Source organism: Salvia splendens, chromosome 4, assembly GCF_004379255.2.
Source record: "Salvia splendens isolate huo1 chromosome 4, SspV2, whole genome shotgun sequence".
Taxonomy (NCBI): domain Eukaryota; kingdom Viridiplantae; phylum Streptophyta; class Magnoliopsida; order Lamiales; family Lamiaceae; genus Salvia; species Salvia splendens.
This window is the reverse complement of record NC_056035.1, coordinates 978705-1104435: the sequence shown is the minus strand read 5'-3', so window position 1 is coordinate 1104435 and position 125731 is coordinate 978705. Positions and strand designations below refer to the sequence as shown.

The 125731-nt window shown below is 36.7% G+C and overlaps 12 protein-coding genes and 1 pseudogene across 18 annotated transcripts; 7 read left to right on the top strand and 6 right to left on the bottom strand.

The window, feature by feature from the left end:
- Nucleotides 1-5937: 5937 nt before the first annotated feature.
- Nucleotides 5938-8033, bottom strand: LOC121799729 (ankyrin repeat-containing protein At5g02620-like). Its single transcript, XM_042199182.1, has 2 exons — nt 7370-8033; nt 5938-6764 (listed from the first exon to the last, which is right to left on the bottom strand). Exons 1-2 carry the CDS (start codon nt 7841-7843, stop codon nt 6078-6080), a joined length of 1161 nt encoding a protein of 386 aa, XP_042055116.1. The 5' UTR covers nt 7844-8033; the 3' UTR covers nt 5938-6077.
- Nucleotides 8034-13232: 5199 nt separating this feature from the next.
- LOC121798541 lies at nt 13233-15855 on the top strand. Its single transcript, XM_042197603.1, has 2 exons — nt 13233-13894; nt 14160-15855. The coding sequence occupies exons 1-2, from the start codon at nt 13374-13376 to the stop codon at nt 15661-15663; spliced, it is 2025 nt and encodes a 674-aa protein (XP_042053537.1). The 5' UTR covers nt 13233-13373; the 3' UTR covers nt 15664-15855.
- A 1199-nt stretch (nt 15856-17054) lies between these two features.
- LOC121797757 (putative late blight resistance protein homolog R1B-12) lies at nt 17055-24198 on the bottom strand. The gene is made up of 3 exons (XM_042196463.1): nt 23680-24198; nt 19862-19975; nt 17055-19568 (listed from the first exon to the last, which is right to left on the bottom strand). Exons 1-3 carry the CDS (start codon nt 24091-24093, stop codon nt 17334-17336), a joined length of 2763 nt encoding a protein of 920 aa, XP_042052397.1. The 5' UTR covers nt 24094-24198; the 3' UTR covers nt 17055-17333.
- A 9263-nt stretch (nt 24199-33461) lies between these two features.
- Nucleotides 33462-35756, top strand: LOC121797756 (disease resistance protein RPM1-like). The gene is made up of 2 exons (XM_042196462.1): nt 33462-35500; nt 35572-35756. Exons 1-2 carry the CDS (start codon nt 33581-33583, stop codon nt 35575-35577), a joined length of 1926 nt encoding a protein of 641 aa, XP_042052396.1. The 5' UTR covers nt 33462-33580; the 3' UTR covers nt 35578-35756.
- Nucleotides 35757-46632: 10876 nt separating this feature from the next.
- Nucleotides 46633-48183, top strand: LOC121800471 (annotated as a pseudogene).
- Nucleotides 48184-49448: 1265 nt separating this feature from the next.
- Nucleotides 49449-51273, top strand: LOC121799656 (non-functional NADPH-dependent codeinone reductase 2-like). Its single transcript, XM_042199087.1, has 4 exons — nt 49449-49568; nt 49682-49857; nt 50490-50733; nt 50863-51273. Exons 1-4 carry the CDS (start codon nt 49449-49451, stop codon nt 51271-51273), a joined length of 951 nt encoding a protein of 316 aa, XP_042055021.1.
- A 2615-nt stretch (nt 51274-53888) lies between these two features.
- Nucleotides 53889-57320, top strand: LOC121799194 (protein C2-DOMAIN ABA-RELATED 4-like). Its single transcript, XM_042198536.1, has 3 exons — nt 53889-54255; nt 55506-55601; nt 56905-57320. The coding sequence occupies exons 1-3, from the start codon at nt 53959-53961 to the stop codon at nt 57202-57204; spliced, it is 693 nt and encodes a 230-aa protein (XP_042054470.1). The 5' UTR covers nt 53889-53958; the 3' UTR covers nt 57205-57320.
- A 6524-nt stretch (nt 57321-63844) lies between these two features.
- On the bottom strand, nt 63845-65728 carry LOC121801196 (threonine synthase, chloroplastic-like). The gene has a single exon (XM_042200649.1). It carries the CDS (start codon nt 65698-65700, stop codon nt 64138-64140), a length of 1563 nt encoding a protein of 520 aa, XP_042056583.1. The 5' UTR covers nt 65701-65728; the 3' UTR covers nt 63845-64137.
- Nucleotides 65729-65969: 241 nt separating this feature from the next.
- Nucleotides 65970-96787, top strand: LOC121797753 (midasin-like). 2 transcript variants are annotated; one of them, XM_042196458.1, is made up of 77 exons: nt 65970-66088; nt 66198-66320; nt 66420-66763; nt 67570-67654; nt 67736-68010; nt 68256-68414; nt 68629-68789; nt 68895-69004; nt 69081-69200; nt 69301-69379; nt 69641-69763; nt 69848-69932; nt 70016-70112; nt 70203-70331; nt 70426-70482; nt 70570-70746; nt 70842-70967; nt 71048-72778; nt 73320-73384; nt 73470-73665; nt 73805-73909; nt 73988-74293; nt 74832-75025; nt 75110-75164; nt 75567-75717; nt 75815-75888; nt 76348-76495; nt 77034-77132; nt 77317-77417; nt 77568-77657; nt 77791-77856; nt 78126-78290; nt 78689-78896; nt 78970-79835; nt 79918-81447; nt 81524-81704; nt 81862-81936; nt 82269-82351; nt 82429-82674; nt 82770-82905; nt 82986-83071; nt 83164-83249; nt 83556-83697; nt 83788-83877; nt 84045-84168; nt 84286-84437; nt 84780-84893; nt 86350-86499; nt 86614-86787; nt 86874-87077; nt 87218-87322; nt 87430-87645; nt 87793-87912; nt 88189-88270; nt 88351-88478; nt 88567-88743; nt 88891-88966; nt 89076-89188; nt 89557-89636; nt 89733-89846; nt 90036-90104; nt 90188-90344; nt 90492-90652; nt 90744-90790; nt 90880-91106; nt 91472-91693; nt 91805-92020; nt 92104-92262; nt 92343-92552; nt 92654-92953; nt 93049-93192; nt 93283-93486; nt 93568-95505; nt 95623-95802; nt 95944-96042; nt 96155-96280; nt 96395-96787. In XM_042196458.1, exons 2-77 carry the CDS (start codon nt 66216-66218, stop codon nt 96425-96427), a joined length of 16128 nt encoding a protein of 5375 aa, XP_042052392.1. In that variant the 5' UTR covers nt 65970-66088; nt 66198-66215; the 3' UTR covers nt 96428-96787. The 2 variants fall into 2 exon arrangements, with proteins under 2 accessions (XP_042052392.1, XP_042052391.1); XM_042196457.1 differs by having other exon boundaries at nt 81832-81936.
- A 773-nt stretch (nt 96788-97560) lies between these two features.
- Nucleotides 97561-99346, top strand: LOC121797674 (solute carrier family 25 member 44-like). Its single transcript, XM_042196319.1, has one exon. The coding sequence runs from the start codon at nt 98115-98117 to the stop codon at nt 99144-99146; it is 1032 nt and encodes a 343-aa protein (XP_042052253.1). The 5' UTR covers nt 97561-98114; the 3' UTR covers nt 99147-99346.
- Nucleotides 99347-99617: 271 nt separating this feature from the next.
- LOC121797752 (PHD finger protein ALFIN-LIKE 4-like) lies at nt 99618-102373 on the bottom strand. Its single transcript, XM_042196456.1, has 5 exons — nt 102161-102373; nt 101977-102009; nt 100810-101038; nt 100286-100421; nt 99618-100156 (listed from the first exon to the last, which is right to left on the bottom strand). The coding sequence occupies exons 1-5, from the start codon at nt 102252-102254 to the stop codon at nt 99881-99883; spliced, it is 768 nt and encodes a 255-aa protein (XP_042052390.1). The 5' UTR covers nt 102255-102373; the 3' UTR covers nt 99618-99880.
- A 1333-nt stretch (nt 102374-103706) lies between these two features.
- Nucleotides 103707-110178, bottom strand: LOC121797750 (polyadenylate-binding protein-interacting protein 4-like). 5 transcript variants are annotated; one of them, XM_042196452.1, is made up of 14 exons: nt 109852-110178; nt 108860-108956; nt 108623-108757; nt 108372-108502; nt 107972-108162; nt 107502-107679; nt 107194-107427; nt 106104-106220; nt 105982-106015; nt 105313-105620; nt 105062-105184; nt 104486-104578; nt 104344-104406; nt 103707-104009 (listed from the first exon to the last, which is right to left on the bottom strand). In XM_042196452.1, the coding sequence occupies exons 2-14, from the start codon at nt 108954-108956 to the stop codon at nt 104007-104009; spliced, it is 1707 nt and encodes a 568-aa protein (XP_042052386.1). In that variant the 5' UTR covers nt 109852-110178; the 3' UTR covers nt 103707-104006. The 5 variants fall into 5 exon arrangements, with proteins under 5 accessions (XP_042052386.1, XP_042052385.1, XP_042052387.1 ...); XM_042196451.1 differs by having other exon boundaries at nt 108860-109004; nt 109852-110177; XM_042196453.1 differs by having other exon boundaries at nt 108623-108760; nt 108884-109004; nt 109852-110176.
- Nucleotides 110179-112184: 2006 nt separating this feature from the next.
- LOC121797749 (phospholipid:diacylglycerol acyltransferase 1-like) lies at nt 112185-116918 on the bottom strand. Of its 2 annotated transcripts, XR_006049957.1 has the most exons (8): nt 116758-116918; nt 116250-116668; nt 115051-115273; nt 114670-114950; nt 114218-114545; nt 113394-113653; nt 112613-113294; nt 112185-112404 (listed from the first exon to the last, which is right to left on the bottom strand). XR_006049957.1 is itself a non-coding variant. In XM_042196450.1 (7 exons), exons 2-7 carry the CDS (start codon nt 116657-116659, stop codon nt 112811-112813), a joined length of 1986 nt encoding a protein of 661 aa, XP_042052384.1. In that variant the 5' UTR covers nt 116660-116668; nt 116758-116918; the 3' UTR covers nt 112455-112810. The 2 variants fall into 2 exon arrangements, 1 of the variants encoding a protein (XP_042052384.1); XM_042196450.1 differs by lacking the exon at nt 112185-112404 and having other exon boundaries at nt 112455-113294.
- Between the last annotated feature and the right edge of the window lie 8813 nt (nt 116919-125731).

Genomic DNA, 125731 nt, shown 5'->3' with positions numbered 1-125731 from the left:
TCTTATTGCTACATATAATATAATAAATAACAAAACTAATTTTTAATTAAATTCAGTTAAATTTAAAAAATTTAGAATATTATGTACATGTACAATTAATGTACATTTATCTTTTCTCTTCATGTCCCTGTGTATCTTTTATTTTATTTCGATACCTTGATAATATGATACATAGTATATTACAGACAGAGATTTTCCAGCATCACTTACGTACTAGGAATTACTCCTAATAATTACAAAATGTTGAGGGAAAATATTGGCGATTAACTAGATAATAGATATGATACTCATTTTTTACATCACAGAAGTCCAAAACTTTAAGTATCAAATTCCGGTCCCTAGCTTAAAAACTAGTTGGAGAAAATATATGAAATTTAGCATTATTTTCAGTTATTTCGTGATGCAAATTGCATACATGTTTTAAATTAATAAAATAACTGAATAGGTGTTAATTGTATTATTAGATCGATAAATATTTTTAATATAGATATTCATATGAAAAATAAACTCATATACTACTATTTCAACTCATGTCACAGTTTTACTTAAATCAAAGCCTATAGGAAAATTGTGCACAATTATATCATGATTTTTTGATCCCTTTTAAAGTTGAGGTATAGAACAAAATTTAACAAAAATAATATGCTTATGGCAATCTGGCCTATAAATATCTCTAATTTAGGATTAGAAGAAAAGCAGCAATATAAAAATATGTGATTAGCAATTAGAAAATTCCTGGGATTGATGAAGACTCAATCAGTCTGACATATTTGTCATCATACGTCGATTGTCTTCTTCTTACAAAACATAATTGAAAAAAAAATATTGGGTTATACTTATATTTGCATAAAAGGTATTAAGTTAATGCAATAATAAAAAAATAATATTTTTTATATGGAATCAAACTATAATATGTTTAATAATTAAAATTTAACAAAAAAAGAAAATGAAACCGATGCATTTACGAACTACGAAGTATAATAAATTAAAAATATAAAAAAAATATTCAACTATATGGGTTATACTTATATTTGCATAAAAGATATTAGGAGTTGTATATTTCAAGTAAAGGGCACAATAGTCTCAACATGTTTACTCTTTTTGAGGTGTATTGATTTTGTTGAATTAGCATTAATCACACAAATATTTATTAATATTTTAAGTTTATGGCTGGCCATATTATGGCCATTTAGCATCACCCATAAAAAAAGCATTCAATGAATGCAATGTAAATATTCTCTCAGTCAGAAACTAATGACTACTTAATTAATGCAAATAATCTATACTATTTTTCTTTAAATTATTGTTATTCTATCTAACTATAGGGCTGTTTGATAAATAGATAGCTATTTTTGGGCTAATAAGCCCATGAATAAACAATGGGCCTTTCATAGTCCAAGTCGGCAATTCCACATAGAACGAAACGAGAAAAATAACGCCGTTTAATTAAGCTTTTCACCTTAATGAAACCAGATAAATCTCATATTGTGTAGTTTGAGTTGACATAGTTCGTGAAATGTTTGGTGAAATGTCTGACTGAATTATTTGAATTGAGAAAATGTGATAGATCGAAATGAAACAGTTTACAACCACAGTACATTATTACGAGTCAACCATGTCAAATAGGAAATAATTGATTTTTTCAAATTTCTTGCAACTTATTTTAGTTATATTTGCACAAATTATTCACTCTGAAAATAATAAAAAAATATATAGTTAAATGTATTAATGGAACATAATGGGTAGATCTTATACATTTTGTAAGTGGGTATATTTTGTTTTTTTTTCAATATGGCATATGTCAAATTAATGGAACCAGTAGCCTCGCCGGTTCACTCACCGGTCCGGTTTTTAAAACATTGATTTTACCCTTCGACGAACATATAACTTGGACCGTTATTGGGCCAAGAGATTGAAGAATAATGGGCCCTTAGGTATTTTCTGATTATTTCATCTATGAGTTTCTAATTATTTCATGTATGAGTCTAATATTTCTTGCAATCTCTTGGGTTTAATATTTATATTAAACTTTGAATCTAATTAAAATTATAAGTCACGTAAATTTTGAAGGAGAAAAAAACTACTTTTCCAACGCAACCAAAAAGTTTTTCATACCAAAATTTCTGAAGCCTGATAATTATCAAGCCAAAATTCTTTTGGGCCCTTATTGGCTATTAATGAACAATGTGGGCTCATCACATACCAATTCTCAACTATTAAAATTGGATAGTTTTTTTAGGGGTTGTTCGGTTTAGAAGATTGAATTGTATAGATTTAATGAAACGACAACCGCCACCGCTGCCAACAACCACCTCTTCCATGTGCATTCGGTTCGAACCTCTGTATTGTGTCCGTCCGCACCAGGGACCCCCTACTAATATATTGATAAAATCTAATCCAAATTAAACTTGGAATATATCCATTGTCTCCATTGTCAAGAGTAAGATTGATTGTTGATTATTCGGAACATGTTTGCACTATACATACAAGGCAAAGTCAGTGGGTTTGGTAATAGTGATGCCTTACTAAAATATGGAGTGACATGAACAAATCAATTTTGCAAATATAGAATATGCAACTAATTGTCAAAATGGAGTTGATGACATAGAATATGCAACTTGTCAAAATAGAATATGAAAAATGTCAATATAGAATATGCAATTTGATGTCTAAAGCTAACAACCATGATTTGTTCGTAACAAACACAATTTAAAACTTTCTTTAACTATAATTTGCATATGTAATATTGATTAGTTTCAATGAGTTAGTTGTCAAGTTGATGATAGAGTTCGTTTAGGATCGAAAAAATATACAACAAGCCCAACCAAACAGCATGTTATTAATATTTATATGCGGTGGCATATAAAAATTTATTATTGTCTTACATATAAAATAATTCTCATTTGTATGTGTAATAATTTATTATATATAGATACAAAAATTTTAAAAAAAAATAGCAAAAACAAAGTATAAAAAAATTTGAGTTTGATTGGCCCGACATGTTAGCCAGAATCTTGTAAGTTTAGGGTTAGGGATTGACAATTTATATCCCGAAAAATGATAAGACAAATGACGCATAATCGATCGTACCTAATAGAATTGGCTCAAATCTGAGCAGATTGGCCCGATTATTTAACATCCATATATGTGTATTTGTCCAATGGAGTATGGTGTCTGTGTAGTGTGTAGATGGTGTGTGTAGTGTGTGCGTTCACATTGTGTGATACGATCCTCTATATCTTAGGAAATCACAATTATTTAGTATCTTTTATTCCCCAAATCTTTTCCATATCTTTGTTTTCTTATTCAATAAGTTAGGTTAGTAGTATTCTAGTATTATAAATAGGAGAGCTTGTTATCATTTTATGAAATCAATGAATGAAAATATTTCTTTTGCCCACAAACCAACGTGAATTACTCTAACCCTAGTTTCATCGCTGCCCGACGGAGGAGTTCCGCGCACAGCCAGAAACTAGAATCTCCGCCGATCCTATCTCAGGACGCCGGAAGTTTGTATTGATCGCCGAGCAACCCGCCGCCGATCACCGTTAAGGAATTGAGTCCTTAACAACTAGTGCTTTCATTGTGATCTCACCCTTCCACCATCTCGAATCAAAGCTCCACTGCTGCCCGACGGAAAACATTCCGCGCACAGCACCTGCTTTGGTTGCCGAGTCCAGCCTGTCCGCCGAGCTCTAGCCGCCGGACAATCCTACTTCTGCAAAGCCCGACGGGAAGGATTCCTGCGTGCCGCGTTGAAGTCAGACCATTATCCATAACCCATACCTTACCACCCAAAAGAAAAGAGTGACCCTCTTCATCCAATTCATCCAAAAAAAAAGGAAGAAAACCACCAAACAGAAGCTTCCCCCTTCCTTCGTAGAAAACATCCTATCTTCAGTCCGTCAACAAGTCATACGACTATGCCGGCTATCACCGTTATCAACGCTTGTCCTATGATCAGCCACCACCCAGGTACAGGCGTGAACCATACGGTCCGCCGCAACCTCACCGAATGGGGTCTGTCCAGACGCGCCGCCCCACTTGTTGGGATCCGCCCCGACAACGAACCGATAAATGTTATCCACCACCGTATCGTGATCCAGATATGGTCCCGGATTCATACGTCAAGCCGCGAAACTCCTACGCCCGATATCGCCCGTGGCAGCCTCAATATCACCCTCGTCCAGCCACCAAAGCGGAGGACCCGATTAACGCAAAGTTAGACTGCTTATTGGAAGCATTTGACAAGATAGAAACTTGGTTCGATGCCACAAATCGCCGGTTTAGCAAATTCCGATCTTTACCGCAGCCCGAGCCCGATCTTGATCAGCCCAATGTTTCTGCACCACTCCGAAAGATGGCATATCCTCCATCAAGAAATAATGAGGCTTCTTTTGGGCCTTCACGTGTAGTCCCCAATGAATCAACAGCTCCACCACGCCACCGCACCAAATCCGATCCAACCCCAGTGCGTCAGCCTTCGTGTTGGGAACCACCTCTAATGGCCACCCCTGCTGTAGACCAGATCCACCAACCCTACCAGCCGCCACTGCCGCTGCCGCTATCAAATCACCCGCCGCAGCCGAGTCCAGCACAGCCCTTGGAGCTGCCGCCCTACTCCACTCCAGGCCCTTTCCAGCCCTTGCAACCGCTACCGGAGACAGCTCCATTGTTGGCCTCTAATCGTCTTCCGCAAGCTGCTGTCCCGAGCTCGAGGCCAAAGGAGTGGCAAATGAATATGCAAAAGGCTGGTGAGTATGGTTTGATAAATAAAGTTGTGCCTTGTTCTCATGATGTTGTGGGAGAAAAGAACATTGTTGAAGATAAATGGAAAGAGAATGGGATGGGACCTAAGGGTTTAGTTGAGAGTACAGACGATGAAGATAGTGACATACTTAAGATGATCGAAATGATCACCGTGCGTGCATTCGATCCTGGTATAGGTGTCAGTCTCAGCAATCAAAAAGGAGAATTTCTTGCTCTGCAGATAGCAAAACCGGATCTACGTGATAGCAAGAAGGAGCTTCCGCATGAAGAAGTAATCAAGTGCTTGTTTGCCACGGGGACCTTTCGCATAGAGCTACCCATGCCTGCAAACCATGTTGTCTTCAATACTGCTCCGGAATTTAATGGGGATTTGAATGTCACTGATATTACAAGCATGAATCCTCGATTACCATCGCTCGACGCCGATGCAAGGTTGATTCCTCCACGAAATAACAAACCATGTTTGATCATTCAGGGACGTGTGGCAGAGCTTTCCACTTTAGCATTGAATTTGGATGACCACATCAGTCTGCCTTCGTTGATTTTTTATGGAGGTGATGAAGGGACACGCTCAACTGCTCGGTGTGTGTTTGATCCAGGAGGGGACGCCTCGCCAAGGCTTTTGCAGTCAACTCTCGTCGTTGCTTCGTGGTTTCCACCTTGAGGACAAGGCGAATTTTAACCATGGGGGAGTTGATACGATCCTCTATATATTAGGAAATCACAATTATTTAGTATCTTTTATTCCCCAAATCTTTTCCATATCTTTGTTTTCTTATTCAATAAGTTAGGTTAGTAGTATTCTAGTATTATAAATAGGAGAGCTTGTTATCATTTTATGAAATCAATGAATGAAAATATTACTTTTGCCCACAAACCAACGTGAATTACTCTAACCCTAGTTTCATCGCTGCCCGACGGAGGAGTTCCGCGCACAGCCAGAAACTAGAATCTCCGCCGATCCTATCTCAGGACGCCGGAAGTTTGTATTGATTGCCGAGCAACCCGCCGCCAATCACCGTTAAGGAATTGAGTCCTTAACATTGTGCGTGTATATATTGTGTACTATGCGTATCAAATGTGTTTGTATATTATGTGTGTTGGGTGTGCAGTGTGTACAAATGTGTGTAAAGTGTGTATGTATGTATGTGCAATGTGCGTGCAAAATGCCCAATTTTATGTAATTTTATCAGAATACATAAAATAAGAAGGAATAAGGAACAATAACAATAGAAGGAAATGAATATTTCCTTGGTAGAATGAATTGTCCTTCCCTTCTCCATTCCATCATATCAAGAATGATCGCATTAGCAAAAAGTGGGCTTTACCCACGACGGAAGTTCACGTCCGGAGTCCCTCAATTTCCGGTAAAGATGCCGGATAGTGTTGACGACGAGCAGGAGCGACATCAGCCCGACCCACGCAATGATGGCTATCTGGATCACGCTGCTGAGCGAATCCTTATGAATCACAGGAGTCGCCACCATAATCGAAGCTCCATAGGTGACTCCGACGGCGGTGACGGAGACCCACATGATCAGCACGAGGGCCCACATGAAGAATCTGTACTTGAATGGCAAGCCCATAATCAGAAGCAGTATGACGCTGAGTGACGTCACAAACGCCACCGTGTTGGAGCGCATGAAGTTGCGGTAAATGCGCGGGTCTTTGTAGGCCATCACGGCCTCCCCGGCCTTGTGGTCGGTCGTGTCGTCCTGCCACACGCCGCCGGTGGGGCTGACGGCTGCCTGGAATGCCATGGTGGCGATCAGGACCGCCACCACCATGATGGAGTCGCGCTTCTTGCTCAGCCAGTCCGCCGGTGGGATTTGGGAGGAGTGGGATGGAGACCGGAGCAACTGTTTGATTTCGACGGTTTCACGGTCGGATCCGGAATAGGAGATGTGTTGCTTCAGGATTTGTAAGGGCGTTTCGCCTTTGGAGTTCTTTGATTTCTTGTCGATCTTGGTGGATTTCGTCAAGTATCGAATCATCTAAGAATTTGGGAACAACAAAAAGATGATTGAAGTATTATTAGTAATTAAACAAAAGGAAGCCAACTAATATTAGGGGACGCCAAAAATGACAGCAATAAATTATTTTTAGGGGGATAAAGGAAGTATATTATGCTTTAGTTAATTTTAAACAACCGAGATAAAAAGAAAAAGTACATTTTATGACGAGCAACTTCAAAAATTAATATTAAAAACAATGAAACTTAATAATTTTATCAATTGTCCCATAACAAAACATCCAGATTGTATTTGTGATATGCTGTCAATTTGACAGACATGCATCTCAAATTGATGACATAGTTGAAATATTTGTTAAATGTAAGAAAAGCGATCAAATTCATAGGTGGTGTGGTCCTCTTAATTTCATCAAAATTAAACCAGGAGGAAAATTGAAAAAAATCATTAAGATGCACAATTTTTAAGACCAAAATTAATGATTTTTTCAGTCTGTCTACCCTATAATCAAAATCTATATGAATACAAGCTTTTAGTATGATATAATGAAAATAAATATGATGATATAATATCTCAATTCTTAACTAATCAAAATATGGATTTTCCATAGAAAAAGAGAGTGGTCTCACCTCAAGTTGTTTGTATCTAACAGCCAAATGCAACACAGTCTCCCCAGCATCATCCTCTGCACACACAAACCCACCCAACATACTCACCAAAACCCTCAAAGCTGCGACCTGACGATGTTTCACGCACAGGTGCAACACGGTCTCTCCGCGGTCCAACCGCTCCATCGCAGCAAACTCATCCTTCTTCACAAGCACTTTCAGGACTTCCTCGCGCCCGTTCACGGCCGCCACATGAATAGGGTTCATGCCGTTTCCGTCACGTGACCAGCACATGTCTGGGGCCTTTCCGACCAGTATAGACGCAATGTCCACGTACCCACCGGCTGCTGCCACGTGTAAGAGGGTTTCCTTAGTGTTAGCAAATGAGGCTTTTTTGAGAAGAAATGGATCATTTTGAAGAAGGTTTCGGACTGTTGCTGTGTTCCCTTCTGCTGCAGCATCATACAGCTTCTTCTCAGCTGAATCTATCACCATTTTGAAGGGGTAAACTAATTATTTGGGGTTTAATTATATTGGATCTATTTATAGTGATTTTATTGGAATGAATTCATTTAGAGAGTTGTTACATGATTTGATTTATTAACAATGTGAAACCACTTTAATTGGTTCTTTCTTGACTATGTAATTAAATTGATCAAGTAGTGTAATATAACAATGTGAAACCACTTTAATTGGTTCTTCTTGACTATGTAATTAAATTGATCAAGTAGTGTAATATATGAGCATGTATATGCTAATTAAAATATTAGGCTATTCATTTATTTAATATATATTGACTTCCAACATCCATCCACTAACAAACTAGAGTCTATTTCAGAAACTTTTAATTCTTTACGCAACTAATTATATATAAAAGCCGCCACACACTAGCTTTTAAATATAGCATTTAATAAATAATTTTGAACCTGCTACTATAGTTTTCTTTGCATGGGTAGCTAAGTTAAAAACACCATGATTATTGCTATTTTTAACTTTTGGAACTAGGAAATAAGGTTGAATCTTCTTTCTGGTCAACCTTAGGACATGTGGTCTTTTTTTAAGTGTTGCACTCCTAACCACCAAAGCCTCCTTTTTGTTGTAATACCTTTCTGGTCAACCTTAGAACATGTGGTCTTTTTTAAGTGTTGCACTCCTAACCACCAAAGCCTCCTTTTTGTTGTAATAATCTCTGATGCAATTCGAACGTAGAAACTGGGCAAAAATCTTCGGTGTCAGAATGACTTGAAATTAACACAGTGCATGTGAATCACAATTTGGAATCGAACTCGTTTGCAATTTACTGTTTTTTCTAGTTTAGTTTTAATTTTGTATTTTCTATTTTATTTCCTTTTGAATTTCCAGGGTTTTCTAGATGCTTATAAATAGCCTTATTTTTGTTTTGGACGGTAGTTATTTTTTATAACATTATTCTCGTATTTCACAGAAATAGGATTTCTTTGATTACTTCTCCGTTCAATCTGTTTTCTCTATAAATTTTGCATCAATCCCTCCATCCCATGTATATAGAGAGAGAATTCAGTTAATTCTATATAGAAAAACCAAAGTAACACCGGCAATATCACAAACTCCAGCCTTTTATTTTGCTGAAAAGCCTGCCAAAATTATGTGACTCAAAATATGCATTTTGTAAGTGGGTTTATTATAGGGCCTTAACCTGTGAGCTTGTGCATTTTACATAAAACTTATGTGCTTTTCGATTATCTTCTTCTATGTAATCTGATTTTCAATAAATCCCACCCAAACAGATTACATGCTGCAAATTTATGTACTATAGTTAGCAACATATATGTACATAGTTTGTGTTTCTCTCTTCAGTTAAGGCAAGGAAATTCAGATATAATATATTCAACGAGAGAAATATTTAAGTTAATTTTATATTGGACACCAAATAAAACCAGAGAGATCTTAATGGCCCAGCTTTTTATTTGTCGAAGATGAACTGTTTGATGATATCATATGCCTATTGAAATCAGTAGTATTTGACTAAGAAAATGAGATCACAAAGCTTCTTATGCATTTTGTTAATGGGTATAATTTATTTCTAAAATTTGCAAAAGGGAATATAGCTACTTATTTTATTTTGTGGATCTTTATGTACTCTAGGCCCATTAACGTTACTTATCTTTGGATTCTTATTGGGCCGTATTCCTCTTCGCCCATTAGCTTGTGTTTTGTATCATACTCATTCCATCCCATAAAAATAGAGATTTTTGGGACGACATAATTAGTAAAGTAAAAGAGAATTAGAAAGAAAAAAGTATTGGAATTTTTTTAGTGAAAAATGGGGCATGCCTTAAAAGAGAAAGAAGATACTAAAAATAAAATTGGACTATTTTTATACTTAAGACAGACCAAATTAGAAAAAGTTTCTATTTTTATCGGACTGACCAAATGTATCAATTTCCTTTTTAGTTTGTCGTCAAACAACTGAAGGCGAGCTAAATAACTAATCGAGAACCAATAGACTTATCAAGTGGATCGGTTGGCTCAACCCATTTTGATTAAGGTTCGTTGGCCCAATATTCAAACAAAGCGGGCTTAAACTTGACTCATCGATTGAAAAAGACTTCAATTAGACGATTTCCTAATTAACTCAACCCAGACCCAATAAAAACCTCAGCTAGCCCAGGCCCAATGCCAAGAGTATACAAACAAGATCCACTGACTACAATCAACCTATATCTGAATTAATTTTAATTATGTTTATATATCCTAAATATTTCTATCTAATTATATATTTCCAAATTCCTTATTCTTCCAATTCATTTTTCTCAAACAAAATTATAATAAAAAAAATTAAAAACTTCATAATTGTATAGCATTTGATGTAATTCTAAAATCATAAACAATTATACCACTATATATTAACCATAAATGAAAATAGAAGATCATTTAAATATTTTGCATAAAATTATTAATATACATGATTTTTTTTAATAAATACATAAAAATAAATTTCCAACTCGTTTCATCTAGATTTATTAAATATCGAGCCTAGCCCAGCCCAGCCCGCTTCAGTCATGATCCTAAGTCAAGTCTAGCCTCAAGTTGGCCGGGACTGAGTGGGCTTGGGCCGGGCTGTGACAATCTCACCCGTTTGACAACTCTAGTTCCCGCAAACGGAAATTTATGTCCGGCATTCCTCAAAGTTGGCGGATAATGTTGGCGACAAGCAAAACTGTCATGAGACCGACCCAGGCAGCGATGGCAAGCTGGATTACACGGCTGAGGGATCCCTTCTGGGCATGAGGAGCTGCTACCATAATTGAAATTCCATAGGTGACGGAGATCCAGACGATGAGCACGAGGGCCCACATGAAGAATTTGTACTTGAAGGGTAAGCCAATGATGAGCAGCAGTATGACGTCACAAATGCCACCGTGTTGGAGCGTATGAAGTTGCGGTAACTGCGAGGGTCTTTGTAGGCTATCACCGCCTCCCCGGCCTTGTGGGAAGGAGTGTCCTCCTGCCACACTCCGCCGGTGGGGCTGACAACGGCCTGGAACGCCTGATCGCCACCACCATGATGGAGTCGCGCTTCCGTGTCAGCCATACCGTTTGATTTCGTCCGTTTCGTGGTCGGATCCCGAATAGGAGATGCGCTGCTTCAGGATTTTTATTGGAGTTTCCCATTTCGAATTCTTTGATTTCTTGTCGATCTTGGTGTCTTCAGCCAAGTATCGAATAATCTGCCAACAAATAAGCAAAATTGGTTTTGAACATTAATTATACATAGGGATATTTGATAAAAAAAATATATTGAATTTTTGTAATTTAATATTTTAATTTTAATGATAGTAGGACATACTAGGATTTGCTCAAACTTCATGATTAAATGACTTAATTATGAAATTTGTTTGAACTTTATGGTTTAAATATTCCAATTCTAGTAATAAATATATAAATCACACTATCATAATGTTGAAGGATTCTGAAGTTTGAACATTTTAATATGGTCCAATATAGTAATTATCTTTAATTAATTAAAGACACTTTTTAGACGATTTTCATTATGTTATACGTGGAATTAAAGCAATACTACTAAAGTTTGAGTCATTCTCTAAATACATTTGATAAAATCTCATTTCTATCAGTGTTTTACAAAACGAGATACAAAGATTTGAGTTTTGAGATTATTTTAGTTAGAGGAAGTTAGCTATGACCAATTATTCGTCTAAGATTGAGTTTTGAGATTGAATCTCATGAACCAAATACACTACATATTTAATCCTGAAATACAATCTTGCAAACCGAACATTCCTATAGAAAATTCAGTTAATTCTGTATAGAAAACCAAAGTAACACCGGCAATATCACAAACTCCGGCCTTTTATTTTACACAGATGGACTGTTTGATGAAAAGCCTGCCAAAAATTATGCGACTCAAAATATGCATTTTGTAAGTGGCTTAATTTTATTTAAAAAAGAAAAATCAAAAGGGCATATATCAACTTGGGCCCTTATTGGGCTGTGTTTCTCTTAGCCCATTGACATGTGTTGTGTATAACATAGCATTGGGATTCTTATTGGGCCAAGAGATTAAATATTGAAGGGCTTAACCGGTGAGCTTGTGCATTTTTCTAAACTTGTATGCTTTTAGATTGTCTTCTTTGTTGTAATCTGCTCTTCAATAATTCCCACCCAAACATTATTCCATGCTGTAATGTTTGCTTGCTCGGTAACATGTTCAGATTGTCACAAGTTAGAGGTAATATAAGGCCGACAAAAAGCATAATATGAGTTTATATATTGTGATTAACAAATTAACATAAAAAAAATGTAGATAAGAGTAAAATTCAGTTAATTCTATATGGCGAACCAAGGTAACACCGGCGATGAACTGTTTGATGAAATGCCTGCAGAAATTATGTGATTCAAAAAATAAAATTTCTAAATGGGTATATTGTGTTCTTAAAATTTCCCAAAAGGGCATAAATCTATTTATTTTGTGGATTTTTATGTTACTCTGGGTTCTAATTGGCCAGTAATATTTAGTCCAATGCTAATACCTGTTATACTTACTTTTTACTAATTTTGGTATAGACCTTGCATTCCACTAACTTATTCACACTCACGTAGTATTACTCCCTCCATCCAAAAAAATATGCACTTTGGATTCGACGCGAGTTTTAATACTACCTCCGTCCCGCATTAACTGTCACATTTAATTTTCTGCACTCGTTTTGTACAAATGATAATAAATAGTTAAAGTCGAGCCGAACCCAAAGTGCATATTCTTTAGGGATGGAGGGAAGTATTTTATTTAATAGTTTCAAGAACCATTAGCTGTCACTGTTTACTCTTTTTCAGTCTCCGGTAACCCAGATTTTGTGGATATTGTTCATAGTATTCTTGTTCTTCGTGCTCCGCTTCCGCAATGAGATTGATGAAATTCATTTGAGAGGGTTTGAGTGAGAGATGAAGATATAGATAAGTTGTATGAAAAAATATGAATGAGAGATGAATGTGAGATGATTTGATGTGAAAAATAGATGATGAATGTGTGTATTTATAAATGATTTTGGGAATAAAAAAAATTAAAAAAATTCCAGAAAAACGGTAAAAAAGCCATATTTTTGGGAATATGAAAATATATATTTTTAAAATTTTTGGTATTATTTTTTATTTTTTTTAAAAATGAATTTCCAATGGAAATGTTGTTGGTCAACCAGGAGCCGCTACGTCAGCTGCTCGCTGTCACGGGCGTGCTCTTGGCTAAGAGCAGCGCCGCGCCAGTGGCAAGAGCGCAGCGGCGAGCAGACGGTGCTGCGCCGCTGGCATGGACGGACGGACGGACGAGCCGCTGCTCACCGCTGCGGATGCTCTAAAATGTGTGTTTCACAAAAAGAAACTAAAATTAAAATAGAGAAGACTTCTATTGACTAGGAAATCCGAAATCTATTGCAAACTCCAGCAGAGTATCTGAATGACTGAATCTCTACCTCTTCACAGATAACCCTCCATCTTCTAACTCAAACATTTCATCAAACATCTCTCCGGCATCATGGACATCACGCCGATTCTCTCCAACAGAATGCAGAAAATCTGGAACGCGGTGGAGCTCCGCCTGCTTGTCCTCCTCAGCCTCTTCTTCCAATTCGTCCTCATCTTCACCGGAAACAGAAGAAAATACACCCGAAACAAGTGGGTCGCCCCGATCCTCTGGTTCTGCTACCTCGCCGCCGACTCCGTCGCCACCCTCGCCCTCGGCGTCCTCTCCCAAGCCGAAGGCGATTCCGATAAGAATTCCGTCGAGGCAAAGCACACCATCACCGTATTCTGGGCGCCTTTCCTCCTGATGCACCTCGGCGGGCCCGACACCATCACCGCCTACGCCCTGGCCGACAACGAGCTCTGGTCCCGCCACCTCCTCAGCCTCATCAGCCAAGTCGTCGTCTCCATCTACGTCTACGTCCGCTCTTTCACGCGCGTGCCTCTGAATTTCCTATGGCTCGCGATCTTCGCCGCCGGAGTTGTCAAGTACGGGGAGAGGAGTCTGGTTCTCTACAACGCGAGTAAGAACCGGTAATCATACGGATATTTGTTCCATCTCATCTAAATTTCTCCATTTTAATTGTATTTTTCGGGAGATTTAATTCGAATTGAGATCTAGCATACTAGAATTTGGGTTTTTTGTTTTTTTTTTTAATTTTTTTTTAAATTTTTTTTTTCTTATTAGTTCCCCCTCAATATTTATGAATTGACTAAATATTCTGAAAATCAATTAAGGAGTTATATTTATATGAATGACCAAATTCACAGAGACCAATATTCTGATCAAATGTACCAGGTACCGTGACTCGCTGATTTCTCGGCCGGATCCGGGGCCAAACTACGCCAAATTCGTGGACGAGGCGACTTCTAGAGAGGAAGAGGGATACAGAGTCGAACTTGGGAATTTAGTCCCCGGCGTCCCATCATCGACTCACGAGGCTCGCGAAGACGTCGATTGCGACGTCTTGGCGATGGCCAATGAATTTTTCGGAACATTCAAGAAGCTTTTCGCGGACTTGATTCTGAGCTTCCAAGACCGCGAAGAGAGCGTTTCGTACTTCACGAATTTGAGTAGTAAACAAGCCTTCGACATAGTTGAGATTGAACTGGGGTTGGTATACGACTTGTTCTACACTAAGTCGTTTATGCTCTTCTCTAAGAAAGGATTCTTATGCCGTGTCGTCAGCTGCTCAGCCACCGTTGTTACATTCGTGCTCTTCCTCTTCCTCAAAAACAATTACCCAGAAACGGAGGTGATCATCACTTTTGTCCTGCTGGTGGGTGCTATTTTTCTGGAGATGTATGCAATTCTGGTGCTTTTTTTGTCAGACAAAATGATGATCTGGTCGGGATCAGACTTGACAACAAGGCCTAAAGAAAAATTACCCAGATTCATATCACTACTCTACCGCTTTCGTTTGGTTCCGGCAAGACACAGATGGTCGAATTTGGTGGGACAATACAACATTATTGACCATTGCATCAGATATACGCCAAAGCGCGCGACTAAAGTCAACCGGTATCCTGAGAAGATCGACCGTTGTATTGCTTACATCAAGTACCAGAATTTGTACATCCGTCAATCTCTGGATGTGATCTTTCGTTTTGAGAGCAAGTCCGTCGAACCGGGCTTAAAAGAACAGATCTTTAAAACGATCAAAGAAAGAGCTGTGAGAGGTGGACGCATAAAGGTGGACAGTTTTTGGTCCAACGATACTTTGAAAGCTGCGAAATGTTTCGACCTGAACGATGAGATAGAGTTTGATCAACGTATTCTCATATGGCACATGGCTACAGATATCTGTAGTCAAACTGCAGAAGGAGTCAGTAAAGACTGCATCTTGTTATCTAATTACATGCTGCATTTGCTGATCGCCTTCCCTTTCATGCTCCCCAGTGGGATAGGACAGATCCGTTTCCAAGACACGTGTGCTGAAACCATTGAATTCTTCGATAATCAGAGGAGATTAAGGGAGGTTGCTTGTAAGATGTTATCTGCAAAGAAGGTTAAGTTCAGACCGTCTGATGTGAAAGGAGACAGAAGCAAATCTCTCCTTTTCGATGCTTGTCGACTTGCTGACTATCTGAAAAGGCAAAACACATGGGAAATAGTAACTCAAGCTTGGCTTGATATGTTACTGTTTGCAGCGGCGCAATGTAGTTGGAGTGATCATGCTGATAAGTTGAGTCAAGGAGGAGAGCTCCTCACTCATGTATGGCTTTTGATGGCACATTTTGGAATGACAGATCATTTCCAGATTTCAAAGGGCTACATCAGAGCCAAACTAGAGTTGAAGTAGATGGATCAACGTGATGTCTCAGTTGTTCAATTTGTCTTGTTTGAATGTTATAGTTGATTGCAAATAAATGGTGGTGTTGTATCTTCAAAGCATAAGGTTTTATTGTACTTCCTAGACGAGGTAGGTGACAATTTTGAATTTTCTATATTGTTTATGTAGGGATCAGACAAGTCCAGATTCACTATTTACCGAGACCTTTTTGTTCTTCTACAAGAGAGCTCAGCCAAACTCTCACTCACGCGGCTGATTTACAAAGAAACTAGCTATTACAATATCTAGCTATACACAAGTAATCCTAGCACTCCTTGACAGGATGCTACTGGATCACTAGGAAACCTGCACACTCAATAAACGTGTGAGCAAACCAACAAAGGATCCTCTCGGATCTAACGAGTAATGCACACAAGTAAACAAGAAACACAAGAAACACAAGAAACCGAATAGATCTTGGCAATGGCTCAGCCACCAGCCAATAGTACAAATCTATTCCTCAGAAATCAGATCCAAGGGAGCAACGTTGAATCCACCGGTGATTCACCTCCACCACAGATATCAACACCAACCGACTCCACCATACCAGATCTGAAACCTCTCGAACACAGACTCACACAGAACCTCACACACAAAACCCTAGTTCTACACAAAACCCTAGTTCTCACCAACACCATAGCAACCGAAGCAGTTTCTTTCTCCAATATTCACACAAGATCAATCACTCAAATAACCGTGAAAGATCACAGAGAAACAACCGCAGACTCATCGGTGAAGAAGAGAGAGCAGAGATGATTTCAACAGTTAAGAGAGTAGAGAGAGAGGGAGAGTTTCGAATGTCAAGAGGCAGAGGGAGAGACATGAGGGTATATCAACCGAGCATTGGGCTAGGGCAACTACCAGCCCAAATCCATCAAGGCCTTCATTTAAACACAACCCAAATAATAGTACACCGCCCAAATATCCAACAGTTTAGGATGCATTTGATGTGAATTATGAAAAAAAAATTATGTTTGAAGCAACTTGTATTTTAATTTCATTTTCTTGTGAAGCAGAGTATTAGCGGTAAGGATCTTCTAATCCACTTTTTCTCCTATATTCCTGTTCCACCTCTCACAATAGAATAAAATAATACCATCATTTATTAAAATTGATCATAATTATAATATTATTTTATTCTATTGTGAGAGGTGAAACAAGAGTTAAGGAGCAAAAGTGGACGAGGAGATCCTTACCGGAGTATTAGTCCTTCCAAAACCAGAGGAGTTTCATGACCCCTCTTCTTTTACAAGGAAACTCAGAGAAAACGATTTAGCAAAGCATTAATGTGCTGACAATTCGGTCACACTGCAAAATTGGAAGAACATGCAGTAACTTAAAACATTCAGCACTATGCTAAATTTGATAAATAAAGACTATTTATATTAATTCCTAGGCTGGTTCGAACCTCTTAAGTTGACTCGGGAAAGAGAACCGACAAAGAAAACCCAAGAGAGAACTTATAAACTTCAATCGATACATTACTTAATAAAATGAAGACTCGATAAAAGATACGTAAAACAAATCATGAATATAAACATGATCATGACTCTGTCATAATCGTGGAACTTGGCGGGCCGAGCTCCAAATACGTCTCGGCCTTGATGTCACTATGGGCTCATGTCGTGGCTTGGGTCATGCTAGATTGGACTTGGTGGCCGTGGTGCTGTTGTTGGGCTTAGGGCCACACTAGGTATGTTCCCTACATCAGATATGGCGAGGCATTTCTCTAGAGATGATGGAACTTTCTGGAGTTTGTCACAGTTTTTAAGCACAAGATGCTCAAGACTAGGAAGACAATCAGGTAAGGCTTCCCAGGAGACTAAATCCGTGGTGTCGATCAGCAAGAAGCTTAGACGACCAAAACCATCAGCACGTGTACTAGTCAAGGACTCTCCAGTGATTGCATTGTTTTTCAACTTAAGGGTCTTGAGGCAATCAATCATTCCCAATTCAGACATGCACTCCCATTTCAAGTGTGTACCTGAAAGTGTGAGACTCCAGAGAGTTCGTGGGATGCAGTTAAGATTCAACTGACAATCAACTGCAGATTCATTTATCAGCTTCAACTTTTCAAGATGGTTCAGTTCCTTTATGGATCCGGGTTCTGCAAGAGTGGCTAAGTGCCCTCGAATCCCCAATGTCTTTAGGTTAGGGGCGACTCGGAACACTTCCTTGGTGCAACATGAAGGTGTCAATCTAGTCAGTGTCCGAAAATATTTGGACACTACACTTTCTGATACGGCTAAAACAATGGCTGCTTTTGTCACCAAATGCTGAAGCTTAAACATCCTCCATGTATTAGCTTTGAATAGAAGAGAAGACGCCCGAGTGTCCACCACCAAAGTTTCTAGGTAGCATAGCGTAGCTATGCTTTCGGGGATTTCGGAAATCTCACCACAAGATAGTGAGATGTACCTCAAATGGATAAGCCTATTCAACTTGTTGGGAAATCTGGTGAAATTGACGTTCCTGCACTCCAGAACCCTGAGCAACTTGAACCATTTATGGATCCGGGAGATTTCTTTACGACTCAGAACAACACTCTCATCCTTGTAGAAACATAGAATAGAACGTACACTTGGCTCCTTTGGTTTACTGGAAAGGAATTTGGAGAGATCAGAGTAGATACAGAGACGACTGTTTGGAGTGAGAGAAACTGGACGATCTTCGATCATTTTGATCTCTTGGTAGAGATCTTTCTCAGTAGCTTTATATTTGCAGAATGCATGTATTAGCTTATGTAGACTGCATGTCTTAATCTGGCCGTCAAGATATCTTTTAACAACCATGACTAAGTTCATGTGAACAAGCTCACGCAAATATTTATCTGCAGTTTCCTCCAAACTCTGCAACTCCTCAATTTCACCCATATTTATCTCATCAAGTTTATGCACAGCATATTCTCCCAAGATGTGTCCCCGGTCGTATAGAAGTCCTTCTGCCATCCACAAGCGAACCAATGTCCGAACAGGGATCTCATGACCTTCGGGAAACACTCCCAAGTAAAGGAAGCATTCTTGCAAACGCAGAGGCAATCTAGAGTAACTCGACCCTACACGTTTAAGAACACGTTGCTGAGCACCGTAGTCTGCAATATACATCGTGACATTCTCAGACACAGCCTCCCACAACTTCTTCATGATATTCTTGGCTGCTTCTGTTGAGGACGAGACCACTAGACTCTTTCCAGCTGCTTCTACTGCAAGCGGCGATCCATCACACTTTCGAGCTATACGCTTCCCAGTAGACTTGACCGTATCAGGGCACTTGCCAAGCTCACCAAAAACCTCCAACTGGAGTAGTTCCCAACTCTCCTCCTCGGTCAGGAAACGCAGCACGTGAGGCTTTGTGGAGACATAATTGTAGCAACTGGTTATCAAGACTTTGCCAATCGCCGGAAACATGAGCATGACACTTTTCCACCTTTCGGTATTCCATACACCATCCACAATTAGCAAATATTTGCTCTTCATGAGAGAGTCTCTAACTCTGGCCATCAACATATCGTCGGGTAGATAATAGAGATCACTGGGAATCCCAATTGAGGAATCCATGCAGTTGCTGCAGGACGCTTGAGAAGTATCAGCTTTCCAAGAACCACTATTCTCGAGTTGCATTAGAATGTAGAGAAACAGATCCCTATCAGGGAGGTAGGGAACAGCTCCCTCATTAACCCAAAGGAGGGTGGGGAACTCCTCACGGATTCTGTTGTCATGGTAAATCTTGGAGGCCAGCGTTGTCTTGCCTATGCCATGCATGCCTGTGATAGCGATAACATCGAGTGTCTCCGTTTCTTTCATAAGAGTGCTGATTAAGGTCTCTGCCTCATCTTTTAAACCAACAAACTTCTTTGGTTGGGGCGGCGGCTCAACCTTTTTGTTTCAAAATTAAAATGAGTATATATCATTAGAGATATGCTATGTGATCATTATTCTCGTGTGACATACATTAAGCGTTGTTTATTTTAATTTATACATACTACCTCCATCCCACATTTAATGTGGACACGAATTTTAAGAAATATAAAAAAAAGTGTGTTGAATAAGTTAGTGATTATGAGTTCCACTTATATATATATATATATATATATAAGTGGGACGGACCGAAATGTCAAAGTGTGACATTTATTGTGGGACAGAGGTAGTATATTTTATTTGATTCTAACCAGTGACAGAACCACATGGGGACTAGCCCCTTCGCCAGCGGGGGCTTGACCAGCACCAGACCCCGACCCTCCCTTGTAAGACCCAACTTCGATCTCTCTCCGCCCCAGTGAGCCCTGCACTCCAACTGTCAGCCGCTGATCTCTGAAATTGAAAATGAAAATAGGGAGGAGAAGACAAAGACTACGGCTTATTAATTTTGGGCCAGTTATTTTATTATTGGGTTGCTTTTTATTTCTGGCCTTTTGGACTATAATAAACTAAATTAACTAATAATGCCCATGAGTTAAGTAGCCCAATTCCCTTATGAACAATAATGCCTGGAGTTCCAATAACGACTACGCTAAATTAACTACTTAGCTGTGTTTGTTGAGCAACTAAATGGATATATTAATCAAAATATTGTAAAATTATAAAAATAATTTATCCAAATAAAATTATCATATCTGCAGCAGTAGTGAAGTACTGTCTCATGTTTTTAATAAATTTTGTTTGATTCAATGCTTGTTAATTTAATTGATACTTATATTTGGACCACTTGATGATTTGGTAAAATTAGAATTAGTATAAAATTATTTGTATTGTGCAAGTCGTAGTTAGTAAATTCTAGTACACCCTCAGTTCCATAATCGATGACATACTTGAGAGATGACATAAGATTTTAGGAGATATTATTAGAGAAAATAAAATTTATAATTAATGTAAGAGTGAACTTTTTCTAAATAAGGAAATACGACATTTTTTGTAGAATAAACTAAAAAGGAAAGTGTGACATATAATAAATTTTGTTGTTATTTTAAGATATGCAATTTTTCGAAAACAACTACTCCATCATCTCAGCGTGTGCAAGAGATTACATATAATAAAATCAAATATTTTAATATTATTTTTTTAAGGATTTCAGCCCCGGCTTATCTAATTTTCTAGTTTCGTCACTGATTCTAACATTAAAAATGTTATTAAAAATTTTATTATAAAAAAGAAATATGACTTAAATTAAAATGAGATAATTAAATAAATAGCATCTGCAATGGAATGGACAGCCATATCTGAATACTCCGTACTGTGCAGGACTAGTAATAAATTGAGGTAGATTTGTGATGATGCAGGTTTATGATTTAGTGTAGTGGATCAGATAGAGTTGAGCGGTGGAAGATCTTCGAAACTACTACACACCTACTCCACAAATATTTCTTTTAAATGGTTAAAGATACAGCATCTTAATTTCAATAAAGTCTTTTATTTTGACATAAATATATTTTAATGTCTTTAATAAACTGACAAATTTTTTACAAACACACTTCAAAAAGTATGATAATTAAGACCAATTTTTAAGATTAATTAAATGCCATTTGTCATTCATTAAAATTGTAGGGCCAACCGACCATATTAGCAATTAATATTGTCAGGTACTTCCTCAAATGTCATTTGTCATTCAATAAAAATTGTATTGTCAGGTACTCCCTCAAATGTCATTTGTCATTCATTAAAATTGTAGGGCCAACCGACCCAAATTAGCAATTAATATTGTCAGGCACTCTCTCAAATGACATTTGTCATTCTAATAAATTGCAGGGCCAACCGACCCCATATTAGCAATTAATATTGTCAGGTATTCAGTTATGGCTGGCCATTCATTGTAGATACTATGTTATTAAAAATTTTAATTTCACAAAATTCGTAAAATTCAAAGCTTAAGATAATAAGCAAATCGAGTTTTGATTTTTATAAATTTTTTGAAATTAAAATTTTTAATAACATTTTTTATATATTAGAATCAAACAAAAAAATATATATAAATCAAAACGAACAATATTAAATATGCATCAAACAAGAGCGGTGTTCACATAAGATATGTAATATTTCATTCCTTTATATCATTAATCATATCTTAAACGCTTTTAATATTTTACCATCCCTCCATAAAAAAAATATGGCCACCCACTATTGTTTGGATGAGCAATAAAAAGTATTCCTTCCGTCCTTCACTAGATGTCTTACATTTTTTACTGGCTTGAGTTTTAAAGAATTGTTTGACTTTATAAAATAAAGTGGTTAATAAGTTAGTGGAACGTAAATCTCATTTTAATATATTTATTTTATAATAAAATGTGAGTGGACTGAGTTAAGTGGAATGTGACTCCTTTTGACAATTATAAAAGTGAAATAAGACAATTATTAATGGATAAAAACGAAAAAGAAAAATGAGACCTTAATAATGAACTGATGGAGTACTAATAAAATGAGTTCCTCTACAATTCACAGAATACAATACCTAATTTTTATTAAAAAAAATTGGCAGCACATATCTTTGGTGATTAAATTTTTTGCAGCACTTATCTTAGGCTACTCTATTTAAAATTGTGGTGGAGTGGAGTCTAAATTTTGCCTAATTAGGCCATTGGTTTCTCTTAACCAGAGCAAACCACTGAGCTACTGAAAGAATTAGGCAGGGATGTCAGTGTAGCCCGTAACCCGTGGGCTGGCCCGAATAGCCCGCCAAATTTATAGGGTTAGGGCCGGAAATTTCTAGCCCGATAAAATCAAAACCCGATTAGCCCGCACCCGATTAACCCGCAACCCGTTAGGGCCAGACCCGAAAACCCGATGGGCTAGCCCGAAAACCCGATAAAATTTCTATTATTTAATATTTTTACTTATAATTCGACACTTCATTGATTAATTTTATAATATATATAACTAAAAAAATAACTTTCAATTTTATATTAAATATAAAAATTATATATTAAAATTTTTATTAATATAAAAATTGATAAATAAATTTAAAACTTCAAATTCACTAAAAAATATATTTAAATTTCTAAAACATACATTAAAATTTCACAAAATATCTCAAATATTAGTATTTGATCATGTTTATGATTGCGTTTAATCATATATTTCAAATATCTCATAATTAAATATTTTACATTTAATAAATATAACTTATTTTCATCATTATTTATTGGATTGATCGCATGTTAATTTTATTGGTAGCAACCCGATTAACCCGCTGGGCTAGCCCGAAACCCGAGATTTTAGGGTTAGGATTGAACTTTTATAACCCGAAAGAAATCACAGCCCGATTAGCCCGCACCCGATTGACCCGCAACCCGAGCGGGTTGGCCGGAAACCCGATGGGCCGGCCCGATTGACATCCCTAGAATTAGGGATGGGTTTTATGTAGGAATATTGTTGACAGTATTAGTACTTTTATAGGCTACGTAAGCAGATAATTTGGGCTGTCTTTGGTTTAAAATGGATTGTCTTAACTTGGGCTTCCATAATTAAATGGGTTGGATTTCCATTAAAGTTATTTATTTTACAGACTTATTGAGTTAATTAGCCTAATTTAGGCTTGGTCACCAAATCAACTTTCAAGTTTGTATCAATTTTTTTAACTAAGCATTATACTCCACTCTTGTTTATAAATTATTGCTGGATTAATGTGTAGTTTAGATTTAAAAAAATATATTAAGAATGAAAATGTATAAAAAGTGACAAGTGAATTGCAAATTTAGTACCTATTGAATGTATGATGTATAGGTACGGTACTTCAGGAAAATAAAATACACTAATAATATCTCTGAACTAAAGTTTTAGTTCAGTTTAGATGATATTATAAATAAATAGAGACTAATTTTGATTGACAGATCAAAATAAAATAACAATTGTATTTTGTCAGATATGTAATCACCCTTTCAGATATAACCGTTAAGCATAGAGTTGTAATTGTCCAAAAACCAATGACAAAATAATTAAAATCAGATAAGAAAGGAAATTAATAAAGTAAGCAAAGTGATATTAAATTTGATCTTACCTGAATCGTTTCTGTAGATTGTGTTTGTTGGGTTCCCAGAATCATGTATGATTTGATTCTGTTAGTGATGGGATCTAACTTTCGAGATTTAATGGAGTCGAGCGACCTCTCTACCACCACATCAAGCTGTTTAATCAGTGCTAGGCGGAAGCATGTAATCTTGGTCATGGCGGCTGCTCTTCGAGACGATGAAGCTTCAATGGCGTCTACAACGTCATAAACCACCTCTTTCAGCTGCCTCTCCAAATCCATTTCTCTGAATTGCTCCGTCTGCAGATTTCTGGCGGCGTCGGCAAGATATGCCTTTATCATTTTGATTTCCTTTATCAGGTGCTTGAGCTTGTCTGACACCCCAATCCCATAGCTGAAAAGTTCATGTGGGTTTTGCGCAATAATTTCTATGGCGTCGTCCATCTTGGGTTAGATTAGATAAGCTAGGGGTGTGCGGATATATATATGATGGTGATCAAAACAAGTATGACTTTAAACAAAGAAATACAGGCCAACTTTCATCCTTAGATCTGGCGAGATCATCTTGATATTAAAAGATCTAATGACTCAATTAATTCCTTAAATCTTATTATTTTATTCACTAAAAATTTAATAAGGTTAATTAAGTCATTAGCTATATCTCGTTGGTTATGGCATCTCCTATAATATTGTCATTTCTCTTTCCACTAACAAATCATATGCGTCAATTATAATTTGAATTGACTCAACTTCTTCTCCTTCGTATATTCATCTTCTTCAGCCACTGTACCATCAAACTTCTATTACAATTGTTCAGGATTAATCTTTTCCATTCTCAATTCTATATCATCGTCATTGGAAGATCCCAACTCCAATCGTGTTCCAGATTAATCTGTTCCATTTTCAATTCTATATCATCCACGTTGGCAGATCGCAACTCCAAAAATGGAATCCGACACACATTCTACTTCGCCCGTAAATAATCAATCACACTCTGATGACGTTGTTGGGAATACAGGTTATGGTTATGTTTTTTATTTTCATTTGTTTGTTATGCTCCGATTCACATATTTGTATCTGTGTATGTCATCGTCTTCGGTTGTATGAATCTTTTCAACTATATTATTTGATCGATTTGTCCCTTATGCTTTGATTTGTGTATAGCATGACCCATTTCCGTATAAGATAGTTGTATGAGTTGTATGCCACGATTTCTTCATATTATGACCTATCATCATTCTACATCCGGTAGATGGAAACTTGTCTTTTCTTAATCGTTAGTTTTTTGGTGTTTTCTGATTATGAATTATTACAGATTTAAATACACCAGAATACCCTATAGAAGAAACTAATTGAGGAATTTTATGGGGCTGAGGCACCCCAGGAAGTAGATGTTCAACCACCCGAAGTCGTCAGCACGAAGGGATGTGGTAGTAGACTCCCCTCAAGAGTGAAGAAGGCTTTGAAGCTTAAGAGGAAGCCTTTGCGTCAATGCAAGAAATGTCAGGAGTGGGGTCACCACGATTCAAGGAATTGCGACAAATTCAAAGAAAAAGAAAAGCGGCTGTCTAGAAGAAATTCTGAAGTTTGATACAATGTATTCTATTTTTTGAAGTAACGTCAGTTTAAGTTTTTTTAGGAGACCATTTTATTTGCAATGACGTTGTTAGAAATTACTGAGTTCATTCATATTTGTATTAGGCATTCTGTTTCTCAGTTGTTTTATGTCATGACTGGAACATTAGATTATTATGACTCAGTTTACCATTAAGTTATCATGACCCATATGTTCATCTAGTATGACCCAAAAGAATAGATTAAGTTTTTGGCATATAAAACAGTAGTTTTACGTCATGACTCTAATATTGCATTATTATGACCCAATATACCCACATACTTTTATGACACATAAAATCGTTTAGTATGACCAAAAAGCATAACTGTTGTTTTTAATAATTGTTTTTGCATGCTTCAATCGTACTAGCTTTATTAATATGTTTAAAACATGAGTAGAATCGCGTATTTGGTTTTTTAATATGTTCTAAACACGAGAATATTCTTCGTTCGTACTATTAATCAGTTTGTGTCATGCAAACATATCTATCAAATTGTATGAGGCATTCTGGTATTCAGTAGTTTTACGCCATGCCTCGACTGTTGATATAGTATGACACAAATTAACCTAACAATTCTATGACACACATATTCATTTATTATGACCCAGTGTATCGAGTAATGTTCATCGCATGGGCTATCGTCTACAAGAAACAAGAGGAAAACATTCAAAGGTCATTGTAATGAAATTTTTTCCCATCTTATAGATGAAACAATATATAGTACCAATGACATCCAGCCGCCGTATAAACATGATTCAAAAACAAGAGAAATACTATCTTTAAAGAAATGAACAAAATGTTTCACAAATTTAAGTTACGACAAGACCATTTGGCGAGATCCATAGTTAGCTATCATATTTTCTACGTTGATCTTTTTTTTCTTGTTCTCATTTGCATAATGTTTAGATGGCGCATCTTTATTCAGTAACGCGCTATGATTATTTCATGCCACCATCAACACACGGTTGTATTTAGCTCTTAAATACTAAAGCACACCTTTGTTTTTAGTCGATAGTCCACAATTCCATTGACCCTCTCTTTCACTCATGTACACATCAAGGTGTCTAAGCAAATAAACCCCGTTGTCATCAACATTGTTTGTCATTCTCCAACTCATCTTCATCTCAATAGGTACGTTGATCACTGATTTGCATTAATTGTGACAACCAATCATTGCTAAATACTTACAAAAGAACGTCCTCTATAAAACATGCAATGTGTTAGATCTGTTTACGTATGTCATATATCTGCAATAATAATTTCTACATATCGTACGATAATACCATTATAGACTATTTATAGCATTAATCAATAAACGTAAAGAATTATTACACAAGAGTTACCTTGTTTACTCCAGCCTCTGGTGTAAAAACACAATTTTGTAATTCATTTATATTAGTTCTGTTTCCTTGTTTCACACCGATTCTTCTTGCGAGACCACCCTGCAATTCACTATGTTTGTCGAACCGAATACTTTGGATAATGGTATCAATCATCAAACTAAAAGAGCAATTATATGAAATATATCAGATAAGCTGGTCATGAGTTCCAAATATTAGTACGACCGAAGAATACACTAACAATAACCACAAACATAAATTATGCTTTTGGGTCATACTAATCGAATATTTGAGTCATGGAAACATATGGTTAAATCGGGTCATAACAAGCTGGAACTGGGTCATACGACCAAAGCATACACTAACAATAACGAAAAATATCAACAACGTTTTTGGGTCATACTAAACGAATATTCGAGTCATGAAACATATGGTTAACTTGGGCCATAATAAGCAGGCCCTAGGTCATACGACCGGAGAATACACTAACAATAACCAAAAACCATCAGCTATGCTTTTGGGTCATACTAAACGAATATTTGGGTCATGGAAATATATGGTTACACATCGTGCAAAATAACCTGGTTCTGGGTTCCACATTATCACTGCACCATTAAAAATTACATAATTCTCGTATACAACAGTGTTCAAATATATAACTTTAACCTTGATTTATGTCAGGGCTAGCAGGAATCACTTCAGTTGAGGGTTTTGTGGAAGTTTGACCTTTTGCTTATGAAACAAAAAAATACAATTAAATACCAAATTTCCAAAATCGAAACAAAACTACATGGATCCAAATCCCAAAATGTGAAATCGACTTACCTTTGTTTTTGGGATCCGCGGTATCTTCTTATTCGTGTTCGTTCTCTGATACACTACGTATCGAACAACGAACTGAAGTTAAAGTTTGGCCTGATTTTGTCAAATTTAAGTCAAGGGTAACAAAAACTTACTAACCTTTTCCGTCATGACTAGAAGATCCAGTTGCTCGAGTGTTGACCATTGTTGAATTAGGTATTTGGTTCCCCTTCTTCGTCGATTTTCTGGAGTAGGAATGGGGTTTTTGTAGAGGAAACGATTTTCTGGAAGAGGAGACGTTTTTGTGGAGGAGACGACGAATTTGAGGACGAGACGTCGATTTTGAGCCGCGACGATTTTTTTGTTGGAGGATTTTTTGTTGAGTTGGCGGTAGAAGAAGAAGATTTGAGAAAAATTGGAGAGTTTTTGTTTAATGAGAGTGAAATTGAATGGCGTGGGATCCAAGCACCAACTTTGCGTGTGCAGTAATTACTCTCAAATCCCAATTAATCAGCGCCTAAAAACGGAACAACGGTTCCTAATATTTTTGATTCCTAAATTACCCCGCACATGACATAGATCGGTCTTATTATGACCCATAAAAAACGAGGAGTCACTCCAAATCTTAGCCATTAATCTCCAGATCCGACGGTATAGATATAGTCTGTATTTCTATACTTAAGGACTTATTTTGGTAGATGAAGACCCTATATATATATATATATATATATATATATATATATATATATATATATAGGATTGTATTCAAATCCTTTTTCCATATTTTCTCCTATTTCCTTCTTGATCTCAGCTCTACGATTTTGTCATCCGACGGTTAGATTGATGCCACGTGTCATTTAATAATGCAGATTTTCAGTTGAATAATGCACTCCGACTAATAATGCACCGTTATAGTGTAATAATGCAGATGTTCAGTTGAATAATGCACACCGACTAATAACGCATCATTATAGTGTAATAATGCAGATCATCTGGACCGTTGATGAATGAGATCTAACGGTCCAGATTAAGAAGGAACTTAAATCTAAGGAGAGAAAAAGAGTATATATATACATTATTACACTATAATGGTTATTAGTCGGTGTGCATTATTCAACTGAACATCTGCATTATTACGTGATATTTGGCGAAATTCAGACTATCATTTTATCATTCAGAGTATCATTTTATCAACTCAGAGTATCATTCTATCCGACAAAACTATCATTCTATGCAATAAACCTATCATTTTATCATTTTACGTGATATTTGGCGAAATTCAGACTATCATTTTATCATTCAAAGTATCATTTTATCAACTCAGAGTATCATTCTATCCGACAAAACTATCATTCTATGCAATAAACCTATCATTTTATCATTTTACGTGATATTTGGCGAAATTTAGAGTATCATTTTATAATTCACAGTATCATTTTATCAACTCAGAGTATCATTCTATCCGGTAAACTATCATTCTATGCAATAAACCTATCATTTTATCATTTTACGTGATATTTGGCGAAATTCAAAGTATCATTTTATCAACTCAGAGTATCATTCTATCCGGCAAAACTATCATTCTATGCAATAAACCTATCATTTTATCATTTTACGTGATATTTGGCGAAATTCAGAGTATCATTTTATCATTCAGAGTATCATTTTATCAACTCAGAGTATCATTCTATCCGGCAAAACTATCATTCTATGCAATAAACCTATCATTTTATCTTTTTACGTGATATTTGGCGAAATTCAGAGTATCATTTTATCATTCAGAGTATCATTTTATCAACACAGAGTATCATTCTATCCGGCAAAACTATCATTCTATGAAATAAACCTAACATGTATCATTTTATCATTTTACGTGACATTTGGCGAAATTCAGAAATTAAATGAGTGAAATGACATATTTACCCCTCCGCCTTTTTTATGAAGTAGAGTATCATTCTATCCGGCAAAACTATCATTCTATGCAATAAACCTAACATTTATCATTTTACGTGATATTTGGCGAAATTCAGAAATTAAATGAGCGAAATGACATATTTACCCCTTCGCCTTTTTTTTATGAAGTAAATCTAAGTTTGAATCTCAACCGCATGTTAGAAATATGTGTTGTCCAGATTTAGTTATAATGTTATTACGATATTTAGGGGTTATCATATGATCACGACTATATATATATATATATATAGGGTCATGATCTATGGCAAACACCTCTTAACCATATAACTAGAGAACAAATAATAGCCACAAGATCAAAAAAATCCAGGGCTAGTATTAATAAATGTAATTTTTTAATTTAAGGAGAAATTAGTTCCCTCAATCATAAATTTACTCCATAATAATAAGGCGGGGGTATAATTGTCCGCCACCATCGTCAAACAGCTCAAACCTTCCCCACCTCCACAAACAAGCTCACTGCCTCCACCACCAAATCCGCCCCCGCGAAATGCACCGTCACCGGCGGCGAATCAATCCCCTGCCCGCTCGAAACTCGGTAGCATAAACCAAAAGTCCCCTGCGGATCGGTAGTCTTCTCCCCGTCGATCGCCTTCGCCAGCACCGAAACCACCCCCTCGTAGATCTCCTGCGGCACGAACGAAAAGAAATTGCAATTGCAATTTTGAGCTGGTGTTTAATAACTGCTCAAACTCAGAATGATGGATTGAGCAAATAGTGATGCTAAACTATGTTGATAGAATCATCTTCAAAAATCAATTGCTTATGTTTTGCATTTCGGTTTATCAATGAATCCACATCTCGATTGAAATGTCTCAACTAGTATTTCAGAATATAGTCACATATTATCAATTTTGCTATATTTGATAAGGAGCTCACTAATTATCTTATAACGGTGAATTTCTTCTTATGGTCGTGATGAAATAAGCTTATTTTTTAAATTCCCGTATGTGGTTGTTACCACAGTCGATTTTTGCCACAATCGATATTCACGTTGTCGGAGCCATTTGCCTTGGGATCGAAGAGATTTTCATAACCACAACAGATCCATTCAGAATAAGAGTGATGTGTTTTGTAAATAAGAGTGAAGTAAAATCAGAATAAGAGTGATGTGTTTTGTAAAGAAGAGTGAAACAAAATCAGAATAAGAGTGATGTGTTTTGTAAACAAGTGAAGTAAAATCAGAATAAGAGTGATGTGTTTTGTAAACAAGAGTGAAGTAAAATCACAATAAGAGTGATGCGTTTTGTAAACAAGAGTGAAGTAAAATCAGAATAAGAGTGATGTGTTTTGTAAACAAGAGTGAAGTAAAATCACAATAAGGGTGATGTGTTTTGTAAACAAGAGTGAAGTAAAATCAGAATAAGAGTGATGTGTTTTGTTAACAAGAGTGAAGTAAAATCAGAATAAGAGTGATGTGTTTAGTAAACAAGAGTGAAGTAAAATCAGAATAAGAGTGATGTGTTTTCTAAACAAGGGTGAAGTAAAATCATAATAAGAGTGATGCGTTTTGTAAACAAGAGTGAAGTAAAATCAGAATAAGAGTGATGCGTTTTGTAAACAAGAGTGAAGTAAAATCAGAATAAGAGTGATGCGTTTTGTAAACAAGAGTGAAGTAAAATCAGAATAAGAGTGATGTGTTTTGTTAACAAGAGTGAAGTAAAATCAGAATAAGAGTGATGCGTTTTGTAAACAAGAGTGAAGTAAAATCACAATAAGGGTGATGTGTTTTGTAAACAAGAATGAAGTAAAATCACAATAAGAGTGATGCGTTTTGTAAACAAGAGTGAAGTAAAATCAGAATAAGAGTGATGCGTTTTGTAAACAAGAGTGAAGTAAAATCAGAATAAGAGTGATGTGTTTTGTGAACAAGAGTGAAGCAAAATCATAATAAGAGTGATGTGTTTTGTGAACAAGAGTAAAGTAAAATCATTATAAGAGTGAGTGTTTTGTGAACAAGAGTAAAGTAAAATCATAATAAGAGTGAGTGTTTTGTGAACAAGAGTGAAGTAAAATCATAATAAGAGTGATTTGTTTTGTAAATAAGAGTGAAGTAAAATCATAATAAGAGTGATGTGGTTTGTGAACAAGAGTGAAGTAAAATCATAATAAGAGTGATGTGTTTTGTGAATAACAGTGAAGTAAAATCATAATAAGAGTGATGTGTTTTGTAAATAAGAGTGAAGTAAAGTCATAATATGAATCTATTCTTCATTATCTTATTGTGACAATTCATCAAACACATACTGTGCTCATATTAATGTACATCTATTCTTCTTTATCTTATAATGAATCTAACCAAAAGATTTATAGAAAACAAAAAAACCAATAACAAAAATTACAGATAATCAAAAACTATTTCACAAAAAACATTTTTAAAATCCATTGAAATTTTCCAACAGCTGCAACGATCACTTGAAACTTCTCCTCCATCACCGGCGGCTCCGCCTTAGAAGCTCCGTCTCCTCCTTCGTCGGCCTCGAGGTTCTTCTCGGCGTCTTCGGAGAGCTTCAAGTAGGAGCATGATCGTGATGGACATTACACAATGGGTTCGCAATTCTGGCAGCTTTGGGATGATCGACCATATTCAATTGAAGGCGTGAAATCTGTTAATCATAGACTCTGATCAATTTAAAAATCGGAGGCTGATCGTAATTTGAGGTAGAGTCGATCTCAATTTGAGGTTGAATCTATATCAGAATTGATCCAAGTTGAACAAATTTGAATTGATCGCGATTCATATGAAAATTTGACGTAGAAAGGATCGCAATTTGAGTGAAATCTAATGCAGAATTGATTATTAGTTGAAAAAATCAGAATCAATCACAGTATGAGGAAGAATTCATCATGAAATCTGGGATGAAGTTGATCGTGAAAGTTGGAATGATATCAGAAATAAATCTGGAATATCATATGGAAATCACGATCCATATGAAAATATGGGACAAATTATTATTTCCAAAAATGCCCTTGTTCACTTATTTCTTTATTAAATTTGAACGTTTAATTCAACATATAAATTAATATGGATGACTATGATGTGTGGTTGAGATTTGTTCTCTAGTTATACACTTAAAATTAGTTATATCTTGATCACTCCCCTATATATATATATATATATATATATATATATATATATATATATATATATATATATATATATATATATATATATGGTAGTGTTAAACTCCTTTTCTCCCCTTAGATTTAAGTTCCTTCTTAATCTGGACCGTTAGATCTCATTCATCAATGGTCCAGATGATCTGCATTATTACACTATAATGGTGCATTATTAGTCGGTGTGCATTATGCAACTGAAAATCTGCATTATTACACTATAACGGTGCATTATTAGTCGGTGTGCATTATTTAACAGAAAATCTGTATTATTAAATGACATGTGGCATCAATCTAACCGTCGGATGACAAAATCGTGGGGCTGAAATCAAGAAGGAAATAGGAGAAAATATAGAAAAAGATTTGAATACAATCCTCTATATATATATATATATATATATATATATATATATATATATATATATATATATATATATATATATATATATATATATATATACTGTATGTGGTGAGTATTGAGAGAGGATGAAGATGGTCTAAACCTTTTAATGGGAAAAAACGTTTTATTAATTGAATTGCATTTCATCTTATATTTGTCTGTTTATATTGTATTTTTATTCAACATTAAATTATAATATTTGATTAAATTCTAGTTAATCTATTGATATTTAAAATTGAAATTATATTATGAACTTTCTTATCTTTTTTTTGTGTCCGCCCTATATACAAATGAGACTTTTATTCCACTAACTTTTTTATACCTACTAATCTTAACATTTCTTAAAACTTGTGCCGTCTAGACATGAGATTCCTAATGAAGGACGGAGGAAGTAATGATTAGTGAACAAGTAGCACATAAAGCAACTTTTGACATTATATTGATGTCAATGTGTTGAAAGTAGGATCCCGGTATCACTAACTTTTTCAACTCATTTTCTATTATATTTTTGTTAAAATTCATGACGGATCAAATGATGTCAAATTATTAAGGCCGGAGGGGAGGGAGTAGTATGTAAGTTGGTATTCTTTAATAAAAAGGTCTCTCAGTAAGACAAATGTGAAACAAACTCCCCTCATATTGCAGGTCAAGATTGAGAGAGAATCAAAAAAGTTAATTATTCAGCAATGGCGGAAGCAGCTGTGACGTTCCTTCTTGAAAACTTGAGGAGTATTGTTCAAGACTCTGTAGACAAACTGACCAAAGGAGATGAAGTAGTGAAGTGGATCGAGTACGAATTGGAGACGCTTATACCTCAGTTGGACAGGTTTGCAGCAGCTACAGACATAAACGATAAGTTGCCTGGAACAATTAGAGATATAATCCGCAAAGCGGAAGATCTGGCTGGGACACACACAAAATTGAAGATACGGAGGGGTGCCGCCACCTTCAAAAAGGCAATCTATCAGATCAACCTCTTCACAACCACCTTCAAGCTGCATGATGCCAGAGTAGAGATCTCTAATTGCAGAAGTCAGTTGTTAGAAAAGTCTAAAACATCACAATCGGAAAAGCTAACCTTCCCTTCTTACTTGAGGCTTTTGGCGAGCTATTTTCTTATTTTTCCTCTCAACGAGCGAGTTCCTGCAAGGAGATTGATTGTCTTGTGGGTTGCAGAAGGCCTTGTTCATCCCAAGAAACACGATGACAAATCCGCTGAACAAATCGCCCGAGGTTATCTGAACGAGCTAATCCGTCTAGGCGTGCTCTATAAATACGACCGCGGAAAACTGTCAATCAATTCTTACATACGGTATGGCCTACTGGAGGAAGCTCGCAATGATGAGCTTCTCGAGGCCAGGAGAAGAAACGGTGGCATACGTCGCCTGGTAGATCACATTGGCTCCTCCTATGTTGATGCTGGTGACTCCTTCATTAATTTACAGCGGAAATCCACTTCTTCTATGTCGGACTACCGAAATGTCATCTCCTTCCTGTCGTTCAATACTCAAGAAGGAAGCAAACCAGGGGAGGACATAGGCGACTTCCTCCAGAAATGCATCTCCGCTGGCTGCTTTCTCTCGCTGCGCGTGCTCGATCTCGAGTGCGTATTCCGGCCAAAGCTGCCGGACACGCTTGGCAGACTCATCGCCATGAAGTATCTTGGGCTGAGGTGGACTTACCTCGAACAACTCCCAAATTCCGTCGAAAAATTGTTCAACCTCCAAGTGTTGGATGTCAAGCACACCTACATAAGTGTTCTACCAAGATCCATATGGCGTATGCAGTTTCTGACGCATTTGTATCTCAGCGAGGCTTACCGCACCAGGTTCCCGCATCCTCCCTCGCAGGTCACTCTCACCGCCCTTCAGACGCTTTGGGGGGCCTTCGTGGATGAAGACACCCCGATCCGAGGAGGACTAGATACCCTGTTCAACCTCCGCAAACTGGGATTGTCTTGCAGGTCTACGGCGTCCAAATCTGAGGAAGCTGCCGTGACGATGGTGGGAAAGCTAAAGGCCATCGACAAATGGATCTCGAAACTTGAGTTTCTCGAGTCTTTAAGGCTCAAGGCGCGGGATGAGGATAACAAAGCTGTTGATCTGCATTTAACATCCTTGAAGGAAAATCGCAGACTTTCCAAGGTTTATCTGCTAGGGAAATTGGAAAGCATCGTCCTCTGCAGACTCCCTGCTAGTCTCACAAATGTCACGTTGTCGGGATCCAACCTACAATTGGACCCACTAGAATTTCTAGGGAGGCTTCCAAATCTCACCATTCTCCGACTCTTAGGTCACTCCGTGGGGTCGAGTCAGATGTATTGCTCCAAGAGAGCATTCCCTCACCTTAAACTTCTTTGGATTTGGAAGCTCGAGAAACTAAAGGATTTTCAAGTAGAGGAAGGATCACTACGTTGTTTGGAAGAACTGGAGATCAGAGACTGTCAAAACTTGGAAGCTCTTCCTCGTCCACTACTACACATGCCAACACTCAAGATCAAACTTACAGATATGCCCCAAAAGATCGAGAAGGAAGCAAGGAGCGTAAATCCTAATGTTAAAATAATCGAGCAGAAACTCGCAGTGTTTGACGAAGATAATTCCCAGGTATGCATTCCATTCCATTTCTGAGTTTTTACATGATTATTTCATATTGAAGTTATTAGCCCATCATGCAGGGTTAATGGGAAGGACACAGCGGCTAAGATTCTTCATTGTGGCATTCAAATCAATCAAACTTGTTCGAATGATTTCAGTTGTTTCTGTTTTTTTCTCTGCATAATTCAGTTGTTTAATTTGTTTGCGAGGTTGTGAATTATTGAATAATCATGTTTTAATAATTTAAAAACATATATATGGGTTATTGCTTGCTTGATCCTTTTCACTACAAGTGACAAAATAGATCAAAATAGCAAACTAAGTTTTTTTATCGAATATGTGTGGTTCTACAGTAAATAAATGACCAACACTGATAGTCCATTTTTCCAAACTTTTCTTTAACACTAACTGAAATCAAATCGAACAGAAATTTTTAACTCGATTAACTAATAACTAACTTTATTCAATTCAATTCAATTATCAGTTAATCGATAACCAACTAACTAATGCTCATCTTAAGATGGAATAAAAATGATCGTCGCAAGGCCGATGTAGAGAGTTATTGGGCTTAAGCTCCTATCAAATTTATTCTTTTATTCTCATTATAAATTCTTTAAATTTATCCAAATTAAATATGAATGTCTTAAATATAGTATTTCCTTTGTCCCTATGTAGTAGAGGCGTTTCCTTTCGACACGGAATTTAAGAAAAGTTATATTAAATAAGTTAAGTAAATGAATAATAAAGCATGTTGTCTTTAACACTACTCCGGAATTTAATAAGGATTTGAATGTCACTGATATTACAAGCATGAATCCTCGATTACCATCGCTCGACGCCGATGCAAGGTTGATTCCTCCACGAAATAACAAGCCCTGTTTGATCATTCAGGGACGTGTGGCAGAGCTTTCCATTTTAGCGTTGAATTTGGATGACTACATCAGTCTGCCTTTGTTGATTTTTTATGGAGGTGATGAAGGGACACGTTCAGCTGCTCGGTGTGTGTTTGATCCGGGAGGCGACGCCTCGCCAAGGCTTTTGCTGTCAACTCTCTTCGTTGCTTCGTGGTTTCTACCTTGAGGACAAGGCGGATTTTAACCATGTGGGAGTTGATACGATCCTCTATATCTTAGGAAATCACAATTATTTAGTTATCTTTTATTCCCCAAAACTTTTCCATATCTTTTTTTTTTTCAATAAGTTAGGGTAGTAGTATTCTAGTATTATAAATAGGAGAGGATGTTATCATTTTAATCATGGAATGAATGAAATTATTATTTGCCCAACATCTTATTGAAAACTCTGAAACCCTAGGAACGAAGCTGCCCGACGGAAAGAATCCCGCGCACCGCTCGTTCTCTATCACCGCCGACCCTACGACAGGGCGCCGGAAAGTCTATTTTGCCGCCGAGTAGAGAGATCGAGGCTGTTGAGGGAGGAAGCCCTTAACACCCGGCCACACGCCGATTCAGAAGTGCACTTCCGCAATCAAGCAGTTGGCATACGGAGGTGCGACCAACATGTTTGACGAGTACCTCCACATCGGCGAGACGACTGTCCGCTCGCCTGAAGTATTTTTGTCATGGAGTTAGGGAGATATTCGGGGATAGGTATCTTCGGAAGCCTACCCCCCCCCCCGAAGATTGTCAGGCTCTGCTGGATATGCACGGGAATCAACACGGGTTTCTGGGGATGTTAGGCAGCACAGATTGTACGCAATGGGAATGGAAGAACTGCCCCGCAGTCTGGAAAGAGATGTACACTACTGGTTTCAAGGCCAAAAATCCCACAATGATCTTTGAAGCAGCAGTTGAGTACCGGCTGTGGATTTGGCATGCCTATTTTGGAGTAGCTGGGTCTAATAACGACATCAACGTCCTCCAGTCGTCGCCCTTATTCAACGACCAGTGCATGGGCGTCGGTCCGACCTTCAATTTCGTCGCCAACGGCAACCAGCACAGTATTGGCTATTATTTGACGGACGAGATATACCCGATGTGGCCCATCTTTGTGAAGACGATCAGATGCCCAACGGATGAAAAGAAGATATACTTTGCGCAACGTCAAGAGGCAGCGCACAAGGATGTGGAGCGGACATTTGGTGTGATCTAGTCTCGATGGGCAGCAGTGAAGGGTCCATCACGGCTGTGGTATGTTGACAGCATTGGCGACCTCATGTACCCATGTATTATCATGCACAACATGATTGTCGAAGATGAAGGCCCAACGCTGACCGATTTGGCCAACGATGATGCTACGGCTGCGGGTCCAAGCCACGGCGTGGCCACTGGCAATGTACGCATGGGGATACCCCATGACGATGTCGATCGAGTCCGTGTATTCGTCGACATGCGCCAAAAACAAGCACATGTTCGACTCCATAACGATATAATTGAAAAAGTATGGCAGCGGAGGGGTCGTCGTTGATGGAGTTTTTAATTGTTGAAATGTATTTTTTTTATTTTGTTGAATTGTACTTTCTTTTTTTTAGTTAATGAAATTTGTATTCTGTATTCGTTTTGAATTTTTACTTCTATAAATTATTTTATGTAAATTGTTAAAATTGGTGAATTTATAAATTTTTTTAATGTGGAAGTCTGTCAGGATGTCCTTGGGGATGTCTGCCACTGTGCAGTGGGATGTTCGTATAACATGGCATCCGCAGTGCGAAGTTCGTATGACGTGCCAGGACTCAAGAGGTATTTTTAATTCGCCTGCCAAGACATCCGCATTACTGGGAATGCCCTTAAAAAATCATTATCGACGTTATCTATACAGGCTGGCATTGGATCCAACAAGGTCATGTCAATATTCCCACTAAATTATTATCGACGTTATTTATACAGGCTGGCATTGGATCCAACAAGGTCTCGTCAATTCAATTAAAATACCCCACTAAATTATTATATGCATGCTGGCATTGGATCCAACAAGATCACGTCAATTCAATGAAAATACCCCACTAAATTATTATCGACGTTATGCTGGCATTGGATCCAATAAGGTCACGTCAATTAAATGAAAATACCCCACTAAATTATTATATACAGGCTGGCATTGGATCCAACAACGTCACCTCAATGAAAATACTCCACTAATAATGAAACAGCTAATTGGCTCTGCACCACATGAATTAATGAAAATAGTACTCCACTAATAATGAAATAGCTAGTTGGCTAGTTGGCTCTGCACCATATGAATTAAAGTTGTTTGCTTTCACATGGACCCTAAAAATATCCACTAGTGCAATTTTCATAATTCATGTTTACATTTTTTTAACATTTGATTTTACAAAATGCCATAATCCGACTGGAAACGTGATCAGAAAGGCACGTAATGATATTTTAAACATGGCCCAAAAGTCACTCTATAATTTAAATTATTCAAACACTACATTTTTTTATAAGAAAACTGGAGTATTTAAGAAAACATGCTCCACATATTTTGTGCTGCGAGCAATCGTGCTCAAGTTATCAACCCACCCCGGCGTATTCTTAAGCTTTACTCCGATTTCACTCAGGAGAGACCTAAGATGTGCAATTTCACGTGAGAACTGCATCAAGCTTTGGTATTCAGCCTCTGTACTCGACCTCGATACCACACTTTGTTTCCTAGAACACCACGGCACAAGAGTCTTGCCAAAGAACACTTACGATCCTCATATATTAGGTTTACCCATATATTTAGTTATTTTTTATTCCATATATCCTTCCATATATTATTTTCTGGTTTGGTAAGTTAGGGTTTAGTATTATAAATAGGGAAGAATGTAATTATTTTATCGTTCAATCAATTTATGAAATTATTTACTTTGGCTCAATTAATTGTGCATCAAGAAACCATCATTACTCAGCAACCCCATTTTATCGTTCAATCAATTTATGAAATTATTTACTTTGGCTCAATTAATTGTGCATCAAGAAACCATCATTACTCAGCAACCCCCTGCCAGAAGTCTTCGCTGACCCAAATCTCTTGGGCGCTCGACGGCTACGGTCTCCGTTTCTTGATTGTGTGGGAATTCTAACGTTAAGGAAGGCTATCCTTAACAAACACACAATAACCTGTTACAAAGCGTCGATCATCGGGATCCGCTGCCCAATCAGAGTCTGAGAAGCCAACCAGAGAAGGTGGAGCATGATCAACATGTAAGCCATGCAACTATGGCTGCAAGTAGTGGCGTATCCAGTATAGGAAAAAGGGGGTACAACTGTACCCCCAAAATTTGAGATCTTTTCTATATATTGTCGAGCTTTTGTAAGGTAAGCTCTATTGGTCTTGTGGTAAAATATCTCTTATTCTTCTTACTCACACAAGTTCAAATTCAGCTGCCACTTTCAAGTTTTTGTTGTTGTATTTTTATTTTATTTCCTTTGTATTCTATAGTTATATTTTATACTATGAAATTAATATTTCTATTTGTTTTGTACTCCCTCCGCTATTTCCTTGAAAAATTTATATTCATTATTATATTTTTGCAAATATTTTATCAATTATTTGGTTATTATAAGTCTTCTCAATATTATTCTCTCTCTTACTTTATACCATTTCTTCACTTTAACTATTTATTGTCATTTTTACAAAACGAGTGCGCAAAAGTTTCAAGTTTTTGTTGCTGTATTTTTGTTTTTTTTCATTTGTATTCTATAGTTATTTTCTATATGAAATTAATATTTCCATTTGTTTTGTACTCCCCCGTCCCACTTTAAATAGTAGATATTTCCTTAATAATTTATATCCATTATTATATTTTTGCTAATAAGATTTGCAAATATTTTATCAATTATTTGGTTATTATAAGTCTTCTCAATAATGCTCTCTCTTACTTTATACCATTTATCCATTTTAACTATTTATTATCATTTTTATAAAATGAGTGCGCAAAAGTAACCGGGACTCCTAATGGCAGTCGGAGGGAGTATTCCTTTTTCATGTAGTAATTGCAACTCTGTTCCAATAATTTATGCTCAAAAGATTTACTTTCAGAATATTTTATTACTAATATATAATTATTATATTTATATTAATATAAAATATTTATAATTAACAAAAATATCTAAATAAGATTTTCTCCACTAATAAAACAAAAGAAAAATAATCGATTGAATTTTAAAGCTTCAAATCAATATAAATATCGCACCCACGAATCAAAAATCCTGAATACGCCACTGCCCGCAAGATACCTTAGTATGCGCTTAACCGCTTTCCAATGTATGTCAGACGGGCATGACATGAATTGAGAGACCTTATTGGCTGCAAAGCTAATTTCGGGCCTTGTTATCGTAGCATATTGTATGTAGCATTTTAATCCCATCATCTTTATAAAATGTACTCCATAATACTGTATGAATTGCTCAATTCAAAAAAATTATTATCGAAACATAAAATCAGAAACAAATAAACAACAGACAATAGGACATTATCCGATAATTACTGAAATGTAAAGTTAGAAGCAAACAAACAACATATATACTACTCTAACATAACATTATCCATGAATCATCATCACCAATGACTATGAGCATTGATTTTATTACAGCTTGACATAAAAATAAATGAATTTGATTCTTTTGTCTTAAGTTAGTTAAATGTCATGTCAATATATAAATATATTTTGTTTTTAACCCAGTCAGCACATGCTAGTGTGTGTAACATTTTTAAACACATGCCTTGTTCATATTAATGATAGACTAAGTCATGGCAATTAACACATAAATACACTTTAAATTGTTTGATAAAAAAATTGAAATACATGGCACACCAATTATGCAGATCCTTTTGTGGATTTATTAGCAATGCCATGAACTATAGCAAGACATCTATTTTTGTAGATTTCACAATACTAATTTTAATAAAAACAAATCTAGTAGTATTAAAAACTTAAATCTTTTTTTTATCGTATTATATAAGACTAACTAATTTTTCTTTCATTTTTTAATTTGTAGTAAGCCCGTCACTAATAATTTGGTCGATTTTGAACTTTACCAAAATAGACTATAACACATGTTAGCTATGAAATGGCATACTAATGTCTTATTAATAATTTCAATATAAAATAAAGAGAAATGATATATTTGAAAATTTAGAATGAATTAGGAAAAACGGATCCATATTATTGTGACACAGTAAAGGAATGTGTATGTAAAAATTCAGTTAATTATTGTTGTTATATCTAACGATAGGGCTGTTAGAGAAATAAATGACTATTTTTGGGCTAATTAGCCCATATATAAACAATGGGCCTTTCATGGTTCAATTCTTATTTCATAGGCCCAATTTCATGATACCAGACACATTATTGTGGTTTCAACATTTCCAAATTTCAATGGCATAAATAAAAAGGGCGAATTTATTAATTATTTTATGTCATTACATTTCATGTATTAATTTCTCCCACTTTATAAATTACTCCATATTTATATTAACTAGTATCTCGTAAAAATTATAATGATATTATATGTTAAATAAATACTTTAATATTTTTAAAGAGATTTAAACACGACTAATTTCAATTTCTAATTTTGTCACTTCTAACACATTAGAAAATATGTATTTAGTAACACATCAACTATTTTCCATAGACCATAATAGAATTGAATCATGATCGATATAATATGTGAATTCCACAACCCTTCCTCAACCTCTCATAAAATTGTTAGAGGTTACATAGAGATGAAAGGCCCAAAGTCTCTACTTTATGAACAATATTTCAATGTGATTTGGTTGTCGTTACTCATCCTTCATGAACAATAAAACAAAAATAATAATTATATTTTATTATGGGGGTCGGTTCTTGTATATATATTTTCTCTCACTTTGTATTAGTGGTGAATCTAGGATTTTAGATTCAATTATCGTCTTTGAGCCTTGTGTGATGAGTTTTACAGGGCGAAAGATATCGGTATTTTGCATCGAACATAAAATTATATTTTTTGGTAGCATATGATATATTCTTTTACTCCCTATGTCCCTAATAATTCGTCAACATTTGATCCGGCACGGATTTTAAGAATTGTAATTAAAAATGAGTTGAAAAAGTTAGTGACATGTAGGTCATATTTTTATACATTAGTTTTATAATAAAATGTGAGTGAGAATGAGTTAGTGGAATATGCGGTTCACTACTAAAAATGGTAAAAGTGAAGGTGGCAAATTTTTAGGGACGGACAAAAATAGACATAAGTAACAAATTTTCAGGAACAAAAGTAGTAATTTTTTGTGTTGTATTGTTTGTTTTTTGCTAGTGCTTGGTTTTTTTATCAGACATTTTCATGTATTCTTGGTCGTTCGAAAAAAAGCATATTTATATTAACATTGCATATATGAGTTGGCGCAATTACATATACACAAAAGTCTAAAAATATAATAATACTCCCTCCGTCCCTGAAATTTTGTCACATTTTTCCATTCTATTCGTCCCACAAAATTTGTCATATTTCACTTTTTACCATTTTTGGTAATGGACCTCACATTTCACTAACTTATTCTCACTCAAATTTTATTATAAAACTAATACTTTAAAAGTTTGACCTACATCCTACTAACTTTTTCAACATACTTTCCATTACATTTCTTAAAATTCGTATTTGATTAAACTATGACAAAATTTGGAGGACGGAGGGAGTAGTATTTAATTTGTTAAAAATAAAGAGAAGCCCAGCAAATAAATAATGGCCCAAAAACTTGTGAAGTCGAACACCATATATAATTCCAGAAATAACTAAGCGCTCAACCCGGGTTAAGCAAGATCAAGACTTTCGCAAACATTTTATTTATTTATTTTTATATAAATGTGCGAAAAGAGTGCAATTAATTGATGAAAATGTATATTTTTCATCCTTTACAATGAGATAATTCAGCCTTAAATTTATTTTAACTGGTCATTGTATTATTATATTTTTTTAATTAGTCATTATATTATGAGTGAGTGTTATTAGTAAATTCCAATAGTAGAGAAAGTGAGCTGATCAATATTGCTTAAACTAATTAAGCCCGATTAAAGGCCTATCTCATTGAAAGCTTATATTAAAGCTAGCAAAATTGAATACTAATTGGACCCGATTAAAGGCCCATCAATTATTTTCTAGAATATAATTTTAGATTGTGGGGACTCATAATTCTGAAGTTTTTAGGGCTGGTAACTTTATGTTATAAATATTACGGAGTATATATTTTAAATATTATTATTGCATTAGCTAAACTTGAGATTAGGAATATGTTTCGTGTCAGAACTTATAGTTTACTCATTTCTCTCTTTGTTTTAAGAGTAATATCAGGAAAGGTAAAATAGAAATAGGACTTCTTTGAGAATTGTAAAATTTATATAAATTGAGTTTTATAGTACTCCATATATTTTGATTTCAAAAGAAATCTAAAGAAGGAATTTGTGATTTTTTTTTAAACTCATCGTTAAATAAACAACTACTTTGTACATGTCTCTGTACGTCTCTGTACACCTGATCTACATGTAGTTGTGGGGTACACATCCCAAACAATTTTTAAAAAATTTAAGGGTATTTTACTTAATTATTATATGTTATAAATGTATATAAATAACCTGAGCTACATGTAATTGTGGGTTACATGCACCAAATAGTTTAGATAATTTTAAGGGTATTTTATATATTAGTATATGTTATGTACTACATATGTTAAAATTGATTTGATTTTAAGGAAATCCTTATGAAGGAAATAGTGAAATACTCCCTCCGTCTATGAATAGGAGTCCCTTTTTCCATTTTAGTCCGTTCGTGAATAGGAGTCACGGTTCACTTTTACCATAAATGGTAATAGGGTTCCACATTCCACTAACTCATCTCACTCACATTTCATTTAAAACTATTATATACCGTTGGCAATTGAAACTAAAAATATAGCGTATAACTGTCTCACATCGGTGTCAAGAGATAACTGAAACTAGTATATAAGTCTCATGGGTCCCTCCTCCTATCACCAATTGGTTTTAGGATGGAACCCATGGATTTCTATCATATACAAGTGGGACATATATTCCACCAACTTTTCTTAATATTTCTTAAATTCCGTGCCGCTAAGAAATGAGACTTCTAATGGCGGACGGAGGGAGTATCTTTTTAGACCTCCAGAAATAAAATTTCTACCTCGGCCATTGCCCAACACGACTAAATCAACTGATAATAGGTTCGAGAGTACTTCTATATGAGTTCGAGTGTGGGTTTTAGATTGGTCGTGTAATAAAATTCAAAGTCAAGTCTTAAGTATATTCAATGCTACAATTTAAGTCTTCATTGCAACTATATATGGATCTAAATCAATGACACTTAAGAGTCAGCACTAAACTAACATCAACCAACATCACTCAACCACTACTTAGCCAAACAACTAATTACTTGGTGAGTCACATCTCCCTCTCTCATCAATTATTATTAGTGTTGGCATAGATCTTATATAATCACTGTTGAAGGTCTAATTAGACATAAATAGTGATTAGCCCTCTAAGAAGCCAAAGGCTAAGAAATGTTTTTAATATGTTATGGTTGACTACTTAGTGTCCAAAATACATTGTATGAAAATTATGGGATGATGTTTGAACATGGCAACTACTTGTAAGTTATAACTTAATTCTTACCAAATCATGGAATTTATAATAATTTCTTAAGGGAAAATATATAATCACTAAAACCACCAACTTATGCCTCTTTTCAGTTTTTCCAGTATACTTAAAAGTTAAAACATAATTGCTAAAATCATAAATCATTATAAACTCTGTCAATTTACCATTCACATCCGTTGATTCAGAACGACCATATACTTAAATGTATGTTAGTGATATTTGCGAACACACAAAACACTATAACAGCAATGAGAGGCTTAAATCCCAACCAAGTTATACAAAGTTTTTTTTTTTGTATAATGTCGTCGAATTTTCAATATTATAGTATATATTATTGTACAAAAATCTCTATCATTACAACAAAAAATAAAAAACAATATCTTGTCACATTCTAAACTTAAAATTTTGAAATATATAGCTCCAGCAAAATAAATTTCTGCGTCACCACAAATATTATTTTATACTCCGTATATAAAAGACGTTTAAGGGTATGAAAAACCTCTCGTGACACAACCAAAAGATTCGACTTTTTTAATCTATTAGTAATATTTGTATGTTTTTACTTTTAATAAAATACGTTATTCTATAACCACGTTATTATCCAATCACAATATTATTGATAAGGTTCAAAGTTATAAGGAGGCGCCACGTGGGAGGACGTCAAAGCCTTTTGTAATAAATCTTATAATTAAGCACACAGAGATCTTCAAATCTTATTAAGATATTTAAAAATGTCAAATTCATTTTTTTTCAGTCTCAACTCTTTGACATTCACAAAGGATCCATTCATCTGTTCCGAAAAATAGAAAAAAACCTGAATTAAGTCAAAACCTTAAATAAAAAATGTTATACATACTGAATGATGCCATTTTCAAACTTGTAAATTATCTAGTCTTGTCAACGCATGGACCAATAATTAAACATAAGGTAGTATTTTCTAAAAATAAATCAATTTATTTTCGCCAAGTACATTGTGTGTGTTCCCTTAACCAATTTAATTTAGAATTTTAAGTCACTCTGACTCTCCAGTGTTTTTTTAAGCTACAACTTTCACCAAATTTACAAATATTTTTGGATAAATATTTGATGAATTGTAAAGTTTGAAAATCATGTAATCAACAGAAAGTCAATCATAGTTTATGATTAAAAAAGACAATTTTCCTTTTTTTTGAGGCAATTAATTTATTTCTCAATTAATTAGTTTAAATGAGGCAACAATATCTCGAGAGGAATTAAGACACGCATGCACGATATTCCCAAACTCCAATATTAATCTTCACATCTTAGCTCTGACTTTTGCAAAGATCACAATCATATGGGCCGGTGTTCGTTGCTTCGATTAGTACTAATGTCGCAAATTACAGTTGTTTTTTTAAGGTTGACTTTCCCAAATTTCTCCCCTTCCATTTTCTCATGATTCTCTCTAAAATTTGACTTTCCATAATTTCTCCACTTCCATTTTCTATAAATTGACCACTACTCAAAAATCAAACCTCACCATTCATTCTACTACACTTGAACACAAATTTTAAATTTAAGAGAGAGGATCATGAGAAACAATCAAGTAAGATTGAACAATGGCTCCACCATACCTTTACTTGGTATGGGAACTTACTCTTTTGAAAATGATAGGAAATCCACTGAGCATGCTATTCAAGCTGCCCTAAAGGTACTCTTCTTCTCTCTCTCATGTCTTGGGGGAACCTCATCCCCCCTAAATGTATTATTCCATTTTTTCTTATATTTTTATCTTACCACCAAAAAAATCTGAAATTTCGCTTCACCTAAATTATTTTTCTGTGCCCGCCCCTGCAGATGGGATATAGGCACTTTGACACAGCGCAAATTTACGGCTCGGAGGCTGCATTAGGAAATGCATTGAATGACGCGATATCGAAAGGAGTCGTTCGGAGAGAGGAGATTTTTGTTACGTCTAAACTGTGGGGAAGCCATCACCACGATCCTGTTTCAGCACTGCAAAAAACTCTAAAGTATGTATGGATAAATGCATGTGGTTTCTTAAATTTTCATTTTTATTTTTTGTTTATTTCTTATGTTTATACGGTGAATTTTGATAGAGCGTTAGTTTTTGCACACATATTTTTTAGTGTTATTTTGTTGTTGTTTTCGTTATGAACATTCCATAATTTGTTAAGCATCTTTTGTAAGAATACAAAATTAATATTGAGTCCATTCAGGTGCATGGGGTTGGAATACATCGACATGTATCTCGTGCACTGGCCTGTACGATTGAATCCTTGGGTTTGCGATCCGATACCCGAAGAGGACGAATTCGAACCATTGTGTCTTGATGTGACATGGTCCGGCATGGAGAAATGCTTGGAGATGGGCTTATGTAAGGGTATTGGAGTTAGCAATTTCTCTTGCAAAAAACTCCAAAATCTATTGGATTTCGCATCCATACCTCCGGCTATCAATCAGGTAATAGATTAAAATAATGTGGTACAAATAGTAAATATATTGATATATTGAGAATAATATGTTGTGAGTTAATGTCTACAAATAGAAATACACTAACATCTATGGACATACTAAAATGACGAAAAAACACAAAATCAAATTTTAGCTATATCAATTAATTAATAGGTAGTCAATTTTTTCCAGCTCGAAGTCGTTGATATCACTCAGTAATTAATTTAATAAATGTTGTACCATGGTACATAAATAGGTGGAAATGCACCCAATGTGGAGGCAAAGAAAGCTATGAGATCTCTGCATGGATCACAATATCCACGTCAGCGCATATTCTCCAATAGGAGCCCCAGGAAATTTTTGGGGATCAACGGCCGTGATTGAGAATCCACTGATCAAATCAATGGCTCTCAAGCACGGAGCAACTCCAGCTCAGGTCGCCCTAAGCTGGGGTTTGTCGAAGGGGGCGAGCGTGATCGCGAAGAGTTTCAATCAAGAGAGGTTGAAGGAGAACAAGGGTGCCCTTGAACTCAAGTTGGAAGATGATGAAATACTCGAAATCGACTTGAAATTGAAGGAGATGAAGATCATGAGATGGGATGTGTATGTCAATGATGCAACAGGCCATTACAAAACAATTCAAGAACTGTGGGATGATGAGATTTGATTATTGGTTTGCATTTGCAAAAATGGAATTGTCTCTTGTGATGGTGCTATCGGTGCATGAATTTATATTATGTGTATAGATTTAAAGTTTAGTTATACTATAAACAGCGATGAAATTCAGTTTGATGGATTAGATAAGATTGAGTGTATAATATTGCTCGGTTGCATAAACAAGGCATAATACTTGGTCTTGTTAAATAGTACTACTTGTCACATAGGATTAATTTGGACTTGTAAGTCTTGATCTTCGCTCGTGACAAAATTAATCTCGGACCAATTTGGATAAACTCGAGGTAAGCGAAATAGAATGTATATGTTGTGATTAGGCGAACATGGTGTGATCTTTCATGTCACGTGATTGGATTTTGTTCACTCTTCTTCGAATTAATTTTTCATCCTAAACTACTCCCAACAAACACGTTTTTAGGGTATCTGAGAGAATTTAAAAATTTTGCAAGTTGTGCCTATGGTTTATAAGATATTAGATTCTGATTGTAAAATAAATTGTTGAGATTTTACCTCAGTATAATAATTCAGTTATTTAACTCTACTTGGTGTACTAACTCAGTTATTTAAATAATCTTAGCCTTGAAATTTATCTATTTCATTATCTGGAAATTATATTAATTCTATTAAACTTATTAATATTATCACCTTCCAATTTTTATTAATTTTCTCAGTCTTTATAATTATTTCAGGAAATGTAATATTAATATTCTCGTATTATGGAGTATTTTTCTGAGTAATTATCTTAAAAAGACGAGAAAATTAACACAAACTTAGTAATTATTCTAAATATTAATATTCTCGTATTCTAAATATTACATAAAATTGATATATTTCAAAATTTGAGATAATTGTCTCTCTCATGAATTATGAACCGGCGGCTTAAGTATAATACTAACCCACTAAAATCTTGTATAATCACATATCTTAAGAGCTAATTGAGTGTGATTAGCTCTCTAAGAAGCCAAAGGTTAAGTGATGCGCTGTTATTGTATACGAGATTATCTGATGATGATTAGTTGTTAACCAAAACGTGGACAAATAAAATCACTATTAATAATTTTTGGGGACATCACAATCTGGCTAATCATATGGGCTGGTGCTAATCAGTAATCATATCAAAAATTTTCACTAATTTAATCATGTTTCTTGAAGGTTGACTTTTGGTCTATATATGCCTCCCTTCCAATCTCTCTCTATATATACACACACATACACAACTTTCAACATACAGTTGGCAAACATAAATTGAGAGAAATAATGAGAGGTGATCAAGTTAGATTGAACAATGGCATGATCATGCCTGTGATTGGAATGGGAACTTACTCTTTTGAAAATGATAGGAAATCCACTGAGCAAGCTGTTCAACTTGCTCTTAAGGTCTCTCTCTCTCTCACACACACACACATGAACAATTTTGTTGAATGTCATTTATTGATGTGATGTGATGTGATGTGTGTTGATTTGATTTCTATGTATTTGTGATGATGCAGATGGGATATAGGCACTTCGACACGGCGCGCATATACGGCTCGGAGGCGGCATTAGGGGGTGCGTTGAACGAAGCGATCGCGAATGGCATTGTTGAGAGAGAAGAAGTTTTCGTTACTTCGAAACTGTGGGGAAGCCATCACCACGATCCTGTTTCTGCACTCCAAAAAACTCTCATGTAAGTGCATATCATCTATATAAAGGATAGACAGAGTCGGACGTAGAAAAATAATTTTAAAAATTTGAAGTTAAAATTTTCTACAATTTTAAAATTAAAATATAATTAAAAAGTAAAATTAAAATATAATTGAAAAAAAGTAGGTCGGATGATAAAACCACCATTGTATTTCTTCTTCTCTTTTTAATTTGTATACATTTATTTTCAGTTGAGAAAATGATGAGTAGTCTTATAGTAGAAATAGTAAATAAACTAGTAGTATAGTAATATATGAATATGAGAAGGTTTCTATAAATAAAAATGAACTTCTAAATTTTACTAAGTTACCAAAATGATAAAGTATGGGGAGTAGTAGTATTTTTTTTCTCCTTTTTTTGGGAAGAAGAGAGTACTCCTTCCGTCTCATAGTAGATGTCACACTTTCCTTTTTAGTTTGTCCCATAAAAGATGTCACATTTCCTCTTTTAGAAAAAGTTCTCTCTCATCAATTATAAAATTATATTTTCTCTCACCACTTAACACACGAAATAACATCTCCTAAAATCACGTGTCATCAAGTGTGACATCTACTATGGGATGGAGGGAGTACTATATTATGAGGAAGTGCTAAATTTTCTGATTTATGGATTCAGGATCATGAGAATGGAATATATTGACATGTACCTAGTGCACTGGCCCGTGAGGTTGAAGTCATGGGTTTGCGACCCTATACCTAAAGAAGACGAATTCGAACCATTATGTCTTGATGTCACATGGTCCGGCATGGAAAAATGCTTGGAGATGGGCTTGTGTAAGGGCATTGGTGTAAGCAATTTCTCGTGCAAAAAGCTCCAAAATCTGTTGGATTTCGCATTTGTACCTCCTGCTATTAATCAGGTAGTCCAAAAACATAAATTTTAATTTCGTCATGAAATCATATTGAATAATAATAATAATAATAATAATAATAATAATAATAATAATAATAATAATAATAATAATAATAATAAATTTTGATGTGTGTAGGTGGAAATGCACCCTATGTGGAGGCAGAAGAAGCTAAGAGATTTTTGTCGGGATCATAATATCCATGTCAGTGCATATTCTCCTCTTGGGGGGCCAGGGAATCTATGGGGATCGACAGTTGTGATTGAAGATCCAGTGATAAAGTCACTGGCTCTCAAACATAGAGCAACTCCGGCCCAAGTTGCTTTGAGTTGGGGTTTGTCGAAGGGGGCAAGTGTGATCGTGAAGAGTTTTAATCAAGAGAGGATGAAGGAGAATAAGGGAGCACTTGATCTCAAGCTGGAAGACGAAGAAATACTCGAAATTGACTCAATGTTTAAAGAGATGAAGATCCTAAGAGGGGAAGTATTTGTCAACCAAGCAACCGGACCTTACAAAACCCTCCAAGATTTGTGGGATGATGAAACTTGATGTAATTGTAGTAAGGAGGGCTGCAACACCTCCAACCATTTTAACCTTTTATCCTTACATGTAATGTTTTATTTGATTTGAATTAATTTTATAATGATAGCTTGTATGAGTTGGATCATAATGGGATTCTATGTGAGTTGTAATCAGAAATTAAAATCATCATCTAATCATACGTAACGTACGAAAAGTACTAACAATTATAAGATCTAAATTTTTAATTGAGGTTGTGTGTCAAGCATTTAATTACAAAACAAAAGAAGTACTTGTTGTGTAATCCGTTTCCTCAGTTTGATCTAATCTTGTAGATTAGTTCACTATTTTTTATATTTAATGTTTATTTACATGTCAATTCAATGCATGAACAATTTATATTATAACCTTCAATAGAGAGAGCTAGGAAATTTATGAAGAAGTGTGTGATGCTTTATGATTTGATAAATTGATATGAAAAGTATGTATAGTATAGATTCTGATTGTGAAATAATTGTTGGAGATTTTTTATGATAAATTGATATGAAGAGTATTATATTTCCTGCATTTTTTGTAATTTGGTTTGCTATGATGTAACTTCACAGTATTTCATTAAATTGAAATGGGCCTCGAGAAAAACCCATAAGAAGGCCCAAATTATAATATTTTTGGTCCGGCCCAAATTCAAGTATATATATTAAGCCCAGAAACTATTGACCCGAATAAAGTATCGCCCAAACTATTGATCCGAACAAAGTATAACTATTATTATTGCATTTAATAAGATTACAAATTTACAATAATTGTGTAAAGGGAAATACCAAAATAAATCAAGAACTATTTGGACCCATTTTGTCATTCCAAAACCACGTCCAAAAAGATAGCTAAATATAAACCTAATTACTATGGGCTTTCACATATATACTAAATTCAATGGTCAATATTTAATCGATTCATTAATTAATGAACACAGCTTCAGCAGGCGTAAACAGTAACAGGTGTCTCGAGCAATTAATTAAAAATCTTATCCAAATATTAGAAAACTAAATTATAATAAAAGTTATTATATTAGAGTAGGAGAACGAATTATTATAACTACCATTACTTATAATTCCAAACAAATTTTGATAGCGTTACAGATTGGAAAGTGTTGCCCCAACCAATCATAATTCACATTAATTCACATATACTAAAAGGCTTGGTAGTAATGATTAATTATGTTCATGCAAGCACGTATTCATATCACTTTTAATCATAACAAGTGTCACTTTTTATAATGAATTTGCTATTATTTTTATTGGTACAATCTATTTATTTTTATTTATAATAATGTTCATTATTATTCATAATAGTCTCTCACTATCGCTTTTAAGTTTTTAATATGTCATGTGACATTGCTCAAATTAACACTTTTTTATGGAAATCTTTTTGTGTAGTGATTGTGAATTATTGACTCGAAGTTCATTCTATTAATTAGTCGTGTGCTTATATTCCTATCTTCCACACCCATTCATTCATTTGTGTTGACCATTCCTTGCTATGGTAAAGAACTGTCTAAATCGTTTGAAATATGCAAAACATTAATAGATTAATTATTAGGTAAACATTCATTGAATATTTGAAACAAGTGAATCATAGTGGGACCCAAAATATTCTACTTGCAATATGACTTTCATGTTTTTTTTTATATTTATCGTTCCTATTAAAGAACTATTTCTTGGAGAAAGTATAAGTTTATATATTTGGATTAGTTATTACATACTCCCTCGACTACTTGCACTTATTTCCTTTCTGGGCGTCCCAAGTTATTTGCACTCTTTCCATTTTTAGTAAAAATTATCACCTACAGCTGCAATTGTTGACTTTGCTATACACTCATTCCTTAATCTCCGTGCCGAAAAGGAAATGTGCGAGTAGTCCGGGATAGAGGGAGTACTATTATTAAAGGATCCTATTCCTATCTATTTCAATAAAATATTATTTTGCAATAACAATATATAGATCGTCTTTGTTAGGAATTTGTGCCTTTTGTAGTCATGTTTGGCTTGTACAAAAGTTAGGAATTTGTGCCTTTTGTGGTCATGTTTGGCACTTTGGCTTGTACAAAAGCAACTACCTAACTAAGGGATATATATTCTTTAATTAGTTTGGTATTTGTCTTGGATTATACCCCTAAACAAATTAGGCTTATTTCCACAGGACATGCTTTCGTAATCTAAAACTAATTAAATCATTTATTCAAACACAAATATTAGGCACAAATATATTTAAATTATAATCATATACATATTTTTTGGAGTTATAATTAATAGATTTTAATTATTTAATAATAATAATAATAATTAATTGTTAATTGCAGCCGTCTGAGTTGTCGCTCGTGGAGGTTAATTACCATGCTTTGTTTAGGTCTCATATTGTGACAACACAAGTTGATATGAAAGTAAATATGATTAAACATTAACTAAATAAGGGTGATGCTGATTAATAGTGGTTGAAATATCACATTTTTCATTCATCATCAAATTAGTACTAATATACACAAACACAAGTTGACCAAATAGTGATTTTTTATTTAAACCTCGTGAAATGTACAAACCAAAACGATACTTTTATATTCAAAAATCAAAACTTTGTTTATCGGTCCAAAAATGAATATCTATCAATGAAATGATAAAAAATGGAGAAGCCCAATAAATTTGGTAGGTGAATCCATGAATGAGTATTCAATTTTCAATCAGAGAAAAAAAATACAAAAATACAAAAATAAAATGGCGAGTTGCATTTAACAAAAGTCGCCACTTTCACACTACAAATTCCATAAATCATTTTCGTAACATCATAAACCATTACTTGTCTGTCCAAAGTCATAACGAATCAGTCAGCTTAGTCTCAGCAATTCAAATGGATAATCTCTTGGGTCTGCTGAGGATTAAAGTGAAGAGAGGCATTAATCTTGCTGTTCGCGATGTTAGCAGCAGTGATCCCTACATTATCGTCAAGATGGCTAAACAGGTTTTGATTTTCTTTGCCGAGAATGTTTTTGTGAAATTGGTTGCGTTTTATGATCATGGCTGGTCGCAAAATTTCATCTTTTTTTCATTTTTGTGATGCTCTGTTTTTGCTAATTAGGAAGGTTTTTGACATTTTTGGGTGTTTTTTCAAGGGTTTATGGGGCAAGGAATGAATGTGTTGACTTTTTTTGTTGGTGGAAATCCCTTTCTGTTTCTGTGATTTTCTTCTATTTTTTGTTTTCAGCATTTCCTTGAATTGATGTTTTGATTGTTGATTCCAACTGGTTGAAAGTGAAAGCTTTGTTTGTTGTTTGGGAAGAACATTTGAAACGCTTGTGTGATCAGTTAGTTACCTTGACTTTTTCAAGGCTATAGGTTTGAAGAGAATTGGCATCTTTTGGAAGATCCTAAGTTAGTTTGTACTGTGATATTTGTGTTTCGCTTCACTAATACTCGTTGCGTTGTGCATACATTATGCGTTGGTGAAAGTGGAATCACGAGATGTAACACGAAGATTTCGTTTGTAGCAATAGGGATTTCGATATGATATACCTACAAATGCTGATCTTGTAATAGGCACAACGATGTCCACTGATTATATTCTTGTTTTACTTTTATCGATGGTGTTGCTTTTGCCTTTTGCTATGGTGTCGAATCTTGTTCTAATAATGTTTTGAAGGCTATATAGGTTTGCAGAGAATCACTATATAATTGCAATTTTTTAAAATTTCTAAGCTAGTTTGTGTTCATATCTCGTGTTTCACTTCACTAATACTCGTTGTGTTGTGCATATATTATGCATTGGTAATAGTGGGATACGAGACGTAGCACGAAGAATTGGTTTGTAGCAATAGGAATATCTACAAATGCTGATCTTTAAAGTCTACTGATTATATTCATGTTTTACATATAAAGATGCTGTTGCTTTCACCTTATGTTACGGTGTCGAATCTTGTTTCTATAGATGTTTTGGATGCTATATAAGTTTGCAGAGGATTTCCTAAGTTAGTTTGTATGTACATTTCGTGTTTTGCATCACTAATACTCGTTGAACTGTGCACACATTATGCGTTGGTGATAGTGGAACACGAAGATTTCGTTTGTAGCAACAGGAATATCTGCAAATGCTGATATCTAGATAGATACAAACATGTCCAGTTATTTCTATTCATGTTTTACTCACATGGATGTTGTTGCTCTTCACCTTATGCAATGGTGTCGAATCCTGTTCTAATAGACGTTTTGCTGCAGAAGTTGAAGACGCGTGTCGTGAAAAAGGACATCAACCCCGAATGGAATGAGGATCTGACACTTTCCATCTCAGATCCTAATATTCCAATCCATATGGTGAGCTCACTTTGATTGCTTTTGTTCATTTTCATTTGTGTTTCTGAAATTTGTTCGCCTTGATCGTTTGATAGAAGGCAAATAGAACTAGCTGTCGTCTATGCGGCACGGATACGGATACGCGTATCAGTATCCGAAGGATACGGATACGCGGATACGGCTCTTTCCCAAACAACCCGATACGCGGATACGTTTTAACTATTTTTTTAATAAATAATAATAGTGCATTATACAAATAAAAATAATAAAATTACAAAATATTAAAAGCTAAAGTCAATTTCTTTTATGGTCGATTACACCACATCGATTTTTTGGTTATACTTATCCATATTACCAATAATATTGATCAAAATATTTATTTATAGTTACAAAATTAGACAAAGTTAATGGAGTAATAAATTGGCCAAAAAAATGAGCCCCAAATATACTCCTTTTCCATCGTGACTACTTCTTGCCCAATTCATTCTCCCATTTCTAATTTTCTTCAATCCCTAGTTGAGGCAATAGCGGCGCCTCCCCTTTCTTCTTCTTCTTCTTCATATCCGATTAACTGTCGATTTTGTTCCCAAATCGGATTGAAGTTCGTAAATTGAAAGTTGCGAAGTTCTTCGACAGAGATGGACGTTGATTTCGAAGAGGAGAACCTCAGATCTTTGCAGATAGAGGAGGATGAAGGCCCAATACGGCCCAGCTCGCGGATACGCCGAAGGATACGTATCGAATCTGAGGTTTCCCGGCCCAATACGGCCCAGCTCGCGGATACGCCCAGGATACGTATCGACGGTGTATCCGTCGCGTATCGGTATCGGATACGTATCCGATACGCGATACGGCAACAGGGTGGCGTATCGGTGTTATATAGGCTGTCGTTTATCTCCCTTGTTCCGTGAAATGGATGTTGAACTACTTTCTGCATATTGTTAGATGCTCAGTTGAAATGCTTGAATTTTAGTATTCTCTTATTTAGTATACATCTGTCTACTGTTTAGGCAGAATACGATCACCCATTTTTACTAAGAAACTGAAAGAAGCCTAAAAACGGACTAAAGAGATGTAGAAATAGAAACAACTTCCGAAATGAATCGGATCTGTCTAACTAAGCTAGTTATTCCATCCGTCCCTACCCAAGAAATTGGACTCTGAGACTAGCCGATAAGTGAGGGTTCGTTTCTCCAAAACCTTGCAGCTCAACCAGGTACAAGCCAGAAGAAACGAAACAGATTGTTACCTTTCGTTTCGTTGATAGCCTCCTTTATTCTTCATATGTTTATATGATATTTTCTGCTGGTGTGTGATTCTACAGACTGTGTACGACTACGACATGTTCAGCCTGGACGACAAGATGGGGGACGCGGACTTTGACATAAAACCATTCGTGGAAGCCGTGAAGATGAAGCTGGATGGCCTCCCAGACGGCACCATAGTCACGAAGGTGCCTGCCTCAAGGACAAACTGCCTGTCGGAGGAGAGCTGCGTGATGTGGAAAGACGGGAAGGTGGTGCAGGATATGTGCCTCCGGCTGAGAAACGTCGAGTGCGGTGAAGTCGAGATCCAGCTGCAGTGGATCAATCTCCCTGGCTCGAAAGGCTTGATGGATCATTAAACATGGTTGGGATTTGAGTTGTTTATGTGTAAAATGTTGTTAACATTGGGAGGATTGTAACATTAAGTGGGAAAATTATTGGGGAATTAATAATGAATTTTTTCTCCATAACTAAATTATGAATAATCTTATAAGATAAAGTAATAGACACCCCTCACAATATTGTCGGGCCGGGACGTGAGGACCCTTGGGGTTGGGGTTTCAACTTTTTTGCAAGAGGATAATCAATATATTGATTTGAGATTGTTGCTAGCTCATTAATTAATTAATATATTTTCAATTAATATACATACACACAGTCTGCCATAGGTATATTGTTGATGTTTATGGTAAGGTTTAAGATGTTTAAATGACACTTATAGTAGACATCTACTAAAATTATGTATGGGTTTGGGAATTGGGATTGCCTAACACTATAATCCTCAAATTTTAAGGACCAAGTCCACTCTTACCAAATTTTTGAACCTAGAGGCTAAAAAAGTGCTTAAGGGCTTAGTAGTAAAATGCGAGACAGGAGGGACCAGCGCGACTGCATCGCAGGGGAGAGTCGGGATAAGATCCGTGTTTGACATGTTGTTCCAGCTTAATCCGCGGTTTCAATGTCGAAAAAATCGGTTTTTTTTTGTTTTTCTTTCCTTCGTTTTCTTCCCTATTCTTGATGGTTTTAATTATGCAGTGTTTCTATTTTAATTATGTAATTTTCGATATTTTAATTGTATAATCTTTGAAAGTTTAATCATTTATTTTAATTTTAAAAAATAATCTAATTCAAATAAATATATAAAATTAGAGATTAATTGAAAATGATAAATTAAAAATGTAACTGACGAACCAAAGAATAGTAGTAGATGTCTGATTTAATTTTTTGTTGATTGATCTTGTTGATATTTTGTAGTAGCATTATGTTGAAATGATCTATTAAAATTACCTGCGTTCGGTATGGCCTAACACTATAATCCTCAAATTATAATGATTAATCAACTCTTAGACATGATTTTATTAATTTCACCCAAACTATTACTCAAATTGGAATTCGACTTCACTAGACTCTGACCTAAAATTGTTGTATATGCATTCGAATTAAAGAAAATGATCCAAATCCTCGAAATCTCAACAAACATATATTCTTGAATCATAGTATAACCCAAATTTTCACCACTTCGAATACCAAATAATACATCAAATCACAAAAACACAAGTTGTAAATTTGTATTGCAACTTCTCAACTCCAAATGGCCAAGAATTTGAAATTGAGACCTTTATTTTATTAATAAAAAATAAAAAATCTAGCACTTGCGTAAGATTAGGGATGTTGCACTTTCTAGAGAGCTCCATGACGAGTTCAGGGTCTATCCAAATAGAAGACAACATTTTAGAGTTACTGTGGGAGCTGTTAAAATTCTTAATATCTTGTCCTACATCGACTTAGTAACGATCCTAGCTCACCTATAAAAGTATGGATAGCCCTCCCCCTTATAACCCCTTTTAAGGGGTGAGTGGCTCATTTCTAACATAGTATCAGAGCCGCAAATCCGCTGTTACCTCTATCTCCTCTAACTTTTGTTTTGATTTTTCGTTTTTTTCATAGCTAGGGTTTGTGACTTTGATTCGTGAGAGTTTTCTGCCAAGTCTCTCACTTTGTTTTGATTTTTCATTTTTTTCATAGCTAGGGTTTGTGACTTTGATTCGTGAGAGTTTTCTGCCAAGTCTCTCACCGGATTCAGTCTTCTCACCAGTGCTCCAGGGTTTTCAATTCTTTTGTTTTGATTTTTCATTTTTTCATAGCTAGGGTTTGTGACTTTGATTCGTGAGAGTTTTCTGTGTTTTGATTTTTCGTTTTTTTCATAGCTAGGGTTTGTGACTTTGATTCGTGAGAGTTTTCTGCCAAGTCTCTCACTTTGTTTTGATTTTTCGTTTTTTTCATAGCTAGGGTTTGTGACTTTGATTCGTGAGAGTTTTCTGCCAAGTCTCTCACCGGATTCAGTCTTCTCACCAGTGCTCCAGGGTTTTCAATTCTTTTGTTTTGATTTTTCATTTTTTCATAGCTAGGGTTTGTGACTTTGATTCGTGAGAGTTTTCTGCCAAGTCTCTCACCGGATTCAGTCTTCTCACCAGTGCTCCAGGTTTTTCAATTCTCTCTCTTCGGCTTTGAAATTTTCGCCGATCTAAATTCTCAAATATGTTCCTCAATCTCAATCTCATTCTCTGTTTTCTTTCTCGTTTTTTTACTTTGCTCATTGGATTTGTAATCCAAGTTTGTATCCTTTGTTTCTGGATTTATATGATCCAAGTTTCTCTCGTTTTAGTCACCCGATTAAAATCGGTTGATGTTTCTGTTTGAGATATGTTTCTCAAATTTGTTGTTGATTTTCTGAATATGTTTTCAGATCTATCTCTTTTTTCCGAATAATTCGGATGTTTGTTTGATATCTCTCTCTGTTTAAAATCGGATGATTCTCTGTTCCTTTCTCATCAATGGTGTTTTTCATCTTTAGCTCTACTGTTCATCTCCCTTTACATCTTTGATATGTTTTTAGTCTCTGTATTGTTCTTCCTTTGGTTGTGAGGTTATCATTAGTAGGAATCTTAGATCTCAGCTTGTCAAAGTCCATGAAATTCAAGGATGGTTGCATAATTTCTTCTGGATGGCAGTTGTGGACCATCTGTTCCATTTTTTCTTCAACTTGATTGGTTCCATCAACAACATTGCTGCATCAGATGATAATCAAGTTTTTTGTGAAGGGGGAGTTAGGATGTCATGGAATAATTCTAGGCGTTCTCGGTTGTGGTATTTGGTGATGGTTTGTGATATAGATCTGATTAAAGTACTGGTGTGTTACCTTTAAAATTCTGATGTGTCATTCCGGCCCACACGTGAGCAGCGTGTTAAAATTCTTAATATCTTGTCCCACACCGACTTGGTAACGATCATAGCTCATCTATAAAAGTATTGATAACCTTCCCCTTATAAGGCCTTTTAAGAGGTGAGTTGTTCATTTCTAATGAGGCACTTCAAGTCGGCTTGCGATAGGGCGAAGCAGCAGTCAGGCGACAGATATGGCGGATTCGGGGGCGTGGCCTCCGGCTTGCACTCGAAAAGCCCCATCATGTTCATGTTGCATATGGTCTGGGCAGTGGCCCCCCAAGAATCACTAGAACCACACTCAAAATTGCTAGTATTTTTTTGTATAATGACTCCATGGTTCTCCTTGTGTTTGGAATATAAATTAATATTGGGGTGGTATTTATAGATATAATTTGTGGGGGGTAGGGTGGGGTGGATTTTAGAGTTAATTGCGGATAAATAAATTCATGAACTTTATCACGATACATGAATTTGAAAACTTATACAGTATGACAATGCATTATATCTTTCATTACTTTCTTTTTTCTCAATGAGTTTTAATCCCTATGAAATAAAAACAAATCTAGAGGATGCAAATGCCAACATGGACAAAATGTCTGTCGAATTAAACGATTTGGTTCTTTATTAGATGAAACTTTGTTGTTTGATTTAAACTACTCTTTTTTCATTCAATTTCTTTTGATTAAGGATGTTATCTTCTTGAATTTCTTCATTTTGGTCCGTTCTCTCAAATAGCTATTTTTTCTTCTCCAAACATATTGGTAATTGGCAGCTCAAATAATAAAAATATTTATAATAAATAGCTAGGTTGATTATATAAAAATGATTTTCTTAATTAATTTTGGGGTACCACGTACAAATATTACACTACTCATCTTAGGTGAACATAATTCCTGAGCATGGCCTATATTTGAATATTTCACCACTTTCATACCAAATGATACATCAAATCACAAAGACATAAGTTGTAATGAAACTTTTCAATTCCAAATTGAAAAGAACTTGAAATTGACACCTTTATTTATATATAAAAAAATCTCTAACACTTATGTGGATTAGGGATTTTGCACTTTTGAGGGAGCTGCACGGCTAGTTCAGGGTCGATCCCAAGAGAAGGCAGAGTTTTGGAGTCCTTGTAGGAGCAGAGGCACTTGAAGTCGGCTTGCGCTAGGGCAGAGCAGCACTCGGCTGTTGGAGGCGGTGGTTTCGCGGGTGTGACCGCCGGCTTGCACTCTAAGAGTCCAATCACGGTCATGTTGCATAAGGTCTGGGCTTTGGCCCCCCCAAGAATCACTAGAACCACACTCACTATTGCTATCTTTTTGTATAATGACTCCATGTTTCTCATTGTGTTGGAATGAATAGTGGGGATATATGCATATATAGAGAACAAAATGTGTAACGAATTAAAAGACTTTGTTCTTTATTAGATGAAACGTTGTCGTTTAATTTCAATATACTCTTCTTTCATAAAGATTTGTGTTTGGTTACTCATATTTAGAAAAGAGAAAGACATAAAACATTACTTGAGTTTGGTTGCTTAGGCTTGATTAGTTAATGTCTTCCACAATTGAGAGAAGGGATCGTGTGAAATTGGATAAATGACTAATATTGTAGCACTTGCTTATCTAAGCAAATGTTTTAAGTGTTTCTTGATACAAATATTTCGTTACAACGTTATATTCTATAATCAGCTCATCTATGTCAAAGCTGAGTATTTGATGTCACTTTGTTTGGTTATATTTTCGAATTTGTGTAACTTCTTTCTCTTTTTCTTTCATGTGGGATATGTCATGATGTACCCTTGAAACTACATTGTATTTGTGGTTTGTTAGAAATGTCTTCAATTGTTGGCATGGAGGAGAACACTCAAGTGTACCAACTATCGGCTTTCTCTATTCGTTTCTTCACTTTGTTCAGTTCTTTCAATTAGTCGTCTCCAAATATTCACATGGATAAATTTAATACTCCACTAACAAATACAGTAGGTCACTATTAAAACATGAGTTATTTTTAATGAATTAGGGCACCAAGTTATATACACTCCCTCCGTCCCAACTAAGTAGATACAAAACTTTTGGGCACGGGGGTTAAGAAATTGTGTTAAAAAGTACGAGAGATGAATAAAGTATGAAAGATAAAGAGAGAGAAAATTATGTAATGGAATAAAGTAAGAGCAATTGGATGTTTTGTTTTTTATCAAAAAAGGAAATGACTTAGTGACCAAGATTCTCGTTTAATCCATGCTAACATTATTTGTTTTGTTTTATACATATTTGATCGTACCACCACATAATTTTAGCAGAAGTAGTTTTCTAGACAATCGATCATACGTTCACATCAAGCGACGGTGAGACCTCATTTTATGTTTTTTCAAATATTTTGGAGTAACTGATGATAAAAAAAATGGCAACGTTTACTTGAATTTGGAATTTTCAGAGTTTTAAGCCGAATACGATGAAATTCGAATTAAAAAAAACAGGTGATGTTGGGAACAAAATGTTTTTAGAAAATAGTACTCCAAATTCAGGTGATAGTCTTATTCCTTCATTACAAAATCGGACTCTTGAATGTATCTCATCCTGTCAGAAACTTGGAATCATCTATATTGTGAAATAAGTAGGTTTCATCTGCTCTATTACAGAAATCATAAATCCCGGTCCACCAGAATTTTTCTCCCGTTGCTCGATACACCCGGGCATCGACGCTTATTTCCATATCACAGCTGCAATTTTACACATAATCACGCAGATTATGCAATGAGAGCCTCCTCCAATTTTAATCCAATTAAAACGTTTCTTTCATACTCACATCCTACTTTTTGGCTGACACGAGTTTTAAAAAATGCGAATATACATTGATTATGATAAATAGAGGAATTGTGGATAAAAAACTATACGTATCCTTGGATAAAGAAACATATCACTCAAGTGCATGTCTTGTTTTGCACATCAGAGTTGTGAAAATACAAGAGAAGCGATTGTGCGTATTGTATATACCTATTGTCATTTAGCTAATAATCCCGTGATCATTGATGTTCAAAAACCAATACTTTATGATGTTGTTTGTGATGCAGTTGTTCGAATTCCTTATGGTAAACAGTACTATAAAAAACTCACAAACTCAGAAAAGAGCAATGAAGAAATGAGTCAAGACATAATCAAAGCATTTTCTGGACCAAATGTTGCAACCTTTGTCTTCTGCCATAACCTTAAACCAACTGATGGATTCCCAAATGCAGTTTATTTAAATGCAGTTTATTTAGATGCAAACAAAATAATAGTAGTAGCATTTTCGGGAGTAAATATGAAACCTTTCCCTTCTGCCATGACCTTAAACCAACTGATGGATTCGTTTTATTTAGATACACATTCAAATCTAATCGAAAATAATGCGATGCTGCACACCTCCATAAAACAAAATCCATCTCCGGACACAGTTACTTTTCAAAATCCATCTCCGGACACAGTTACTTTTCAAAATCCAGCAAAACTCAACGAACGAACAAGTGATAAGGAAATCATCAAGAAATGAACAATGAAGAGATTAACCAAACAAAATCAAAGCATTTTCTGAACCAAATATGCAATCTTTCCCTGCTGCGTACAAATCCCATCGAAAATCATGCGATGCTACACACCTCGTCTAAACAAAAATCCATCTCTGGATGCAGTTAACTTTTCAAAATCCAGCAAAACTCAATGAACAAAAAAGTGTTAAGGAAACCATCAAGAAATGAACCCAAAAAAAATCAAACCATTTTTGGACCAAATATGCAAGCATATCCTTAAACCAACTGATGGATTCTCAAATGTAATTTATTCAGATACACATACAACTCTCATCGAATAATTATGCGATGTTTCACACCTCCATAAAACAAAATTCCATATCCGGACACAGTTAGCTTCTCAAAATCCGACAAAACTCATCAAAACATACTAATCGTACATAATCAAGAACTGTCGAAAAAACCAGAGCAATAACAGATAAACTCAAGCAGGCAGCAACAACTGCTACAGCTAACCTGCTTAGTTTTATGAGCAAAAAAACTCAACCACCACTTCTCAATGCAGCTTCGAATTCTTGCTCAACAGATACTTCTTCAACACATCCATCACCGACCCAAAGTCTGCCTTCACCTGTGTAGGCGGATTAGCAAAACGGCAAGCCATATCACTGATCTCGTTGGAGTGATAATCCACCTTCGACTGTGTGAACTTCAGTCCGTGAGCAGTGCTCACCACCACAGTCCTGTCGTTCGGCCCAATGATCCCATTGTTCCTCAGCTTGAACAGAGCAGTCAGTGCAACGCCAGTGTGGGGGCAGATAAACATCCCAGTCGAATCCGCCTGCGCCATTGCATCCATCAGCTCCTCCTCCGTCGCCTCCTCCACAATGCCATTTGACTTCTTCAATGCATACACCGCCCTATCGATGGAGACGGGATCCCCAATCTGAATCGCGGAGGCAAAGGTCGTCCCAGCCTTCACCGCCTTGAAATCCTTCCACCCTGATTTGTAATGCAAGTAAAGGGGATTAGCATTTGCAGCCTGTGCACAAACAAGGCGAGGGATTTTGTCAACAAGCCCTAATTCCTTGCACATTTGGAAACCCTTGTAAAAGGCGTAAATGTTTCCGAGGTTTCCACCGGGAACAATCACCCAATCGGGAACTTGCCAATCGAATTGCTGCAAAATCTCAATCGCAGCAGTTTTCTGCCCTTCTAATCTCAAACTATTCAATGAATTAGCCAAATATATGGGCAATTCAGCTGTGACTTCACGAATTAGCTGCATACATCCATCGAAATCGGTATCGATGCTCAATACAAAAGCCCCATTCGCAATTGGCTGGACTAATTGAGCCATAGAGATCCGATTTGCAGGTAGAAACACAATCGATGGGATTCCGGCCGAGGCGCAGTAGGCGGAGAGGGCGGCGGAGGTGTCGCCAGTTGAGGCACAGCCGACTCCGACGACGGGGCGGTTCATTTTCCGGAGGCGATTGACCTGACTGACTAAAACAGTCATGCCTAGGTCTTTGAAACTGCCGGTGTGGCTAATCCCACAGTGCTTGACCCACAAATCTTTCATGCCTAGAAACTGTTTGCCGAAACGCTCAGCCCAGAAAAGGTTGGAATTGCCCTCAAAGGCGCTGACGATGTCGTCGCCGTCGATCTCGGGGAGGACCCACTCCTTCTTCGACCAGACGCCGGAGCCGTAGGGCCAGGTGGTCTTGCCTACGCGGGAGTCGAAGAGGGAGCGCCAGTACTCGCCGTCGAATTTCTTGAGCGCGTCCATGTCGTGCTGGACGTCGAGGAGGCCGCCGGAGCGGCTGCGGTAGACGATCTCGTCGAGGGAGTAGGACTCGGTGGAGGAGGGATCGTTGAAGGGGACGTACTTGGCGGAGAAGTTGTGGGAGGAGGTGTGGCGGCGGGCCTCGTCGCGGATGTTCTCGTTGGAGGGGCGGCGGTGTTTGGCGGCGGCGGCGGGAGGGTCGGGGGAGGTGGCGGTGGCGCGGATGGAGAGGGGGGAGTAGGAAGTGAGGCGGGGGGCGGTGGAGGGGGTGGGGGAGAGGGGTTGGGAGGATAGGAAGGAGGATCTGAAGATGGGAGCAGCAGCCGCCATTGTAGAGAGAGAGTGGAGACAGTGAGAGTTGCAGAGTCGAGAGGAGGAGATGAGTGATTTGGGAATCGCTATTTGTAAGCTTCACGTTCTAATTTTTTTTACAAAGGAATTAGGTTTAGATTTGGGAGTATACTAATTTTAGACGCCTTTTTCAGTAATTAATTTTAAATTTGGCCGCCAACCCGACCCATTTACAATTGGGCCCAACCACGAAAAACCCCGCTTATTTAATCTACTGAAGCTAAAACCCTAAACCGCTCTTAAACCCATTCTCTTCCAAGGAAGAAGCTTTGGAGCCTATTTAACAATTTCAGCAGAGGATTCAAGCGAAATTCCTCCCGATAATCGACATCTTTTAAGAAATTAAGAGGAAACCTCAAGCTGTAAGGTGAGTTTCTTTTAATCTTTTTCAAGCTTTTGAGTGAATTCAAGTAACGTTACAGTAACTAAAGCAAATATCAAGGGACTTTATGTGAAAACCTTTTGATTTGCTGTAGCTGAATTCAAAGTTCTGAATGGCGGTTGACGGGAGCTTTTCTCTTGAATCGGAGCTGAGGAGGTTTCTTGATCGGTGTCCGAAGCTCAAGTCTAATCCCAGCTTCGGTAATCTGTTAGTGAAGGTAATGAAATTTGGTTTGAAGTAGTAATAGTTAAAGAATCAATTTTGCAGCTAATGATGGAAAGTTGAATCATAACCCTCGTGTATTTGGGCGAAATAGGGTGATAAAATCACAGAAGATGAGGTGGTGCTTGCTGTGGGGGAACTGGTTCTGCACCCGGATTACACAATTCCGTTGCTGGGATGCTTCAGGCCTATTGCACAGAGGATTGTTGAGAGGAGTGTGCATTTGCTTCATATGGTGCCGAATTTGAGGACTGATGAAGATAGTAGTGTAGGAGATTTTGATGAAGAAGAGTTTCTCAGAGAAGATGGAGGTGTAGGCAGTCCAGAGGTAGCTCGTATTATTGACGTTTACGTGAGAAGAAGGAAGGGCTTGCGTCTTCATGAACTTGCATGTCTCGCCTTCTGCCGTGCCCTTGACTTGATACCTTTTCTGTTGGGGTAAAAAAGATTAGTTAGTTTGGCTGATTTGTTTATTTTCTGGAATTTCATTATATCCTACTTTGCAATTCATTAATTGATATTTATGTCGTGACACTGATGTTGGATTAAATTGAGCAGACTTGGCTGTTTTTCCATGATTGGAACTAGAATACTGATAAAAGCATGATTTTGAAAATGATATGATATGGTTAAGCAGACCTGGCTGTTTTTCCATATTGGGACTAGAAGACTGGTTAAAGCATGAATATGAAAGTTTTATGATTTTGCACATAACATCTGCAGATGGCTAATTCCACTTTTCGTTATGCTGTGTGGAATTTACTTTATTTTCTTAGTATCTATCCCTTTTTTATTGTTAAAACTAATAAATCTTGTCCCACATCACTTGGTGATGATCTTAGTTCATCTATATAAGTGTGGATAACCCTCCCCCTTATAAGGCCTTTTAAGGGGTGAGTGACCCATTTCTAATATGGTATTAGAGCGGACCAAGTCGATGATGGATTTTATCTGTTTATCTCTTCTCTTGCCTACGGATTTTATCTGTTTATCTCTTCTCTTGCCTACCCACGTGATGGAAGTCCGATGTTCATTCCGCCCACACGTGAGGGGGCGTGTTAAAACTAATAAATCATGTCCCACATTGACTTGGTGATGATATTAGCTCATCTATATAAGTGTGGATAACCCTCCCTCTTGTAAGGCCTTTTGAGTGGCCCATTTCTAATATTTATCAATCGTAGTCCTTTATGTGTTCCTTCTAGTCCCGATTTTATTTCATGTTATCTCGTTCCTTGATGCAGGTCCATATTAAATTATTTTAAAGTTGCTCCTGCTCCATTTGAAAGAATCGTGCAATGTACAACAGTTTCTAAGGCGCTAGCTGGGGTAATCTGTAACTTTAGTATTACTTTACACCAGCACAATGTTGTTGGCTCACCATTTTTTAACACTTCCTCTGGTTTTCAGGGACCCAGTCATTTGCTAAATGTTGTTCGAGCATCATATCGTTTCCTTACATTGGAGCCGGCTGTCTTCACTACATTATGGGATTGGTCCTGTTTTTTGGACATTGTACAGCAGTCCACAGACCTCACCCTGATTAATGATGCAACATTAAGGAATATTTTGTTTGACATAAGATGGTGCAGTGCTGGAATTTTGTCGAGAGCTTTGAGATTAAGTTTTAAGGCATCTGCAAACCTTAATACTGAATCTGAAGAAGCTTTTACGAGTTCTATGCGGTTAGCTCATTTTGTACTTCTTATATTGCTGTTTGATCTATGCCTCCTCCCTAATAAGCACCCCAGACCAAACAACATATCTTCTGTAAATTATGATCTGACTTAATTATAATCTAAGAAATATTGTAACTAGGGTCTGACTTAATCTATTTGTGTAATGTTATAATCGTAATAACTTGGATGTTTACTTGTAAAAACTTTATTGCAAGTTAGTTACTTAGGCTTCATGGTTGTACTGTATGCAGTTGGCAAGAATTTTGTATGGATGTATCTCTAGAGAAAGGGGGTTGGCATCTTGAAAACTCCGCGGATGACACTACGGCAGTTGGAAGAAAAGAAAACTCATGCTCTTTAATGACTGATAAGATTGTGCCCTCAAATCATTTTAGCATGCATAGTACAAGGTAAGATTTATATTAGTGAAGTGGTAGCTTCATTTTTGGTTTTTTATTTCGCCTTGTGTTTTGGTGATTTTCCTATAAAAATGTACTAATAGTTTTGGTATATTTTCCAATGTTCCTGCATGATTGAGTGTTGATCTTTCATTCCTAAATTTTTGTGTTTGCCCTTGCATGTACTATCCATAACTACTGAGTGCTGAATCTTTATTTTATACAGAAGTCCTACGATACCCTTTGTCTTGACATCTGCTTTGAGAAAAGGTTTTGAGATGGTCTCTTTAGCTGTTAGTCAGAGGTGGCCTGTGCTTCTTTATGGTCCTGCTGGTGGTGGGAAAACTGCACTTATTCTCAAGTTAGCCAATGATTATGGTAGTAGAGGTGGGTAGCTTAATTCTTTCGGTCTTTATATTCAATGAATTCTACATTATTTGGTCTATGTAGAATGTTTTTCTGATTGTTTATATTTCTGTTCAAACTGCATAGTTTTGTCCATTCATATGGACGAGCAGGTTGATGGGAAAACACTCCTTGGGACATATGTCTGCACAGAGAAACCTGGTGAATTCAGATGGCAACCTGGTTCTCTCACTCAGGTTTAAAGCTAATCTTTAAGTTTAACTTACTGACAGCCTGAGTGGTCTTGTTTATATTACATACTCATTGTGACAGGCGGTCCTGAATGGATTTTGGGTTATCTTCGAAGATATTGATAAAGCACCTTCTGACATTATATCGATCTTGTTGCCTTTGTTGGAAGGTGCAATTACATTCTCAACTGGCCATGGAGAGGTATTGCTATATGTTACTTTATGTTTGTCACTGTGATTGAGGCAGTGTAGAAGTGCATTACATTAGTATGATAGTTACTGAATTATTATGCACTATCCAGGCAGTAAGGGTAAACCAAAGTTTCCGGTTATTTTCCACCGTGACAAGTTCAAATCCAGATGCATCTCGTTATAATGAAGGTCAGTGTTGATTTACATTTAATGTTTTTATCTTGTTCTTCTAATTGATTTGCGACAATGGTGGAAGCTCTTGCTTGATTTCATTTTATTGCATCTGTGGTGATATTGGTTTCTCAAGTCAGATCCTAGTCACAGTATTTCTCAGAAATTGAACAAGATTATTTCCTCTTATGCAAAAAGCAAAATGATAATGTAATTGTTATCTCCTTCTTGGATTAATGTGGTGCCCTATGTCTTTTCTGTTTTTTTTTATGGTAATAGGTCGGAATTTACTTGGCGCTGTCTGGAGGAAAATAATGATTGCGCCACCCAGTAAGCAGGATCTGATACATATTATCTTACAGTGGTACCCAGAACTGGAGTATCTTGCCCTAAAACTCATAGGTCTGCTGAATGTTTCGTATTCAAGAATAACTCGTGCTCCTTATCACAGTGCTATTTACTATTATTTTCTGATGCTTTTTGCAGAAACCTTTGAAAGGGTAAACGAGCTTACAAATTTCCAAATAGGATTAATGTCATCTTCAAGTTCTAATGGGAGGTTCACTCTGAGGTAGCAGAAGATTGTATACATGCATGTACACCTTGTATGGTTTTTCAGCTAATGAATTAACTAAGTCTTTCTTTACAATGAAGGGATCTTCTCAAATTATGCAAAAGAGTTGCAAGTTTGGTCTCCTGCTCTGGACATGAAACGCTCACCTCTTATGCATGCAAAAACATCTATGAAGAGGTTAACCACATCATGATAATTTTATAATTTCTCTGCATGGGCAGGGTTTCGGTAAACACTGGACTGTAATCTAGGTCTTTTACTTTTCAGGCAATAGATGTTTTTGCATCATTTTCTACATCGGCCTCAAATCGGTTGGCCATCATGAGAGAGATTGCTTGTTTGTGGGGTGTTGTAGGGCCTGAGACTTTGTATCCTGTTAACAAGCCTGTAATTCAGGTACTGCTAATTGATGCGATTTTATTTGACCATTAATGAGTGGTGTCCATGTATTGGTGTACGCAGTTTTACCATTGTTTTGTACTATGTTCAGGAATCGAAATCTGTGTTCCAGATTGGGCGATGTAACCTTCAACATGCTGAAATTGCCGTGAGTGACCACAGTGTTTTTTGGTTTATGTTATTCTGAAGTAGCTTCAGACAATTTATTAACATGGCTACCATTCTGTTCATGCAGCCAAATATGAATAAGAAGCCGTTTGTTGAGCTCCGTAGCTCAGTACATGCACTTGAGAGAATTGCTTGCTCTGTTAAGTTTAATGAGCCTGTACTATTGGTTGGTGAAACAGGCACTGGGAAAACTACCCTTGTTCAGACACTTGCCACAAGGCTTGGTCAGAAACTTACAGTTTTGGTATGTTGAGTTTAGAACCATTCAGTGCTGATTTATTAGTATTATTTGAACCATATCAGTGACATTGGCCATTGTAATTGTTGTCTCCTATCCAGAATTTAAGTCAGCAGAGTGATGTTGCTGACCTGCTAGGAGGGTTCAAACCCGTGGATGCAGGGCTTGTTTGTATTCCTCTATATCAGGAGTTTGTGACTCTGTTCACTAACACCTTTTCTTCAAAGGTATCATTCACCAGAAAGTATTGTACTTCTTTCTCCACTCTCCTTGAAGATGACTCTAACTTACTTCTGTTTCCTTTTAGGATAATGATGAATATCTTGGACAAATGAGGAAGTCTGTAGACAATAAGAACTGGAAAACGTTGCTCAGTGGTTTCCAGAAATGCATAACTGTAATTACGAAACCCAGTTTGGGTAAGAAGCGTAAGAGACCTTTAAATGAAGAAGCTTGGGAAATATTTTCAGCAAACCTTGAAAAAGCTCATGCACAGGTTAGTGCATCAGATGGAATGGTTTTTTCGTTTGTGGAAGGAGCTTTCATTAAAGCCATGACAAATGGTGAATGGGTATTGTTAGATGAAGTAAATTTGGCTCCTCCAGAGATCTTGCAGCGAGTTACTGGGGTCCTCGAAAACGAGAGAGGATCTGTATGCTTGTCTGAAAGAGGAGATATAGAATATATTGACCGGCATCCCAACTTCCGAATGTTCGCGTGCATGAACCCTGCTACTGATGCTGGTAAAAGGGACTTGGCAGTTTCTCTGAGGAGCAGATTTACGGAATATTTTGTTGACGATGTATTGGATGATGAAGACTTGGTTTTGTTTGTTAATCAGTTTATTGACGATGACCCGTCATATAGAAAACTAGTAAGTCAATTCATGGAATTTTACAAAGCAGCAAAGAAATCCGAAGAAAAGCTACAGGATGGGGCTAATCAGAAGCCTCACTACAGCTTACGCTCTTTATACCGGGCACTGGAATATTTTAAAAAGGCTAAAAGAAAATTTGGATTGGAAAAATCTATTTATGATGGATTCTCTATGTTCTTTATGAATTCATTGGATGACTCAAGTTCAATGTTGATGTACACTTTAATCTGCAAATATCTATTAGGAGGTCGATCACTTCAGCCACTCCCTTATCATGAATACTTGGCGGTCAAAACTCCCTCAAATGATAATGATGTATTGAAGCACTATGTTCTGACAGAAAGTGTTTTGGAGCACCTTAAGAATCTTGCACGAGCTATTTTTATTGGAAGATATCCTGTTTTATTGCAGGGACCCACATCTAGTGGGAAGACTAGCCTGGTTTGCTATCTGGCTGCAATTACTGGTCATGAATTTGTGAGAATCAATAATCATGAACACACTGATCTTCAAGAATATCTTGGTTCATATATAACTGATGCAAGTGGAAAGCTCGTCTTCCATGAAGGAGTCCTGGTGAAAGCTGTCCGTAAAGGCCAGTGGATTGTTCTTGATGAGCTTAACTTGGCTCCCTCAGATGTCCTTGAGGCTCTGAATCGGCTGCTAGATGATAATAGGGAACTTTTCGTACCTGAGCTCCAAGAAACGATTCGTGCTCATCCCGATTTTATGTTGTTTGCTACTCAAAATCCACCAGGTGTCTATGCGGGTCGCAAAATGCTTTCTAGAGCATTTCGCAATCGTTTTGTGGAGATTCATGTTGATGAAATACCACAAGATGAGTTGATCAGAATTCTGAAAGATAGGTGCAAAATTCCTCCAAGCTATGCAAAAAAAATGGTTGATGTGATGAAGGAGTTGCATATCCACAGGCAGAGTAGCAACGTTTTTGCTGGAAAACATGGATTTATCACTCCACGTGACATGTTCAGATGGGCTGATCGATATGATGCATATATAAGATCTTATGAGGATCTAGCTTATGATGGTTACTACTTAATGGCTGAAAGGCTACGCGATGGTGCCGAAAAAAGCGTTGTTAAAGAAGTTTTGGAGAAGGAGTTAAAGGTCAAACTTGCTGATGGCGAATTATACAAGCAGGTACTTATTTACTTTAGTGTGAATGTGTCTATGTTACATCTGAGAAACTATTCTTGTCTTCTTGACCAGCCTTATCAGTCATCCCCATGTCAATGCTACCTACTGCAAATCAAAGCTCGATACTTTCTTTAAATGTCTAGAATGATAGAGATCAGAATTGTGTTTTAAGTGGTGGGTGAGTGTTGGTCCACCTTGGAGATAATGTGATTAGATAATATATTACAATAGTGGATTTGGGAAATGTGTAGAAATTAGAAAGTGAAAATTGATTGAGTGTTTCATGTGTAAGGTAAAATATGTTTGGGTGTGGATGGCTTTTCAATTTTGATAGATTTTTAGGGCATCATGTATTGTCAATGTTGTTTCATATTGTGAGGAGTAACCACATGTGCTTGTCAGGTTCAGTGATGGCTATCTTCTTTCGTTGTTCTTCTCTTTCCCCTCTTTGCTTGTTTTACTTTTTGGTGGGGCTGGGGGGGGGTGTTTGTGGTTATGATGTAACATGGACATTAGAAAATATGCTCATATATTTATATTCCAGGCAGGCAGAGGTCGCGATGATTTTTTGCAGTCCAATCACTATGAAAATGCTCAAAGTATTGGAAAGTAAGTATCAGTGAGGTTACTGATTGCATGCACACTTTCCCTATTACTTGAGTTCTTATGTTCTCTTAACCTTTCATTTTACCAGAATTATTTGGACAAAGAGTCTATGGAGAATGTATTTTCTGGTTGAGCGGTGTTATCAGATGCGTCAGCCGGTCCTCCTTGTGGGTGAAACTGGAGGAGGGAAAACAACTGTATGTCAGTTGCTCAGTATCATGAAGCGTTCCAAGTTACATATACTCAATTGCCATCAGTACACAGAGACATCTGATTTTCTCGGGGTATGTCCTTTCACTTCATTTGTTTTTTTCTCTGTTTGTTTGTTTGCCCTTTCTGGCATGGTTTCCTATCTGTCACTTTTTAGTCCTGAAGTTGCAATTGTATACAGTTTGTTGATATTTTGGTTTTACTATTGACCAGGGTTTTTATCCTGTGCGTGAGAGATCAAGAATTAGCTTGGACTTTCAGAATATTTGTGAGAAGCTTGCCAGTTCGAAGGCTTTTATAAATTTTCATGGAGATGCTGTATGTTGATCTCTTAGTTTCATACTTGTTTGTCATCTTTGATGTCATCATCTTTTTAATAAATTTCATTTCCTGTAGAAAATTTCTGTGGGTATCAACCAGGCTGCTCAGACTCTCAAATTGCTCTCTCGAATCATCAAAAGATGCAAAGAACATTCTGTGTTGAATCATGAAATCAGTGTGGATGAACTTAAAGAAATTGAAATTATTAAGGAGGAAATGTGCCAGCTTCTAGAGACGTGGCGAACAATTTTTACGTGGCAAGATGGCCCACTTGTTGAAGCAATGAAGAGTGGTGACCTGTTTCTTGTTGATGAGATTTCTTTGGCCGACGACAGTGTTCTTGAAAGATTAAACAGCGTCCTGGAGCCCGAAAGGAAATTGGTAAGGAACTTATAGTATGCTGTTATTTTACTTAATACTATTTATTTTGTTTTGTTTTCAAACTAGACATGCATTGTTAAGAGTGGCCTGTAATTTGCTTGAATGATAAGAGTGGTTATTGTCATGTACAAATCAGAAAGCTTGAGACGAACAAGCCCTATGCTTCCTCTTGGATCTGCCTATGAATAGTGCTATTATTTTCATGGTTAAATATTGTTACTCTCCCTGTTCTATATTTTACTTCCGTATCCATTTTTTTGTCGTAAAACTCTAGACAATTTTGTCCGTTAGATGTGCATTAAAATTTGTTTTCCTTATTGTGCTCCTACTTAAAATGCTGAATTTTGTAATCAACAGTATTTTATTTTTAACAAGTAAATAAGGATGTTTATTTTTTTGTTATTCTACTTTGTTAAGGAAATTAATTGATTTCTCTAAATGTGTGTGAAAAGGCAAATGTGGTTATAATTTTGGATGAAGGGAGATTTTTTCTGATGTTGTTTATTGACTCCTTGTTGATTTTGCTAAATATCTGTAGTACTTGTCTGAGAAAGGAGGCTCTGATCTTGAGAACATAGTTGCTCATGAGAACTTCTTTCTTCTGGCTACAATGAATCCTGGTGGAGACTATGGAAAGAAAGAACTGTCACCTGCTCTTCGAAATCGATTCACCGAAATATGGGTTCCTTCTGTTACTGATATTGATGAACTTAAAAGTATTGCTAGTGAGAGGTAAGATTATCTTTAGAACTGATATGTGATGTGAATATTATTCAGACAGTATTTAATTCCTTACTAACTTGCTTTGAAATGCAGAATTTTGGAGCCAAAACTTCCTCACATTGTGGATGTCATGCTAAGCTTTTGGGAGGTATGTTGTTTTCATTTCATACATATTTTTTTCATCCATTAGTGTCAGTGATCAGTGGCTCATTGCAAATTTATTAAGGAGTAGGAAGATTTTTGCTGTACCCATATATCATACATGTAAAATGATTTCTTTTTCCCTTCCTTGTGTAGTTCCTGATTAATTATTTGATTATATATCTTCATCATGCACACTAACAAAACTCTAATTAAATATAGTCTCCTTTTATGTAAGTAAATTCATGTCAAGCTTCTGGAGCAGTTATAACCCTTCCATTCTTCAGTATTTTGTGCTTGTTCCCTTTTTAAATTGTCAGGTGTTTTTAGGTTTGGAAATATATACCAAACTTGGTGCATTCTAATCTCTTTGTTTCACTTCCTGTCTTATGTATCTCCTGCTTTGCAGTGGTTCAACCTTTTGCAGACAGGAAGAATTCTTACGGTGAGAGATCTGTTATCTTGGGTATCATTTATTAATGTGTCAGCAAAAAACTTATCAGCTGAGTCTGCATTAGTACACGGGGCATTCCTCATTTTGCTGGATGGACTTAGCTTGGGTATGTTTGCTAATCTGTCTACAAGAATATATAATTATTGACTGGTAGGATATCTTTTGAATCAACTTTAGCTATCTCTGAATTCTTTGTTCTTCAGGTTCAAATATATCAAAAGCTGAAGCTGCAGTGTTGAGGGTGAGATGTCTTGCTTTCCTACTGGAGAAACTCAAGGTGAAGTTCTACTGTCACTAGTCACTCCTTGTTCTTTACTTATCTGACCTGTTTCGGTTACATGGTATAAGAAATTAGATATACGTGATATCCTGTTGATATTATCCTTTTTTCTCTAGAATTCGGCTGATCCTTCCTATTAAGAAATGCTGTTGACATGGATTTGTTTTTGTGTTTTAATACCTTGAATTCTTTTTTAGATGAACAAATATTATAAAATTTCCAATCTTCTGTTTACTTACAACCGTTGTTGTTCCCATATAATACTGCTCAGTTTCTTTGGCATGTATGTCCAAAAATACCTTTTCTGTATCTTTCTGGGAGATACTGGTAGAGTGGTAGTCTACTTTTAGATGGAAGTACAATATGTGCTATTTATTCTTTGACGTTTTACATGTTGTAGAGCTGTAGCCTGTAGAATGTTATAATTTATTTGCATAACTTAATCCTCTTATACAGGAGAATGCAACAAGCTTTGATCCCGTAGGTCTTGATGGACTGGAGTCTTGTGGTTGGGCTGATCCTAAAAGCTCTGCAATTTTAACTCCTGCTGATAATATGGAGTGTGACAATCTCTTTGGCATCCATCCATTCTACATTGAGAAAGGTATAGTACTTGTGCAAATGTGTACATTTCTATTGCTATCTTTGAGATGCATGAAGGTATGACAGCCTTCAACCTTCAGAGAACGGATTAAAAAAAGTAGGAGCCCTAACAGATGGGAGTGCAGACTATGTGACTTCTTCTGCTTAAGTGGAACATTATAGATGTTGATCCAGTGATTTTACCCCAGTTTTTGCTGTCTATATATACCAGGATCACATAAAATGATGATTTTGTTTAAGAGAGTGACCTGTATAATACATGGTGTTTGTTTTTTAAATATAAAAACAAAAAAATGTTAAACAAATAATTTTAAAGCTCGCGTGATTGTGGACTCGAGCTAGAGACCTTGGTCTCAGAAGTTAACCAACACTTGTATAGTTACTTTTATTCTACATGCTAAATCATATAACTCCAGGTAGGATTCAGATTTCTGACTAGGTTTGATGTTGGACTATTGTATAGTTATTTTCTATTTATCTGTGTGCCATTCCTCACAACTTCTACTTGAAGCTCAAGCTTGGTCATGGATCTTGTTCAGGTACCCAAAGTGTTACTGCAGAGGGTTTTCAATTTTTGGCCCCAACCACTCAGAAGAATACCATGAGAGTGCTGCGTGCCATGCAGCTTAACAAGCCTGGTAATTTCTGTTACACTTGTTTTGGGATCTCTGTGTGTCTGTATTTACATACATTATGGTCTGTATGTTTGTGTCTGAATGTGTACTGGTTAATTACAATATTTGTGAACATTTGTTAAAGGGTTTTAACTATTAATCAATGCATAGCGAGGACTCTAATGTTTGATATTTTCATGTTTGTCAGTCCTTTTGGAAGGAAGTCCAGGTGTTGGGAAAACAAGTTTAGTTGCTGCCCTCGGCAGATTCTCTGGGCACACTGTTGTTCGGATTAATCTATCCGAGCAGGTCAGCAGAACTGATTTATATTTAATAAAAGGAAAAGCTGATTTTTGTAGATCTAAATGTTGTGATTTTGTTCATTTCATTTCTCATGTTTCCTTTATCACATATGGAACTTTGAGGTTAAACTATGTTAACTGTATTGTGTTTCTGCAGACTGACATAATGGATTTATTGGGGTCAGATTTGCCTGTTGAAAGTGATGAAGGAATGCAGTTTGCCTGGTCTGATGGTATCTTGCTTCAGGTGGGGTGACCTATTTCTTCATTATATTCTTTTCTATGATACAGTGCTGAAAATTCATGCATTGATGTGTTTTCTGTTTTTGTAGTACTTTTCTAACCATAAGAGTATTTAAATGGCGTGAACTGTTATGCAGGCTCTGAAGAATGGATCATGGGTCTGTCTGGATGAACTTAATCTTGCACCACAGTCTGTTTTGGAGGTAAACTGTAGTAATCAGCAATTGTGAACCCCCCCCCCCCCACGTCTTCCCCCTTTGGTTCAAGTCTTTGCTTTCATTTGTTTTATCAAATCTTTGCAATAATATGCTTCTTTTTCATTGAATTTGAATCTACATCCCTTGTGGACGAACTCTAGATGTAACTGTTCTTTCAACAATCTTCTTGGTGTAATAAATACAGACATTTCTTGACATCTCATGGGGAATGACGGCCTCTTATGGAATTAATGATTGTTTGTGATGTACATCAGGGTTTGAATGCAATTCTGGACCATCGGGCTGAAGTGTTTATTCCTGAGCTGGGCCGTTCTTTCAAGTGTCCCGCATCTTTCAGAGTTTTTGCATGTCAAAACCCTTCCTATCAAGGTGGTGGCCGGAAAGGACTTCCTAAATCTTTCTTAAACAGGTTTACTAAGGTACACCATACACTCTTTTCACTAAGTCTGTCTCTAGTTATGTGAATCTTGTACTTTGAATTACACGTGAAAGGTTTTGTCCCATCTCAATGAATGTATTTAATGAATATATCACATCTTAATCACTATTGCTATAATTCTATCCCAAATTAGAAGCAGCACTATTAAATGAAACGCCCTCTACAACTCCCGATATATTATCCAAGACATAATTTATTTCTGCGTAAGTAAACACTACATCCTAAATTTTCGGCAGAAGTGATGAAAACAGAACTTTGAAATATGATTAAAATGCCTCCCTACACCTCAGAATGCTGCAAGCCATGTTCATTTCCTTGCTAGGGCAGTGTTTGTTTCATGTTTCTCAGTAGTGTTACTTTGACTTGGTGATGACGCAGGTCTATGTTGATGAGCTGGTTGATGAAGATTATGTTTCAATATGTAGTTCACTATTTCCATCCCTTGAAAAATCCCTTCTCTTAAAGTTGGTTCTGTTTAACAAAAAGTTATATCAAGAGATCATGACGGATCACAAATTTGGTCAAGATGGTTCCCCATGGGAATTTAATCTCCGTGATGTGATTCGTTCTTGCCAAATTATTGAAGGTACATCCTTTTTATCTTTACGTTTGGATTTATTATTTTCTCAACTGCTTCTGACATTACTGGAACTTCTCAGATGCATCTGGGATGTCGAAAGTCGACAGTTTCTTGAGCGCCATTTACCTACAAAGAATGCGCACATCAGCTGATCGGTTGGAGGTTATGACATTGTATGAAAAAATCTTTGGATTGAAGCCATATATTAATCTACACCCTAAAGTTAAGCTCAGTCCTGAGTCTTTGATTGTCGGAGATGTATCCATTGAAAGATACCAGTTTCAGTCTGGGACATCCAATAGCAACCTTAAGATTTTGCCTGGTTTACGTCATTCCTTAGAAGCTATTACCCGCTGCGTAAAGCATCAGTGGTTGTGCATTTTAGTTGGTCCACCAGCATCTGGTAAGACCTCGCTGGTAAGACTACTAGCTGAGCTGACTGGAAATGTACTTAATGAACTGAATCTTTCTTCGGCGAGTGATGTATCGGAGATACTTGGATCCTTTGAGCAATATAATGCCTCGCATCACTATCATCTTGTTGTTGCTCGAGTGGAAAGGTATATGAGCGAATACTGCAACTTGCAACTGGAATCTTCCTCGGAGGCTTTCGTTCAAAGAAAGGATATTACCGCCCTATGGCTTGCCTTCTTATCTAAGATAAATAATACGGCAGCCGTCACAGATAATCCAATTACAAGTGGTTCTATGGCACAGTTGATTGAAATTATTGAATATCTGAAGCGTGATCTTGAAAAACAAGCATTGCCTCTTTCTTGGTCTCAGAAGGATCTGGACAGCACTCTAGGCATGATTAGAAAGTTGGAAGATCATCAGAGAAGTCAAAAATCTGTGAAGTTTGAATGGGTCACTGGATCACTGATCAAGGCTATAGAAAATGGGGAATGGATTGTTCTAGAAAATGCAAACCTCTGCAATCCTACGGTGTGCAAACTCTATTCTATTTCACATGTTCTTGTGTTCTAGAGGACTGCCACTTTCTTATCCTTAATTTACCTTTTTGCAGGTTCTTGATAGGATAAACTCATTGGTTGAACAATCTGGGTCTATTACCATAAATGAATGTGGGACTGTAGACGGAAAGCCAGTGATTCTTCACCCCCATCCCAAATTCAGAATGTTTTTAACTGTTAATCCCAGCTATGGCGAGGTGTCACGTGCAATGAGAAATAGAGGAGTAGAAATATGTATGATGCAGCCTGATTGGCTGCCAGGCCAGATTGGTCCTAAAATACATAGTGAGATGGAGCTAAGAGAAATAAAGAGATTTATTTCCCTTTCTGGAATTCCCATGGGTAGGTTGGTTGATATGATGGCCAAAGCTCACTTGTTTGCCAAGCATGAAGGATCGCAGAGTAATATAAGCATTACTTATCTGGAACTTTCACGCTGGGTGCAGTTGTTCCAGCGGCTTATTACAAATGGAAACCATACCGTTTGGAGTATCCAGATTAGTTGGGAACACACATATCTTTCATCTTTTGGTGAGGAAAAAGGGAAAAACATTGTTTCTGAAGCAGCTAGTTCTTATTTGTCCATGTCTGAACTGTACAAATTCACTTCACCTGAAGATTCCTTACTATGCTTACCTGGAGGATGGCCAAACCCTATGAAATTAAATGATTTTGTCTATTACTCAAAAGATGCTTGTGTTAGACAGAATACTATGTATTTGGAATCATTGGGTATTGAAATTGCATCCTCCTCCTTTATTGATAACTTGAGAGTTTCTAAGGTAAAAACTCCTCCTAATGGAGGTCCAATGATGATTCACCTGATGGATGCCATGTCATTGCAGAGATTTATGTTTCCTAAGGACACGAATTGCATGGTTGGAAATTGTGATGCTGGAGATGAATTGCAGTTAGTTTTATCTCAAAAGAAGAAAATGTTATACTTTGCTGCTGACTGGGTAATGGAACAGGCTACTGACAGTGATTATTGTCTCTACATTTGGTGGTTTGAGCGGTTTGGTTCTGCGTTGCAGCCATCTCTTCCATTTTTCAGTTGGTTTTCGGATTTACTGAAAAAGGAACTTCAGCATTCTATATGGACAAGGATATTTCAATTGCGTACAGAGATTTTGTCTCTAAGTGAATTGGACATCAAGTCCATATCCAGCCCTATACTCTCTGTCAACTCTACTGTGTGTTCATCTGATGGTGTGTTAAACCAGCATCACATCCTCCTAAAGAACTTGATCAAGTGTGTAATTTTATTGAGACATACCCTTCAACAATGGAGCAAAGAGAATGAATACATACATGGTCAGAAAACTAAGCATTTTGAACAAGTTCTTACTTCGTTGCGACGAATGGAGGAGAAAGTGCTTGATTTTTTTGCAATGTCTCCCTGTTTTGATGTGCTTTTAAGGTCATATACTGATCTCCTTGAACACCACATGCTCTTCTGGAATAGTATCGATCCTCCACAGATTGAGCGCCGGGTGATCTCTTGGCAGTTGTTAATGAAAGATGCAGTGAAACTGAAGGATATTTGTCCTGCAGAAGCAGAACAGTTTAAGGATATTCTCATGGTAAACTTTTTCTACACTGATACTATTTTATCTTCTTCCTGTCTGTATAAGCTTTAATTCAACTTGGTTCATGTAGATTGAGATTAGAAAACTTGAGGCCAGCTCATCCTTATGCTTGAATTCAAGCAAATCTTTGCTCTGGAAGCATGGTGGACATCCAATTTTGCCTTCATCTGCTGACCTACACCAGAAACAGTACCAATTTTCTGACCTCTGTGAAGAAATGTGGCCAAGAGTTAACAAGTTTATTGAACCAGGTAAAGCATGTTGCATAAGGTTCTTTAACCAATCTGAAGAAATGTGGCCAAGATGTGTTTATTATTGTTAAATTTTATTTTTGTTTTTATCTTTATTTATATTTTTATTTTGTTCTTTAATCCACAGTCTCATTGTCTGACACCATCTCTATTGAAGGAAATATGTTTCACGAAATTGCGGTAGATGGCATATTGTTTTCTGATATTGAACTTCGCGTTCTTGCAATTGAAGGTAGAGTTTCTTATTCTGCCGTGCATCTCAATTTCATATTATATTTATGGATGAATGTGTCTCCGTTCCAACATGGCATGCCTTTCCCTTTATCAATTATTTTCTTTAACACCAGTACAATGTCAAATTGTATGCTTGTCATTCGTCATGTCAGTTGATCTATTGAGTTGTAGTTTGCACTAAGGTTGAACCATAAAAAGATAATAACCTTTTTCTCCTTCAGTAATTTATTTCATGATTTTGTCTGAAACAAGGATGAGATTCTTGTATACAATTGCATTTATATAGTAGACCTTACTTTGATTGGGGTTTTTTTTGGGATCTTCTTAAAGGAGTTTGCATGTCAACATATATTGTCGACAAAGTGGATGACAATGGTTCTGAAACTACACAGCAGTTGGAGGAAATGCATCAGGTATGTTTGTGATTTTACACTCTAGAACCTAAATGATCAGTTTTTATATAACTGTGGTGGTCTTTCTGTTTCCTCAGTCTCTTTTGGAAAGGTGGGATTTCGAAAAGCAGAAGTTGAAAGGGAAATTGGAGAGTACTAAACTTTTCCCTGCACTCTGTTCTACTTGTTGCGATGTTACACCTGATATATTGCATAGAAGGTCTGGCCTAGATTGTTGGTTAAGGACACAACCTATTGTTGATGAGACGAGTCTTTGCCTTGACTTGGAACTTCTGAAACACTTAACAAAGAGTGTTGTGGTTGATGTGGAAGAACAACATAGTGTATGGGCTCTCCTTTAATAAATAAAGTGTACCAATGATCTTAAGTTCCATCTTTTAGTCAGTTATTACATTTTTCACTTTGACATGTATGACAGGCTTTGTTAGATTTGTCTGGGCTACTAAAATCATCTTTGGGCTTCTCATTGGATTATTCTGCAAGGCCTCTGGTTGACTTCTTGCCTCACCAAAAAATTTTATGGACCCTAGATGCCTGGGAATCAGTCAAAGGAGGTGAGGGCTGCTCTATAATTTAGTTATTGGGTATTACTCGTATATCATGATTGATGTCTTCCTTTTTTTCTCTACTACAGCCAATGAAAAAATCTCTAGTTTTATTATGGAGATGTGGTTTAGATGGCATGCAACTCTCTGGGAAGTCTGCCCTATTATTGCGAAGGTACTTATACACTTCTAAAATCTTGTATACATAATTTATACCATGTATTTTGGTTAGTTAATAAACTGACCCGTGGTGCACTCATCATGCAGGCCTTTCCTCGGAATGAGGAGTACAATATTTTAATGCCTCAGAAGCTCTTTTGGCCTCTTAAATTGACAATGGTTGACGAGATCCTGTGAGTTGCATCATAATTTGATCAGGCTGACACTAGTCTAATAATTTATTTGATTTAACTTGTCACTCATTATGTACTGGTTCTGGTCTTACAGTTGTTGTGGTTACATGGTCATCAATGTTTTCTCACAATTGACAAAGGGCGAGCTTGTTGCATACTTCTTTTGTTAGAGTTGTTTCTTACCTACATAAATGTGAATTTAGGCACTGGCGGGGTGCTTCATTTGGGGTTTAGAAGAGAAGGGTTCTTTTGTTAGAGTTGTTTCTCTGAAATGTTGTTTGATCTTGGCTTTTCTGCTTAAACCAGGAAAAATGCAGACCCCATTAGAGACTATCACTTGCATAAGTTCAAGCTCAGAGCTACTTGTCGCAGTATTTGGCAGACTTCTGAGAATGTAATTTGTTCTGGTGGCATGTTTCTGTGTGCTGCGCGTTCTCTCTTCAATCAGGTATTCACTAATGATTTAGAATATGTTCTTGGTCATTATTAACTCAAAACAGCTTCTAATTTGACATTTCTATCTATACTTTGCTCGTAGATTATTTGCTCCCACAAAAAGTCATTTGTGGATTCAAGATATGCTGGCATCAAAACCGCTCTTTGTTCTATTCAGGAATTAATTAACCCGGTACATACATTTGCTTGTTCTCATTTATATGAATCATAATCTGGCATGCCTTTAATAGGGTATGTATTCTGTTGTAAAAATCTCGGATCACTGACTGATATAATGTTCATTTCTTTAAATTTATTATATTCATGATATCCTTATAGTCACATTTAATATATTTACAGATGGAATATATAAAGGTCTTGGTGTCTCTTTTGAAATCATCAAATCATCGTGTATTCACATCCTTGATCAATTCTTATATCGAGCCACTGCTTACTGAACTCTATCCTGTGTTCCCATCTGATGGTTAGTGCCTGCTGTACTTTTTGTTCATGTTTATGGTTGATTCTATGCTTTTCTGCATAACTCTCTTTGATGCCTGAGTACTTAGTTTATCACATATTCACAATCAAAACTATGTAGATATCTTGAGTGTCGGGTGCTCTCTGTTACGAATTGGGGGCCTACGGTATAATCTTTTGGTTCGCTGTGATGACTTGGATCCTACTTTAAAGTACTCAATCAAGTATTCAGAACTAACAGCAAAGATAGCATCACTTGAGATTGAGATTGAGGTATTTCTCTTGCCTTGCAACGAATTTTTTGTCTCCTCTTTCCCTTCATCAGTGGATTGCATGTGTTGTAATTATTTTGCAGATTGATGATTAATGTGTTCTTTGGATAATTTGGGATTTTGAATAATAACTTTTAATATCTCTTATATGTAAGAAGAGTTCTTTTTTTATTTGTATTGCTTCATAGAAGCAACTCTACTCCTCCATGCGTGCGGGTTCTTCAAATACTAAACGGTCTATCTTTATGTTTATTGTATTCTTGAATTTCACTTGGACTTTGAAGGCATATATTTACTGTTGGCTCCACATGTCCTCAAACCGATCGATTATTTTGTCTTCCAGGTTAGGCAAGAATGCATCTATTTAGCTGGAAATACCCATCAGGCAGAAGATGATAGTTACAGATGCAATTTGCTGGATAAACTTAAAGCTGAAAGAAGGATACTCCGGAGAAAGGTCCTTGTGCATATACTCTCTATATCAGAATTTTTTGGTTCCTTCGTATTAATTTTCTGAGTGAAAGTTTTAGCACCTCCAGAGAGGTTTCCCAACCACTGCCATTTTGAGAGCAATATGCTTGTCTTAAAAATTTTGTGACTGTAGAACAGTAAAATATAGATATAAGCGGAAAAGTAAATAGACATAGTAGAGAAAGTAGTAGTGTATTTAGTATATTTTATTACTCAACACATGTCACATATATATAGTACAAGACACTAAGTTAGGCTATGTCACATCACCGATGTGGGACAGAATACTAATATTCTTAACACTCCCCCTCAAGTTGGAACATCTATATTGGCCAGCTTGGTACAAAGTTCTCAAAAATGTTTTTCCTCAAACATCGGTAGCATAGCCGAAACTATAGGGTAGTAGCAGTTGCAGCTGTTGCATAAGTAGAGTTGCAAGGCAGAGTAGTAGTAGCTGTAGCTGTAGCAGAGTAGCAGCTATAGGGCAGTAGTAGCAGATGCAGAGCAGTAGTAGCAACTGTAGCATAGTAGAAGATGCATGGTAGTTAGTGTCAGCTGTAGCAGAGTAGCAGCTGGACAGTAGTTGCAACTGTAGCAGATGCAGGTGGTAGTATCAGCTGTAGCAGAGTAGCAGCTGTAGGGCAGTTGTTGCAACTGTAGCAGAAGTAGCAGATGCAGGCATTGACAGTTGTAGCTGAGTAGCAACTGTAGAGCAGAAGTAGTAGATGCAGCGTAGTAGTGATAGTTGTAGCGTAGTATCAACTGTAGCAGGAGGACAACTGTAGAAGTAGAATAATAATGTAATTTCGGAAAGAGTGGTATAGCAGAACCATAATAGTGCAGAATGCAGCAACGTCAGAAACCCTAGTTTGGGCAGAGAAGAGCAGTTGTGCAATATAGTAGTGGTAGAAACCCAAATTTGGGCATAGTAGAGCAGCAACACCGTAAACCCTAGTTTGGGCATAATAGCGCAGGAGAGCGGAACAAAACATAATTTCAGGTAGAGTAGAGTAGTGACGGAAGAGCAGAGTGGGGATAGTAGAGCGGGCAGCGGCAGAAACCCTAATTTAGTTCCTTTTTTTTGTTTTGGAAACCCTAATTTTCTAGAGACGGATTCGAATCCGCTCTGATACCATGTAGAACAGTAAAATATAGATATAAGCGGAAAAGTAAATAGACATAGTAGAGAAAGTAGTAGTGTATTTAGTATATTTTATTACTCAACACATGCCACATATATATAGTACAAGACACTAAGTTAGGCTATGTCACATCACCGATGTGGGACAGAATACTAATATTCTTAACAGTGACATCTTACATGACATATGCAGAGTCCTAGTAGGTTTTTCGAATATATTAGCATCTTCTGTAAATTTTATCTATGTGGACGTACATCAGTAAATTATCATCTCACCCAGTAACATCTGCTCCTGAATTAGATGGTCTTCCGCCCAAATCCTGGAAAATTTAAGGATCTGAAGTATCTATGTAACGATTTTCTTAAGTCGGTTACAGCTATTGTTGAATGGGTCAAGAGTGTCAAAAGTTTGAACCTACAACAGGTCACTAACCAAGTGCACAATTGGCAGGTATTGTTGACTTTCAAATTTTATTTGCCCTCTATACACATGGTCCTCAACACGTCCTTCATATGTAATAATTTATCCAATCTAACCTTCCATTCTTGTACTTCTCATTTTCAGGATATGACTTCACATTTCATTCACCAGTTGTCGAAATACTCTGAATACATTGATCTAACTGAACCTGTTCAAGTTGCAATATATGAAGTAAAATTAGGATTGGCATTAATTGTATCTGATGTACTCTGCAGAAATTATCTGCCTAAGGGCGAGCATAGTGTGGAAGCTGTTTTGGTGGGTAGAAGAAACCTGTTTCGTGTAATTGCATATCTTTTTTCTTAAATTGTACCTTCTTTTGACTCTTGATGCTACTTCAACAGAGCACAATTCACAAGTTTCTTAGGTTCCCCAGAGTTTGTGCATCTAAAAGACCCTCTGTTGATGTTGGAAGGAAGGCCCAACTCTTCATAAGTGATATTGAATGGCCTTCAATTGTTGAAGAATCAGAAATATATGTACTGCAGAACATTGTTGAGTTAACTGGTGACACTGATTCAACTAGAGACCCTTCTTCTCTTTCAACGGTTTGTCATTCTTCATATTTGGAATTCTTTTTGTGCATCTACTGATCTACTTCTAATAGTTGTTAGTGTTCTCAAAAGGTCTACCCCAGGTTTCATAATACTATGTACTCATTATGCTTGCAACATGTCAATCCTTGCAGCAAGCATCATCCTTGCCCTTTACGATTTCTGTTTACCACAATCTCCTGGCTCGACTTAAAGACTCGGTTGCTGGTGCTCGATTTCTTAGCGCTTCTACCTTTAAGGTACAGTTGTTACCTCGTATTGTACTATTTTTTGAGTTTAACTAGTGTTGCACACCCTCTGTGATTTTCCCACAGCAAAGTTTGAATTTGCCCCTATGTTTGGTCAGCTTTTGCATGAGATCTTCCATAATATTGCAAGTCTTTGGATGAAGCATCGCGTAAAATCAACTGACGATGATCAATCTGAGCTGTTCAAGTTCAGAGCCAGAACATTTAGGATGGATAGTATTATCGAGATTGATGTTTCCAACTGCGAAAATTTGCTTGCAAATGATAGTTTCTCTGAGTGGCAGGAACTTCTCTCTGAAGAACAAGATGACAAGGTAATGATACTCTCTTTCAGTTCCATCCTCTCCAGCCTGCATGCTAGTGGTCATAGAAGCCAGACTGTCAATGCATACAAACTCTTATACAATACATAGAGATACGAAGGGGATGGATTCATCAACTCGCAAGTTTTTACCTTGCAGATCAAGGTCAATGAGGAAGATGAAGCTCTGGAGCAAGAATGGAATGCTCAGGAATCTGATTTGGGTGGCATTGTCTACATACACAACCAGTTATTTGGTTCAATTGACCTTGTTCAGAGAGTAAGTTCTATGCCCTTTTCCTATCCCTCCTAACAGTGATTAGCAGTTATTGGGCTAATGAGCTCCAAGGGTTTTTTATGGCATACTTGCTCACTAAATTGCATCTACTTTCTATAATTACCGGATATTTTCATGCTCTACTTCCATAATTGAATCAGTTTTAAGTACATAATTTTTTTCCTTGAATACTCTTTATTTTGTAAGAGTGGGAGATAGTGCAACTAACATGCTTACATTTTTCTAATACCAATCCATATATACTATCACCTCCACCAGCCTTGCTGTGTTGAAGTGTCAGATGCGGATAGATTGTCTTCCTTTTGCAGCTCCTACATGCTGGGGATGAAGTTAACTCGAGGTAAATAATTTCTAAATAATCTTTCTGTGTATAGTTCAAGTATTTCTTGGACTCAATCTCTAAACCTGCTTCTTTTCCAGGCATGAGAGGTTTATTTTCCTCGAGTTTTGATGCCAAGATTGCACCTGAACACTTGCTCCGCCTCTGTTTGGAGCACGATGACAAGTTCATTATTCACAAATCAACTTCTGCTTATAATTTTTACAAGGTATGTTTTCTGCTATCAGTAATTGTTTTCTTGTTTATCATGTTATCTTTTTGCTCGCTTATGTGATTTCATGATTTTTTGCCAAAAGGATTCGAATTCACCCATGCTCGCCAAATTGGTGGAACCGGTTACACATCTTAAACAGCGAATTCTTTTCCTCCTAAAAGAATGGGATGATCATACTGTTCATCATCTTTCTCTCATGAAAATTGTAGAAGTAGTTGACATGATCCTCGCTCTACCACTTGACACACCTCTTGCCAAGGTAGAGTATCTTACTCACAGATGTTACTTAAGAATTTATAGTATTTTCTGGACTCTAAAGTGATAAGTTAATTGCTCTTTGTTTTTTCTTTGTGGAATTTTAAATGCCTGTTGTGATAACTGAAGATCTTTTCTTCATGATTTTCAGGCTCTCTCAGCTTTGGAATTTCTGATTAACAGGATTAGAAATATCCAGGAGACTGTCACCAAATTTCCACTCTCTGGTGAGCCAGATTTTCAGTGTTTACTTTTTGGTGGCTTTCCTTGTTCTAGATGAGTATAGCAGCCTTTTTTTTGGAATAAATATTTACCGCAATCTTTTTTTCCCTGTAGATCAATTGGAACCTATTTTTGCTCTGGTTTCCACATGGCATAGGTTGGAGTTTGAAGCATGGCCTTTATTGCTTGATGAAGTTCAGTCTCATTTTGTGATGAATGCTGGAAAAGTAAGCTTTTTAAGTTCTCATAATTGGTCACCAACAAAACAATCAGGCTGTTAAACAAGCTGAGAATTGGAATTAAGTATCTCAACTTACTCCTTGAATACAGTATACCGAATAGAAAATAATATTTCATACAATTGGTTCAGACATCATCTTTTATAATCTCAACAACTGCAATTGTTTATATATCAATGTGGCTTGGGATATGCTACTGGTAGCATTTGCTGATTCTGTTTTGCATCTAAACTTAAAAAAAAATCATTTTCCAGTTTGATTATAAGTGACTCTGTAGCATTTTCACAGTTCCTTTGTTAATGTACAAGCAGTTATTTTGCTTAACTATCCTACAATACTAATTAAGTATTTTGCAGCTGTGGTTTCCATTATATTCCGTTTTCCTACGAGGCCCTGATGACAATGCTGATGGACACGTGAGCTCAATGATTGAAAGGCAAGCATTTTAAAAAATTGTCTTTCATTTAACTATGAAAGATTTTTCTCTGTTTTTTTTTAATTATGTCTAAAGCGAAGCTAAATTTTCCTACAGCCTGGAAGAATTCTTCAAGACATCTACCATTGGCGAATTTAGAAAGCAACTGCAGTTGCTTCTTTCGTTCCATGGACAGATAAGCAACAATTTGAACTGTAGATCATATAAAAGGTATGTCTATTGTTTGGTTATATATCTCTAAATTGCAGAGTGATTGTGCAATCTTTTGTATCGAATGTGTTTTGTTTTGGCATGAAAAAGTCTATATAAGTCAGCTGCTTGATTAGTTTTTATTTTCATTATTTTGATTGCCAAACAAAATTTAGACATCGAGATGCTAATGTATAATAAACCGTGCAGCCATTACCAAGAGGAGAATGTGAAAATACTTTACAACACTTTTGGCTTTTATGTGCAATTACTGCCTTGGTAAGTTTAATCTTCTTTGAAGAATCCTTCCATTTTGATTATCTCATACTCTATGTTTTTTAATTTTATTTTTGTATTTTAAGGGTTCTGGATCACATCGATGAAAATAGAAAAAGCATCGAAAAGGAGTTGAATGAGCTTTTGAAGCTGTGCCGTTGGGATCGTGTAGATAATCATTTGGCCATTGAGAACTTCAAAAGAACTAGGCTGAAACTACGAAAGATAGTAAAGAAGTATACGGTATGATTATACTCCTCTTATCTTCAAGTGCGAGTGATTCATATAACTTGGTCAAATTTAATGCATTGCCCTGGTTATATTTTACTTCCTCATATGGAGATGAGAAGGAAACCAGTTACATATATAACATCTTTCTCTTCTACATAGGATCTACTCCAAAAACCTCTCATGGAATTCATTGGTCAAGAATCCTCACGAAGTCTGATCAGCAACCATACTTGCCAAAAATTTATGCTTGACCAGTTTGATGTCATCAAGACTATCCTTGATACTGCTTGTATTGAGGCTGAATCTATAGCTCGGATCGGGTAAACTTTATGCCTTTTCTGCCTCTTCTTTTATATAATCTTCTTTTTTCCTTTATACAAACGTTAAAACATGACTTCTTTCTTTAAACAGTTCTGCATGGTTTGCTGACTGGTGGAAGAGGCTGGAGATAGTAGGGGGTTAGTTTCCCGATTCAGCTATGACATCATATAGTTTGTTATTCCAGGTTTTGATAGTTCTTAAACTAATGTGATCCTAAATCTTACAGAGATATCAAGTGGCACCAAGGATGAAACTCCTTCACAGTCTCCATGCTTTTACTCAGAAGCAAAGGAACAGTTGTGGCATACAATTGTAAAATTATGTGCAACTGTAGTACACTGTGGTGAATTTTGGGAAGATAAGAGTAAAAAGTCTGGAAAGAAGAGGGCATTCACTGAACTGCTAAACCTCCTTGATAGCTGTGGCTTGTCCAAGCATAGAAAACCTATAGCGGTACACTTTTTTGCTTCAATAGTTGTTATTTTTCTTTGACTTTTGAGTTTATATCGGGATAGACCTTTGTTTTTTTCCCAGTAGATTTTTATTTCTCCCTCCTGCATAGATATATATATATATAGTACAAGAGACTAAGCTAGCCCTGTCACATCACTGATGTGGGATGGAATACATATAATATATTAACACTAATCATTTCGTGTTTTTTAAACACACAAATTCTGAACCTTTCACTTAGTTGCCTTAGAGTAATATTTTCTGAACCTCTCACTTAATCACTTTGAGATTCATGCTTAGTTGTAATGTGAGTACAGGTGGAATGGAGCTTGTCTAGTTTGTTAACAATGGGTACTGTCTTGCAGGGTCAGTCCGACAGATCACATTCTTGGCTTCTCCAGCCGTCTTATGAAGTGCAACATTTGCTTCTAAGACAATGTGAGGATGTTCATAGCGCTGATACTGGTCATAGTCCTTTTGAAACCATATGGAGAATGGGGAATAAGTTCTACTTCAAGAACATTGCATCATTTAAGATATTGGAGAAACTATGTTTGAATTTTCATAAAGATCTTCAGCTAATAGAGGTATGTGTCCCGGGTAGATCCTTGCTGGCTTTTTGGAATTTGTCATTGTATGAAATACAATAGTCATTTGTTACATGCAATTGATTCTGTAACTAAATCTCTGTATTGTAGGTTGAGAGGTCAAGCTCTTACGTCTATCATCTTATTGAGATACAACAAGAACAAAGAGCAGTTGCTTATAATTTTGCACACAATCTCCAGAACTTGAGACAATGCATATGGCCTTTGGCGAATTTATTCACAAGGTCGACCGCCTCGGCAACGGAGACAGTTCGTCAGTTTAGCAAGAACCAACATGCTACTTACAAATGCATGTGGTTACAAAAGGTACCTTGACACCCCCTACTGCTAGATGTTAAGTTGTTAACCTTATCGAATCCACGCGCATAACCATTCTGTTGATTTTGCAGCAACTCTTTGATGGTTTCTGCACCTTACTATACGAGGAACAGTTGTTGCTGCTAAAAGTTGTAAACAATCACCTGGATACATGTTCTCTTGTCAAACGTGAAGCAGAAAAGATCCAAGTATTCATTCAGAAAGTCCTTCCCGACTTTCAGAATTCTAAGGTACTTACGAGCATATACTCTTCCAGTCAGGATGGTGGTTCCAATTCTATTTTATCTAACTTTGCTTGCTGTACCAACAGAATAAACTGGATCAGCATATTCTAGGTAGTTGCAAAGACATCACTATAGGTGGTGTCGCACTGCATCCCTACGGTGTCACAGGAGAAATGGAAGAGCAGATGAATGATAACTTCAAGTTGATCAACACATTCGAGAAGGATCTTGCAGTTTTCAGTGGGAATGGATCTGTCAAAATCCTTCTTGGGCATTTTCAAGATCTATTTTCAAAGGTACGGAAGGATTCTATTCGATGCATGTCTTGCCCGTTAAGTAATTCTGTTTAAGTATAATTTGTCTAACACAAGCCGATGTATAATGGGATGTTTTACAGGCTCATAATGCTGAGGATTTCCATTTATCTTCTCTAGCAAGAAAATTGTCTAAGAATGTGGGTTTGAATGGTGAAAAGGATATAAATGAACTTGAATCAGATTTCGAAGTTTCCCTCTCACAAACAAATAAGCGCATCCTCAGTATACTTCAGAACTCCGGATCTCCAAACTGTGATTCTGCTTCAACTGAAGAATCACAAATGAGGATGATGGAGTGGAAGATTATGTTTGAGAAAGATATCGAACTTCTGCAGTTAGACCTGATATATGAGGATGTGGCTAGAACAATTCAGTGTGCTGTAAGTTCATGGATCATCAGTTCTCTTGCTTTAGTTACCATTTTAAGAATAATGATTGACTTTAATTTGAACATATTTTTCATGTTATTCCTTAGGGAGATCTTCTCAACTATACTGGAGAAAAAGATCCGTGTGCAGATTCGATTTGCACAAAGTTGAGAAAACTGCATGCCCTGTTGGATATGATACTCGCTTTTGGTGATAAAGTTTTGCAGGATTTTCTAGTCGCACATAGCATGGTAAGTTTTATGTAACATTCATATCACTTGATTTTGTTTACTTCTTTCTTAAATTGACAATATTTAAGAAATCGTCGCTGTTGCTTTCAGGTTTCGAAAGTGACGTATGGGCTCGCAAACATTCTTGTTTCGTTGTTCTCGAAAGGTTTCGGTACTATGGAAGAGCAGGAAAACGACAACTTGAACGAGGTGACTCAGGATGCAAGTGGAACTGGTATGAGTGAGGGTGCAGGATTGAATGATGTCAGCGATCAAATCCAGGACGAAGATCAGCTTCTCGGAGCTTCTGATAAGGTATGCGAATATCAACATTTGATCTTTCGACAGTATTGGTTTTCCGTGGCACGATGTTAAATTTAATTTTTGTTTCTGAAGCCGAATGAGGAGCGTAATGATGACAAGTCAAGTAAAAACGAGAAAGGGATAGAGATGGAGCAGGAGTTTGATGGCGATACGTTCAGTGTGAGTGAGGATTCTGGAGAAGATGAGGATGATGGTAACGAGGAGGATGAGCAGATAGAGTCTGCCATGGGAGAAGTAGGTGATAAGAGTGATGTAGTTGATGAGAAACTCGGTGACAAAAATGAGGATGAGGATCGCAGCACGAATGAGAAGTATGAACAGGGTGCATCGGTGAAAGATCAAGCTCAGGATGAAGAGCTTCGAGCTAAGGAAGATTCTGAAGCCACGAATGAAGATGCCGTTGATCTTGATGTAAAAGAGGCTGGCAAACCTAATCAGGAAAATGGAGATGAAGAAGGTGCTGATGGTGAAGACGATATGAAGGTAGACAAGGATGATGCATATGCAGATCCTACTGGGGTGAATCCCGATGTCGAGGATAAAATGCCGGAGGAGGAAGAAACACCCGTTGATGAACTAGATAGTACTGAACCAATGGAAGAGGAGGGCGAAGCTGAAGATATGGATGATTCGGATGCGCAGAATGAGGAGAAGACAGATGAATTCATGGAAGAGGTGGACCCTGAGTACCCCAACGGGGATGGCCACGAAAATGAGAAAGAATCGGATGCTAAGATGCCTGAACAAGATGTTATGCAATCTGATCCTAATGACAATGCTGTTCAATCTGCGGGGAAATCGACGGATGACTTTGCAGCTATGGCTGAGCAAGGCAACTCAGCTCCAGACGACAAGTATTCCGAAAGTGAACTTAAAGACAGCCTTGCTTCAACAAACGGGCAGCCTAATGCCTCTGACCTTGAAGTCAGGGTTGCCGACTCTACAAACGGCCAACAACTGAGCAACGAGCAATCGCAGACTTCGTTAACTCCTTCAGAGTCGCATATTCAGAAAGCTCAGCCGAACCCTTGTCGGAGCGTTGGTGATGCTCTCGATGGGTGGAAAGAGAGAGTTAAAGTCTCGGTCGACCTTCCCGACCAATTTGAGAAATCAGATGATATGCTGGAAGATGCTGACGAGTATGGCTACACTGCCGAGTTCAAGGAGGGAACGGCTCAGGCACTCGGACCTGCAACGGCTGAACAAGTCAAGAGTGATATTGCTCAGAACGAGACGGAAACCGAAGTAGGAGAGGCTGATGTGAGGGAACGTGCCGCTGAAATCGAGATTGAAAAGAGCACCTCCGAGACTAAACCGATTATAAATTCTGCTCTTCATTCTGCAAATGATGTTAGCATGCAGCAAGGAACAGCAGATACTGAGCAGGATGATGGCAATGCCATGGAAACTGATGATGATTATAGTCGAGACGGGACTACCTTGTCAGAGAGTCTGGTATCCGTGAAGAGGTCGTACATCAACGAAGAAATTCGTCAAATTAGCGCTTCAGCAATAAGTGAAGATGAAGATGAACTCGGTAAAGGACGTAAGTTTGAGCCCTCTGCTGATACGAGGGATGCTGCTGCCGTGCTTTGGCGAAGATACGAATCACGTACAACGAGATTGTGTCAGGAGCTCGCGGAACAGTTGCGTCTCGTGATGGAGCCTACGTTAGCTAGCAAGCTACAAGGTGATTACAGGACTGGTAAAAGGATTAACATCAAGAAGGTGATTCAATACATTGCCAGCCACTACCGGAAGGACCGGATATGGCTGAGGCGGACGAAGCCGAACAAGCGCGACTACCAAGTCATGATTGCAGTGGATGACTCCGCCAGTATGTCAGAAGGTAGTTGCGGAAGTTTCGCCATGGAAGCACTCGTGACAGTCTGCCGCGCAATGTCTCAGCTGGAAGTCGGGAATCTGGCCGTTGCGAGCTTTGGGCAGCAGGGAAACATCAGATTACTCCACGATTTCGACCAACCATTCACCCCCGAGGCCGGAATCAAGGTAACATCTTCATACATGTTCCAGCTCTTGAATTCTCATTTTCTGCTTGAAAAGTCTCATTCTTTAGCAAATGATTAACAAATAAACTTGGTTGCTTTGTCATTATACTTGGACCAGATGATCTCGAGCTTCACCTTTAAGCAAGAGAACACAATCGTAGACGAACCAATGGTTGATCTACTCAAGTATGTGAACAACATGCTCGATGCTGCTGTGATGCAGGCACGGTCACCATCTGGCTGCAATCCTCTAGAGCAGCTCGTACTGATCATAGCCGATGGCCGTTTTAACGAGAAGGTATTGCTTTATCATCTTCGCCTCTTCAAGTCCCCACCGCTCTTCCCTCCCCGAGCAAAACGAAAGCACACCACGCACGCACACACACAAATACATAGATCACAATCCTCTCTCTTAACCCTCGGTTTCGCTCTAAATCAGGAAAAACTGAAACGGCGAGTGAGAGACATCTTGAGCACTAAACGTATGGTTGCATTCCTTCTCCTCGACAGCCCTAACGAGTCCATCATGGATTTGCAGGTAATAATCTAGAACTTCGATCGACTCATTCATCCCTTTTATAAGCTTAAGTACGTATTCCATCGCGTTCTTGAAAGTACTAACAAGATCATGTCATGATCACGCCTTGCAGGAATTCACAGGCAAGGGAACAGATTTCAAGCTCTCCAGGTACATAGACACTTTCCCGTTCCCGTACTATGTGGTCCTCAAGAACATTGAAGCGCTTCCTCGTACGCTCGCGGACCTCCTAAGACAAGTATGTTTCTGTCTACGATTCTGCTCACACTTATTAATTTATTATTGAAGCAATGTGTTTTTTATGAGTTTTTAAAACTGACATTAAACCTTTTGACATCTCTTGCTCTTCCAGTGGTTCGAACTAATGCAATACTCAAGGGACTGATATTTCCTATACAAAGATATCCGAAAGACGAAACCGGTCAAGAACCCTGTTGTAAGCTCAGCTCGGCTCGTATCTTATTCCTCTACACGGCCTTATTAGACGAGTACTCTTGTTCCTCTTCCGTTATTTTTTCCATTGGGTTTTCGCCGAAAAGGTTTTGACGAGGCCCGACCCTTATAGTTTGCTTTTTTTGTGTTCTTTAAGGGTTGTATTTTCTTCTTTATAATAGCCCTAATTTCTCACTACACAGGTGTATGTACATTATTTTCTTCTTTGCTTGATGAGGAAATTATTCCTCATATTTTTTTGTATATAAACAGTTATTGCAATTACATTTTTTATCAAGAAACAATTTAGGTACACAGAATTTTTATTTTTTTACTGTAATTTTATAACTACTATTCTTTTTGTTTTTTCTGTATCAGTAGTACAATAAAAAAAAGGGTAAATATATAGGTTTGGATAATGTTTAACGCTTAACACGTCACTGATATGTGGATAAGCACTCCTCTGTGTCGCAGGTAGGTAACCAATACCAATTTTCAAATTTATAAAATTCATCCGTTTCCAAAAAAGTTTCTAACATTTTGGGATGAAATGAAAATAAATTGATAATTGATAAAACAAGGGAGGAAGAGAAAAGTAATTAAAATAGTATGAATGTATAGTGAGATTTATATTATTATTAATGTTTAATAGTAGACTATAATGATATAAGTTGAATTAAATTAACTTATATGATAATGAGTTTAAGAGCATTTTCTATAAATGTAAATTTAATATTTTTATGGAATAAACGAAAAAGAGAAGTACCATTATTTTTATGAGACGTGGAGTAATTCTTAAATTTTATGTTGGAATATCAAAGTTGGGATAATTCTATTTCATATCATTTAATCTTAAACATTCATTCTTTAATCTTTGTACCAAAAAATAGGATTGATGAAATATATATCACGTTATAAAATTTGTTTGAATCTTATAGATGGATAACCTATCTAAATAGTGATAATTAATTTCGCCATATGCAATAAATTAAGCTATAAATAAGAATTATGACGTATAAATCGTATATGCTTCAAATTAATTTTATCTTGAACTTGCCGGATATATATTGATCCAAAGCTAAAATTGAGATTATCCAAGATTAGATAAGTGGCAAAATCAAAGATTGGCCAATGTGTTCCTTTTTTCCCTTAAAAAACAAATTCTGTTGCTCTTATTCTATTGCAATTCTAAAGATTGTCAGCACTTTTCAAAGGCATAAAACAATTGATATTTTTGCCGGCAAGATCCGATCTTACCGGATTTGGAAGGAGTGGAGATGATCGGTAAGAGTTCTTAAGAAGATGAAGAGCACGTTTATCTTGTTCATTTTCCCAGCTAAAACATTCTTCCACAAGCGCAAAAAGTCGATTCACATATTAATATGAATCAATAGACTGTGTATTGCTGTGTTTTTTCTCTCGTTATTGCAATAATCTGGGCACAAGGTTGCGAAAGAACGGATTTTTCGTCGAAATTTCAGGGTGGTGTGTTTAGCTTATGATTTATTGGATGTATGCATAGTCATGTTCTCTGTTATGATGAATTTGATCAGTTGGGGGAATTAGGGTTTGTATTTCGCATTGAGGGATTTTGAATATTGGAAGTGTAGTAAAGGATTAGAGAGGGGAAACTGGGGAAAATGAGCCTTGGTGCTGCTGAGGGAGAATCAGCAGCGGAAGAAATCCACATTCCAGCAGATATAGAATGGCAAATGTTGGATAAATCCAAGTTCTTCTTCCTCGGGGCAGCCTTATTCTCGGGTGTCTCGGCTGCATTGTACCCGATGGTGGTGCTGAAAACGCGGCAGCAGGTTTCTCAGTCGCACGTTTCTTGTGTTAGGACTGGTGTTTGGATAATGAGGTATGAAGGGATCCGCGGATTGTATAGGGGATTTGGGACTTCCTTGACCGGGACTATCCCTGCCCGAGCTCTATACATGGCCGCGCTTGAGGTTACTAAGAGTAATGTAGGAACCACCGCGACTAGGCTTGGATTGCCTGAGCCTAGTGCGGCTGCTGTGGCCAATGCGGCAGCTGGATTGAGCGCTGCCATGGCTGCGCAAGTGGTGTGGACGCCCGTTGATGTGATCAGCCAGAGGCTGATGGCACAGGGCGGTGGAGGTGGTGGTGGTGGTGGTGTTAAATACGCTAATGGGGTGGATGCGTTCGGGAAGATTTTGAGGGCGGATGGGATCAGAGGGTTGTATAGAGGGTTTGGGATCTCGATCTTGACCTATGCACCAAGCAATGCTGTTTGGTGGGCGTCTTACTCCATGGCGCAGAGGGTGGTTTGGAGTGGGGTGGGGTGTTTGCTGTGCAAGAACGGGGAGGAGAGGGTCGAGAATGGGGGGCTGAGGCCGGATGCCAAGGCTGTGATGGCGGTGCAAGGGGTGAGCGCTGCCATGGCTGGAGGGGTGTCGGCCCTGATCACGATGCCGTTTGACACGATCAAGACGCGCCTGCAGGTGTTGGACGGGGAGGACAACAACGGGAGGAAGGGGCCGATCTTTGGGCAGACGGTGAGGAACCTGGTGAGGGAGGGTGGATGGACTGCCTGTTACAGAGGGTTAGGGCCGAGGTGTGCGTCCATGTCCGTCTCTGCAACGACGATGATCACCACCTACGAGTTCTTGAAACGCCTCTCGGCTAAGAATCAAGAAGCTCTAACATGATGAAAGAAAACACACGCGAAAAAAATCAAGTATTCTCTAAAGATTTTGGTTTCATTCTAACCTTTGTGTCTCTTTTCTATTGCTTGTAAATACCTACTTTTATTAAAGTCGTCTCCAAAGATAAGGCAACTAGCGTAGAACCTTTCCTTTGTAAGATATCACGAACTTCGGTTCATCATTAGTGAAATTTAAACTCATAACCATAGGAGATGTCTCTACTTCTTGCGTGGAGTATTAATTATGGGTCCATGATTAATTGAGAGAATTATTAATACTACTACTATAATAATATGGATCAATAATCAACTGATAGCTTATGCCTACAATTAATATATACCCATTTCAGCTACATGGATATGCGAATCCCATCCCAAAATAAAAACAAAAATACAAAGGTTGCAAGAACAAATACTCAAAAGAACAATTCACAAAGCTCAATCATGCCATATCGATTATGCAACATATGAAACGAACACAAACAAAACAATAGCCTTTTCACCGGATCATTGAAGACATGAAGTCCTATTTAAAAAGAACATAAGTTGCAGGCAGCCATGGGACTATTTCTAACACTACCAGAAACAATAATACTGTACCAAAAACAACGAGATCGCCAAATCAGAAAAGCACGCATTCACAGGTTAGGCTTTGGTACTTAGAACAAGGATGAGTCTGATCAACCGATGCAAATGTAATTTTCCAGAAAGTACAGAAGCTAGGTAACGATCTATAGACTAAGGACGAGCTCTCTTGTTGCTGCATGTGGGGCACTTGTACTGCTTGATATGCTCAGCTCTAGCAGGGGTGATCTTCACGCATTTTCCATGGAACCACTTCTCACATATGTCGCAGCAAATCCAGAATTCATCCGATGCATAGTTCTCGCCACAGGCACCACATAACGTCTCCCCATGCTCATCCTCATCTTCCTCGTATTGTAAGCCGTAGTCTTCATCATATGGCTGTGGCTGCGGCTGTGGCCTTGAAAACCTTCCGGGAGTTTCAGCCCGCTGTCACCAAAAGAGTATGAAATATATTACCATCAAGAAGTTGAAGATCTAAGTGCTCGAGGAACAGCTGGAACAACAGGTAAGTATCAAAGAACACGTAAACAAACAATCCCAGCATCTATTGCTTACTAATTTGGAGTTCGACTTTGACTTGTTGCCATTCTGATTTGAGATTGAAGATTTCTCCTTATGCTGTTTTTTGACAGCACCAGTCACAATTTCAAACACAGTTGGTAGATCGTTGATCAAGTTAAAGAGCCGCTTCCTGCACCAAGAAGACAAGTCCACTGACATAAATATCAACTGACGAAACATCAAGTACGTTCAGTAACATAAATGCTTGATAACATAATCTTATGGATCCAATCGTATGTAAACAACACTGTTTCCTCCACTAATTAAGAGTGACTCACAACAGGTTCAATCAATATTTGGAATACCATATCAGACAAAGAAATGTGCAATAACTACTATCCAAGGATTTCGAGTTATTTCTACAAAATTGATTAACCTAGAAAGGTTCATTTCAGGCACAATAAAGACCAAAATTCTAGACGAAACAAAAAAATTGAAGAAAATATCAGAATCACTATTAGCGAGAAATTATGTCGTGGGGACTAGCCTAACAGATAGAATAGCTGAATAGGAGGTACCTGTCGGCTTTATCGAATCCAAACCTAGCACCAAAGTAGAAGGAAACAGCAAGCAACCAAGCATCACTGTGGACAGAAACTAGAGATAACCAGTCCTTTTCTGGCATCCCATCCCTAGCAAAGTTGATTCCTAAAGCAGGCTCAGGGAGTTCTGGTGGCACTTCTTCAGCAGGTAAATGAACCTCCCATTGCTCACTAGGGAACCCGTACAAGCACAAATTCTCCTTTTCTGAAAGTAAACAGTTACGTAAATAACATTAATTGCATCAGACCCGAATGACAACAAGAAACATGATGTAAGCCCCATTCAGTTATACCACAATCTTCAATTAAAAATGAGCTGTATAATGCCAACAATCAACACCACCTCACACAGAACAAAATCCATACGCAACAGTACCACTATCATTTTCAATTGACACAAAAGAAGTCGCTAAGCAACATTACTTCAAAACATAATCATAATGTCAAAGAACCCAAATCCAATAAGATTACAAGATGATAAACCCCAAATGTTGCATATCAACAAACATCACAACATGTGCACACAGCACAATTAATAGAAGTCCTCGAGGTACCCTCTTAATACGGTATCCCTCATGCCCGTTACACAGCAATAAATGGCATAGCTCTACGATAAAATCAAAAGTAGAATGTCTTACCAAAAAACAAAAAAAAAAAATCAGAAACTCAATAATAGACCAGCTAATTGAGGATTTATAAACATGAACATCCTTCAGCCAGTTAACAAAATTTTTATCTGAACAAGTATACAACTCTCGCACATTACATTTGCAGTAAGACACATAATTGTGGTTCTATAAACAATTAGGTCTCCTGCAATCAAACTAATTAGCTCTGATTTTCAATACACATTTAAAATCAACAATCTCAAAATCCTCACAACAAAAAATTGACCTAACAGGAGTTACAGGACGCATCAAATAAACACAAACATACTTCTAAAAAGTAAACAGAACCGATTCACACGTCAAATCAAAACCCTAATGAACGCTGATCAACGTCGAGATCAGTCCTCAACACGCTCTCTCCGCACAGAATTGACGGAATTGAAGGCGTTTTCCGAAAAACGCCTAACACACAAACATGAAACCAGCGAATTGGAAACCTAACCAGCAATCAACCAATGCAAAACAAAAACCATACCAGGATCGCACTGCTGATAAAACTCTTCAACATCTGCAAACGAAAAAAAAGGAGAAAAACACACCGTGAGACGAAATCGAGGAAAAAAACCGTCACGAAACAAATAATGCAGACGCCGAGAAGCTACGGAACAGAAAAATTCAACACAAAAACCTCGAGAAGTAAAAATAAATAAGAAGGAGACCTGAAGTGAGAGCTTTGACAATTCCAGCTCTTCTGCCCTTGAAATCCTTAAAAACTTCTTCAACGGTGCGAGAGGTGTAGCCTGCTACCTCCATCGATTTCTGGAGCTCAAACGCGGCAAAAAATGGGTGCGTGGGGTTTATGGGGAAGGGGGGGAGAAGAATTTGGGAGAGAGAAAGAGAGGGAGAAATTATATGAGATGGGTTGATGGAGCGGATTTGAATCTAATAAATACGGACGGGTTTAACTGTATTTGAGAATCGGATTTTGAGTCCGACTCCGAACGTTCTTTTTCTATAGGTATTTAATTAGTTTTATAAAATCTTTCATCAAAATATAAGATAGCAATATAAGTAGGGTTTCTACTTTAAATGTAAAAATATTTTTTGAGTTAAATTTAACTCAAATAAAAAATAATTGTTTCATAATCATTTATACATATCTCATTCATCACATAATAATTTCACACCAAAAACTCTATATTTTCATTATCTCACTTTTGTTTTCTCTAAATTTTCATTCTCAATTGTGCAAATATGATGGACATGCAATATCTCCTCCCAAGGAGAATCCAACTCCCCAACCGAAGGGAAAAGGGAAGGGAGAAGCGGTGGAGACATTTGCGCCTGCTCCCGAGCGGAAGAGGAAAAAGAGGGTGAACTACTTCCCGCAAGAGTCGATGGCTCTAGCTCGGTCGACATCTGCGAGGACCGATTGTGTCTAACCAACAGGCGAAGGGAGGGTTGTATCAGGGATAGATACGAACAGGTGAAGATTGGATTTGCAAAGACCCACACTCCCGATGAGCTCCGCAAGCATTGGGGGCGATTGAAGCTCCGAGCCAAGAATTTGTATAAACGGGGGCAAATTTATATATGAAGAAAATTTACAAACTTGAGGAGGGGCATTTACTGAAAAATTAAAAGAAATAAATTATATGAATGGCAATATTTATATATGGGAGAAAATATGAGGTGGGGCAAATGCCCCTCCTAAGGCATGAATAGATCCGCCCCTGAGCGAGTATACGTTCAACGGTATGTCTCCCCCTTCAAGCAGTGGGACGCCTGTCTCGTTCTGAAGGATATCCCCAAATTCCAAGTGGGGTTGGAGGCGAACGCGGCTCAATGTCTCCGGAAGCTACACCAGCAACAACGGAGCTGAGCCGATCAACTTGACCGAAGCCCAGGAGGAGAGTCAACCTACACCTTGGCACCCAATGGGTGTAAAAGCAGCCAAGTGGAAGGGGGAATGGGAAGGCAGGTCAGAAGCCTAATCGCAACGGACCGACGGAGATGATGAAGTGTCGGATGTTGCATCTGCAGCGCTGACCCATATGCTGTTGGGCTACTACAAGATGTACAGAACTGAAACCGTCGAGGAAATGAAGGAGCTCGGTGCTACCGTCAAGATGATCCGGAAAAAATTAGTCCGAATGATGATGATAATTGATGTGTTCCTCCGCTACTAATTTTCTCTGTTTTTCTGTATTTTATAGTTTGTTTTTTATTTATTTTTTTTAAATGTAGTTAAAAAGCCAAATGTTCTATCTAACCACGACAGAATAATAATTATTTCATGAATTCATATCAAACCCAAACAAAGAATGTGAAAAGAGATTTGTTAAAACCAGCACACGAAAAAATCCCCTAATGTCTCAGATGGCCTCGTCGTCTCAAGACCGGGCTCGAGAACCATGTAATGTATCATCAGCTGCTGCTGGACTCGCACCGAAAAACCCCAACCAGCCTTGGGTGAGAAATTTCAACTCCCAAAACAGATGTAGATAAGGTGTTTTCCAGCATCTAGCAAAACTGTTCCTTCACTTGTATTGTGCATTTAGTCATTTACTGCATGAGCATATAAGATTTATTAAACGGGGATGATATAGTAACGAGTTTTCAGCAAAAAATACATCGTGACAGGTGGTGCTCGACAGAGTCGTGATTATGAACAGCATTATTGGAATGAACACTTAAGCTCTATGAATCAATTTAGATTTTCAAAGATAATGGATGCCTATAATGCTGATATTACTATAAGAAAAGGGATCCATGAAAATGGGGTTTGTCCAGATGCAATCATGATTTAGTGCTCTCCAATGTATCGAAGCAATTCTAATCGAGATTCTTCAGCATGACAAAGGAAAAGTGTAGGAAGAAAAAGGGGAGATGACTGTCTTACATGAGGATATGTGGGCATGTAGTAAATAGGCTGGTGTTGTCCTACTGTCATCTGCTGGCCATACTGCAAGAACACTAAATTAAAGTTTCCATAGCGCCACAAATTTTGGCCAGAATCCCTAGTAGAGCAAACTACAACAAACCTGAGGTCCATTTGGATTGTAATATTGTTGCGTTATTGGTGCAGCCGGTGGATTATACATAACTGGCTGTTGTGCAGCAAAGGAAGGTCCAGCCTGCATAATCATAATAAGCCCAAAATGGATCAGTAATGAGTTGAATATACGTAAGAAGTGACAGGAATGCGATGACCAAGTTGACAATGAAAAAGTACCATTTCCTTCTTTGTAGACCAGAAATACAAGGCAGGCTATGATTAGTAGTTTTGTACCCAAAGATTTTCTTCCCAAATTCTTTTACCATTAAAACAAACATAAACATGCATGAGTCCAGGAATTTTATTCCTAAATGTCACATTATCAAATAAGATCATTTCCTCTTTCTTCTCAGTCTGTTAAAACACTGAAAAGCCATCCTTACAGTATCACGGGACATGCAACTGAAGGGCTGATTAACTCAATGAACAGAACTAGCATCCATTAGTTCTTATATCACACATGTTTGACAGAAAAGGTAAGCTTGATTCATTGAAATATTAACAGTCATCTAATGATCTAAACAAAGAAAAAAACAACTAGCAAAAAGATGTGTGTATTCACCCCAACACCAGATGAAAAGCCATGCAAAGGTGGATAGTAAAAGGAATTCTCTGCAACGGGAGAAGACGGCCTAGGCGACTGAAATGGGACAAAGCTCTTAGCATTGGCATTCATTTTAAACTCCTGAAAGATATGAAGACGGGTAAGAGGGTTAGCAAAACACAAATTAGACATGTAAATCTGATGCACCATAGAGCATGATGACACTCAATTATAAATGGCATGCATCAAATTTTCCAAACCGTAGTCACCTTGGCATGTGGGTTAAGTGTTGACTTCTCTGAAGACAACGAAGCAACAGATGAACTAGGAGACAGTCCACGGACAACGGAAGTTGAAGTACCTCCTCCATGATCAGAAGTAGATGATGCGGAACTACTAGTCCGAGCAAGAGAGGCTGCAATCCCTTGTGCTACAGGACATGAGGTACCCTCTGGTAACTCATTGAAGAAGCTTCCCTTATCCGGACCTTTGGATGAAAAACGTGATGGATCAAATGCAGTAGCATTTGCAGATAATCCTACCTTAGCACAGCCTTCTTTATTCAATGAGTTTGAATCTGAGAATGTAATCACATCAATCTTAATGAAGACAAAGATAAATAAACATCGCACCAGGACAAAAAGGGTCTAGAACTCGGACAATAGACAAAGCAAAGGTAAAATAGGGGCAGAATTGTCTCAATCAATGAAAATATGCCAGTTCAACAACTCTTATAAATATTACACAAATTTGAAAAAACTCATCCAATGAGACTAATCAAAAAGAAGGAAGAGCCAAAAAAAAGGCACCTAATAAGAAAGGAAAACTTGGTTAAGATTTAAGAAGATTCTTGTTTATTATGAAAGGGAAATTTGCTATCTGGACCAAATATATGTATGTGGCTGGAACAATCCTAACAAATAAGAAAGATCACTCACCCTCAGCTTTAGATGCTTGATTCTGTAAATGTAGCTGCAAAATAGAAAGAACATGATGGTTAGATCCATCAACAACACTTCAAAGAAATGTTGTCAAACTGCGGAGCTCAATAGACTCTCACTTCTTGCATTTCTTCGTCCTCCTGAGAGTATCTGTTTGCAGTATGCTTGGCATAACCGACCAACACTGGATGATGTGCATCCCTGCTAATAGCAGCAAGTGAAGATAGCCTTGCTCCCTAATCAGACAAAACAGGAGATATAACTGGAAACTTATATTTCAAATGCAGCATAGAATAAATTGGGCCAACAGTGTGAAACATAACTATAAGGAAACTAAGTAAGTTGCATAAAAATGGGAAACTATAAGCTGTCTACTTAAGGATAATAAACCCTTTCACTGTGGATCCAACTACAGTAGGCGCACACAGTTAATAATTTCGAACTCAATTCTCAAATAAGCGGATGCTCATATGGCAGCTTCCAGCATATTAAAATTCCTTTAAGCGAGATGAATTAGCAAATGACACCCTCAGAGGTGGAAACATATGCATAGAAAGTTTAGTTTTACTCTCAACAACCGATAAATCAGAGAGCAAGAGGGAAGTAACAAATAGTAGACATATCAACTATATATATATATGTTTTGTTCACCTAATTATATTGGATCCAATATATACTGCGAGCAAAATTTTTAGCAGTAGCACAAATCCTGATTTATACGGGTGTTTGGCTTGAATACTAAGAATAAGTGACCACTCGGTCCCTGCCTCTACCAGAAGCATAATACAGAAGGGATGGACATTAGATAATGTAAGAGGAGATATCAAGCATAGCCTGAGTGTCAGTGGAAGCAAAAATTGTTCTTCATTACAAAACAAAGATAAGGAAGCAGAAAAGACAATTAAAGTTGCCTGTTGCCTCTAGCAGAAATACCAGAGTGTGCTGGGATTTTGAAACTAAAAAGGAACTTTGATTATATCCAAGGTAATTCATGGATTAAATGAACATATTGTTACTTTTTAGGTATAATCAATGAACTGGAAACCTTCCCCTTCATCACTATCTAAAGTATTGATAATCAGAAGACAGAAGTGAGATTGTGGAAGTAACAAAAGAAGGCTATCACTCCTCACGGACAATTGAAAGAATACCAATAATAATGCCAGGTATAATGGAAATCAAAGAACAGTTACAGAAATTGAGAAGTACCGTTAGTAAGGATTTCAGTGACACTTGAGTCCCACTGCTTTTCCCCCTATTAATGTCTGTGCGAGTTCTGCCAGTATACGAAACGGAGACATCTCCAAATGTTTCATCATTTTGCAAATCCAACACCGTCTCCACAATCTCTTCGTAGGTGCTGCCATCAGTCCCTCGGTAGACTGATGAAAAGCGAGTTTCTTCATCCATCTCAATGTTTCCATCGATTTGAATACCTCTTTCCTACACAATGACATGACTGAGATAAACAAAAAGCAGAGTCGCACACACTCAAGGAAGGAATGTCTAAGTCCAACCTCTGCAAGATGAAGATCAAGAGTTTGCTCGCCCTCAATCTCTCTAGCTATCTTTAAAGCTTCTCTTTCCAATTCTCTCGTCTGGGGGCCTCTATCAAGTTTTGTTGTGTAAAGCTCCTCATCAAAGGTGCTCTTGACTCCAAATAAAGTTTTATTAACCTCAAACTGATCCCAGCCTCTGGTATGCAAATAAAGGTACCATACTACTCAAAATAGCATCACAATACTAAATTAATTGGAGATTTGGAGGAATTTAATCATGAATAAGTCAATAAACAGTATGTTTAACAATTCAAATCCTATATAATTTCTTGAAGGTAATATATTGTTATCTCTGAAACCATGGCTGAAAGCACCGTGCATTTGACCACAAATTTAATTAGAAGACAGGTTTCAGGTGTAGTCTAAATTCTACATGCAAATATCTATTACGTATAAGAAAATTAAGAGAGTAAATGTGATATCTCAACCTGTTCCAAGGGCCATCAAATATATTCTCCAGTTCTGGACACCCAGGATCATCTTCATCCGGAACCCATCGCTCCAATTCTCTCCCCGCATCTGAATGCTGTGATTGTGATATGCAGGAATCTATCATAAGCTCATGATGCTTTTCGCGCTGGAGCTCATTCAAGAACCCATCCCTAATCACATGTACGTCCTGTTCCGGTTACAATTTACAATTAAGATTTACTTTAGGATGTTATATCCAATTACAAAAAACCCATGCTAGCAGAATGCTCTGCATCACAATCAAGATCACATAATACAAGTTACAGATAACTATATCAGTTTATCATGCAAATGCGAGCGTAGCAGTTCAAATTTGTCATCAGAAAACAAGATTTACGAGGACAGAAATTGTTGAACCTTAGCTATGACTTGCACAAGATCCGTAGCAGGTATGATCAAAGTCTTAGAAGGCGTCTTAGAAGAATCTGAGATATTTTTCTGCCCTTGAGAACCATTCCTAACTGAGTATGCCATTTTCAGAATAACGCCTATACCAACGAAAAAGAGTAATATATCAGGGACATTTCGTAACAGCAGGGTTCAAAATAGGTCTTACACCATAGAAAGATGCTTTTATCAATAAATCCAGCTATATTTTCTGAACATACCATAATCCCCCTCGTTGATAGCATGAAAGATTCCCGAATATACAGATCCATCGTGCACCTGTACTTCCACTTGATGTCCGATGAGGCATGTTGTTAAATATATAAGTCTATCGCAAGAATTGGATTCATGTGTTTCTGCTACACCAAAAATTATTTGGAGTTAGATATATACACAAACTATGAGTGCACAATCATGAATTCTCAACTAAACCACCCCAGCTATCAGCCGAAACCTACTATTAAAAAAGCTTGTTGCAGTACCTCCTTTGACTTTATGATGACCATATCCATTAGAAGAGGACCTGGGTGGTGGTAGAGTTTGCTGCATATTCATCTTCAGCAGATGCAAGCAAATATATTAGACCCAGGTCCAGAAAATGTACTGCAAAGAATACAAACATTACACTCAAAATCTTTCACCAAGCACAAGAAAAGGTTAAACAAAAGAGAATGAGAAATAACTAAACAGAATTGTAACAATAGTCCAAGGCTTTCAACAAGTAACTTCTCTTGGTAATATGAAGGGAAACAATGCGTCATCACCATTTAGGTGTATCCGTAGATCACCATCACCATTTAGGTATATCCGTAAATCAGATTCTTAGAGCTGCTAAGCTAAGGATTCAGTTTTTAATACTTATCCAACCCACATAGTTGCCACAAAACTAGATTACATTTCACGCACAAAAAAGAAAGGTAATGAGTGAAAACCATACTGTAACAATGCTGCCAAAATCTGATGCACTAACACATAGTATTATTTTTTAATAATAATTAAAAAATGAATTCTAAAGATTCCACAAACTTAGATACTTGGCCATGGCATAATACAAGATTAGGGAAACAACAGAAAGAAAGAAAAAATAGGATACCCAGAAAAACGTGTTCTTGATAAACATCATCGTCAACAAATAATAACAAACACAAAGAACGAACTGCTTCCAACGCACCTACAGCACGGCTATTTAGTGTGTAGCAAGCACCAAGCAATAAAATGTAACTAAAAACTGTTGCAGAAACAAATTGATTATTATATTTGCCGCTATTTTCCTTTGTTCGTGTTCAGCTACAGCATTTTCCGAATATAATCCAAACGAATATCACTGGAATGGATACAATTAACTAAATTGGGAGCTAAATCACCCAAAGAAATCCCTCTTTGAACCTTGAGTTTATCATTGAACAAATTACATCAAACTATGCAAAGAGGGTTAACGGAGTATACTCACGCGAAATAGAATGGGAAGATGCAAAGAGAGAAAGGAAGGCAATCTCGGAAAAGGGTTTGATCGAACAACTAAGCGACGTCGTTCGGATACGTCGGAGGACTACCGCCGTGAAAAAACCCGATCCGAAGCAGGAAATGGGGCTAATTGTGATATGCTTTCGGCAAAATGGAAGTGGGCGAATGCACATTTACGGTACCCGGCGACCCGACTCGACCCGAATTGGATCTGCCATTGCATTTCGCGGAAGAATCGGGTTGGAAATTAGGGGAATTTTGGTCTACTGTTTTAACCCTATTTGATTTTGTTTTCTGAAACCCTAATTTTTTTTGTTTAGTAGTAGTACTCTTTAGATCTGCATTACGTGTTTCTTTGCACCTGATGACTATATTATTCATTGTAATAAAATGAAAATCTGAATTTTGTGAACCATTAAATAAATTTAAATAATAAAACGTACAAATCCTTCTCTATTTTTATGTTATTATTTATTTATTCTAATTTAACTAAAATAAGTATTTTATTAAATTCTAAAGTTACATTTTATTTAAAGTAAAAAAATACGTAATTGAAATCTTAAATCACATTTTATTATAAGCGATAAAATATACTTCATATAGTCTAAATTCAAATCACAATTTGTTGTAACCAAATTGTGCCCAAATATGTTTGATTAAATCGTATTGGAATTGGCCGTGTTTGACGAAATGGCAAGATGACTCCCAACAATAATGTATGAATATTTTAAATAGTGGGTAAATTTTGAATTAAAATATTAATTACTTATTTTAAAAAATGATCGAATTTTTAGGCGATTGGTCACAAGTGGTGGAGGAACGACCCCCTTCATTAGTTGTGGCTGCGTTACACATGGAGTAGACGGAATTGCTTGCAACGCACCCCGCCTTCATCTCGTGCCTCTGGAACGGGACACTTCCCTGTTGTTGATGCTTTAAGCATGTAGTACTACTAGTTATATTTGAACATATTTTGGACCTACAAAGATCACGACACCCTCACTCATTCATGGATTAAAAAAAAGTGATACATGTCTCTTTTCTATATTATCTCCTATTTTGGCACTCAATTTCATTTGGATTCGATCAAACTTATAAAATAAATTTTACAGAATTTATAAAGCACATAATCTTCTCTTGGTCCTGCAAACTGAACTAAAATACTCATTAATTATTGTCTATTTAAATAAGTATTACTTATATTTTGTGTGAGCGTGTAGGAACACGTTTAGTTATACAAAATCAAATAAAAGTCAAGAGGATTGCTTGGTAAGTCAACTTTTTGATCCAAACATGGTGACAGTGTAAGCGAGTATTAGGTCTAAGATAAAAAAAATTCATATATTAAAAGAAGTAAAACGTGGTTTCATTCGATAATAATATCGATTCTTCAGCCAATGTATAATTATTGAATGAATATTTGAATATGGATAAAGAAAGAAGATTGTTCTATTATGCTTATTTTCTCAAAATTCACTCTTATTACAAAAACGATTTTTATATAACAATATAACATCCCGCATCCGCGTTTAGATTCATTCGTGCCGCGTCTATTTTAACATAAAAAATTAATGATGATTTGACATGTGTGTCATTTTAGTTAATGGTTCATATTGGTTTGTGCCAATGGAAAAATATATTTAGTGATTTGAGTGAGTTACACACACACATCAAAGCAATAAAACAACAGGGGACACACTTTGGCCTATATACTACGATGCAAAAGAGTATTCGACGGAGGAAACTCACCTCAATGCTAGCTAAAGTCCTGAAAACCACCATCTTGATCTATGCAAAACTCATTCTTGATATAAAAACGCTAAATTTTATAATATGACCTAAAATTGCTTCATAATGACATATGTGTATTTGTTTAATTATTGACCATTAGATTATCAAATCTCATGATCAGAATTTGATTTAGGGTTTAGGCTTTGGTCTGGATTTTGTATTGAGATCAATTTTTGTATTAATTATTTTCGTATAGAATGATCAGTTAAGTTAATTGTGAAATGGATTAAGGAATTTTAATTTGTAAAGGGTTTGGAAAACTCAAACTCGTAACCTCTAGTCCGAACATCAACCACTCTATTGGCCAACACGCGCAAACATTTGTACTTATTGGCCAACACGCCCACATGTTTGTATTTTATTTACGGAGTATTATTTATTTAGTATATATGGTTAAAAAACTTATATATATATAGTAGTACTATTTTTCATTACATAAAATGAGTGTTTTTATTCTCTGTAAACATTCGTTTGCCATGTATTAGGTCGTGTATGTTTACCTGACAACTTTAATTATGACCACAGCTATTATTCATTATTGTTTAATAATATAGATGGATTTAACCAAATATTATTTATAGAAAACACAAGACAAAAATTATAGAAAATAGACTGCTGTAGTTCTATACACATGGCTCCTAATTTGATTTTGTGGTGGACTTAAGTCACTAGCACACTGTATCCGGTTGTTTTCTCGGACCCTTTAGCTGAAAAGTCGACACGCATTCTCTCAGCCATCTTGCAGAAGCTGCATACATATTCGACACAACAGAAGCATATAGTGATCAGAAAGCTCAGTTATGAACTCCAACACTTGTTTTGTCATATAAGTATGATCCCACGGAAGAACACTAAAAGCATAGTATAATAATACAAATATCAGCTTCAGAGGGAAAATGAAACACATAATCCCCAAAGACAAACACACCGTTGTAGTAGCGATGAAATGTTATTACCTATCCAGCACATCCCCATATACTGCTTCAGAAGCTCGATTATGCTGAAGCAGATGTCTCTCTTCATACTCCGCCTCAGCCATCGTGCACCAATGCAGCAGAATGGATTCCTCAATCACGATGCACCATCCTACCTCAACAAGACAATTTGTATAATTTACAGAATGAAGCCGTGGAAGCCTATCATACATGTTAGCTTTATAGAGGTAGCTTGATCCTTTCGGACCACTTGAAGATGTCTGAGTACACCCGATCACCTCCCAGCTCCTCCCCTGTAGCACCGGCAGCAACCCTCATAATGTCCTCGATCAAAGCAAAGTTTCCCATGATGTCAACGTGAGCACCACTCTGGGTGCCGCGTCCTTCGAGGAGAGTGGATGGAGGAGCATGATCGCACTCCCTTACATAAGTTTTCATTCCTGAAGGATTAAATCTGGTTTTTCCACGCCAAGCTTTTGCGCTCATGTAGCCTGCACTTAAAACAGGCACAGTTTCGTCGCCATCAACCGTAAAAACACCATCTTTTACACATCTATCTATATCTTCTTCAACTACGGATGTATCAATTTGAAATGGAATGTAGCAATCTGCAGCTGGGACCTGCTTGTACACGTAAGCTCTTTCAGTTGGAATGCCAATTCCATACATAGAGAAGATCTCCATGTCAGGGGCATTTGGTAACCTGCGAAATGAGAGTTGTTAGTCTTTTACGAAACACTGCACACGAGAAAAAATAGTAGACATAGATCAGAAGTTAGAGATAGCATGTTCATAGGCTAACCTTGTTTCTAATGGATTTGACCAATATCTGTAGTGCGAATACTTGGGGTCATCCAAGTTATCAGCAATACCATAGGAAAAATGAGCACTTCCACGCTCCATCATTTTGGGGGCAATATAGTTTAGCAGATCTAGTAAATCTCCAGCAGTATAAGCTTTATATTCAGCAACAGCTGTGATGCCACTAATACCCATGTCATGATACTCAGTCCACACATCTTCACAAGTATTATTTGCAAAATTGTTGCCCTTTACAGCATCCTGCACAAAAACAACTTCATCATATCAATATATGGTCTAGTAACAGTCCTTGGCACAATTGAAAAGACACATTCAACTACGTCACTAGGGTCAGATCGCATGTGCACTGGGTGGGGGTTTCCCTCTCTAACCCAATACTGTCTTGTATACATTCATTCAACTACAGGGTACACAATGTAGCTTAGAGAGGTTTTCAATTAAAAAATATATTTTGTAGTAAGTTGAAAGATATTGAGATACGAGCAATGCCCCCAGCATGACTCGGTTGCTGTCCTTTTATAAATGTAAAGCACATTCACTTCGGCGCAATCAAAATTTGCTTTAACTAATCTTCACATATAAACTGTAACATTGCATTGCTTGATATTAAGCTGTTGTAATGAAATCTTTACTTGGCCAGACATATATATTCTTCCAATCTCAAGAAACTTACCCAAGAATAGGTACACTGTGAAACTGGTGGAGACTAAATTAGGCACTTCCCATAGTAGGGACTAAATTAGCATAATATAGACGAGCATGACATTGTAAAGTAGTAGCACTGAACAAAGCAAGAAAAGTCACCCTAAAATCAATCCTCTGAATCTCAGAAGAATGTTCCTCAGCTACATCTTTCCCAAATGATATTATCCTTCCATAGTGGGCAAATTTTACTGTCTGTTTAACATTTCCGTCTTCTGTACAGGTTAAGTTCTCAGGTTGGCTGGTATTATGTTTTCTTTTGCTTGCAGCATAACCCTGCTCCGGTGACCAGTCAAGTCCACCCCAAATGGTATCTCCACCTTTAGGTATCATGGACATTGTTGAATCCCATGTCCTAGTCATCTTCATTATGTGCTGCAAGGTTTGGATTCGGAATAGATCCTTATCCAGGACACCAGGAGCAACGGCCCTGAATACATCGACCAAAAAACAGGCACCGGTAAGCACAGGAACTAACCATGGAAAAGATGGGCTGGTTATAACAATAATATTTTCACTGAAGCAAACAAGAGGTTCCATGTTAGTAAATCTACCTGGCAACAGCAATATCTCTACCTTCTGCAGAGAAAAGCCCAGAAACAGCTTTCGGAACACCTAAAAATGGCCCCCCAATGTTCATCACAGCCTTGATATGTTTAGCACACCAATCCGATCCACCTCCTCCACCCATCGGAGCGGGTGCCTCCACCCATTTCATAAAATGGAGAAAGTATAGAACACCCATGGAATGTGGAATGATTACTGCTCTGTGTCCACTTGTAGCAACCATCAGTTCGATATTACTTTTTATTCTACTCAGTGCTCCATCACGCACCTGAAAAGTAAATAGGAGTATTTCATAAGAGAACTGCATCAATAATCCAATTGTCTCGTGTGATTAAACCTCTCAATATTGATAAATGTTTAACATGTACTTCTGTGTTCTGGAATGAAAGCCTCCAATCATATGCAGCCATGTACATGGCTTTCTCTTCATACCCAATCCGAGCAAGATTAGCTATTAGAACTGCCCAAACAAAATATCCTGGAGCAAAGTAATCTGCAGCAACTAGGCCGGTAACAGGCCTGACTCTGACACCAGGAGGATCCAAGCCAGTTTCATTATCCAACGACATGTGATCCACCCAACATAGTGGCCTACAAAAGAATTTACAGAAACAAACTCATACAAAAGATGCAAGACAAAACCGCTATGTAGTGTTTTTATGAGTATAAATAAGAATACAGGTTGAAAACTCATACAAGAAGGCCAATCAATGATAAGAATCTTTTGGGGAATGACCCACACATTACTGAAATAGAAAATTTTAAAAAGTTTTTCTGAGGTTATACAAATAGAGAAAAAGACTGCACCTCAGGTCATGTGCCTCAGTTAAATGAAAACATCTTACAGGAAACTCAAGAGTCTCAGACACAAGCATGTACGCGCACGCACACACACAAGACAGCAGGCATCCACCAATAAGTGGGGAGTGATACCACCACTAATTACTTTACATGGTTAAATGTTCATTTACTCATCCTGCAAATTCCAACTTAACTCCTGCCTAGATGATGATCTAAACTTTTGAACTGTTATCAACAACCCTTACAGCTAGTTACCACTATATCGGTCTTCTCTAATCAAGCATAAATTCTATTCACTCCAGTGTACTGGGATCGCTGCTTATACTGTATCAGTAACTAGCCAACTCACTGCACAATCATCACAAGTAAAGAAAGTTGTCATTGTTCTTACTTAGTTTACCACTTCAAACCAGTGGCCAGAAAATCTAGCTGGAATTTTTTTTAAAATTAAACAAAAAGAAAAATCAAAAGGCATTATCCTGGCAAAATAATTACTAACATTAAATCGACCAACACACGATTTGTTCATTCTGCACAAACAAGCCTCTAAACATAGAAAATGAGAAACACATAGAAACCAATTTAATTTTGACTACACAAACCCTGAAACAACATTCTAATCTATGTCTTTCCTAAAAAAACAACAAATTCTTCCACAAATTCAAGTCATACCATAACAGGGAAGAAACTTCAAAAAAAAAAAACAAATCATAAGCACAAACAAACAAATCAACCGACAAAAAAGGCCAAATCAAATAGTATTCACCTCTTGTAAACTTCACCGAAAGTGCCTCCCCACAGCCTCTTCCTGAACAATCCTTCAGCACAGCTATGCCCCTCCCACAGCTCCAGCCCTCCCGTCACGATTCCGGGAACAAAAACCACCGGATGCTTCGCCTGCAGCCCCTCCTTCTTCAGCTTCACCCCCGGCGGGTCGGGCATTGGCCCCGTAATCGCCTCCGTTACGTACTGCGGGAACGAGGAAGGCATCATGTTGTACGAGAACAGCAGCGCCCACCACACCACGCAGACGCACCCAATAAACCAGCAGCAATTGTCCAGGCACGACCATTTCCGCTGCTTCTTCGGTTTCCGGAGCTCCGGCCGCTTCTCGTCCAGATCCGGCCCCCGGACCGACTCCTCCGCGGAGGCGCGCCTCCGTCGCAGCGATGGCATCGCGAATGACTATGGCGGGAAAATCCACCAGATCGGAATTAGTAATTGTTTTTTTTCCTATGCAACTTAATTGGATTTTTTGAGATAATGATTAGTACCTAGCTGCTGCTTGTGTGTGAGAGCGAGTGACTGTTTTCAGCTTGCCACGGAATAGCGGCGGCGGCGGCGGCGGCGGCGGCGCGGGGCTGAGTTTTAACGGTTGATTTGAGTGTTTGGCCGTTTCACGTGTTCAATAGATCTACTAGTGGAAGCTGCTAGCTAGTGGAAGTAATAATTATAATAATCCTTCACCCATTAAAATTTGATTAAATTTTAATTTTGCTAACAAATTAACAAATATACTTACTATTAACGATTCTAAAGAAAAATGTGAAGGTGATTTTTCTATAGTAATGTAGTTTTTGTTGTTTATAATTTCAGCAAATAAAAATGATTGGTCGCAAATTACATTTAAGATAAATTAGCTGACATGAATCTCTAACAAAATACTAAATTTATTATTTGTTTAATCTGATTCGTTTTTATTAGATCTATGACTGTTATTTATTTATTGTTTGTTCTTGGCACGAACTTCAAATCATGATAATCATGTATTACGTGGCACGTATATAAAATCAAAAGGAGTAGGTTGGAATTTGCAGTCTCACCTCGTATTTGTTTTTTGTTTTTTTCGTGTTGAATTTTATGTATTCTAAAGTTTCTAGAAATTTGTTTTACTTTGCATACTCCTATCATTTTTATTTTGTGATTTATGTATTCTAAAGTTTCTAGATAAATGTTTTACTTTCCGTTATCTTTTTCTTTTTTTCCTTATGGTATGCTGTATGTATTTATAAGAACGGTCATTTTTGTTATATGAATAGTACAGTGTGTTTTATTTATATTAATAATCACTTTAACAAAATAGTTTATATCGTTTCCGCTTGTATTAAATATGTATAAAAATCATAAACGATAAGAATATTAATTTTTAAAAATAACAATAGTCACTTAACAAAATACTGGTTTTTGTTTTCATCATTTTATCTGTTTTTGCTTTTATTATTTACGTATAAAAATAATACTTTGGTGATAATGATAATTTGATTATATTTTATTCATTGTCTTAGGTGATATTGATGGCCTTATTGGCTAATACTAGATACTAGTAGTAGTAAGTAGTAACTTAGTAGATTACTGCTTTTACTAGAGCAGTATCCAATAAAATCAGCCGCCTAATAGCAACTATATACAATAAATTGCCCCTGGTGAATTATTAATATAGTTTGCAATTTAATAACTATCTTAGTTATGAGAAATCTTATGAGTATCTACCATATGCATCATTTTCGTTCAATCCATATTTAGTTTAAATATTTTTTAAAAATTTATTGAATTTGAATATTATAAAAAATTATAGTACTATAAAATTAAGCTCGGTTATTTATTCGGAATAACAGAAAAAACTAACAACTTGACCTTTGATTTAAATTAATATGAATAATTAATGACATCATTGATAAATTAATACAACTAATGTGAACCGTTATTACAGTGTATCACGAATGAAATGAAGCTCATTTAGAGGGACAGTTTTCATAAAATTATTTAAAAAATTTAAAATAAAAATGAAGATCGTATACTATTGACTTGCTCGGCCCAATTTCCAAATTTATAGCTTGATAGTGAAATGTCGGCCCATATAGTAATGGGCACAATCCTTCAGGCCCAATATTAGAGCCTTGATCGATGCAAATTTATTTGGGATTTGTTAAATTACAAAAAATATATACTCCTCATTTGAAAATATTCACTATGTAGTCTAATTCATGAAATAGAATTCATATTTTTATCTTGTGTTGACTTTTTATGTACATCATATTTTTTCTATTTAAATAAAATGCAGGGATGAATTAATATAGGATCAGTACGTTCGATATTTTTCTTCTACTATTATTTAGCAAATTAATTTTTATTATCACATCGTTAGTATGTGAATATTGTGGTTATTTTATCATATTTAATAATATCAAATATATTTTTATATTTATAATATAAACTACGACGTAAGCAAAAGCAATTGCAAGTGCAAGTGCACTTTCTTTTATTTGATTAATCACCTTTATAGAGTATGTGACTTGGGTTAGTTTCTCGAGACTCTATCAATTTAAAAAGTGAAAACCCCTATAAATATAATTGAGAGTCTATAAATTAAAAGGTTAAAACCCTAAAGTTTGTGGACGTATTCTTCACTTCTCCATTTTTTAAAAGAATATTTTATAAAGAGAAAAATTAGATGTGACATATATGAATCCACTTACATTTATGTGACTATAAAGTACTAGAAGTAGTAACTAGTATGTAGGAGTAATAAATAAGTGTACCTCACTAAAAACAATAATGTATAAATTTACTCATATTGAGACTAAACACAGCTCATATTAATAAGAAAAAGGTATCATACTATTCATTTTGAAAATTCACTTTAAAAATACTATGAAAACTTACTACCCACAAAAAAAAAATCAAATATAAATTATATTTGAAATGTTTTTTATTTTTTGGGGTGGTGGGTAGATGGATCCTGAAACGCAGGGGGTAGTACCATGTGGTTGGATCAAATAATCTAAACAACCAATTAATTTAAATAAATTGTTGAGTATGATGATGTTTAAATACGGGTGCAACTACATAAAATTATTGCATCGTCACGTGAGAGCTCAACGGCTCTATATTGGATTTAAAACTAAGATCCCATTCAATTCAAGTATCATAATTTTCAAATATTCCATTTTATCCCATACTTTCAGAATTTTAATGAAATTATATAAACTCTGAAATAACTACAAAAAAAATCCTAATATTTCAATTTGAAACTTGAAAATATCGCGTCAAAAATCATGATCAAATTATCACTGCAGCTTAAAGAGACATTGAAATAAACCAGGATGATTCAATCGTTTTTTTTTCTGTTCAATTACATCATACTCCGTATTATATGATTACATCATATGATTTCACTTTTCTACCAGATCGAAGCTTTATAGCCTATGTAATTATATGACAAAGTAATAATGATTAAAGATGACAATTGAGTAGTGAGTATTCAATGATATTAAATATTAAATGTATCGTTGTATCATGACACTAAAATTGATTAGAGTGAGTTATGAATTTATTTTCTCGATTTATCTTTAGAGTAGTGATAAATTTAAAAAAATTGTATATACAAAGTTGGGATATATTTGTCAATTTCTATCATTTACACTAAATAAGGAACTTCCCTATTTTAATTGTACTTTAATTCCATAATCGAATTATATCTATTATGTTATCATTTGATGCACTATAGAATATGCCATATGTTGGGTGCCACGGGTTGCTACCATTGGACCATCCCTATTATGAATATTATTTGACGCAATACGAAAATAATTATGAAATTTATATTAAAATATTTCAGTGAAATATTGAAATTATAGTGATTTATCATATAAATTCAACTTTTCGTGACCTTATCAATTTATTTATGTAGCACGAGCTATACATTAGTACTAGATTTTATTATATGTATTCAGTCAAAATAAAATTTAAAAAGATAAAAAAATATATTATTACAAAGAAATATGTATTAAAGAAATTTAAAAGATTGTTTTTTTGCAAACGAACAATTTTTCTCTTTTGAAATATCTACCAATATGTATATAATACTTGTGAAATTAAAAAATAGAAATTAAAAATAAAAATTCAGTAGTTTAAAAAATATATATGGCATAATATGAGAGAATTTTAAATAAAAGAGTATTTTGCCCAACTTTTACTTTGTAGAAAAAGGAACAATTTATATATCTTCATATCATTTTGATAGTTTAAATAAAATGAATAAAAAAACTTATTTCGTGATATACTATGAATGATTGTTCTATCTAAAATTTTATTGTGAATATTTTTAATAATGGTGAATTTTTTCAAAAAGAAAATCAATTACATATTTTAAAATATACTATAAGAAAGTAAAAAAAAATTATAATACTATAATATTCCTTTTATAATTGTTAATAGGGTCTAATTAGTCATAAAAGTATGTAATTAATGATGCTATCAATTAAAAATAGTTTGACCTTATCCTATTTAAATTTGAAGGGCATTTTGTATGTACAATTTTTTTTAATTTATCTTTATTCTTATCTTTAATACCACATATACATGTTTTGCGTCTATATAATATGATGCGTCATTCAGTTGATTTAATTGATTAGACACATTTATAATTTAAATAAATATGGTTTATAATTAAAACAACATACTCCTAGAAAATATGGTCAATACATATAAGAATCATCCAATGCAGTTTTTGAAGTATGGAAAACTGTTAAGGACCTAAATCCTTAACGTCGATTTCCACACAAAATCAAGAAACGAGATGTCGTCGTTGTCGAGCGCCCAACGTTGGGTCGTGACTTGGACGGCAAAAAAGGGGCGGTTGAGCGTGAGATCAGCCTCGTCGGCAACCTTAGGAGGCGTTTCTTGTTTGCTACTTAATTGAGCACTTGCGGTGACTCATTGTCGTTTTTGACAATCCCTTTGTTCTTGACGAACTCTCCAGGAGACTCGTTGTTTGGAACATCAAGAGGAGCGCCATCATTGTGAACATCGGTAACGTCATTGGGAACATCATCACCGAATACTATTGCGGGAGTATTATCAGTTTTCTCTTCGGCTAAATTCTCATCTTGAATGTTCTCCTCAAACTCCTCCCCATCATCCGCATAACATAGAATGCGTTGTTTACACACATGTCCCCTCACCCATTTCTCGGGACAGTGCCAGCAGAGACCCAACCTGGACCGTTCTGACTTCTCCGCTTGGGAGACCCATATTAGCGGCAGACGTGGCGCTGCTCTGGAGTTTGACTGGTCAGTGGTCACACGCACGGGCTGACTGCACAGGTCCCGCGTTGGCTTTTCAGTGGAGTAGCGGGACTGGACTCGCGCTCTCACCTTTTCCCGAGGGCGAGGTCGGTCCCAGCACGTCTCCGAGCGTCGGGGCCGGTCAACGGTCGGGTAGCCGCGGTCTTGCTTTTGAGCCGGTGGGTCACTACACGTTGGGCGGTGCCACTGCGTTGCAGTTGGCGGGTAGCGGTCAAACCCTAATTGGGTCTGATGATCTCCGCGATCAGATAGGTGGCCACCCTCTCGGCGTAGCCACCGCGGTGTCGGGGCCAGGCGTCTTGCGCGCGATCGCGGTACCCGATGGACTGGTATCTCGGTCGTGGGCGACGATCAGGTGGATCCAAGTGGTGGGAGGGTCGGCTCTCAATGAAAGCACCAGTTGTTAAGGACCTAAATCCTTAACGTCGATTTCCACACAAAATCAAGAAACGAGATGTCGTCGTTGTCGAGCGCCCAACGTTGGGTCGTGACTTGGACGGCAAAAAAGGGGCGGCTGAGCGCGAGATCAGCCTCGTCGGCAACCTTAGGAGGTGTTTCTTGTTTGCTACTCAATTGAGCCAAAAGAATTATAATTTCATATATTGATTGAATGAATAAAAAAGATAACAGTCTATCCTATTTATAGTGCTACTGACTTAATGAACAAGAAAACAAAGATATAAAAAAAGACATGCTAAATCCCTATAATATCTAAACTAAATAATAATAATAGAGGTTCGTATCCTAAACCTCTATTTGTATATTGGAATAAGGACGAAAGAGAAACAATCAAACAATACTTAAATGAGTAAATCTGAAAAATAATCACTATTAACACCAATGAATGGGGTAGTTTTAATATCACCAATTAATTTGCTTTCTCATATCACTATAATAATGAACAGTATTTAATATTGCTGGAATATTAATATCTCGAAATGCCTTCAAATTCATATTCAGTGTAAATTGTGATATAATCCGAAATATCGACTCAACAATGCAGTCATGCAGATATATAATGGATTTTCGTCATCTAATGTCGTTTGATGGGGTGTTTTATGATGCTTTGTATTTTTTTCATAATTTTTTATTTTACATGAATGGGGTATTTTTTTAATTTAAATCATGTAGGATTTGGGGGAAGTTTTTTATGTCAAATAAATAATGTGAAAATCACTTTTAGATGATTGCTCTGATTTGAATAATAAACTGAAATTCGAGAAACTATGACTTTTTTAAAAAATTATCACCATTTTCCATTAGTTAGATCATTCTCGTAGCAATTTTTGCTGTGTGGGTACGCAAAATAATACAAACTTAATTTGTAATCAATAATAGCCTATGTGATTAATACTAATTAATATGGTATTTATAGTCCAGGTACGTAACAATCCATTTCTTGTGATTTTTAATGTTTTCCCCACAAATTAATGAACATTTACTTATTGTTTAAATGACCGATCAATTTGGCGCAGGCAGTCACATTTAATATCGTTTGCTTTATTTTCTTTATCCCATTTAATTAATAAAGTGCTTAGTCACCTATAATCAACGAGATAATATGGGATAAAAACTGTTTGAAAATATAAACAGTAAATTTATAAAATTGAATGATAACAATAATAATAATGAAAAATTAATGAAATTATTTTATATTCAAAGTATTTAGGTGTGGCCGTGTGGATAAATTATCTGAGTATGATTTACTGTTGCCAGCAGCATATCAATTCTCCCTAAAAACAATTTTAAAAACTTAAAAATTGGGTAATCAATGTGAAATGGGCTCGGAAATTTAACATAAAAATAATAGCTGGATGCGGACAAAACATTTTAATTCTGTTTTGTTTCATAAAAAAAGTTTGTGTATTTTCACTAAATGTATCCATGAATTTTTTAACTTCACGACTTTAAATATCTCATGCAATCAAATAAAAAATGAAAATGAAAGTACGTACATATATAAATATTAATATCACGCAAATTCTTACTACATTTTGGATATGTTTTTCAATATTTTAAAAAAGGACATGGGTATTTTCATTTATATTAAATATTAAATAATTATAAATCTGCAACATAGTACGTACATAAATATCTATTCCCTCTGGTTGGAAATAATTGTGACAGCAAATCTAAGTTCTTATTTATAATAACAAAGTTTAAACTGCAAATAATATGAGTACGAATTACTGTATGAAATAAGGCACTCTGTGGTAAAGCAACATGATTAAAAACAATAATTTAGAATCACGATGATGAAATAATAAAGAATTACACGTGTTCAGATTTTCATACTTTATTTTTTATTTTTTGTGGAATTGGATTTCTTTATTTTAGACCATTGGGTTCGTGTACTCGATTTTTGTAGAACTTTCATTTGTAATAAATAAGTTTACGTAATTAAATTATGTTTACTTGCGTCGTCATTGCTTTCGTTTCAGGGCATATATATTCGATTTAAAAATAAATGACTTGGTTTTATCATTAATAAATACGTGAAATGTAATTAACAAAGGAATAAAAAAGTGCCAAAATAGTTTCAAGTTTTAAATTTAGTGGTTAATGATTAGAATTGATTTATCCACAGATGTTTATTTTTCTGTGCATAAATATATGTTACCGAGGATTATTTGGAAACAAAATTGTTGGGATACACAAATAAACATGATAAGAGTTCATAACTGCGAAATGGAGTATTTTTTAGTTATACCACCCACTAATACTTAAGGATTGATTGTTCGAATGATATTTTGATTCCCCTCTCTAAAGTTGCCTCTTTTTGATCTTCATTAATAACGAATGTAGAAATTATCATATGCTTATCCATCAATTATAAAAAGTAAAGTAAAATAAAATAAAATGTTAATACAATTTCCAAATCTAACTCACAAAGTTAGTATTTTCACTTTAGAAAATGGTATTCCAAATTCTCAATTTTCCTTAGATATCTGAATATTGGTTGGATATTTAGTGCTTGGTCGGGTGCTATGAAACCAAGAAGATTCAACATAGTATCATTGATTTTGGGACAAGATGGTTATTGTGATCTTCTTCTGGATTCTGCTAGTGTAGAGAGTTTCTTCTTAGAGTTATTGTCTATTTTGAACCATTTTATTTACTACTCCATAACAGTATAGTTTCATAAATAAAATTTTAAAACCAAGTCACTGAAAATTAGGTTAAAATCAGACGAGACGAGACGAGAAGAATCAAGAAATGAACTCAAATTGAGTAAGGGTATCCACTATGGAGTGGACGCGGCTATAGCGGGCGGCGGGCGGGCTATAGTGGCAAGGTTGTCCGCCCCGGGGGTGGACGCGGCGGGCGTGGCGATGGGGGGACGGACGGGCGATCGCCGTGCGCCAATGTCAATTTTTTTTTGTTTTTTTCCTTTATAAATACCACTCTCCACCACATATTTTTCACCATTTTCACAAAATCCCTCCACTCACTACACTACCACTCTCTAAAAAATGCACCGAGGAGACGACGAATCACCCGACTCTCATGAATCGGGATATGGCAGCAATCCATCAAACCCCTCGGGCTATCCTTCGCAGCCATCGGGTTTTGGCGGATATGCTTCTCAGCCGTCGGGCTTTGGCGGATATGCGCCTCCGTCCCAGCCCTGGAGTTGGAATCAATCTCCCCCACCGTGGGCATCGAGTCCACCCCTTCCTCCATCTCAGTCGTGGAGGTCTTCTCCAACTCCGCCACCTTTACAGCGGAAGACGAGGAAGACGAGGAAGCCGACTCCGACACCGAGTAGACGGTGGCGGAGTTTTGTAGTTGTATTTTATTTTAATTATTCGTTGTATAATTTTACCGGTTTGCAATACAACGAATATTCGGCCCTAATTACCTCGTATTCTAGTTATTTACACTGCGATTATTTAAATTACACTTGATTGAAACTAAAAATATTTAAAAATGAAAATTAATTATAAAATTTGGGGGCTATTGGAGGTGTCCACTATAGTGGCGGAAATAGAATTTTGGGGCTATGGACAAAAACTGGGACGGGGCTATTGGGCGTGTCCGCCTTTAGGGTGTCCACTATAAAGCGGACACGCCCAATAGCCCCCGCCCCAGTTTTTGTTCATAGCCCTAATTTTGTTGTCTATAGCCCCAAAATTCTATTTCCGGCACTATAGTGGACATC

Excerpts from the sequence above, each read along its gene's own strand:
- LOC121797753 (XM_042196457.1), top strand. The coding sequence starts at position 66,216 with ATGGCGGTTGACGGGAGCTTTTCTCTTGAATCGGAGCTGAGGAGGTTT. Across the intron at positions 83,878-84,044 it reads TTCAGGAATTAATTAACCCG|ATGGAATATATAAAGGTCTT; the intron begins GTACATACATTT and ends ATATATTTACAG. Across the intron at positions 89,847-90,035 it reads AACTGTAGATCATATAAAAG|CCATTACCAAGAGGAGAATG; the intron begins GTATGTCTATTG and ends TAAACCGTGCAG.
- LOC121797674 (XM_042196319.1), top strand. The coding sequence starts at position 98,115 with ATGAGCCTTGGTGCTGCTGAGGGAGAATCAGCAGCGGAAGAAATCCAC.
- LOC121799729 (XM_042199182.1), bottom strand. The coding sequence starts at position 7,843 with ATGGTGATAGATTCAGCTGAGAAGAAGCTGTATGATGCTGCAGCAGAA. Across the intron at positions 6,765-7,369 it reads TTAGATACAAACAACTTGAG|ATGATTCGATACTTGACGAA; the intron begins GTGAGACCACTC and ends CCAAATTCTTAG.
- LOC121798541 (XM_042197603.1), top strand. The coding sequence starts at position 13,374 with ATGGACATCACGCCGATTCTCTCCAACAGAATGCAGAAAATCTGGAAC. Across the intron at positions 13,895-14,159 it reads TACAACGCGAGTAAGAACCG|GTACCGTGACTCGCTGATTT; the intron begins GTAATCATACGG and ends CAAATGTACCAG.
- LOC121797752 (XM_042196456.1), bottom strand. The coding sequence starts at position 102,254 with ATGGAGGTAGCAGGCTACACCTCTCGCACCGTTGAAGAAGTTTTTAAG. Across the intron at positions 102,010-102,160 it reads TGTCAAAGCTCTCACTTCAG|ATGTTGAAGAGTTTTATCAG; the intron begins GTCTCCTTCTTA and ends TTTCGTTTGCAG. Across the intron at positions 101,039-101,976 it reads TTATCAGCAGTGCGATCCTG|AAAAGGAGAATTTGTGCTTG; the intron begins GTATGGTTTTTG and ends GTTTACTTTCAG.
- LOC121797756 (XM_042196462.1), top strand. The coding sequence starts at position 33,581 with ATGGCGGAAGCAGCTGTGACGTTCCTTCTTGAAAACTTGAGGAGTATT.
- LOC121797750 (XM_042196452.1), bottom strand. The coding sequence starts at position 108,956 with ATGAATATGCAGCAAACTCTACCACCACCCAGGTCCTCTTCTAATGGA. Across the intron at positions 106,016-106,103 it reads AGGACGAAGAAATGCAAGAA|CTACATTTACAGAATCAAGC; the intron begins GTGAGAGTCTAT and ends TCTATTTTGCAG. Across the intron at positions 105,621-105,981 it reads TCAAGCATCTAAAGCTGAGG|ATTCAAACTCATTGAATAAA; the intron begins GTGAGTGATCTT and ends TTACATTCTCAG.
- LOC121797757 (XM_042196463.1), bottom strand. The coding sequence starts at position 24,093 with ATGGACGACGCCATAGAAATTATTGCGCAAAACCCACATGAACTTTTC. Across the intron at positions 19,976-23,679 it reads AATCTACAGAAACGATTCAG|GGCTCACTGGGGCGGAGAGA; the intron begins GTAAGATCAAAT and ends GTTGGAGTGCAG. Across the intron at positions 19,569-19,861 it reads CCCATGTGGTTCTGTCACTG|GTTGAGCCGCCGCCCCAACC; the intron begins GTTAGAATCAAA and ends TGAAACAAAAAG.
- LOC121801196 (XM_042200649.1), bottom strand. The coding sequence starts at position 65,700 with ATGGCGGCTGCTGCTCCCATCTTCAGATCCTCCTTCCTATCCTCCCAA.
- LOC121799656 (XM_042199087.1), top strand. The coding sequence starts at position 49,449 with ATGAGAGGTGATCAAGTTAGATTGAACAATGGCATGATCATGCCTGTG. Across the intron at positions 49,569-49,681 it reads CTGTTCAACTTGCTCTTAAG|ATGGGATATAGGCACTTCGA; the intron begins GTCTCTCTCTCT and ends GTGATGATGCAG. Across the intron at positions 49,858-50,489 it reads GCACTCCAAAAAACTCTCAT|GATCATGAGAATGGAATATA; the intron begins GTAAGTGCATAT and ends TTATGGATTCAG.
- LOC121799194 (XM_042198536.1), top strand. The coding sequence starts at position 53,959 with ATGAGTATTCAATTTTCAATCAGAGAAAAAAAATACAAAAATACAAAA. Across the intron at positions 54,256-55,505 it reads TCGTCAAGATGGCTAAACAG|AAGTTGAAGACGCGTGTCGT; the intron begins GTTTTGATTTTC and ends GTTTTGCTGCAG. Across the intron at positions 55,602-56,904 it reads CTAATATTCCAATCCATATG|ACTGTGTACGACTACGACAT; the intron begins GTGAGCTCACTT and ends GTGATTCTACAG.
- LOC121797749 (XM_042196450.1), bottom strand. The coding sequence starts at position 116,659 with ATGCCATCGCTGCGACGGAGGCGCGCCTCCGCGGAGGAGTCGGTCCGG. Across the intron at positions 114,951-115,050 it reads TTTCATTCCAGAACACAGAA|GTGCGTGATGGAGCACTGAG; the intron begins GTACATGTTAAA and ends TTTACTTTTCAG. Across the intron at positions 114,546-114,669 it reads AGAGATATTGCTGTTGCCAG|GGCCGTTGCTCCTGGTGTCC; the intron begins GTAGATTTACTA and ends CGATGTATTCAG.